Source organism: Mus musculus, chromosome 7, assembly GCF_000001635.26.
Source record: "Mus musculus strain C57BL/6J chromosome 7, GRCm38.p6 C57BL/6J".
NCBI lineage: Eukaryota > Metazoa > Chordata > Mammalia > Rodentia > Muridae > Mus > Mus musculus.
In genome coordinates this window covers 129,752,889-129,895,159 of record NC_000073.6, presented here as the reverse complement: position 1 = coordinate 129,895,159, position 142,271 = coordinate 129,752,889, and the positions used below count along the sequence as shown (strand labels likewise).

At 44.3% G+C, this 142,271-nt stretch overlaps 3 long non-coding RNA genes across 4 annotated transcripts; 1 reads left to right on the top strand and 2 right to left on the bottom strand.

Annotated features, from left to right (window-relative positions):
• Positions 1–71,358: 71,358 nt before the first annotated feature.
• Gm39095 lies at positions 71,359–84,313 on the bottom strand. Its single transcript, XR_869978.1, has 3 exons — positions 84,274–84,313; positions 71,458–71,506; positions 71,359–71,376 (listed from the first exon to the last, which is right to left on the bottom strand). It is a non-coding gene; the product is annotated as a predicted gene, 39095 (long non-coding RNA).
• Positions 84,314–102,132: 17,819 nt separating this feature from the next.
• Positions 102,133–130,533, bottom strand: Gm33323. 2 transcript variants are annotated; one of them, XR_378523.4, is made up of 3 exons: positions 130,279–130,533; positions 105,696–105,722; positions 102,133–103,640 (listed from the first exon to the last, which is right to left on the bottom strand). It is a non-coding gene; the product is annotated as a predicted gene, 33323 (long non-coding RNA). The 2 variants fall into 2 exon arrangements; XR_378522.3 differs by lacking the exon at positions 130,279–130,533 and adding an exon at positions 109,568–109,854.
• Gm33398 lies at positions 130,490–131,227 on the top strand. The gene is made up of 2 exons (XR_378524.3): positions 130,490–130,703; positions 131,113–131,227. It is a non-coding gene; the product is annotated as a predicted gene, 33398 (long non-coding RNA).
• Positions 131,228–142,271: the final 11,044 nt, after the last annotated feature.

Below are 142,271 nucleotides of genomic sequence, written 5' to 3'. Positions count from 1 at the left end.
TTTATCTGCTAGAACATTGGCTGGGCAAACTCTGGGCAAAATGGAAAACGGTCTTTTCTTCCGTAGCAACCAGCCAGCCAGATAGGATTGTGATAAGGTGCCCAGCACCCTTTGCAAGACTGCACACACAGCAAGTGGGTTTTGCAATAAAAAACCTTTACTGTAGAAAAAAAACCCATGTCTTTTGAGTTGTTATTTTTCCCTGAGGTCTTAAAGGAAAGGAAGTTTATTTAAAGAGAAACACTTTTCCATAGACTCTGGTAGCTGCTAATTTGAGCCTGTAAAACTGTATTCCAATGACAACGTGCCCTAAACGTCTTGAAAATCACTTTTGACCTGGAAAACTGGCTCCAGGAAGCCACTGTTGTTATATTTAAATGAATCCAGCTGGGTCACAAGGATGTATTGATCCAGAAGATGTGGTATGGAGCTTGGGGACAGCACTTGAGGTTGATCCAATGCATTTTGAATATAAGTTTATTTTATTGCTGCTTCTGTGGAAAGTTCCAGCCTGGAGCTGCTTGAAGCTAACAAACACACACAGAAGCCTGGGCCCTGGGCTTTGTCTCACCCAGACTCGGAGCACAAGCCTGTCCCCAGGTACCTGCTGCTCTTGTGTTCCTCCTTCTGTAGCCAGGACTTGAGTGTAACCTTCTAGTTATTTCCACACAAAGCTCATAAGCGTCTCAGTTCAGACACCTCAGCAAAAGTCCGCAGTGGATCCTTTCTCCCCAGTTCAGACTGGAGATCTTGTTCCTGGCCTAGGCTGATGTCTGCTGAGTAGCCTCTCTGGATTCCTGACCTGCCTGAGCTATGTGTCCTACTACACTAGGGTAGTCAGGTCTGAAGGTGGGTGACTAGAGGCCTTCTGTAGAAGGCTGAACCTTAAGTCTAGCTACCATTCCTAGCCCACTTTTGACCACTTAAGTGAGGACCGGAGCTAAGACTAGTCCTGCCTGTGGTTTTGATGGAGCTCTCTGGATGGCCAGAGTCTAATATTCTGTGACCTGCTGAAATCTGGTGTTCCAGCTTGATCTTTAGCAAAATGAACTCTGGTGCCCCTGGGGTCTGGAAGGATCTCACAGGCATTGCCCTTCAGAGATACAGGATGCTGATGAGTATGTAAGCATGCTGGGGATTGTGTGTGTGTGTGTGTAGGGTACTGCGTGTGTGGACAGGTGCCCCTGTGTATGATGCATGTGGAAGCCAGAGGTTAACCCTCTGGTATAGTTCCTTAGCATCCTGTCCACTTTGTTTTTGAGACAAGGTATCTTCTTGACATGGAGACTGGCTGGCCTGAAAGCTCCAGGGATCCTTCTATCTGCCCACCCCTGCCTCCGCAGTGCTGGAGTTAAAAACACATGGTACCACGTTCAGGCTTATCATCTCCTCTTCCCAACCCCTGTCCCTATTCATACCCTTCCTCTTCTTCATCATCCTCCTCCTCTGCCTCTTTCTCCCCCTCCCCTTCCACTTCTTCCCTTTCTTCCTGGCTTTGCAGGAGTAATGAGGATCGGATCCAAGTGACTGAGGGGCCTGTGCTTGTCAGGCACAGCAAGCACCTTGTCATCTGAGCATCTTGCCAGGTCCAGGCTCTGATTTTAAAGGACCCTGTGATAAAGATTCCATAACCTTCAAGGGAAAAAATACACTTTAAAAATACGATTGCAGTTCCCCAAAGCCACCCTCAAATCACACTGGAGTCTAAAGTGCCATGCTCAAGTCTTGACGTGGCCAGACAGGAGGACCAGAACTTTAAGTAGAACTTAGTGATGCAATTTTGTGACAATAGGGCCAGATTTGCTTTTATTTATACAGCCTTGATTTTGAGAGTCATAGGCAAAATAAGTTCTGTCCTGTTCTCCAGCCTTCTGTGGCTGAACTGGATGACTGAGAATGACTTTTGTACATTGTACATGGTTTTTTAATATTGACTAAAGCCATTACTTTCTACATAAACGTATATTGAATCCCATCCTACACTGACAAGCATGCTGGATGTTGAGATAAGCTTTTCCCTAAGGATCATACAGCTGCTAAATGAGACAGACACACAAACTAGTGACATTACGTAAGCAAAACCAAAGATCTCCCCCTAAAACAAAAAACCCCAACACCCCTAAAAGCAAAAAGAAAGAGAGAGGGAGAGAGAGAGAGAGAGGGAGGGAGGGAGGGAGGGAGGGAGGAAGGAAGGAAGGAAGGAAGGAAGAAAGAAAGAGAAAGAAAGAAAGAATGAAAGAAAGAAAGAAAGAAAGAAAGAAAGAAAGAAAGAAAGAAAGAAAGAAAGAAAGAGAAGGGAGGGAGGGAGGGAGAGAGGAAGGAAGGAAGGAAGGAAGGAAGGAAGGAAGGAAGGAAGGAAGGAAGGAAGGAAGGAAGGAAAGAAGGTCTTCATAGATCTGTGAATGCCAAGAGCCAACACTGCCTATCTTCTTGTTCAGGCTTTTATTTTAAAATATATATTTGAGAGTGCTATATAACTACATACTTTTCTCATCCCTTTCCTTCCTCCAAACCCTCCCATGATACCCTTCCTTTCTCTTTTTAAATTTATAGCTCCTTTTTTATCCACTACTATTGAATGCATATGTGTATATACATGTATATTCTTTGTTATAACTTGATCAGTCTGTATAATGTTACTTGTATATGTTTCCAGGGCTGATCTTTTGGTATTGGGTAACCAATTGGTGTACCCTTCCCTGGGGAAGACTATTTATCCTAGTCCCATTCTGATCATTTTACAGTTGCATGGAGTGTGTGTGTGTGTTCTTCAGCGCATGTGTAGGTAGACATGTTGGTAAGACTTTGTGAGTGTAGCTTCCAACTTTACCTGGAGGCACAGTATCACAGCAGACTCCACGATCCTCCAGCACTTGCAGTCTTTCACCCCCTTTCTGAAATGTTCTTCCAGGAGCCTTAGCTCTGAGAGTGTTTTGGAGAAGTATCCCTTGGGACTGGGCTCCACTGCTCTGCATTTTGATTAGCTGTGGTTTATCTGTAGTGGTTTCTGTCCGTTGTGAAGAGAAGTTTCCTTGATGAAGGGTGGGGACTACACTTACCTGTGTGTTTTAAGGACAGATGTTTACAGATTGTTGTTTGGCATTATGCTGGCTTAGTAAATTAGTAGCTGTAAATTCTCCTCCAGTACCAGGCATGGAAATCAGTTAGAGAGCTGTTGGTTACTGCTGAGCTATGTGTACCACTACTACTAGCTATGTGTACCATTTAGGGTCATCATGCCATGCTGGTGTGGATGTGGTTAATGGGCATCACACCAAGGTCTGACTGTTGGCTGCTTCCTTCTTTTGGAATTTTGCATGCTCCTTCTGGTACTGTGAAAGCCAGTCCTCAAGAAGGGGGTATTCATGGAGTCTCCAGGTCAGAAACCTCTGTACCCTGCTTCTGGAGTGCAAGGTGTCTTCAGCAATAGGGGCTTATCGATTTCGATCAGTTGGCAAATACTTTCTCACATTCTATGGGCTTCCTCTTTACCTGGTTGATTGCTTCTTTAACTATTTAGAAACTTTTTAGTTTTGTGAAGTCCCACCTGTCAATTGTTGGCTTTAACTCTTGGGCAAATGGAGTTCTATTCAGAAAGTCCTTTCCTTCACGGGTAGTTTGGCTTTTGTTGTTGTTGTTGTTTTGTTTTGTTTTGTTTTGTTTTGTTTTGTTTTGTTTTGTTTTGTTTTTTGTTTTTTGTTTTTTGTTTTTTGTTTTTTGTTTTTTGGTTTTTGGTTTTTGGTTTTTGGTTTTTGGTTTTTGGTTTTTGTTTTTTGTTTTTTGTTTTTTTGTTTTTGGTTTTTGGTTTTCAAGACAGGGTTTCTCTGTATAGCCCTGACTGTCCTGGAACTCACTTTGTAGACCAGGCTGGCCTCGAACTCAGAAATCTGCCTGCCTCTGCCTCCCGAGTGCTGGGATTAAAGGCGTGCATCACCATGCCCGGCTCTTAGTTTGGCTTCTTTCTCAATTTGTATCCCTTTAATTTCCTTCTCTTGCCTTATTGGTCCAGCTAGTACTTTTAGTACAATGTTGAAAAGAATTCAGATAGTGGTCACCCATGAGGCTTATTGCATTCATGAGTTCAGTTCAGTTTTTTCAAGTGTTTCTTCACTTAGGATGATGTTGGCCATGGGTTTATCACATTCAGCTCTTGCTATGCTGAGGCATGTTCCCTTTAGCCTTGCATTTCTCTAGAACTTTTACCATGATGGCATACTAGATTTGGTTAAAGAGCTTCTCTGTATCTATAGAGATGATCATGTGATATTCTTATTTATTCACTTTATGTCTCAATCACAGCCCCCTCCCTTCTTTCCTTCCAAACCCACCCTCACATGCCTCTCCCTCACTACCTCTTCCCTTTCTCTTCAGAGAAGGGGAAGCCCCTATGGCTGCTAACCTGCCCCGACACAGCAAGTTGTAGCAAGACTAAGCTCATCCTCTCCCACTGAGGCTAGACAAGGCAGCCCAGGTAAGAGAAGGGGATCCAAAGGCAGAGTCAGAGACAGCCCTGCACAACTGCTACAAATGTTAGGAGGTCTAGGTTCACCCCATGCATGCTCTTTGGTTGGTAGTTTAGCCTGTGTGAGCCCCCATGGGCCCAGTTTAGTTGATTCTGTAGGTCTTCTTGTGGTGTCCCTGACCCTTCAGCTCCCTCAATTCTCTCCCCACCTCCATCCCCAACTCTTCCCAGGACTCTGAGCTCTGCCTAATGTTTGGCAATGGGTCTCTCCATCTCTTTCCTTCAGCTGCTAGATGAAGCCTCTCAGAACACAGTTATGCTAAGTTCCTGTCTACAAGCATAGCAAAATATCCTTAATAGTGTCAAAGGTTGGTTCTCTCCCATGGGGTGGGTCTCAAGTTGGACCAGTTATTGGTTGGCAATTTTCTCAATTTCTGCTCCATCTTTATCCTTACACATCTTGTAGGCAGAACAACTTTTGGTTGGAAGGATTTGTGAATGGGTTGGTGTCCCACTCCCACTACTGGATGTCATGTAGGGTCACCCTCATAGACCCCTGGGAGCCTCCCCTATCCTGGGTCATCCCAGAGATTCCCCTCCACTGATTTCCATTATCTCTCCAAACCCTGTCCTGCCTCCCCACACCTGATCCCACCCTGCCGTTTCCCTGTCCACCTGTCTCCCACTTAGCTCCCCCTGTCCATCTACCTCTGATGCTATTTTATTTCCCTCTGGGTGAGATTCAAACATCCTCTCTTGTGTTCTTCTTGTTACTTAGTTTCTTAGGGTTTGTGGTGGATTATAGCATGATTATCATGTACTTTATGGCTAATATTCACTTCTAAGTGAGTGCATACCGTGTGTGTCTTTCTGGGTCTGGTTACCTCATTCAGGATGATATTTTCTAGTTCCACCCATTTGCCTTTAAATTTTATGATGACTTTGTTTTTAAATAGCTGAGTAATATTTCACTATGTAAATGTATCAGATTTTCTTAATCAATTCTTCAGTTGAGGGACATCTAGGTTGTTTCCACTTTCTGGCAATTATGAATGAAGCTTCTATGAACAGAGCTGAGCAAATGTCCTTGTGGTATGGTGGATCATCTTTTGGGTATATGCCCATGAATGGTATAGCTGGGTCTTGAGGTAGACCTATTCCCAATTTTCTGAGAAATTGCCAAATTGATTTCCAAAGAGGTTGTAAAAGTTTGCACTTCCACCAGCAATGGAGGAGTGTTCTCCTTGCTCCACATCCTTACCAGCATGTGCTGTCGCTTGAATTTTTGATCTTAGCCATTCTGATTGGTGTGAGGTGGAATCTCAGAAGCATTTTGTATCTTCCAGATGACTAAGAATGTTGACCTTTTTTTTTTTTAAGTTCATCTCAGCCATTAGAGAGTCCACTGTTGAGAATTCTTTGTTTAACTCTGCACTCCATTTTAAAATTGGGCTATTTGGTTTGTTGGTGTCTAATTTCTTGATTTTTTAATATATATTTTGGATATTAGTAGTCTGAGTTTTGTTCTATTGATGGTGTCCTTTGCCTTACAGAAGCTTTTCAGTTTCATGAGGTCCCATTTGTCAATTGTTGATCTTAGAGCCTGAGCTGTTGGTGTTCTGTGCAGGACGCTGTGTCCTGTACCAATGTATTCAAAACATTTCCCCATTTTCTCTTCTATTTCATTCAATTGATCAACCTGTCTGTCTTCATGCCAAAAGCATGCAGTTTCTATTACTATTACTCTGTAGTACAGCCTGAAATCTTCCAGAAGTTCTTCTATTGTTTACGATTGTTTTAGCTATCCTGGGTTTTGTTTTTTTTCCCATATGAAGTTGAAAATTGTTCTTTTAAAGTCTGTAAAGAATTGAGTTGGAATTTTGATGGGAATTGCATTGAATCTGTAGATTCTTTTTGGTAAGATGGCCATTTTTACTATGTTAATCCTACTGATCCATGAGCATGGGGGATCTTTCCATCTTCTGAGATCTTTCTCAATTTTTTTTCTAAAGAGACCTGAAGTTCTTGTCATACAGGTCTTTCACTTGCTTGGTTAGAATTACACCAAAATATTTTATATTTTTTTGTGGCTATTGTAAAGGGTATTGCTTCCCTAATTTCTTTCTCAGCTTGTTTATCATTTGTATAAAGGAAGGCTACCAATATTTTTTAGTTAATTTTGTATCTAGCCACTTTGTTGAAGGTGTTTATTGGGTGTAGGAGTTCTCTGGTAGAATTGTTGAGGTCAGTTATATATACTATCATGTTATCTGCAAGTAGTGATAATTTGATGTCTTCTTTTCCAATTCATATCTCCTTCCTCTCCTTTAGTTGTCTTATTGCTCTAGCTAGAACTTCAGTACTATATTGAATAGATACAGAGAGTGGGCAGCCTTTTCTTGTCCCTGATTTTAGTGGAATTGCTTTAAGTTTCTTTCCATTTAATTTGATGTTGGCTATTGGCTTGATGTATATTGCCTTTATTGTGTTTAGTTATGTGCCTTGTATCCCTGATCTCTCTAAGACTTTTAACATGAAGGGGTGTTGGATTTTGTCAGAGGTTTTTCTCAGCATCTAGTGAGATGATTATGTGGTTGTTTTCATTCAGTTTATTTATATGGTGAATTACATTGATGGATTTTGTATATTGAACCATGCCTGCACTCCCTGTAGGGATGAAGCTAACCTGATCATGGTGAATGATGTGTTTGATGTATTCTTGGATTCAGTTTGCAAATGCTAAGTATTTTTGCATCAATGTTCATACGGGACATTGATCTGAAATTCTCTTTCTTTCTTGAGTCTTTGTGGGGTTTAGGTATCAGGGTGACTGTGGCCTCATAGAATGAGTTGGACAGTGTTCCTTCTGTTTCTATTTTGTGGAATAGTTTGAGAAGTATTGGTATTACCTCTTCTTTGAAAATCTGGTAGAATTCTATACTAAAACCATCTGACTCTTGGGTTTTTTGTTTGTTTGCTTGCTTGCTTTATTTTGGGGGTGGTATTGAGAGACATTTTAAAAAAATCTTTTTTAAAAATTATTTCTTTTTTTCCAAGATTATTTTATTTATATGAGTACACTGTAGCTGTCTTCAGATACACCAGAAGAGGGCATCAGATACCATCACAGATGGTTGTGAGCCACCATGTGCTTGCTGGGAATTGTACTCAGGACCTATGGAAGAGCAGTCAGTGCTCTTAAACACTGAGCCATCTCTCTACCCGGGGAGACTTTTAATAATTGCTTCTATTTCCTTAGGGGTTATAGTACTATTTAAATTGTTTACCTGATCTTGATTTAACTTTGATAAGTGGTATCTATCAAGAAAATGTTCCATTTCACTTAGATTTTCCGGTTTTGTAGAGTACAGGTTTTTGAAGTAATATCTAATGATTCTTTGGTTTTCCTCAGTGTCTGTTATTATGCCCCCTTTTCAATTCTGATTTTTAAAATTTGGATACTATCTCTCTGTATTTTAGTTAGTTTGACTAAGAGTTTTTCTATCTTCTTGATTTTCTTAGTTTAATTGATTTTTTGTATTGTTCCTTTTGTTCTCTTTGTTTCTAATTGATTGATTTAAGCCCTGAGTTTGATTATTTCCTGCCATCTACTCCTCTTGGGTGGGTTTGCTTCATTTTGTTCTGGAGCTTTCTAGGTGTGTTGTTAAGTTGGTACCATGAGGTCTCTCCAGTTTCTTTATTAAGGCACTTAGCGCTATGGACTTTTTTCTTAGCACTGCTTTCCCTGGGTCCCATACGATTGGGTATGTTGTGCCTTTATTTTCATTAAATTCTAGAAAGTCTTTAATTTCTTTCTTTCTTTCTTCCCTGACCCAGTGATCATTCAGTAGAGATTCATTCAGTTTCCGTGAGTTTAGGTCTCTCTTGTTGCTGTTTTTGTTGAATTCCACTTTAATGCATGGTGGTCTGATAAGGTACAAGGGGTTAATTTCATTTTTCTTGTATCTGTTGAGGCTTGCTTTGTGACCAACCGTAAGGTCAATTTTAGAGAAGGTTTCATGAGGGGCCGAGAAGGTATATTCTTTTGTTTTTGGGTAAAATGTTCTACAGATATCTGTTAAGTCCATTAAATTCACAACCTCTGTAAGTTTCATTATTTCTCTGTTTAGTTTCTGTCTGGATGACCTGTCCATTGGTAAGACTGGGGTGTTGAAGCCTCCCACCATTAATGTGTAGGATCCAATGTGTGATTTAAGCTTTAATAATTTTTTTTTTTCAGAGCTTAGGACTGAACCCAGGGCCTTGCCCTTGCTAGGCAAGAGCTCTACCACTGAGCTAAATCTCCAACTCTAATAATGTTTCTTTTACAAATATGGGTGCTCTTGTATTTGGGGCATTGATGTTCAAAATTGAAATGTCATCTTGGTGGACTTTGCCTTTGATGAGTATGAAGTGTCTTTCCCTATCTCTTTTGATTAATTTTCATTCAAAGTCTATTTAATTAGCTATTAGAATGGCTACTTCAGCTTGCTTATTGGGTCCATTTGCTTGGGTCTATTTGCTTGGAAAACCTCTCTCCAGCCCTTTACTCTGAGATAATGTCCATCTTTGTTGCTGAGGTATATTTCTTGTGTGCAGCAGAATGATGGATCCTGTTTTCATATCCATTCTGCTAGCCTGTGTCTTTTTATTAGGGAATTGAGTCCACTGATGTTGAGAGATACTAATGACCAATGATTGTTAATTTCTGTTATTTTGATGTTGGTGCTGGTAGTGTGTGTGTGTGTGTGTGTGTGTGTGTGTGTATGTGTACTTCCCTTCCTCCCTTCCTTTGGTTTGCTAGTGTGGGGTTATTTATTTCCTATGTTTTCTTAGGTGTAGTTAGCCTCCTTGGGTTGAAGTATCTAATGTAGGGCTGGATTTGTGGCTAGATATTGTTTAAATTTAGTTTTGTCATGGGATATCTTGATTTCTCCATCTATGATGATTGAATATTTTGCTGGATATAGTAGTCTGGGCTGAGATCTGTGGTCTCTTAGGATCTGACAGCCATCTGTCTAAGCCTTCTGGCTTTTAGAGTCTCTGCTGAGAAGTCAGGTGTATTCTGGTAGGTCTGCCTTTATGTGTTACTTCGCATTTTGCCCTTGCAGCTTTTAATATTCTGTCTTTGTTCTGTATATTTAGTGTTTTGATTATTATGTGGTGGGAGGATTTTCTGTTCTGGTTCAATCTATTTGGTGTTCTATAAACTTCTTGTATTTTTTAGGCATATCTTTCTTTAGGTTGGGAAAATTTTCTTCTATGATTTTATTGAAAATATTCTCTGGGCCTTGTAGTTGGGAATCTTCTTCACCGATTCCTGTTTTTCTTAGACTTGGTCTGTCATGGTGTCCAGATTTCTTGGATGTTTCGTGTCAGGAAATTTTTAGATTTAGCGTTTTCTTTGACTGATGTTTCTTTTTAAAATATTTTTAATTAGATATTTTCTTCCTTTACATTTCAAATGCTATCCTCAAAGCCCCCCTATATCCTCCCCTGTCCTGCTCCCCAACCCACCCACTCCCACTTCCTGGCCCGGCATTCCACTGTACTGGGGCATATGATCTTCACAATACCAAGGGCCTCTCCTCCCATTGATGGCCGACTAGGCCATCCTCTGCTACATATGCAACTAGAGACACAGCTGGGGGGGGGCAGTACTGGTTAGTTCTTATTGTTGTTCCTCCTATAGGGTTGCAGACCCCTTTAGCTCCTTGGGTACTTTCTCTAGCTCCTTATTTAGGAGCCCTGTGTTTTATTCCTTCAATCATATCTTCTATGCCTGAGATATCTCTTTCATCTCTTGTATTCTGTTGTTAATGCTTGTTTCTGTAGTTACTGTTCTCTTCCCTATATTTTCTGTCTCCAGGGTTCCCTCAGTTTGTGTTTTCTTTATTGCTTCTATTTCCATTTTCAAGTCTTGGACAGTTTTATTCATTTCTTTTGAATGATTTTCTTCAAGGGATTCATTCATTTCTTCAAGGGATTTCTTCATTTCCTTTTTATTTCTTCAAGGGATTCATTCATTTCCTTTTTAAAGACCTCTATCATCTTTATAAGATTGGATTCAAGGTCATCTTCTTGTGCTTGAGCTCTGCTAGGATATACAGGCCTTGCTGTGGGAGGATACCTGGGCTCTGGTGGTGCCATATTGTGCTGGGTCTTGTTGATTGTGTTCTGATGCTGGCCTTTAACCATCTGGTTGTCCCAGGTTTTGGTTGGATATTCCTGATGCTAGCAGGACTCCTAGAGGAGTCAGACAGAGCAATGAGCCTTCCAATGGAGTTCAGGGAATAGCACACTGCTCACCTTTGCTGGCTGTTTCCCGTGTGGACCTGAATGTTCCTGGGATTCCACAGATGACCTCAGGAAGGCAGGCAGAGACATGGGCCAGATAACAGCATGCAGCTCACCTCTGTTGGCTATGACCCAGGTTGACCCAGTAGGCAGGGGATTGGTGAGGGAGGGGTCTTAACCTGGATATTCCTGGGGCTCCTAAGGACCTCCTTGAGAAGGCTGGTTGCACCAGACAATCATGAATTTTGTCTTTAAGTCCATTTATATGACTTATTACATTTATTGACTTGCACATGTTTAACCATCCCTGCATTTTAGGGATAAAGCCAACTTGGACATAGTGAATAATCTTTTTGAAGTATTTCTGTATTCCGTTTGTCAGTATTTTATTGAACAGTTTTTGAGTTTCTGGTCATAAGGGATCTTGGTCTGTAATTTTCTTTCTGTTGTTGTGTTCTTACCTGGTTTCATAGGAGTTTGGGAGCTCTTATGCTTCTACCTTTTAAGATAGCTTAAGAAGGCTTGGCTTTAGATATTCTTTGAAAATGGTAGAATTCTATTGTTAATCCATCTAGCCCTGGACTTTTTATTACCATTTCTTTCTCATTGGTTTTGGGTCTGTCCAGGTGGTTGACTTCTTGGTTTAATTTTGGTAGTTTGGCTAAATCTAGAAATTCTATTTCTCCTAAATTTTCCACCTTAGTGGAGTACAGGGTATTAAAATATTTCCTTATGATGTCCTGAATTTCTTTGGTGTCTGTTGTAATGTTTTCCTGTTCATTTCTGATTCTGTTAATTTTGGTCTTTACTTTCTTTCTTTTGGTTAGTTGGGCCAAAGATCTCTGAATCTTACTTTTCTTCTCAAAAAAAAAAAAAAAACCTTTAATATTGTTGATTCTTTGTATTGTTCTGTGTCTATTTTATTTCTTGCCAACAGCTGGGTTTGAATTTGTTTTGTTCCTCTTTTCCCAATTCTTGAGTTGCATTATTAAGGAATTTAATTTACTTCTTTCTGATTTTTTTTAACGTAGGCACTTAGGCCTGCAAATGTCACGTATGGGCTGCTTTTCAGTGTCTTCCAGAGTCTTCACTGTGCTGAGTTTTCATTTTGTTGCACTTCATTTAGTTCTTCATTTCTTCATTGCTGCACTTGCCATTTGGCAATGAGTTGTTTATCTCCAAGCTTTTGTGTATTTACTAGAGATTTGTTTGCTGTAAATTGCAAATTTTACTGCATTGTGGCCAGACAGGATAGAAGGAATTATTCCAATCTCTCTGAATTTGTAACGATGATTTGTGTTTTGTCCAAGGATGTGATCTGTTTTAGAAAAGCGGATGTGATCTGTGAGTTGCTGAGTCTAATGTGTTATTCTTTGGTATTGTAGTAGAATAGTCTGTAGATATGTTAGGTCTGTTTGATGTTTGATGTAAATTAATTCTACCATTTGTTTGTTTGTTTGTTTATTTTTGTTCAGATGACCTTCCAGTTATAGAAAGTGAAGTGGAGTATTGAAATCACCTACAGTTGATAGATTGATGTTAAGTTGTGTCTTTAAATCCAGTAGTATATTTTAAAAATGAAATTAGGTACCCTAGAGTTTGATGTGTGTGTGTGTGTGTGTGTGTGTGTGTGTGTGTGTGTGTGTGTGGTTCACTGCTCCTTTGATTAGAATGAAGTGTCCCATTTTATCTCCTCTGATTAATTTTAGTTTAAAGTCCATTTGTCATAGGGTAATGACCACTGCTTGCTTTCTGCTCTCATGTAGTGGAGTACTTTTGCCTTCCTTTTTATCACGGGGTGGTGCCTATCTTTAAAACAAAGATGTGTTTTTGTAGACAACAAATAGATAAAAATTCGTTTCTTTATCCATCCAGTTAGCTTATGTTTAAGGTTATTATGGAAATGTGTGTGTTAATTGCAGTCACTATGTTCTTAGATTTTGACGGTGGTGTTTCTTTGTGTCTTAATAACTGTGACTTTCTTTCCACAATAGTCTCCATGCCCTGTTCATGCCTGCATTTTCCTTAGGTTTGGTTTGTTGAATATACGTTTTTTAGATTGTTTATGTCATGGAAAGTTTTCCTTCCCCCTTAAATTATGCTTGCTGTATTTCTTTAGGTTTGGTTCCAGTATTCTCTGTAGGTTTTTGTTCCTGTATTTTTTTTAGGCTTGGCTTGTTGGTTATACGTTTTTCTAAAGGCTGTTTATGTCCTGGATTGTTCTCTTTCTCCTTCCATAATAGTTTTGCAGGGTGTGTTAGTGTAGGCTGTCTATCCACAGTCTTTTAGAAATATGGAGAACATTGCTCCAGGCTTGCAAACTTTCCAGTGAGAACTCAGCTGTCATTCTGATGGGTTTTCCTTTATATGGGACTTGTGGTTTTTCTCCTTGAGCTTTCAGTATTCATTTTTTTTGTTACGTATACTTTGTGTTCCAGCTGTTAAACACCCTGGCAATTTTATTTTTTGGTCTCGTCTATTTGCTGTTCTTTGTGCTTCTGGTATTGTATCTTGTATCTGTATTGGTGTGTCTTTCCTTAGTTTAGGGAGTTTTCTTCCACACCATTGACTTGGAATTGTTCTCCCTCGTCTATGCCTGTAACTTGAAGGTTTTGTTTTGTTTTGTTGTTTGTTTTTATAGTATCTCACATTTACTGTATGTATGTTTCTTTCTTATGTTTTAAGAATATTTTCACCTTCTCCAAAATTGACCATATAACTGGTCACAAAACAAACCTCAACAGATATAAAAAGATTGAAATCATCTCATGCCTCCTACGAGATTACTACAGATTAAGGCTTGGTCTTCAATAGCAACAAAAACAGCAGAGAGCCCACACATACATGGGAGCTGAACAACACTCTACTCAATGATATCTTGGTCAAGGAAGAAATAAAGAAAGAAATTAAAGAACATTTTCATATTCCTTGCTTATTTGGTCTAGACTCTTTGTCTTTGAGTCCTGATATTGTATTTTCTGCCTGATTCATCTTACTTGCAAGGCTTTCTTTTGATTTTTCTAGTTAAGTTATTGGATTTTTCAGTTCCATCTTATTCTCTGCTTGAGTCCAATTCAATGTTTCTACCTTCTTTGAATTCAAGTCCTGAATCATCTTTTGTCATTTCATTAACCTAAGATGTGTGTTTTCTTGCACATCATCTGGCATTTGTTCATCAAAAGTCTCTTATTTGTGATTTCTTTCACCCCTTTAATCCTTTGATGAAGTTTATGATTTTTTAAAAATAGGCTGTTCCTGAAGAGGTTCATCTATGTAATTCTTACTGACAACCATTTCAACAGGACTGGCAGGTTTTAGAGAGAAGAGACTGACTACTTTTTCATATTGCTGGTATTTTTACAATGAGATCTTGGCACATGGACTTCTTTTGTTAACTCGAAGACTAATATAGACAGAACAGGTTGAGGCAGAAGAGAAAATGTGTCAGTAGATTGGAGGAGGTGGGACGTCTGGCTTTGTGGGGAGGTTGGATGTGGCACAGAAGGGACCTGTGGGCGGTGGAAGGTATGTGGGTTATAGCGAGACCCTGGAGAAGAAGTTCAAGTTACTTTGTTTTTGTTTGTTTTTTTGCAGGTGTCTCAAGTTAATTTGTTTTTTGTTTTGTTTTGTTTTTGCAGGTATCTCTCTATGGTGTGTGGGTGTGTGTGTTTGTGTGTGTGTGCGCGCGAGCGCGTGCGTGCATGTGCACGCACATGTTTATGTGTAACCTCATTCCCAAGTCCCTGCGTATAGCTAATGGTTTAATGACTGGAAGCAGGCTCCTCACAAGGCCATCATCCAACAGCACTCTCTTCTTTCTGCCATTAAGAATGCAGCCCAGAATTAAACCCCATGGAGATAACAACCAACATCTGTACCCTCGGCTGCAACCAGAAAGACTCTTGCTATCCAGATGTGGCCTTCATAGGAGATGGATCTCAGGCCAAATCAGACCCATCTTGTTAGGAATCTCAACCCACCCTGACACGTGGCTGCCTCTCTATGAGTGTTTTTTAGACATTTCCATAGTGTGCTAGATTGCTCTCCTCCTTAATCATTAAGGCAGGGTCCCTCACTGAACCTAGAACCTAGTTAAATGAAGAGCCTTCCTTCCTCCTTCTAAAATGCCAAAGGTGCTTATGCATTGCAGTATAAAAAGATGAAAGGGACTGCAGAGGTGGCTCCCGTGGGAAAGCACTTGTCTCACAAGCATTAGGTCCCGAATTTGATCCCCAGAACAACTGTAAAAATGCTGGGTGGGTGTAGTGACTAGTATTTGTAAACCCAGGAGTGCCAAGGCCCAGAAAGGAAGGTACCTGGGGCTTTCTGGCCAGTCTGCCTAACCTATTTGAGTTCTAGTCCAGTAAAAGACCTAGTCTCAGACAGACAAACAAACAAACAAACAGGGTGAATGGTGCCTGAAATACAACACCTAAGGTAGTTGCCATTTCCTCCACATGCAAGTGTGTGTGTACACGCATGCACATATACAAGGGAGGAATTACATCTACTGTTGCACAGAATGCTTTCTAGAAACAAAGCCCCTGGTTCTTTCTATGAGTTCCTAGGGGCCTCTACAGCCACTTCTTAGTTAACATGGGGAGTCTGACTAGTGCAGTCCCCTGCAGGGTGTTCAGGTCCATGATTTCCATTGTACGTCTTGATGGAGACTGCCTCTTGAGCATCGTGGGGAGAGCTTTCCCCAGAAATTAACTGGTCAGGGCTTCCTTTGGCTGTTTCAGTAGCAGAAATCTTGTGTGTGGCTTATGAAGAGAATAATTATTCTAGTTTCCCTGTAGAAACACAAGTCCCTTGTGTTAATTGTTACCAGAGAGGTGCTTGGCACCAACAATCTGTCCAGCTAGGAACAAGTGAGAAACGTGGGCCTGCTGTAATATTTTCATTTCTGGTCAATAGCCCAATTGGTATGGAGATTTTGAACTCAGAATTCTAGTGTGATGATGAGACTATTCTGTCTGGGGCATTAATTGGTTTCTCTCTCTTCCTCTTTCCCTCCATGTCCTTCTCCCGACTTCTCTCTCCTTCCTAGAGTTGACTAATGCTGCACAGTACCAAGGAAAATTTAAGTGCTGCGTAAGTGTTTAAGTGTTTTATCAGCTAGGAGATTTTAGAATATAAATTAATACCAAGGCTAGTTAGATATCATCTGGTCAACCGTAAAGCAAGTTCTGGGGTTATTTACCAAGGACACAAATCTTTGGCAAAAGTAAAGTGGTTTGAGGCAATGATTTGAAGGGTGGGTGGTACCTTATCCCTTTCTGGAGCAGCAATTCCATCTTTGAGAATCTTACACACTGAGTTCCATATTGGACATGTAGGAAGGGATTCTCTTTAAAAAATGGTAACTTATTTTCTGTCCAGTATTGTCTTTCCCCCAAACAAAAAATTTCATGACATTTAGTTTTTCTTCTCAAGCATGTATAGTCTTTACAGTGTGTAGATGAAGCATCTCACACATTCCTGATCTTTCTATAACACCCACGCCTCCTAATCAGGTTGCATGGCATCGGGAACATGGCATAGGTCAGACTGTTGGAGAATGCATGCACATGGTTCATATAACTGAGCTGCCCAGAAATATGCTGTGTGTTTGCTCTGTGTATCCAGAGTATAATTTGCTTCTAGGAATGTCAATATTCAAGAGAAGGAAGAATAAACTTTCACTTCACAATGAAACTAATGACACCTAATGCTCTTAGCCATTGGTGAATTAGACATGACTATAATACTATGCGTACCAAAGAACATGACCTCAACATTATAATCTTTGTCAAAGCCTCATTTACTTTTTTTAAAATGCAGCTACTTATAGAAATTTTGGGCATTAGTATAGCCCTTGAACATTTGGGGACCCAGAATGAACAAAAGCCAAATATTTAATTCTTTATTTTTATTGAATTTATTTATTCACTTTACGACTAAATATCAGTCTCCCCCCACCACTCCCTCGTGCAGATGCTACCCTCATTCTTCCCTCACTTTCTCCTTTGAGAAGAGGAAGCCCCCTCTAGGTATCACCCCTGACTACATCCCAGTCACCACCACCACTCCCACCCCCACCCCACCCCAAGCCTCTGCACATCATCACTGCAGGACAACTAGGTGCATCCCCTCCTGTCTCACCAGACAAGGTGGTCCAATTAGGCCAATGGGATCCACAGCTAGGCAGGCAACAGCTCACTCTTTGGTTGGTGGTTCAGTCTCTGGGAAGCCCCAAGGGTCCAGGTTAGTTGACTCTTGGTTTTCCTGTGGAGTCTCTGTCCTCTTCTGGTCCCTCAATTCTTTCCCAACTCTTCTGTAAGACTCCTTGAGCCACTGTAAATCTTTAGGGACAAAATTGGGTGAGATGGTGTAGGCGTGGGGTGCCAAGTCAAACCTTGTGGGGGCCAGTTTGCTTATTCAAGTCTCTTTCCTGGGCAGAGAGTGACATTCTGTGGTGGTTTGAATGAGAATGGCCTCCGTAGGCTCAGATATTTGAATGCTTGGTCAACCAAAAGTGGAACTGTTTAAAAGAATAACAAGAGCTAGGAGGTGTGGCCTTGAAGGAGTAGGTATGGTCTCCTTGGAGGAAGTGTGGAAGTGTGTGACTGGGAGTAGGCTTTGAGGTTTCAAAAGTGCATGCTAGACCCAGTCTCTATCTACCTGTCTACCTGTTTTTCTGTCTACCTGTCTTTCTGTCTGTCTATCTGTCACCTGTCTGTCTGTCTGTCTATCTATCTCTATCTTCCTCACTCCCACACTCTGGCCTGCAGATCAGGAAGTAGCTCTCAGTGGCTGCTCTCTGCCAGGTGTGTCACCATGATCCCCACCATAATAACAATGGACAAAAACCTCTGAAACTGTGAGGAAGCCCTCAATTAAATGCTTTCCATTGCCTTGGTCATGGTGTCTCTCCGCAGCGATAGAACAGTAACTAAGACAGGACTTATTACTGCTCTCTAAGGGAAACTGTTCTTCCACACCTCCATATCATCTGTTGCTTTAGAGCAGTGGTTCTCAACCTGTGGGTCACGACTCCCTTAGGGGGTTGAATAACACTTTCACAGGGGTTGCCTAAGACCATTGGAAGACACAGATCTTTACAATTAATTTATAACAGTAGCAAAATTACAGTTACAAAGTAGCAACGAAAACAGTTTTATAGTTGGAGGTCACCATAGCATGAGGAACTGTATTAAGGGGTTGCAGCATTAGGGAGGGTGAGAACCACTGCTATAGAGCAACTGTTTCAAGTTTCTCACCCACAGAAAGATCCAACCCTTGGTTGAAGGGTTTCAAACTCCTTGAAGCTGCCATCCTTAAATCCAACCTCAAGAACTCATGCTTGCATTCCATAATGTTTGGGTGGCTGACCACAGCCTGCAGTTTTTCTGGGTTATTTTTAGAGTGTGAGCTATGCAGCCCACTGTTTACTTTGGTCAAATTAGCTGACTGCTTGGCAGGTGGCCCTTCCCTTTCCTATAGATTGACACCACCTTCATTTTGTCACTTCCCAAGTGGCCCAGCTATCTAGGGAGAGGGTGCTATCAGGACCATCACAAGTGAACAATAGCTGGTACAAAACCCTGCTCACAGAGAAGGGCCGCGGACACCAGCAGAATTTGCTTTTATTTATTTATTTATTTATTTATTGGTGCTAAGCATGTTGCCAGACTTCAGTGGTGCCAACTAGACTTAGCTAACCCAAACACAGAGCCAGTTCTGGGAGAGCAGCAGGAATGTGAAGCAAGAGTACTCTTTGTTTCTGATAACTGCATTTTCAGGGATGGATTGCTTTTCTTCTCCTGTTTGTAAAAATATGCTGGCAAGATGAGTGCTTATGTGAAACCCAGTGAGGGAGACATAAGGTCCCAAAGCAGAGAATGAACTGAGGGAGGGGTGAGGTGTGGTGGGGAGGGGGGATGGGCAGACTGTGTAAGCACAAAATGTGCGGGGCAATGAAATGGCTTCGTCCCGTGTTCTAGCCAACCAAGTGTTTTCAACACCGAGCCTGGAATGTTACCTGCTCTTTCAACATACTTCAGTGTGCTCTGGGCTTTGTGCTGTGTGCCATGATTTGTTATTTCAGAACAGCTTGAAACCCTGCGCAAAGTTCAACATATGACCCCATCATTTTAAGGTAATAATATAGCTTTTAAAGTGCTTTCCTGGCCCCCACTTCATGTGAGAAGTTCATTGCACATTATAAATTCCCCTTTGCTGATCGGCAGCACGGACTCCTTGCCTGGCTAGGCCGCTCTCCAGTGTGTCAGATCTCTCTCTCTTCTCAAGTTAGGTGAGTGTGCACTATTTACAGACTATGTCTCAGAAAGCATGCAGCCCTGGACCTTCACCCATCCTAGTAATGATCATTAAGTGAGCCAGGAGGAAAGGGGAACTCTCTAAGCAAGTGATATGAAGCAGATGTGGCCTCAGAAGTAACCTCTCAGAACGTCCCTTCAATGTGACATCTTTTCAAGTTATAGAATCACCATTACTGTGGATTGTTTAAATATATGACGTGAGATTTAGCAGCTGGGGAACACTTGGTTATCTGCTTCACAGTGTTAAATCCCAATAAATGTTTTGAGCCTCGAGCTGGTGTGTAACATTACCAAATCTTTCTTTCTATTAAATGAAACTCCTTAGATCTCGTGGCACAGCTGAGCTTTGTAATAGCAAAGGATTATGGGCCACATGCTAACTCAGTATGACATACGCTCTCCCATAATTATTGTAGCTGTTTCAAAAGTTGTTGATTTTAGCATGTAATTTTATTTTAAATGTTAGTGTGAGAGGTGTCATGGGGCCTCGAAGCAGGGCCGAGGAGGGAACCCTCCAGCTAGGGGTTAGAGCTATTTGGTTTCGTCAAATACTCGTTGAGAGAAAAGAAACAGAAAGCTGGATAGGTATTTTGTAATTAGAACTACAGGTTTGGTTAACTAGAAAGCCTGCTGAGTTGGCTGGTCAGGCTTAGAAACTTTGTTATATCCCAGTTTCAGCCTCCTGGAAAAAGGCTCTGATATTGAGGGCCTGACTCCTGTCAGTTCACACAAGCTTTCCCAACCTCACTTATAACAATGCATCTTGTCCTTTGTGTTTTCCTTGGCTCTGACACAAAGACTGTAGAAGTCTGAGACCTCTTGCATGGTATGGAGCCCATTCCTCAAAAACAGGTTGAGAAATCAAAGAAACAACCAGCTAGTGGCAATGCAGTGCTCAGATCTCAGATTACAGCCCAAGTCACTACCCAGCCTCTTCATTTTCTCTGGTCACATTTGTCCCCTAAGCCTTGGGTTTTGTTGAAGGAGGTGAGAGGGATTGATGAAGCATCAAGAGGACAGGGGAGCATACCAGCCCTCAGTGACCTCCACATCAAAACTTCCTGACTCCTTGCTTCTTTGGAAGGAGGGCCATCCGGAGCCTTCTGTGTGCCCATCTGTAAGATCCCAGCTCCCATGGCTCTCTATCACTTCTTACTGCTTGGGGCTTGCCCTGTGACTCCAATAGCATTTGAACAAGAACACTTTTCTGAGGCAAAGTCCCAACTCAGCTAGGAATCCCGATGCTATTTTTTTGGAGGCCATTTCCAGGAAGTGAGTCCTAGTGGACCCTACAAATGAGGGCTGATTCCTTCTTATGATGCGACTGGGTTCCTAGGGTCAGTCAGGGTCTTTATTCTGTCAGTGTTGCTGGTGTCTGCCCTTTCATTGGACTCTACCAGCCTTCTGGAAATCTCTTTCTAGTTCTGAGAGAATAACATTTGTCCTGTAGTATCCATGGGGCTAATTTCTGACTCCCTACCGGTTCAAGTTCCTATACACTATTTGCATAGAACTGACTCATGCTTGTATCCCACTCATGGCCTACAAGTTTCAAAAGTAGACATAAGTTTATCCTGAGTGATCATGTGACATTACATTGTCACCTACAAAGATAATACTTGAGAACTATGACAGCAAGTTTTTTTTAAATCACATATGAAAACCAAACCAAACCAAACCAACCAAAAACCTTCAATGTTCTAAGTAAGCTTATTTATTTATTTATTTATATCCCCCAAACTGCCCTGACACCCTGTCCTCCCTCTCAGAGTTCCTTCCCCCATGCCCCTCCCCTTGACTCTGAGAGGACAGCCCCCCCATATCCCCCACTCTGGTGCATCAAGTCTCTGCAGGATTAGGCACATCATCTTCCACTGAGGCCAGACATGGCAGCCCTCTGCCACATACGTGTCGAGGCCTTGGACCAGCCCACGTGTGCTCTTTGGTTGGTGGTTCAGTCTCCAGAAGTTCCCAGAGGTCCAGGTTCTGACACTGTTGGTCTTCCTCTGGGGTTGCCATCTCTTCAGTCCTTCCCCTAACTCTTCTGTAGGGGTCCAAGTAAGTTTATGATGTTGTGTTTCCCCCCAGATATTTTGAGTGCATTGTCGATTGAATCTGCAATGGTGGCATGAGTGACTATCAAGGCCAGTGTGTTCTCTCTCAGGAGAAGCTTTCCTTCATCCTTTAGGAAGATCACAAGTCCCTTTCCCCCTCTGGCTATCTAAGCTTTGGAAGATAGACAGGAACTGAGAGTGGAAAGGAAGGAAATTCTGGGCGAAGACATCATTAACTGTTTTGGAATATTCAGGCATCAATGTGTATGAGGCACATTCATCCACGGTTTCCAAGTACCACGGTACGACGTGTTCTCCGCCTCAGAGAGTCAGCACCTTTCTGTACTTACTCTCAGCAAGAGGTTATTTAAGCTCAGAGAAGTCACATGACTGTCCAGAAACAGTAAGCAGAAATCGTGAACTAGTGACCAGATGCTGGTAACTTCAAAGCCTGGAACACTTTCCCTATGACAGTGACATGTCTCAGGATTCAGACAGGGCTGGGGGCAGCTTGGGAACTGGGATTGGTTTTCACAAGTTCCCCTGCCGTCCAAGTCCACCCAGGGCTAGGAATCAGGGCCCTATTCTCGCTGCCCACGAGTACAGAGCATTCGCATCTTGCTTCCCAACGTCTGCTGGTGAGGATCTTCAGCGTTCATTCTCTCTCATCTCATAAACACAGTGAGCTTCTGGGAAAACTCTGAGCCTAGAGGATGCAGATCTGCCACTGGAATCTCTCTTTCTCTCCCTCTTCCCCACCTCTGTGTCCTGTATGGCAAATGGGTGTGGATGTGTACTTGTGGTCAGCCTCCTGCATCTCTCCTCAGGCTCCACCCACCGTCCTTCACTTGGACCTGGGGTTTCTCTATTGAGCAGATTAGCCTGCTTAGCCAATCCCCAGGGGTTGATCTGTCTCTGTTCTCCCCCTCCCCTCTTCTGCTCGCACAGCAAGCCCTTTGCCTACTCAGGCATCCTCCGGCTAGCTAGATCTACTCTTTACTTTGTCCCCCCTTCTCATAATGGCCAAAATGGTCACAAGTCACAAAGACCTTCTGAGCTCTCTATAATTGCGAGACTCTTTACATTTAAATCTTTAGGGACCAAATGTTTCCATTATGGTATAAGTCTCCGAAATGGAGGAAGGTGCCGCTACAGCAGCCAGTGTTGTTGCACACGAAACTTGCTCCAAAGCTTCCTTTGCTGTGGTTTTGAAGGGGTTGGGGGATTGGAAGGGCTATTTTTACCACATTCAATTAAACTCATAAATGATCTTCTTCCAAAAGAACTAATTTCATAGTGGGCTTGAGAAGTCAGTAAAGGCTTTAATGACTCTTGAACCCTCTTTGTTTCCACTGAAAGGCCACACTCAACTGTAGCCCTTGTTAAAAGTTAAACCGGGGGATGTCTCTGAGGAGAAATTCAAGCTTTCCTTCCCGCTCGGACTGGTCATGAATGGTGATTATCTGCCTGTAATTGGAATCAGATGTACTGCCCTTGTATTTTAGTCTACTGGAGATTATTTTTTTCCCCTTATAAATCGAGCAAAATAGTCATTGGCTTCAAGATCGACCTGTTCACAAAGAGGCACAGTGTTAGGGATGCAGGGCTGAGCCAGGACCTCAGACTGGAAAGCAGGTTCTAAATCTTTAGCCGGGATGAGGCTGGGAGTAGCGCGTCCTCCTTCTCTGAGCTGAGCGGTCACCACCCAGCCTTCTCTAGCAGCTTGCGAGTGAATGGATGGATTTCAGAACACAGCCTGGGACCGAGACAGAAAGAAATGCTGATCAGAGACCACCAACCTCCTGATTCTGATGTTCAGGCCTCACAGTGCATAAATGGATGTGATAATGTCAAGTTCCTAAACGGTTGCATGGAGACTACAACCCTGGTGTTTTTAGGAATGCTAACTACAGCCTCAATACTAAATGTCATTGGGATGGTGTGTGTAGATATCAGGTTTGATTCTTAGGAGACATTTCCACAAAAGGCATAAAAATGCTGGCACTGGGGGTTGGAGAGATGACTCGGTAGGTAGAGTGCTTGCTATGTAAGCAGGGGGACCAGAGTCTGAATCCTAGCACCTCTGTAATGCAGGGACTGGAATGGATGTCCATAATCCCAGTGCTTCTATGGTGAGACAGGAGGTGGGGAAGGAGAATTCTCAGACGTTCATCTGTGCTGTGGTGAGCAACCACATGACCCTGTCTCAAGGCAGAAGATGAGAATCAACACCTAAGTTTGTCATCTTACCATGCGTGGCATGTATCTACCAACGCTCATGCACTTGCGCGCGCGCACACACACACACACATGCTCACACACACACACACACACACACATGCTCTCACACACACACACACACACACACACACATGCTCACACATACACACACACACACACACACACATGTTCACACACATATTACTACACACATGCACCACATGTGCAGCTTTAGGACATGAGCATGGTTTCTGAGCTAAGAGGCAAACAGGAGGAAGGAGCAGAAGGATCAGAGCAGCCTCACAGACACCTCAGGTGCTTAGCTCCTGGAATTGTAGGCACGTGGTTTAAAGAATGCACCTAGTGAGTCTATGGCTGTGGTTCTTAGAAACAGGAATGGCAACTGATCGACAGGAGGCATGGTGAGGTGAATCCTGTCCTCTGAGTCTTAGAGGCTAAGTAGTTCTGTCTGTCAGGGGTTCGTAAAGGCAAAGCTTCAACTCTATTCAGTGGCAGGAGTCTGTCCACTTGCATTTGGCCTCTTGGCTCTCTCTGACCCAGACCAAGTCAATGTGCTAGATCAGTTTGGTAAAAGCAGGGCAGGGTCCACTCAACCTAGGTCGGTGTTGAGGTGGCTTTTCTAATGGGACAGTAATTATTGGGGAAATTTGCTCCTTAACACCATGTTTCCTTCTATCTACTTCTAACTCTTGAGTCATGTATTAGACAAAGGCACTCTTCCTTTGCTTGCTTTCCTAGCACAACACAGGACAACAAGTAGGCTATGAAAGGCCAGTCCTCCTCACCCAAAGGATGCTCAATCCAGGAGCCCAAGGTTCTCTTTTCCTCCATGAGCCAAATATCCACATTGTTATTGATGACGAGAGAGAGAGAGAGAGAGAGAGAGAGAGAGAGAGAGAGAGAGAGAGAGAGAGAGAGAGAGAGAGAGAATCTTGCTTGGATGGACTGAAACACAGCAGCTTTGATTGGCAGATAATAGAAAATGTACTTGTGTGTGCAATATAAAGTCAAAGCCCTCCAAGTACCTCAGTGAGGTGGTTTCCACACCAAAATTTTTCTCTGTGTGAATACTATTAATGAGAATAATATTTCAGTCCTACTGAAACTTAGAGGATGAAAGTCTTGGTAGAATCTTCCAACTAGAAGTTGGAAGTTCCACTTCTAACACTGAGTGTCAGGACTGTGTGCTTGCCTCCAGGCAGAGGACTTTTGGGTAGTTGATTTCACTTAACACATACTGAGATGTTCTGAGCTCTGTGACAGAGCAGCTAAGCCATGGTTTCAACCAAGTCAAGCATCTGAGTTTGAGAGTTATTGGGTGACGGTCCAGAAACATCCAATAGAAACTCGAGTTCATCTGGAAGAAGAGATGGATAAGAAGAAAAGAAAGCCCTGAACCAGGGAGTCCATGGAGACAACTGTGGAGATGCCTTCCTAGCACTGGCACGAGTGAGGCCCTGGGTACCATCTGCAGGGCCAGGAGGGCAGAAGAGGAAGCAAAAGTAAACATTCTGCAGAAGAAGATATGCGAGTGAATGGATGGATTTCAGAACACAGCCTGGGACCGAGACAGAAAGAAATGCTGATCAGAGACCACCAACCTCCTGATTCTGATGTTCAGGCCTCACAGTGCATAAATGGATGTGATAATGTCAAGTTCCTAAACGGTTGCATGGAGACTACAACCCTGGTGTTTTTAGGAATGCTAACTACAGCCTCAATACTAAATGTCATTGGGATGGTGTGTGTAGATATCAGGTTTGATTCTTAGGAGACATTTCCACAAAAGGCATAAAAATGCTGGCACTGGGGGTTGGAGAGATGACTCGGTAGGTAGAGTGCTTGCTATGTAAGCAGGGGGACCAGAGTCTGAATCCTAGCACCTCTGTAATGCAGGGACTGGAATGGATGTCCATAATCCCAGTGCTTCTATGGTGAGACAGGAGGTGGGGAAGGAGAATTCTCAGACGTTCATCTGTGCTGTGGTGAGCAACCACATGACCCTGTCTCAAGGCAGAAGATGAGAATCAACACCTAAGTTTGTCATCTTACCATGCGTGGCATGTATCTACCAACGCTCATGCACTTGCGCGCGCGCACACACACACACACATGCTCACACACACACACACACACACACATGCTCTCACACACACACACACACACACACACACACATGCTCACACATACACACACACACACACACACACATGTTCACACACATATTACTACACACATGCACCACATGTGCAGCTTTAGGACATGAGCATGGTTTCTGAGCTAAGAGGCAAACAGGAGGAAGGAGCAGAAGGATCAGAGCAGCCTCACAGACACCTCAGGTGCTTAGCTCCTGGAATTGTAGGCACGTGGTTTAAAGAATGCACCTAGTGAGTCTATGGCTGTGGTTCTTAGAAACAGGAATGGCAACTGATCGACAGGAGGCATGGTGAGGTGAATCCTGTCCTCTGAGTCTTAGAGGCTAAGTAGTTCTGTCTGTCAGGGGTTCGTAAAGGCAAAGCTTCAACTCTATTCAGTGGCAGGAGTCTGTCCACTTGCATTTGGCCTCTTGGCTCTCTCTGACCCAGACCAAGTCAATGTGCTAGATCAGTTTGGTAAAAGCAGGGCAGGGTCCACTCAACCTAGGTCGGTGTTGAGGTGGCTTTTCTAATGGGACAGTAATTATTGGGGAAATTTGCTCCTTAACACCATGTTTCCTTCTATCTACTTCTAACTCTTGAGTCATGTATTAGACAAAGGCACTCTTCCTTTGCTTGCTTTCCTAGCACAACACAGGACAACAAGTAGGCTATGAAAGGCCAGTCCTCCTCACCCAAAGGATGCTCAATCCAGGAGCCCAAGGTTCTCTTTTCCTCCATGAGCCAAATATCCACATTGTTATTGATGACGAGAGAGAGAGAGAGAGAGAGAGAGAGAGAGAGAGAGAGAGAGAGAGAGAGAGAGAGAGAGAGAGAGAATCTTGCTTGGATGGACTGAAACACAGCAGCTTTGATTGGCAGATAATAGAAAATGTACTTGTGTGTGCAATATAAAGTCAAAGCCCTCCAAGTACCTCAGTGAGGTGGTTTCCACACCAAAATTTTTCTCTGTGTGAATACTATTAATGAGAATAATATTTCAGTCCTACTGAAACTTAGAGGATGAAAGTCTTGGTAGAATCTTCCAACTAGAAGTTGGAAGTTCCACTTCTAACACTGAGTGTCAGGACTGTGTGCTTGCCTCCAGGCAGAGGACTTTTGGGTAGTTGATTTCACTTAACACATACTGAGATGTTCTGAGCTCTGTGACAGAGCAGCTAAGCCATGGTTTCAACCAAGTCAAGCATCTGAGTTTGAGAGTTATTGGGTGACGGTCCAGAAACATCCAATAGAAACTCGAGTTCATCTGGAAGAAGAGATGGATAAGAAGAAAAGAAAGCCCTGAACCAGGGAGTCCATGGAGACAACTGTGGAGATGCCTTCCTAGCACTGGCACGAGTGAGGCCCTGGGTACCATCTGCAGGGCCAGGAGGGCAGAAGAGGAAGCAAAAGTAAACATTCTGCAGAAGAAGATATGCCAGGGGAGTGCCCGAAACACACTAGAAACATCTGCTGTCCAAAGAAGCTGGCAGCATTGTACAGCTCAGAGATAAGTAGGCTGGCAGAGCAGCATAGTGATATCCAGAAAGAGATCCACTTGCTCATAGAAATGTTGTATGTGAGAGGGAAGGGAATGCATCTCCTGGTGTGTGTGTGTGTGTGTGTGTGTGTGTGTGTGTGTGTGTGTGTGTGTGTGTTGGGGGTAGGGGGAGATGGACATTTAGACATCGCTCTGCCAGTGGCAATAAAAAAAAAAAGACATCTCTACAAATGGCTCCTGGAAATCAAACTTGGATCTTTTACTCACTTCATACATTGGATTAAATTCAAAATAAGCAAAGTATTTAAAATTAAAAACTGAAGCTATAAAAATATAAAAGAAATATAAAAGATTATATTGGTGAATTATTCCCTAATGGATTAGAAAGTGAAATTTTCCGAACCATGACTCAAATTTAGGAAAAGACCATTGGGTTTGTTTGTAGTATAATAGAAAGTATTCCGACAAAATTTTAAAAAGTAAAAACACTCAGAGATCAAAGACAAAGAACAATCACTATGAGTGAGAGCTGAAGAAAGGCCACAAACCAGAAAAAAGTGAATTTTCAACTTTTAGCAGAGACAATGGGTTTTAGCCTTTTGTGTAAGGAAAAACAAAATGCTCCAAAAGGTAGAGAGAAATACTCCAGTAATTCAGTAGGAAAACAGATGAGAAAAATAATCAGATAATGAGTGGAAAAAGACAACCAAATCCCTTTTAAGGATATGAAAGACGTTCAACTTCATTCATATGTAGAACAGAAAGTGATAACACAGACCCTTCCTCACACAGATGTAGGGGTGTAAAGGCTCACAGTGTGCTCTGTTGGCTAAGCTGTGGGCATATGAGATCTCTCCTTTGGTGACATCAGGAATATGGCTGACAAGCTCCTGTGGGAGAGACTTTGGCCCTACCTAGAGAAATCACACGAGTTCTGGGTCTACATCCCAGCAGTTATACTTTAAAGAATGTTGGCAAAAATATGAAAAAAATTGATGCTCTACTTATAAAAGCAAATAACTAGAAATAGCCACATCTACTGCCAGAGAACCAGCTGGATAAACTAGGTGGAATCCTCATGAGGGAATAGGGATGCCACTAAAGGGAAGCCAAAGCCATTCTTGTGTCCAGCTATGGAGTGACTTCCAGACTGTGCTAAGTGAACAGAGAATAAAACATAAGTTTGTCTGTATCAAGAACACAAGGAAGAGTAAACCACATGTTTAAAATGTGATTAATTGTGGGACATGAAGGACTCACAAAAAAGAGGGACAGAGAGGAAAGCTAACCTTTCTAGTTGTGCATTGCTTGGTAGATTTGACTGTGAAAAAGTGAAAATGTTTTACATAATCCAAAATTAATTGACAAAGTTAAAATTGAAGAGGTGGTATGTAAATAAAATTAAATAAATACACCTACCTGTGGATTGGGTGGTTGGCAGAAGCTAGGAGACAGGAAGGAACCTTCCCACTCATCTTTGAATAACATCTTATAGTGGGGTGTCCCTGGCAGGTAGACACTTAAGGGCAAAAAGAACAGTGCATAAAAAATGTTTCAATGAGCTTGCCCCACAATACTGCTGGTGTTAAAATTCGCATTTTCATGATTGTTTATGTGTTTGATATATCTATGTTTATGTTATGAGTGTATGTGTGTATATGTAGGTATACATGCATGAGTATGTGCATGTGTGTGTGTGTGTGTGTGTGCCTGCCTATACATAAGCCATGGCTCATGTGTAGCAGTCAGATGACAGCTTGTAGAAGTCAATTCTCTTCTTCCACCATGTGGGCTCAAGTTCTTGAACTCAGGTTAGCAGGCTTGGCAGGAAGTGCCTTTATCTACTAAGTCCCTTGCTGGCCATTCGTTTTATATGTTGAGACATGCTCACACACTGAATCTGAACTCAGGTCCTCACCCTTGTGTGGCAGGCCCTATAGCAACTGCACCCTCTCTTCAGTCTTTTCATCATATGAGAGTGTTATAAATACGGTATAGGATAATTTCACTGCAGCCATTGAGAAGTGTGATTGTTGTCATGAAAGCAAAAAATTAAACTAATTTTTTAAAAAGTCAAATTAGCATGTTAGGACATGGGTTATACTATGGAATTTTCACACATATATGACGTTATATTTGGTAGAATATTTTTAATTTGGAGTATTATAATGAAATAAGTAACTAGATCATCAATAAATAGATAGATGGCTGTATAGATAGATTGATGATAGATAAGTAGATAATAATAGGCAATAGATAGATAGGACAGACAGACAGATGATAGCCAGTTAGAATATAGATACATATATAGTAAATAGATAAATGATAGAATGTCAAGCTGTCCACTCAGAACTCAGAGAGCAAACGTCCAAGGCCGCTTCTACTCATGTCCTTGGCAAGATGACAAGCTCCACATCTGGGAGTGAGAGCCAAGGCTAGCCTGAGGCAGCTTGTCATAATCTAAAGCCAGGAAGCTATCAAAGTCAAGAAGGGACGTGTCAGAAAAACTCAGGAGCCAACTTAACAAAAGTTCCCAGAGGGTAGCTATTTTAACATCAATAAAGATAATAACCACAGTGAATTGGAACACATGATCTATGTTTGAATCCATGAGCTTCAAATGGTGCCAGAGAAATTCTGGGGGGCAGCTCTAGAGAATGCCAGAGAAGAATCAGCTCAGAAAATCAGCGATATGAGAAAGATGAAGCCCTTTATCCTGTAGTTTCTATAGTGAATGCTGCCCTGTGAGACTTAGAAGACTGAAAGAGACTCTGTTTTGCTATATCAAAGAGCATTTGGGAATGCAGAGGGATGGAAGGAGGAGGCCCTAGCTTCTGTCCTCTATAACTGGGGACCCAGTCAGGGAAAAGGGATATTCTGCGACCCCACTGAATGAATGGGTCTAGGCAGTGATGATCAACATCTGAGTCTATCCCAAGAAGAGACACAACTCAGTCAGTGGGCAAAAGCGATGAAAGAGGTGTTGTATCAAAAAAATCAGACCTGGATCCAGTGGAGATTCCAGACACAACCCCTGTTATAGGAAGCAGGGGTGGAAGGCCAGGCTGATGCTATCGGGGAGGGGATAATCAGCAAAGTGGAGAAAGTCTACAGTGTCCTTAACAAAGGTTTCAAGGATATGGGAAAGAGACATGAAGAGAAAGAAATAGATCCAAGACTGGAGTGTACAAGGCTCTGGGTTTGATCCCAGGCCCTGAAAAATAATTTAAAACATGTCAGACCTTTGGGCTGGTGAGACATCACAGCAGGAAAAGCATTTGCTGTGTCCTCTGACCTCCACACTCACCATGGCAGCCACAAATGCCAGTTGTTTTAGACACACACACACACACACACACACACAAACATACACACACATTCACACACATGTACATGCACACACACAAACATAAACACAGACACACACAAACATGCACATGTGCACATACACACAATTATTAGATAAAGAGTTAAAAATGTCCTTGCAGGCTATCAGTTGATCATTATGTGGACCTGATTTGAAGTCTTCTTTGACTAGTTTGAAAATGTGTCAGATAATGGAGAAAACATGCACATGGGTTTACTAATTAGATACTTGAGGATGCTCAGGCTTTATTGTTACTTCTTTTTAGATATGATAATGTTAGAATGATTTTGAAGTATCCTTACTGCCCAGCCTTTTGAGAGAATATTCACACTTGAGAATCTTGTGAATCTAGCTACAAAACAATGCACAAAACTCTCATAACAATTTAAATAAGTTTATGACTTTGTGTTGGGCTGCATTTATTGCTGTCCTTGGCTACAAGTGGCCTGTGGCGTGTGGATTAGACCTGAGTGATGTGTTGAGATGTTTATAAATGAACTGATAAGATAAATAAGGTTTATCCAAAAATAAATTGGAGGGTTAGGAGAGAGATGTGTGGGACATATCTCTCTCCCTCCCTCCCTCCCTCCCTCCCTCCCTCCCTCCCTCCCTCCCTCCCTCCCTCCCTCCCTCCCTCCCCCCCTCTCTCTTTCTTTCTTTCTTTCTTTCTTTCTTTCTCTCTTTCCTTCCTTTTTCCTCCCTTCCTTTCTTCCTTCCTTCCTTTCTTTCTATTTGCTTCTTTTATCTTTGCTTTCAAATTGTCATCTGTCAGGGTCCAGCCTTGACACAGGATTGGAGTTCTCAACTGGAAGCTGGGATATCTAGAAGGCGCATAATAAATATACACAGATTACTTTTTGGGTACAAGCTGACAGGCAATTTTTCAAGGCTCAAAGTTTCTCTCTCTTCTCTCTCACTCTCTGCTCTCTTTCTCTCTTGCCCATTCGCTCGCAGCTTGAGGCTGCACACTCTGCATTCTCTTGTGCTCTCTGCCTTTCTCCTGTGTGCTTTTCTTTTCTTGAGCTCCCACACTCACACACACCTCTATGTGTTCCCCTTTCACTCTCTCACACACACTTCACACACATCTCATCCACACACCACATGCACTCTTCTTTCACTCACACACACACACTCCCCATACATGCTTCACATTCTCTCTTCACTCACTCTTCAATGCTCTTCTCATGCTCTCTCTCTCTCTCTCTCTCTCTCTCTCTCTCTCTCTCTCTCTCCCTCTCTCTCCATTCACTCTCCACGTTCACCTCACACTCCTCACTCGCTCTCTCCATGCTCTCTACTCTCTCTCTTGCCTTTCTCTTGTCCTAGTCTTTTATTGATACTCTAAAAGCAGGTTAAAAAAGAAGACATTATACAATCATTGCCATATCAAATTCAAAAGAATAACAATGTCCCACAAAGATTCAAGAATTACAATTGTCTCCCCAAAGTTTCAAGCTTCCATATTCCCAGGCTTATAGACAAAATAGTAATAATTGCAAACTTATCATGATTTAAACTTTAACTTATTATACTTCAGAGGTCTGAGCTCCGAGGTCAGCTACTTGCAGTTTCTTATGAAGCTCTAATGACAAATGACATGGGCAAAGCTGCCAGACAGTGGCCAGAAAGAATCAAGTTAACCCTTAACTCAGTAGTTCTGCTAGTTTTCTGCTTCTGCACATTGCACACAATGACTCTCCTGAGAGTCCCAGTGTTTTGACCTAATTTTACTAATATAAGATTTTACATATTCTATACTTTTTTTTATCCAGGAACCACTCTCAAATGTTATGCAAAACTTATTTCATAACTTCAGTAGTTTTTTTTCTTTCTTGGTGTTCCAATGTTGGCTCTATTTAATTTTCTAATAATTTCTTCAAACTTTCTTTGCAAGTCAAGCATTGATCTGAAACTCCCATTGTGCAGTTATTACATTGTTTCCAAGATGAGAACACACAGCATGCACCTGGGACATTAGGACTGTGCTGGGCCCCATGCCTCAATTTTTAATTGTTTAAGAATCATTACATCAAGGAACATCTAGTTTCACAGAATTCACCAGAGCAGGAGAAAGAACTAAGAAAGTCAGATATAATAGAATAATTATGCACACTAAGGTCAACTGAAATGCAGTCATGCACAAATGAAATCTATATAGCTGTTGTCCAGCGCTAAGGTTAGGAGAAATGGGAACAACTCTTTTTTTTTTTTTTTTACAAAGAGCTGCCATAGGCTACTGAGATGCCTCCATCCCGGACTACTGCAGGCAGTTCCTGTCATTGTATGCTGTCCCCAGAAGTCATCAATAACAATCACAACAGCTCAAAGAGATGCTCAGAATGACAACTGTGACTCTGGAATGGATATGAGCTCTTTATTGGGTTGAACTCATTAAAACTGAGGTTTCCATTTTCCTAAAGATAGATACCATGCCATTTGAAGAAAATGGACTTGAATTTTGATGGGTTGAAGCTGCCTGTTGCTAGGATGCCTGAGTAGTCACTTCATGCCTGGTTCTGATGAGCTCCTGAATGTAACAGGGGAGGAGAGGTTCCTAGGAAGGAAAGAGAGAGGAGGGGGGGGGGGTAGAAACAGACACAGACAGAGAGAGACAGAGACAGAGACAGACACAGATACAGAGACAGAAACAGACAGAGACAGAGACAGAGACAGAGACAGACACAGACACAGACACAGACACAGACACAGACACAGACACAGATACAGACACAGACACAGACACAGAGACAGACACACACACAGACACACACACAGACACAGACACAGACACAGACACAGACACAGACACAGACACAGACACAGACACAGAAGACACAGACACAGACACAGACACAGACACAGACACAGACACAGACACAGACACAGACACAGACACAGACACAGACACAGACACAGACACAGACACAGACACAGAGAGACAGAGACTATTCTGGAGCACACTCTGGGCTGGGTCTCTGCTCTGATGCTGTTCTCCATGACTGACTTTCTCAATGACCAGACAACTCCCTAAGATCTAGCAAGAAGATGCTATTAAAGAGCAAGAAGCGAACGAATGAGTACCATGCACATGGGCCTGTGCGTGACATCGGGTTAGTTTTCATCAATGATGTGACCAGTCACATGTTTTAACAACATTATCTGCAGGAATGGTAGAACCCTTGGGCTGATGCCAGGGATGGAAGGTTATTGAATGGAAAGGACTCTGCATTCATTGGCTGAAGAATGGCATACAGAGCCCTGTATGTAAAACCAAAGATTACGTGAGAACCACGGGAGTTGGGACCCAACATGATCTTATTCAGTAGGAGGGGTTAAACAGGGGGACATGTCTGCATTTCCATCATTACGTGTGCTTCAGAGACAGCACTTGAGATGTCAAGGTTGGTTTTACCATTTTCTGGCCTGTGTGGGCAACTGAAGGAACCATTCAGAGAGAAGCAAGTCCATCTATTTGAGATGGGCTTAGCAAGCTGGCAGGGCAGGAGTGTATGTTTGTAAGTGTGAGCATCACAGATGCACACCCTCACGCACAGATGTGTGCTTACTTGCAACTGTCTGGGAGAGAGGGGCATGAGTCTGGGACCAGCTTTTCTGATGAGGCAAACAGTGTCAACACAGACCTGAAATGGACTCTGGGGCTGTTGTCTGCCCGGTGAGGAAAAGTCTGTTTAAACTTGTCTGGATCCATTCTTTGGATGTTTGGGACACTGTCCTTGTCTATGAGGCCTGCCACATCTGTAATTTGTTTTCCAGGGTTGGGGACAGAGTGCCAGGCCTAGGCCTTGCATATGCTGGCAAGCTCTCTCCAGAAGAGCTGTGTCCCCAGCTCCGCAGTGTTTGTTTGTTTTGTTTTAAGAACACACTATTCTATCATAGTGGAGAGGTTTTTTCAAAGTGGCCATGTTTCCCCCAATTCTACAACAATCATAAAGCACCCAGATTGGAAATGATAAAGAAACATGTTTTATTTTCTGAGCCTCTTGGTTATTGGCTCTGTTGTCATGGCGGTAGAAAATTTTTTATAAGAAATTTCATTGTTGAAGCTTAGAAAACAGATGAATTTGTATTTTAGTAATTTACTTACAAACTATTTATTTACTTTCCGTAAAGGATGCCTGAAAGAGATTCCTAAAAACAGCAAGTTCTCTCATTATGCCCATTATGTTTACAATGTAGTTTCTTTTGCTAAGAGTTGGTTTACAAGAAGTTTTCAGTGTGACGTAAGGCATGCAGCAGCAGCAGCATGGGAATGAATAATATACCTTTGTGGACGTTGCACGTTCCTTAGCGGCCTTTGTGTCTACGGTCAGGAAGTTTAGCATCTAGGTACACATGTTGTATTCTTGAGAAAGGAAATGTTGAGAATTGTGTTTACACTATTTTTTTTTGTAAGAAAGAAGTTTATCTTATTGGTATTTACTGTACGGTCTGGCTGTTGTATAAAATTCTAATATAAATCCACACATACCAGGGTTGCATGCTCACAGAGGTTTTTTGGTTGCTTGCACCGCAGATCCTATGCCTGGAACATTAGTTGTTTGTGGCTGTGTGCACGTCCTGATGTGTGTACACAGGTGTGTGCATGTGTGCACAGATATCAGCAGTTTTGTGTGTAAGCCAGAGGTTGACCTCATGTGCCCCTCCTTATGACTGATAGCCACCTCATTTCCAAACTGAGTATGTCACTGGGACCTGGGGATCAGTGGTTTGGCTAGGCTGGCCGGCCAGTCATTCTCCACCTTCTCAGTCCTGGAACTGCAAGTGAGGCCACCACAGCTAGCTTTTTAACATGAGTGCCAAGACCAAGTGTAGGCCCGCCTTCCTTCCTGCATTTACTGCCTACATCAGCACCCCAGCCCTAAGACTCTGCTTTATAAGACCAAGTCACAAGATCCCTGACCAGCTACAAGCAGGAAGGGATGTAATCAGCCGTGCGTAGTAAGGAGATCACGTGCTGCAGTGTACAGTATGGGCTGACTAGGACACCAATTCCGGGGGGCCCTGGGGATTCCACAATGGTGAGAGGAAAGCTTCAGCCACCAAGTACTATCACTTTGAGAAGCCTGACTTAGTATCACTTTGAGAAGTGACTATAGTAGGCACTTGACTCTTTAAAAGGTGCTCGAATCTGGACTTGCCCAGAAACAAACAAACATCAATTATCCCTGAAGAACCCTCGTTGGTTGGCATCTCAGGAGAGGTCTGACTGGCTGATGACAGAGCTCAGCACCCACACCCCAGGCTGGGCAGCCTTGCAAAGCATTGTGTTTGTAAAATGGCTGTCATTTTTATAAACATTTTCCGTCTAGAGAAGAAAAGCCAATGATGCAAAAAGAAGTTGGCATGTGGAGTGCAAATGGCCACTGTTGGGCACAAGCAAGAGCCTGTGAGGGAAACAGGACTGGGGAGGGCAGGAGGGGGATGTTCATGAGCAACACTGCTGAGCTGGGAACTGGGTGTGTGCTTCTTCAACATGAACTCATTGCTTTTCACTTCTAGATTTTTTAGGACCAATTTAAAAGGACAAACATATCTCTAGCTCTCCAGTAAAATGCTTCATTCCAGGGGATGAAAAGCCACTAATGACATGATAAAATAATGGCTAAGATTTATTGAGCACTTACTATTTCCTATGCAGGATGCTTTAAAGAGGCCCAGCGTACTCGCAGCTCAGAGCAGCTGATGTATAGTACTATAATCAGTTTTATTTTAAGACAGCAAAGCTAGACTTCTAGAGAATAAACAATATGTTTATTTTCACATAGTACCTAAATTCTATGTCTGGGGACTAAACTCCAGAGGGTTGACTCTAAGCTTATATAAAACTAGCTCATTCTATACCTCCTCCTAATGCTACAAGATCCCCACATTCTGGTGGAAGCATTTCACTGTAGCACACTAAAACAGTGTCCAATACGGTAATCTGGCTCCTCAGGGCACTCAGGGCTTGACCTGGACTGGGAATCTTGACGATAAGAGCTCTGAGATTGACTACCCACCAGCACTCCATGACAGAGACTCCAATAGCTACCCAATGAAAATGGAAGAGCCCCATTTCTCTTTCCCTTGCATCACATAGGGTGGTAGCTGATGGACTCGGACTTTCTCTTGACTTGCAGGAAATGTTCACACACCCGTGGGCATGGCAGCAGGCCAACACTGCCATCAGATGCTGCTGCCTCTAGATCCTACTGTATCCTTGGGTGCATCTGGCTAAGTCTTTCCAAGGGAACACAAGATAGACTTGCCAACAGGATACAATTTCACTATTTGGTTCAAATCACAGAAAATCAAGGCCCCAGGAAGCAGCAACGATTTTTCCTTCCCAGTAAGTAGGATGTCCTAGCATTCTCTCCTGTCATCATCTCTCTCTGCCCTCTGAGGTCAGGGGCAGTGGGTATGGTCCATGGGGAGTGATCTGACTGATGTACTCAGTGCCGCTGCACTGGAGAAAATGGGTTTTTCTCTTCCCCAGTGAGTATCGTCTGCAAATAACTGCTTGGGTAGTGTGTATTTATCAAACATGTCCCCTCAAGGTTCAGGGATCCATGCCAAAAAGGAGGCAGAGAGATTATAAGAGCCAGAGATGGTGGATGACTCTAAATAAAACAGTGTCCTCCAGATACAAGAGGACTGGTACACATACAAACTCACAGACTGTGACAGAACCATCAAGAACTGCCTAGGTTTAAAGTACACAAAATTCTAGCATGGAGGAGCAGAAGCAGACACAAAGTCCCCACCTCTGACCTAGAAAACTTCTTTACCAGGGATTCCATGACACTTACTGGCATAAAGTATTTCTTCTTTAATCCTTTAATTTATTAACCCAGTCAACAGCTATTTTCACAGAGCCATTGAACAGCTTAAGAAATATGCAAAGAAATTAATTGTGATGTGGTCTCCCAGGCCCCACTGCAGTGTGGTGTCAGTAAGGTCCACAAGGATGTGACCTTTGATACATGGATGGAGCAGAGAGCATTGAGCAAGAGAGATTCAGTTACAAAGTGGGTATCTCAAGGGACAGGGATCCTAACTTGATGACAAGGACTGACAAGCAACTGGACCCAAGGCACAATTTACATTGCATTATCAGGGGGAAAGGGTTACATCCTGCTTTAAAAACAAGTGAACTTTCTGGGAACTTCAGTACCAAAAAATAGAGGAGAGTTGCAAAAGGAGCTAGAGGGCCACTCTTGACATTGCCCATGGGTGGGTGGATGGGTGGGTGGATGGGTAGCTGCAATGCCCTGCCCTGGTTGCACAGGTACCTTCCCAGCATTGCATCAAGAATAACCTTGGGCAGAATATCTGATCCTTCTGGGACTCATTTTATGTATCTGAAAAATAATAGGTGTGGATTCTATGCTCTCCAAAGTCCATTTCATTTTGATGGCCCATGGCTATGGTTCTCACTGTAGGAAGACACATGATGGGGCTGAGGTGAGGAGAGAGAGAGAGAGAGAGAGAGAGAGAGAGAGAAGATCAGCATGACAACTTGGACAGCTTTTAGTCAATCACTTTATTACAGGTACTCAAGGGGTCTCAGTAACACCAGAATTAATACCCGGGATTCAAGGGTCACTGTGATCAGAGGCTGGATCGATTAATTTGGTTTGGAGCCAGATGCAGAAGTCTCGGGTAGAGAGTGAACCTCAATCTCTGTGTGAGAAGTGTGACCCTCACATTTGATACCAGGCACTTGTACATTGTCTCCTCTTAAGCCTCACATTACGTGCCTTGGTGAGAGCAGCAGACCTTCCCTCGTGTCACTACTGGAAGGGCTGCACAGAACAGTCTTGTAAACACTTGGCACAATGCCTAGCATGACAGAGGCCAAGCACATGTTTGGGGCAACAGATTAAGAACATGTTCCCCATGTATGCAAACTTGTTCTCCAGATTGAGCCAACAGTTTGACTGACAGTGTTCTCTGGCTACCCACGAATGGGGAAGAAAGCTTTCAAAGAGCTGCTGTGACAACTAAGTATTAAGAACACCTGGGTTCCTCTCCTGCTTCAGCACTCCCCAAGGTAGAACGCATGTTTGCTTATATCAGAGCAGTGAATCTATTGGCCTGCTAATGGAGCCATCCTGCCTGTGAGAACAGTTGGTTTTCCTTTCAGATCCACACACACTTCCATCCTGTCTGTTGTGAGTATAGAAGAATTTGTTACTTAGGTTTTGCCCATCATGAGGAATTAGCATATAAACAGAAACATAGTCCCAGAGTAGCAGAGTTGGGGCCCCATTGTGTACTGAGATCCAGACCCTAGGGCAACAGCCAGAAGGATGCTGATTTTACTGGGTGATACTACTTATGGGCTATTTTCTAAAGGGCCTGCCTTTCCAAGAATGAACAGGCCTGTCTTGGGACCACTGGAGTTATAAAGATCTCCATATATGCAGTTCAATGTTGGGTCTGACTATCTCTGGCTACAGAATGCAAATTCAGGACCTTAAAAGTGTGCAAAGAGACTGAAAATTGCTCTGAAAATCCTTTTATATTAGTTAGAGCTAAGCCGCGATAATTGTGTTTTGCTATATTTGTGTAATGAATACAAAATACATAAACTATTAACCAAGACAGTGAACAGGACTGGAAGTACCTTGACAGGGCTTTCGAAGGCCCTAAAGCCCCACTTGAAGTCAGATGTCTTCTGTCACTTGTCTCATTTAATCCTCACAAGAACCTCTCTCATAGAGATCTCGGATGAAACTCTCTGTATTAAAGATGCTGGAGAGACGGCTCAATTGGTAAAGTGTTTTCCATGAAACCATGAGGACCCAGCGTCAATCCCCAGAACCCAGGACACAGGTTGGACAAGTGATGCTTATATATATCACCATAACACTGCAGTGGGTAGGTAGGGGGGGAAAGCAAGAGGCTCCCTGGAGCTCACAGGCCAATCAGTCTATCTGAATCAGTGAGCTCTAGGTTTAGTGAGAAAACATCTCAAAAATAAAGGTGAAAGCAACTGAGAAAGGCACCCAGCATCAACCTCTGGCCTTTGTATGTATGTACACACACATACATGCGCACCCAAACACACATGAACACACACACGCGTCACACAAGTGTACACAGAGGAAAAGATAAATATAAGTAAAAAGAAAGATCTGGAACCCAGAAAGGTTGGAATATGGCCCTGTACTTAGTTGGCCATCCAAGGACTGAACTGAGGGAAGGATCTAGTCCTAGCTGACTACTGCACTGTTGAGGGTTCCTGAATACCTATGTGGGCCTCGCAAAGGTGTCAGAGGCAGAAGCTCAATTAGCCTTGTGCTTTTGTCAGGGGAGCGAGGAGAGAAGGCTGTTGTTGGGCAGTGAGGAAGAGGCCCAGTGTCCTATGACACATCCTCAGACAGGTCTTGAGACACCCGCTAATGTGATGTTGCAGTTTAAGCCATTCTTCTTGCTTCACATGGTTCTTTCAATGGAATTCATCCAAAAGGCACTTAAGGAGAGAAGCCTAAATGCTTGTGTGCACAACAATTTGTATTCCTTCAGCAGGCTTGTGTAAATCAGTACCAGTCATCACATAAGCTCCTCTCATGTAACCTTGATAACCAGCAGGTGACAACCCTGTTCAACAAGTTTCTGAGTTCACCCTGGAGAATCCAACAAGCATTACATCCTTACAATAGCATGGTTTCGTGTTTCACAAAACCAGTGCTGTGCTGTCATGGGGAGATTGTCATGGATTTACAGAAAAAAAAAATGCGTAGCATAGCTCCCACCCCAAAACTCCATCCTTGGGAGGGTGTGAGTAATGTCTCTACCAGTACAGACAGGCATCCCATGATCTGATCCTTATGGAGGAAAGCAGGGGCAGTGGTGGTTCAAACGTGGGCTATTGCCGCCTCATGTTTATCATACTGATCCCAGAGAGTGTGGGGGATGGGATGGTGGTGACAGGTAGGAGCCACATTAATGCACAGTAGGAAATGGCTATTAGGCGACCTGTCACTCTATGAAGTGGATTCCCAGTGTGGGCTGCAGAGCCAACAAAGCCTGCAGGTGTAGCTGAAAAAGTGGGTTCCTCAGATGCTAAGCAGATTTCTCAAATTCTTCTGGAGTTTGTGTGTGTGTGTGTGTGTGTAGAGGGAGACAGAAACAGAGAAAGAGGAGAGAGAGAGAGAGAGAGATTGAGAGAGAGAGAGAGAGAGAGAGAGAGAGAGAGAGAGAGAGAGAGATTGAGAGAGAGAGATTGAGAGAGAGAGAGAGAGAGAGAGAGAAAATCACTAGGGAATCCAGTACTCCAGAAGTGCTCCTGAGCAGTGCCTGTGGCCAGGGCTCTGAAGACCTAAGAGGTGATTGCATGGACTTTTCCGTTCCCCGCCCCCCCCCCCCAGGAAGCTTCTAGAGTAACCTCTGCTGCTCCCCGAGGCCGCCTTTGCATCTTTCCACACTGATTCATTGAAGTCACATAAATGAGTGGTAGAAGTCATGTGGGGATTGCTACCTGGATCCCCAGATGTCCCTCATCCTTCCTCCTGGTCTAAGTCATGTCTGCACCCAGGTGGCAGCTGGACAGAACGTCACTGAATTCACAACAGAGATCTAAAGAGAGGATCCCTCACCCTGTGGGCACAGAAATGGACAACCACAACTTTATTGTGATTTCATTATTATTAGTATTCTATCTCCATTTGTGTTTGAACCCACTGCTTTTCAGCATTTTTCCTAAACAAGATATTATTTATTGAACATCTATAACATGCAGAATTAAAACGATAGCAGCAGCAGCAGCAGGGTACCACTAGTTCAATGCTGTCCCGATCTTTAATGCTTTCGAAATTTCAGGCATGCTAGTAAGTGATGGGTTATGCTTTTTAAAATTTAATCTCCAAAGCAAAACCTTAATCTGCATCGCACAGACAAAGGGAGATGACAGCCGAGTGTAGTATTAAATGGCATCAGCTCTGTGCTCACAGGCTCACGCTCAGACGCTGCCCCAGGGGAGACTTCTTTTCACAAGTCTTTACTGGGCACGGTTTGGGGTGGGGACAAATGCTTTCCCTGTTACCAGAGATGTGAGGAGTCTGCTGAGAGCAAGTCCTGACCTCAAGCAGTTTTTCTTCTGAGGGGCCATGACACCTGCAGAAACAGCTCCCAGACAGCTCACTGCTGGAACCCTTGAAGTAGCAGTGTTCTAGGCTTCTGCTTGTCTGTTTTGTTTTGTTTTGTTTCCCAATCTGATTCAAGGTAGAATTATCTGGGAACAGGAAAGTCAATTGAGAAAATAGCAGTATCAGATTGGCCTGTGGGCCTTTCCTTATTTGGTAATTGATTGGGGGGGGGGGTGTTTCAGGCCACTGATGGTGGTACTATCCTTGGGCTGGTGGTCCTAGGTTATATAGGAAAGCAGATTTGGCAAGCCAGAAGGAGCAAGACAGTAAGCACCACTCCTTTGTGGTCTCGGCTTCAGTTCCTGCCTTGAGTTACTGTCCGTCTTGACTTCCCTCAATGATGGAGAGCAGCCTCTGAGGTGAGATGCACCCTTTTCTCCTCATGTTGCTTTGCTTATGATGCCTTATCAACGACAATAGAAACCTAACTAAGATAAGCACCTGTGGCTTGATCCCCAGGGTGTCTGTACATTAAAATTTCCTGGGAAGCTTTATTTAAAAATTACATAAATAAGGGCTGGTGAGATGGTTTATGGGGTAAAGGTGCTTGCCACAAAAGACTGATAGCCTGGGTTTGATCCCCAAGACCCCACATGATGGAAAGAGGGAACGGACTCCAGCAAGTTGTCCTCTGGCATCCACACCCATACTCACCCCACCACAATAAGTAAGTAAATAAAGATGATTTTTAAAAATATAAAAATTATTCTGGAATAATTTGTAAAGAGTTGTGCAGAATCTCTGGAAGTGAACCATCCAAGGATTCTATGTTTCTCCGAAGCCCAAACTCCCCTAGCTGGGCCAGGTGTGTGAGTGTATTCACTGCATATCTCATCTTCCTATGGGGCCCTGAACACAGTAGGTAAGTAGCTGGTGCCCTCCTTGGCTCCCACTATGGTTTACAGATGTTTGCAAACTGGACTTGTACCTTGAGATACATTCTGTAACGTGGCCTAGCACACGGTATGTGTACTGAGGTATATGCCTGTGTAAACTGGAGCAAAAGATGAGGGTGCTGACTGCTCTGGTAGAAAATGCACTCAGATAGACGCCTCTCCCACTAGGTTCTGACCTCATTATAAACAAGTATTGACCATACCTTCTTATCTCAAAACTAGGTGCCGAGCCATTGCTTGTGCTAGCATTCTAGCATCCTAGAATGCTACTCAGACGATGTAGATTCCTCTGGGAGCTCAGTGTGCAGATTTCATCTTCTTTCTGCAAATAAGGGCATCAGGTCAGCTTATCTCCAACCTCTCCACTGCTGTGCACTTGTGGACCAGTGTGTGTGTGTGTGTGTGTGTGTGTGTGTGTGTGTGTGTATGTGTGTCCCTAGATGCTCTTTGCCATGATCAGTTATCTTGCCCTAGATCAATGTGCCATGTTCCCAACATATCTTTGATTTAACTTGGATGTTCTCCATATAGCTCTTTGTCCTAGGAGCCAGAAGTAGATCCAACAGACATACCTGGTGTGGACTGAGGTTCAATAAAATCAGTCACCAATTTTGCTTGCAAATTTCTCTGAAGCATTAATAATAATAAAAAGACCCACTTAGTGTATCCAAACAATGTTCTCTTTAGCCAATCATTCAACACGTGCTTGCTGTATGTGTAAGGGTCACTGCCTGTGAGGTCTGAGAAAGAGTCTTTACAAATTCCTTGTTTTACACTTCAGCTTGTTGAGCTTTTTGAGTTCTGTGAACTGTATCTTGGGTATTCTGTACTTTTTTCCTCTTTTTTTTCTTTTTCTTTTTCTTCCTTCCTTTTTTTTTGGGGGGGGGGCTAATATCCACTTATTAGTGAGTGGGTACATACCATGCATGTCCTTTTGGGTCTGAGTTACCTCACTCAGGATATTTTCTAGTTCCATCTATTTTCCTGCAATACTCAAGATGTCCTTGTTCTTCATAGCTGAGTAGTATTCCACTGTGTAAATGAACCACATCAGTCCCACTTGGGAGAGAGAAGAAAGCAATCATAAGTGGGGAGGGAGGGAGGGACCTTGGAGGGAAAGTGGATGGGGGAGGAGAGAGTGGGGGGTGGTGGACAGGGGAACCTGATCTGGTATTGGGTGAGGGAAAAGGACTGAAGCCCTGAAGACCAGCAGACAGAACGGAAACAGGCCATCTCAGGAAATAGGAGGCTATGGGAACCTTCCAGAATGTACCAGAGACCTTGGAGGTGAGAGACTCTGGACTCAAAGGGAGGGATCTTAGATGAAATGCTCGACAGTAGGGAGAGGGAACTTATAGAGCCCACCTCCAGCAGGAAGACAGGACATCAAGTGAGGGATGGGGTTGCCACCCCACAGTCACATCTCTGACCCATAATTGTTCCTGTCTGAAGGAGTTACAAGGATGGAAATGGAGGGGAGCCTGAGGAAATGAAAGTCCAGTAACAGGCCCAAAGTGGGATCCAGCTCAAGGGTAGGTCCCAAGGCCTGACTGAGGCTATGGTGAACTCACAAAAAGGGACCTATCATGACTGCCCTCCGAAAGACCCAACAAGCAGCTGAAAGAGTCAGATGCAGATATTTGCACCCAACCAATGAACAGAAACAGCTGACTGCTGTTGTTGAATTAGGGAAGGCTGAAAGAAGCTGAGGAGAAGGGTGACCCTGTAGGAGGACCAGCAGTCTCAAATAATCTGGACCCCCGAGATCTCTCAAGCACTGGGCCACCAAACAGACAGCATACACCAGCTGATATGAGGCCCCTAACAAACATACAGTAGAGGACTTCCGGGTTTGTGTTCGTTCAGAGATGATGCACCTAACCCTCAAGAGACTGGAGGCTCCAGGAAATTTAGAGGTCAGGTGGGGTGGGGGTTGGAGACATCCACTTGGAGACAGGAGAGTGGGGAGGAGGTATGGAATGTGGAGCAGTCAGAGCACGGATCAGGGTGGGGAATAAAATATGGAGTATAAAAAATAAAAAAATATAAAAACAAAAACAAAACTCCCCAAATTCTTTGTTGTTGGTTTTCTTTATAATTCTGATTTTCCATATCCACACATAGAGGTGGAGAAAGAATGCCAGGGCAGGTAGATGTTATTACAGCACGGTCAGTTATGTTTTGAGCTTTCATCTTTGTGCTGGCTTGGAGGGTGGGGAAGGGACAAGACTGTCACTTACATAGTCTATCAGTTGGGAGACTCGAGCTCAAGCGCTCACATAGCTGTAAGCAATCTGCCAATCATTATTCAGCACTGGAATCAATATTTTAAAGACTGACAGAAATCACTATTCCTGGCTTACACCCTAAGAGGAGTTTTATAATTTGTATCCCTTGTCTGGGTGTGGCGGTACACATCTTTCATTCCAAAAATGTGGGAGATAGAGATAGGGGGATCTCTAAGAGTTCAGAGACAGCCTGGTCTACATAGTGAGTTCCAGGCTAGCCAGGGCCACACATCTAGACCTTATCTCTAAACTAATTAATTGATTAGTTCAGGGTGAAAGTTCAGGGAAGGGTAAGAACATGGTTCCACCCATTTTTGACTCTGTTTTGGTAGCAGGGCTTCAGACAATTTGGTCATTTCTAGATGTTCCTTGTTCTTCCATCAAGGTGACAGCCTAAGACTGACATCTTGCAGTGCAGTGGAGAATCTGTGGCCACCCTGCATCTTTATTCATAGTTAACACTGAGCCCAAACACCGGTTCCCATCTCTGTTTTCTAACCAGCCCCGGTGTTCAGGGAGACACAACGAGCTGACCTGAATAATGTAACATTATATTGCACCCACCCTAGGATGAATGTAGACATTCCCTCTTGTGTATAGCAGTTTCCTCTGAGACTGATGAGACTGAAATATGTAATCCTGCAGGGAAACTTTAGGACAGAAAGTGAACAATTCAAAATAGCTTGAGGAAGTACCTGAAACTGACCAGATTCACTAAGCTCCTCCTTCCCAACTGTAAACACTAAAAATGGCTGAGAGTTACTCTCAGACAAGCCAGGCTACAAAGAAGAGTTTGAAAGCAGAGCAGCTTCCTGGAAGATGCAGAAAGCTGCTGAGCAGCCTGAAATAGGAAAGGACATTCTCCAACTTGTTGAGGTGTCTACAGGCTGAGCAGTGTGCTTCAGGTTCCCAAGTTTTGTGAACTGTCATCCATGCTTGATTGGACTTTGGTAATAAAGTTGTGTTAAAGTAATTTGTGCTCCTGTGCATAACTCCTCACCTATATTCTTGTAAGTAACTCAAACAAAGCACATTACTTCATCAAGTGGGACCTTTGTAGTCTGTCATGAGCTTCATATCTGGGATGAGTAGATATGCATGTTGCATTTCCCCAGGGAATAAAATTGTCGCACAACACTCCTGTAGCTCTTAAGGTCAAACAGAAGAAGTGTGTGGCCAGGGAAAATGGAGCTACTAAAGAAGGAGATGTGATCTAAGAGAAGACAGATGGATCAGGTTGGAAATGACACATTTGAGTTAGGAAGAGACCTCGCCCTGAGTCCTCAGTTATCAAAGTGGACTCTGAAAAGAGACATACCTTGTCTAAGGCACTTTAACTAATCATCCACACTACCTTGACTTTAGCGTGTCTCATATGCATGTCCACTGTTCGTTCATCTGGTAATGCTTACTAAGAATGGATTAAGTGACAGATAATGTCCTAGGTAGAGCAGTGATCACCCTAAGGCCATTCCTTACCTACGCTGGTTTCTGGTGAACAGTGCTGCATAAACACCTGCACACAGGGGTTCTTGTTGTATGATAATTGCATTTCCTTTCAGTATAAACCCCAGGAAGGATACAGCAGGAACCAACGATCTTTTCAGTTTTAGTCCTTTTTGGGTGTCTCCACAGTGGCTGTCCTGATGTATTTTCACTAACAATGTATATGCTTCTTTTACTACAACCTTGCCACCATTGCACATGTGCACCTGCCTGCGGTTCCTATCTGGGGCGAAGAGACATGCATGCTCATTTCCCTAGGAAAAAGAACTCAAAAGAACTGACAATATGAAACAAGCAATTTGATTTTAAAATGATTGAATTCTTCTCTAAAGGAGAAATACAAGTCGTTAATAAAAATATGAAAAAAAAAGCAGTATTGTTAGCAACCAGGGAAATGTGTACACGTATGTGTATGTGTATGTGGTGTGGTGTGTGTGTGTGTGTATTGTGGGGGGTGTAGGATATACATGAAGAGGGGAGAGCAGGGCAACAGTTTCCTTCCTCTATCAGTGTTCATGTTATTGCCTTAAGAGATGGTCTCTCACTGAACCACATGCTGTTTTTGCTAGACTGGATGGCTAGCAAGACCTTGCGGTCCTCTTTTCTACCCCTCAATAATGGGGTTGCATAGTAATGCTGGAATTACTTTACATAACCACTAGGAAACTGAACTCAGGTCCTCATGTATTTGGAACAGGCACACTTATCCACCAAGTCATCTTTCCAGCTCTTGCTTTGATTCTTTGGATAATAGCTATCCTAAGTGAGGTAAGACAGCATCTCTTTGTAGCTTGAGATGCATTTTCCTGGTGGCTAATGATACTGTACATTTCTCATATTTTTTATTAACTACTTGTATTTCTCCTTTGGAGAAGAATTTAATCATTTTTAAATCAATTTGCTTGTTTTGTACTGCCAGTTATTTTGAATTCTTTATATATCCTGGATATTGACCCTCTGTCAGATCGATGGCTAGTAAATATCTCCTTCCATTTTGAAGGCTTGTCTCTTTACCCTCTTGATTGTTTCTTTTGCCGTGCAGTTTTTAGCTTTATATAATCTCATTCATATATTTTTGCTTTCCCCCCCTATGCTTTGAGGATTCCATTTAAAAAATTATTGCCCATGGCAACCCCTTGAAGTGTTTCGCTATGTTTTCTTTTGGTAGTTTTAGAGTTGCACATCTCAAGGCTCTGTCTCTGATATATCTTGAGCTGTTTTGTCATTGTTGCTCAGAATGGGAACTAAGGTTTCAACTAACTTCCAAGCTTTTACAACTTTTAAGGAAATAAAAGGTAGTTTAAGTCAATGTCTTGTAGCTTGTCACTACAGAGCAGTGCCAGTGAATTCCGTGTCTCTATTCTGTGTGAGGCCACTAGCTTTTATGTTGTCCTTGACAACTTACTTTCTCTCATTCTGTCATGAAACCTTGTTAACTTAACCATCAAAATACACCCAGGACTCTGATGTGTTCTTCCTATCTGTATTGCTGTTGATCCAAGCCAACCGTTGACTCACTTCCAAGACTTTCTACCCAAATGTATTCCAAGTCCCTGACTCAGCATCTCTTCTTTGCTGGAGAGCGCTCAGAGGAAGGTAGCTAGCAGCCAAGGGAACACGAGGCTCCTGGGAGTGGCTCCTTCCAACGTGTCTAGATTCTTGTGGTTTTCAGGACATGGGCGTGTTGGCCTTGCATTTTCTGCTGACAATTTTTACCCTGCCTTGTAAGCTGAGCCCCTCTCTGATTGGTGTCTCTGAGCTCAGAGCTTAAGCTTTGAAAGGGTTGAAATCTACTTCTCCAAAGGTAGCCACACACAGAGAGAGAAAAAGACAAATCTGAGCCAGAAATACACTGGTTCTAACCCACGGCTCACTAGCATCCTAGCTGCATGTCAGCCTCAGTTTCTGACCCCTTTCTAGGTCTTGGCTTCTTAGTCTATAAAACTGGTGTAATTTTCATTTCCCTGAAGACTTAGCTTTCCAGCCCCATAAACTCCCATGCACCTGCCTCTTAGAGGTTTATTGTAACATCCAATATAGATGTGTTTCCTATATCTGTGGATTGTTTTACACACACACACACACACACACACACACACACACACACACACACACACACACACACACACACACAGTGTCCAAAGGAGAGATGTTAACACTGGGAACTGAATTGAAAGAACTTTAGCTTTGAACTATTAACATATGTTGGTGTTTGTTTCAATGGGCCATTAACTCTTCAAGTATGATTTTCTTTGTCTTGCTACTGAACTTTGCATGAATTTTAAATTAAGGCAATATTGAGAACTTAATGCCAAGCGAACAAAATTTCTCCGTTGGTCCTATGGCCATCACAAGAGCCCCAGGGAGATCTGAAAGGGGTGCATGTGTGGCTACATAATGTGGAATGTTGCTGTGGTAAGCACCAACCAAATGCTTACTTGTGCTTGACTGTAATGAACACTTGGTACCTTCCCCAGAGAGTCTTAACCTGCAGTAGGAAGCCACGCGACTCCATTACTAAACTGAGACCTGGTACTGGCATCTGGATGCAAATTTTAAACACACTAACTTTGTTTTACTCTTCAGTAGTGGCTTTGATTCCAACTTGGGGACATTAGTAAAACCAGACATCTGTGATGTCTCCCTGATAGTATTATTCACGGGCAAGTCTGGTTTGACCCGCACCTCTGAGTCTACACTGTTCAAGGAGGAGCTTTCTGGAAAGGCAAACACCATCAGTTGTCGTCTTGTTTCAAATGCCTCACTGTGTTGTAATTTCATTGTTGTTTTAATTAAGGTTGTTCATCACTTAAGGCCTTTTAGCCTGGCAAATAGTAGTTCAGGTTTATAAGAAAGAATAACAGGGCCCCCCTCCTGCTCCTCCCTCTCCCCAGCACCTCTTCTTGGAAGGTGTTCCCCACCCTTACAGATCCTTCACACAGCTCCCACCGTGCTCTTCCACCTGGTACCTGGCAGTGTATTAGCGCCCAAAGATGTCCATGTTAGATTCCCAGACCCTGTGTTGACCTTAGGTTATTTTAGCAAAGGCCAGTCAAGGCTATCAATCTGCAGACTTCAAAACGGGGAGGATTTCCCAGAGTTATCTGGGTGGATGAATGTAATCAGGAGGCACCTGGAGTGAAAGAAGGACGCAGAGCTTAGAAGTTAAGCTGAATGCATCCTTGTTGACTTTCACACCAGTGGAAGGAGACCATGGACCAAGGGATGTGAGGCACCTCTTGTTCTGAAAGCAAGGGCGTGGCTTCTCCTCAGTCTCCAGAAAGCAAGGCAACCTGCTGCAGGCTTGATCTGGATCCCTGCTGACACCCAGTGAGAACTGACTGAGGTTGCTCGGCTGTGCTATGTTCTTCTGAGAAGCTGCGTTTGGAGAACATTGGGTGGCCGAGGCAGACACCTAATACACATCCCATGTCCCATTTCTTGATTGTCTTTCTTTTGGTTCTAGAGATTGAGTGTAGACTTGCTGCTACAGGGGGTGAATATTCACCTTAGACATGACCTCTTCCCATCCCAGCTCCTCTCCTTACCACCGTCTGCCACCATTACAGCACAGGTTCTCAACCTCAGTCCTCCACTCTTGTACTCTGCCCAGGGCAGTCTTCTGCTGGATCTGCTCTTTGGTGACCATTTAGATATCTTCTTCCTCAACCGTACTGACGATCACCTTCTCCCATATTAGGGCTCTACAAGGATCCCATTTATTCTTCCTACATTGTTTCTCTCATTCTCTATGTCTGGTGTGTGTGTGTGTGTGTGTGTGTGTGTGTGTGTGTGTGTGTGTGTGTGTGTTCCTCATGTACACATGTGCTCAGTGAGGCCAGGGGAGGGTGTTGGATTCCCTGGAGCTAGAGTTTTGGGCAGTTATGACCTGCTCAGCATGGGTCCTGGGGACTGAGTGGATCCTCCGGAAAGGCAGCAAACACTCTTAACCTCTGAGTCATCTCTCTGGCCCCTAAACGTGTCTTCATTTCAGCCTGGGGAAATGGCTCAGGGATAAAGGACTAACTGTGAAAGCTTGAGGAGTTGACTCTGGATCCCTAGGATACACGTTAATGCTAGGGCAGTGGCCATGTCTGTAATCCCAACACTCCTCTGGGGATCTGGGAGGAGAAGCAGAAGGATCCTTGGTGCTCTCAGGCTGCCTAGCCTGGCATATCACCACAAACAAGAGACCCTGTCACAATCAAGGTAAAGGTAAGACCAACACCCAAGGACACTCTGACCTCCACACACATGCCATGGCATGCACAAACATATACACACAGATTAAAAACAAGCCTTTATTTCACCTTTGCACGTGGTTGGTGGACACTGGTAATATATAGTGAAGGTGGTGTTCCTCAGTTAGGGAAGCTTTGCTGCACTATCTAGGGTTTTGAGTAATCTGATTCTCTGATTTAATAAAAAAATCCCTTCCTAGTCTCCCTCCAATCTTTTCTCCTGGACTACGTATTTCCAGGATGTTGGATTTGCAGGAGTCGGGCTCTTGTTTTTCTTTTTGTTTATTTTCTACTTACCTGGACCATTCAACTCCTTCAACTCTACGTTCCAGTTGCTTTTTAAAAATCATATCATACATTTCTTTTTTCTGCTTCTTTAAGGTTTTTATTGTTCTCATTTTATGGCTACTCCTTTTTTATAACGTCTCGTTCTTATGTTATACATAAAATGATGCCTCCCACCATCCTTAGGAGAGCAATTATGGTGTTCTTATTTCTAAGCATTGCTTTGATTTCCCACACGTTTGCTTTTTAATGTTGTCGGCTTTGATCTCGGGCTTAAGTGCTTTCTTTATTTTATGGTGCCTTTGAATTGTTTACATTTAAGTGTGGGGTGTGTTTGTGTGTCTGTGTTGTCTGTACACCCACTCTAGGTTGATCTAGCTCCTCCATTTGGGAACCCTCCACCTTCCAAATTTCTGGATTTTTCTGCTAGATTGGCCATCTGTTGGAGTGAAGGGGAGACAGACATCAGGCTTTCTCACTGTAGGGGCTGAGGGGTGTTTCCCTCAGTCATTCCCCATCTTAGTTGTTGGCACTGGGCCTCCTATGAAACTCACTGATCCAGCTATACTGTCTGGCCAGCACAATCCAGTCATCCTCTCTCCACAGCCCCAATTCTGGAATTTTAGGCATGCAGCACTATACCCCACTTTAAAAAAAATAAGGTTTATTTATTTTTACGTGTGTGTGTGTGTGTGTGTGTACATGCCTAGTCCATGTATGTAGGTATCTGCAAAGTCCAGAGAGAATGCTGAATCCTGGAACTCGTTACAGGTGGTTATGAGATACCCAACATGGGTGCTGAGACCTGAACTCGGGCTCTGTGTAAGAGCAGTTAGTGCTATAAGCTGCCAAGGATCTCCCCAGCGGCATCACCTAGCTTTATAAATGTGAGTTCTGGGCTGAGGGGGCTTGAACTCGGGTCCCTATGCTTACATGGCAAGTGTTTTACCTACTGAGCCAGCTCCCGGCCCAGAGGGCCTCGATTCTGTGTCTCTCTTTGTACAGCAAATGATTTCATCTTAATGGTGGCCACCTGCAGCTTTTCCTTGGGGAACTTCAAAGCATAACTCTGCTGATGTGTGCAGAGATGCAATACCCGGGCATCCACCTTTGCCCTCTCTAGCCCATGGCATCCCCTGACCGATGACCTTCAGGACAAAAGTATAAGAACCTAAGATGGCTCAGTTCTGAAGCTTCACTTAGCTTTAGGAATTGGTGTTTCTTCTGTTGCTTTTTCTCTCTTCTTCCTGTCCCCGTTTTTTCACATCTGCCACTTTCTTTCACTTGAAACCTTGGCATCTTTCCTGCCCACATCTTGAGGACTTTTTCTGTCTAAGACATCATCTTTTAGAAAGAATGCCCATGACCAGTCTCTCTTTGGAGCATCTGACTTCAGTCTACTGAAAGCTTCACTCAGAGTGTATGGCTCAGATACAGCTCTGAGCTGCTGGGTGGAGTAGATGAGAGCCATGCTCAGTTCATGGGAGAATGTCTTAGGAAGGCCATCAGTTTACCCGCTAATCCCTATAGCAACGCATGCTTGGTGATGTGTTAGAAGACAGTAATCCGTGGGGAGACAGAGCTGTGGTTTTGTAGCCTTTGGGTTTCAAAACAGGATCTCTTAATAAAATCATCATGAAGCACTGGAAGGGGAATCTAATCAGCACAGACAGTTCTAGGGCCACATGGTACCATTCCTGGGCCACGTGGTACTCTTTTGTGGCTGGGATTCTAATGAGGGCTTCTGAGATTCTGAGCGAGGCGCCTATGCGTTAATTCACCAGCTGCAATTACAGACTGATTAGGGGAGAACATAAATAATTACAGCACAAGGAATGCATCCACAGTAACTGCTTTGTGTGTGCCTACTGTGTCTCAGCTTCTCTCTCATTACTGAGAGGGTAAGTGAGAATTAAACATTCACACCATTGTGGTGCCGTGTGCCATGGTCCATTGTTCCCGGGATCTGTTTGTCATCGCTCTGGTGTCAGTGTACACACAAGGGACAAAGTTTGCTGATTCAGCCCATGACTTTATTTGCAGCTATCTAACCCAACAAAGGACCATTGTTTTCAACCATGAAGACACAGGCTGAGCTCAAAGGTAGAATGCCTGGTGGTTAAAAAGAAACTTTTCTCAGGTACTTGTAAAGAATAAAGTCTTGCTTGTTGATGAAGACTGAGACATGAAAGGAAAGGTCAGGGGTTGTCTCTGTCACTCATCTTGGTGTCTGTGGTTGTAGGGACATTTAAACAGAAGGAAATCTGGCCATCATAAAAGTGTATAGGTGAGCTTACTTACTATAGCTGGGCATATACCAGTAAGTGTGCGTAAGGAAGTGTCAGAAGACAGGGCTCCAAGCATACCATGGGGAGGATGACCTCAAGTTTTGCAACTACATCCCCACAAGATTAACCATCACAGTACCTGTTCCTACTCTTCCTATTCTCTTCCTTCTTTCCTGGTCCTCCTCTTCCTCCTCTTCCTCCTCCTCCTCCTCCTTTTCCTCCTCCTCCTCCTCCTCCTCCTCCTCCTCTTCCTCCTCCTCCTCCTCCTCCTCCTCCTCCTCCTCCTCCTCCTCCTCCTCCTCCTCCTCCTCCTCCTCCTCCTCCTCCTCTTTCTCCTCCATCTCCTAAGGTCACCCAGGACCTTATTAAGTCCTCAGTTCCTTGTATGTACAGCCAGTATCTCTCCACCTCCTGCTTCCTTGGTTCTCCAAAGTCCCTTTCTCTTTAGAATAAGCAAATGGACTGAGCCTCGTGGTGCAGTAGTTCCAGCTACTCAGGAAACTGACACATTGGCAATAGCTTCTAGTGTTCTGATAGCATCGATGGGACTCTGCTGATCGCTGACCAGAAAAGGGTAACCCATACCCAGTGTGGCGGAACTTTCTATTTGATAGCCAATTGTGTCTGGGGGTGACATTTTTCTACCCTGTTTTAGGATAACTAAATTTAAAGTCTATATGTACAGCTATATCTATATTGGTATTTGTGTTGGTATCTATATATCTATCCATATTAATCTATATTATATCTATCTATATGTTCCCATAGCAGTAAGTTCAAAAGTCCTTAGTGGTAGCTATCCCTCCTTATACTCCTTCTGTGCTGCTCTCCCATCCACACTCCACAAGTCCATTTTGTTCAATTATTTTCTTACCTTCTTCATAGCACTCCCACTGCCCCTTACTAGTTTTCTTCTTTCTTTGAGTACTCTAGTTTAACGCACATATCTAAAGACTCAAAGCTAGCATCCATTTATGAAAGAGAACATGCACCATGCCATTGCCTTCCTGGATCTGAGCTACCTCCAGACTGATGGCTTAACTTCTTTTTATTTATGTACAGATTTCATGAATTCATTTTTCTTTACAGATGAATACTACTCCATTGTGTATATGAAAGGCATTTTTTTTATTATCCATTCATCAGGTATTGAACATCAAGGTTGTTTCCAATCCATGGCTATTACTGGATGAACCAGAAATGAGGCTCTCTGTAGAAGGATATAGAGTTTCTTGCTTTTTGAGGAAGCTACACACTGGTCTCCATAGTGGCTGCACTAGTTTGCACTCTCACTAGCAGTGAGTAAATGTTCCCTTTCTCTACAGCCAAGCCAACATTTGTTATCTTTTGGTTTTGTAGGTTTTTGTTTTTTTATCTTAGACATCCAGACTGGGGTAAGATAAAAATTCAAAGCATTTTTAATTTGCATGGCCACGATGAATAAAGGTGTTGAACCTTTAAAAGAATATTTCTCAACCGCGTATTCCTCCTTTTAATAGCTCTCCATTTTGCTTCATGCCACATTTAATTGGGTTGTTTTTTTGGTGTTTGGTTTCTGAGCACTTTGTCTATTCGAGACACCAGCCTTCTATAAGATGTACTGCTGGTGAAGCTTTCCCCCCTCATTTTGTCGGCTGCCTCTTCACTCAAATGATGATATCCTTTGCTGGGAATCCATTTTTTTTTCAATTGTTAAGTGCAATGTTTATGTCAACAGGATGAACAGCTATGTCAACAGTTGAAGTGTACTCCTCTTTTTTCCTCTATCAAACTCAGGGGATCAGGTCCTAGGTTGAGATTCTTGATCCATTTGAGTTGAGTTCTGTACAGGCTGAGAAATTAGGATTTAGTTTAATTTTTCTGCATGTAATTACCCAGTTTGACCAGTGCTATGATTTGAAGATACTATCTTTTCTCCGAGTGTGTACTTTTGGCTTCTTTGTGAAAAATAAGGTGGCTGTAGAAGCTTTTAATAGAGCCATTGTATCCAACTGCTCTGTTAACGTGTGTTATACTCTCTATATACAGATTTTTGTGTTTAAGATTTCATAATTATGGAAATTGAAGCTGAGTACTTCTACCTATATAATGTTCCTCAGTTAAACTTACCAATTAATATTTATTTATATATTTACTTATATATTTATAGTGAAAAATAAGTTTATTCATTATCAAGACTTGAGAGAACTAGATCATCTTCTTTGAAGAGATAACACTCAAACTAGATGATGTGAAGATGTGAGGCCTGTGCACATGCTGGGGGAAATGTGCTCTCCCCAGTGGGGGAGTGGAGGAAAAAGGAATGTGCTCCATCTGACTGAGGATACCAAGAGGCCATAATGCCTGGGACACAGCTTGGGGACAGAATCAAGGGATAAAGGCAGATAGGATCCTATCATTTGGAGTCTTTCAGGGTAAGGCAAAACCCTTGGATCCAAAGAGGTCCATATAGAAACAGAAGGTACTGGTGGGTGGGTATGGGGGACTCTTGGTATAGCATTGGGAATGTAAATGAGCTAAATACCTAATAAAAAATGAAAAAAAAAAAAAGAAACAGAAGGTACTCTACCCAATTTATTCTACGAAGCCACAATTACTCTGATACCTAAACTACATAAAACCCAACAAAGAAAGAGAACTTCAGACCAATTTCCCTTATAAATATCAATGCAAAAATACTCAATAAAATTCTCGCAAACTGAATCCAAGAGCACATCAAAACGATCATCCATCATGATCAAGTAGGCTTCATCTCAGGGATGCAGAGATGGTTCAATATATGGAAATCCATCAACGTAATCCACTATATAAACAAACTCAAACACAAAAACCACATGATCATCTCAGATGCTAAGAAAGCATTTGACAAATTCCAACACCCCTTCATGATAAAAGTCTTGGAAAGATCAGGAATTCAAGGCCCACACCTAAACATAATAAAAGCAATATACAGCAAACCAGTAGCCAAAATCAAAGTAAATGGAGAGAAACTTGAAGCAATCCCATTAAAATCAGGGACTAGACAAGGCTGCCCACTATCTCCCTACCTATTCAATATAGTACTTAAAGTCCTGGCCAGAGCAATTAGACAACAAAAGGAGATAAAAGGGATACAAATTAGAAAGGAAGAAGTCAAAATGTCACTATTTGCAGATGATATGATAGTATACTTAAGTGACCCCCAAAATTCCACCAGAGAACTCCTAAACCTGATAAACAACTTCAGCAAATTAGCTGGATATAAAATTAACTCAAACAAATCAGTGGCATTCCTCTACACAAAGGATAAACAGGCCAAGACAGAAATTAGGAAAACAACACTCTTCACAATAGTCACAAATAACATAAAATACCTTGGTGTGACTCTTATACAGAAAGGTCTGTATAAGAACTTCAAGTCTCTGAAGAAAGAAATCAGAAAATCTCAGAAGATGGAAAGATCTCCCATGCTCATGGCTTGGCAGGATTAATATAGTAAAAATGGTCATCTTGTCAAACGCAATCTACAGATTCAGTGCAATCCCCATCAAAATTTCAAGTCAATTCTACACAGAGTTAGAAAGAGCAATTTTCAAATTCATCTGGAATAACAAAAAAACCTAGGATAGTGAAAACTATTCTCAACAATAAAAGAACGTCTGGTGAAATCACCATCCCCAACCTCAAGCTGTACTACAGAGCAATTGTGATAAAAACTACATGGTATTGGTACAGTGACAGGCAGGTAGATAAATGGAATAGAATTGGAAGACCCAGAAATGATCCTACACACCTATGGTCACTTGATCTTTGACAAAGGGGCTAAAACCATCCAGTGGAAAAAAGACAGCATATTCAACAAATGGTGCTGGCTCAACTGGCCATTGGCATGTAGAAGAATCCAAATTGATCCATTCTCATCTCCTTGTACAAAGGTCAAGTCCAAGTAGATCAAGGACCTCCACATGAACCCAGATACACAGAAACTAATAGAAAAGAAAGTGATGAAGAGCTTCGAGCACATGGGCACAGAGGAAAATTTCTTGAACAGAACACCAATAGCTCATGCTCTAAGATCAAGAATTGACAAATGGGACCTCATAAAATTGCAAAGCTTCTGTAAGGCAAAGGACACTGTCAATAGGACAAAACAGCAACCAACAGATTGGGAAAAGATCTTTTCCAATCCTACATCTGATAGAGGGCAGATATCCAGTTTATACAAAGAGGTCCATATTTGAAATGACTTGAGCTGTAATCAAGGTGACTGTGTCTAAGAAGGGTGTCCTGTGACTCAAACACTGGCTCTCATGGTAACAGTGGTGGCTAAGGTGGACAAGAAGAGTTTTGGTAAAACTATCGAATGTGAATAATCTCTGGCTTTATGTGAAGTTTCAGATGACCCATGAACTACAAGTATACATCACTTATTCAAAGTACACAGTTGCATGTACTATCTACCTCTGTAAACAACACATGTTCAAAAGACACAATATTAACATAAATGTGAATATAGTGATGATGGTCTTTTGTAACCATTATCAAATGTAACACATATCTACTTACTATTCCTAGTGAGAAAATGGACTGTTTGGCCTTTAAGCAGTTCATTACTATGCTCACAAATTTTGATTTGGAAGAAGCATAAAAGTTGGCCTCCTATCCCTTATTACTTGGGTAAGGGAACATAATTCTATTCAAAGGAGCTAAGCAGCCCACAGAGATAATACAGCATGCTGGAGTGTGGCAGAGATGCTGGAGTGTGGCAAAGTCATGAGCGGCCAGTGGTTCTCTGTGGCTTGCCTCCTTCCACTGATGATCAGTGCTCTGGGAAAAGACTGGCGAGTCATGGAATCCACACTTCACAGCCAGCTAAGCCCTCATTCAGGACACTGACAACTGCTTTTTCTTTATATTTTATTTTCTCATCTTTAATAAAATAATATATATTTTGGAATAAAATGTGTTTTCTTATACATACATATTGTGAAGTGATTAAATCAGGCTAATTATCATATCTATGGAACTAATTAAGTTATCTGTCGCCTCATATATTTGTCATTTTGTTTGTTTTTAAATATTTTAGGTTTATTTCTTTTTATTTTACATGTATGGGTGTTTTGCCTGCATGTATGTCTGTGTACCATATGCACGCAGTGCCTATGGAGTCCAGAAGAGGAATCAGGTTGCCTTAGAACTGGAATTTCAAAGCAGGGCATGGTAGTACATGCTTTCAGTCCCAGAGCTAGGGAAGCAGAGGCAGGTGGATCTCTGAGTTTGAGGCCAGTCTGGTCTACAGAGTGAGTTCCAGGACATCCAGGGCTACACAGAGAAATTTGATCTTGAAAAATCAAAATAAGAGAGAGGGAGAAGGAGAGGGAGAGGGAGAGGGAGAGGGAGAGGGAGAGGGAGAGGGAGAGGGAGAGGGAGAGGGAGAGGGAGAGGGAGAGGGAGAGGGAGAGGGAGAGGGAGAGGGAGAGGGAGAGGGAGAGGGAGAGGGAGAGGGAGAGGGAGAGGGAGAGGGAGAGGGAGAGGGAGAGGGAGAGGGAGAGGGAGAGGGAGAGGGAGAGGGAGAGGGAATTACAGACAGTTGTTAGCTGCCATGTGGGTGCTAGAAATCAAATTTGGTCCTCTGAAAGAGCAATCAGTGCTCTTAACCACTGAACCATCTCTCCAGTCCTGGATTTGTTATTTTTATGTGAGAGCATTAACCTCTAATGTCAGTGTTTTCAAACATATAACACATTATGAACTGGGGTGGCCATACTGTGAGATACTTTCCCAGAGTTATGAATCCTACCTGACTTTATGTATTCTTTTTAACTGTTGGTTTTATTCTACCAGCGTGTGTGCATGTGTGTGTATTTGAGTATACACAACAGGCCTGGAGGAGCTTGCCTTCAGTCCTCTCCTCCAGGGCTCCTCAGCTTTTCAGTTGAGAGGGTATCTCACTAACCTAGAGCTTGCTGTTTCAGATGGATTGGGTGGCTAACGAGTCCTAGGATCTTCCTGTCTCCACCCCTAGCAGTGGGGTTATAGGCATCTTCCACTGTGCCTACCTTGTAGGTAGATGCTACAGATCCAAGTTCAGGTCCTCGTGCCTCACCAACAAGTACTTTACCCACTGAGCCATCTCCCCAACCCTGAAGTACTGGAATCCTAAGTCAATATCCCTCCATCTTCCTCTGCTCATTCCTTCCTTGGCAATGTCCTTTCTGTCTCTCTGCTCTTGGGTTAGCTGGATTGGATACTTCATATTCAACGAAGCCACTCAGGTTTGGTGTTTCTGTCCCTGTCTTGTTTGATTCAGTATCCTTCAGGGTCATCTATGCCAGAGGTTCTTAACCTGTGGGTCGTGACCCCTTTGGGAGTCACATATCAGAAACCCTGCATATCAGATTTTGCACTATGATTCACAACAGTAGAACAATTACAGTTATGAAGTCGCGTCAAAGTATTATGTTTGGGGGTCACCACAGCATGAGAACTGTATTAAAGGGTCACAGCATTAGGAAGATTGAGAACTGCTGGTCTACACTGTTCTAAATGACTGGGTTCCATTCTTTTTGAAGACTGGATAGGATTATTGTGTATTTATAGCACATTTTCGTTATCTGTTCATCCACTGAGGGACACGTAGGCTAATTCTCTACTTTGGATGTTGTGAATGCAGATAGCATGTTTGGGGTAAGGATGTCTCTTCAGCACTCTCCTGACCAAAGTCAGACAAAGGCTCCCCCACAAATGAAAGCCATAGGACAATATCTCTGATGAACACAGAGGCAGAAATCCTCTGTGAAATACTAACAAACCAGCTGTGCGTGGTGGAGCACACCTGTCATACCAGCCCTTGAGAGGCAGAGGCAGGGGAGCAGGAATTCAAGGCCAGAATTAGCTACATAGCAAGTTCAAGGCCAGTGTGGGACACATGAAATTATGTCTCAAAGGAAAAAGAAAAGATTAAAAAAAATAGGCAAACCAAATCCAACCATGTATTAAAGGACCACCGCACCATGATCAAGTGCGGTTTTTTTCTTTAGGATGGAGAAATGTTCTAATACATATGAATAAGGACCAGTGAGCTGGCTCAGGAGGCAAAGGAGCCTGCTGCCAAGCATGGTAACCTGAGCTTAAGACCTGGCACCCACAATGTTGACATGTCTTGTGAGGATGGGAAGGGGTTGATGATGGAGCTCAGTGGGTAGAATAAGTCACAAAATAAATAAATAAAAACATTGACTAAAAAGTCCTACAATACATACATATCAATAAAGCATCTATCACATAAAGAGAATAAAAAAGGTAAAATAGCATCACCAAGTCACAAGATGCACAAAAGCATTTGAAAAAATTCAAACTTTGATCACAAAAAAAAAACCTTAGAAAATAGGCCTAGCAGGAAAGACCCTCAGCTTGATAAAAGTGAGAGACACTATGCCCATGGTGATGGCATACTCACCATACCACAGATGACATCATACTGACCACGCCCATGCTGACATCATGCCCACAGTGCCAACAACTGGGGTCATACTTACCATGCTCATGGATGATGTCATACCCTGTGATCCAAGGTGCAAAGCCTTTCTGCTGGATGCAGAATGAAACCCACGAGCCAGCTCTCACCTGTTTTCGTCTCTCTGAGGTTGGAAGCCCAGGCAGAGTGGTAGAGAAAGATGAAAAAAAGCATCAGAGGTTGGGAAGGGGTTGACGATGGAGCTCAGCGGGTAGAATGGTTACCTCCCATCCACAAAGCCCTGGCTTTGAGCCTCAGAGCTGCAAACACTGGATGTGGTGGCACGTGCCTGCTATCCCAGGTGATGAGGCAGGAAGGTTAGAAGTCCATTGTCAGCCTGGGCTAGCTGAGACCCTGACTGAGAATAATAAAACAAAATAAAATGCATAATCAGAAAGAATAAGTAAAATCACCACTGATTGCAAACATCATGGTCTTGTGTGCAGAAAACGTGACTCAGCCAAACTAGACAAACCAACAAATGAATCCAGAAAGTTGCAGAATGGACAATCAATGTATGACAATTAGTAGTGTGTCTACACATTAATGGTGAACTATCTGTGACAGAAGCTGAGAAAGCACTGCATTGTATAGTAGCGTCCAAAGTGTGAAAGGAGTGAGTGTGAAGAAGGGGGCTAAATGTATTGAAAGCCCAACACATGGATGAAAGAAATCGAAGCAGACCCAGAAGAAGAGTCAGAGAGTTCATGATCTGTGTTTATGGCCTGTTCCTGCCCAACTGTCCATAGAAAGAAGAATACAGCTGTTAAGTTAGTAATACTTACTATGTGCAGGGCTAACATCTGCTTCTAGAATCTGGCCTTTTACCCTCTGTATCCAGGGTCTCTTCACTGCCTGTCAAAGATGCTCTACAAGTGCTGCCTTGTCCATCCCAGGCTGTAAAGAATGGGAATTTGTGTCGGGGTTGGGGGTCCCAGCTCAGAGGTAAAGTGAAGTCCTGAGTTCAGTCCCCAGAAGCCATCTAAGAAATCCTGTATGGTAGAGGTCACCTATAGTTTCCTTACTGGGGATGAACAGCATATGGACCTGCTGGCCCAGCCTAATCAGAGAGCTCAAGGTCAATGTAAAGACCCTCTCTTGTAAACAACGTGGGTGACTCCTGAGGAACAGTGCCCAAGGCTGACTTTTCGACTTATACTTAAACACACACATGTGATGTGCACGTTAACACACACACATATGCCGAGGAGTGGGACGGAGAGTGAAAAACAGAGGCTACCAAGCCAGTGCATGTGAGTAGACTGTGAAGCTGAGTGTAACATGCCTGGAAGTCAGCCACACGAAGCCACTGGAGACATCACTCCTATCACCACCATTTGAGTCCTTGGTCCCCTGGCTTCCTCTTGTCTTCAAGGGAGTGGCCCACTCTCAACAATGCTATTTTGTCTCTGTCCGTATCAGCTGACCGCCCCAAGAACCTCGCAGTCTCCCTGACTCCAGTCTTATCTCTGAACAAGACACCCACCTCCCCACATCACTGACTGGCTTGTGAGGCTCTCTCCACTCCTTCATCAGCTTCACTCATCTGTGACCCTCGGTGGGAGCCAAGGAGCTACAGGCCAGCTCTCTCTTTCCACCTGAGTGGCTGTGATATGAAGCCCCGCTTTGGAACACCAAGTACCCCAAGCATCCCCACTGTTCTCCCTGGTCCCGGCACCCCTCCATGAAAGGCTCGCCTTGTTCTGCAGCTCAGCCAACTGTGAGATTGCCTCCAACCTGTTTTTCATGTGGCTGTGCCCAGGAGCTCCCTTCACGCTGCAATAGCCAAGTTAAAGGTAACTTGATAAGCAGAGAGGCCAGGGGCATGAGAATCAGGCTCATATACCTGTGGCCCTATATTAAAAAACATAAAATGAAAACCATGCTAATTCTTCAATTTGCCTTGCTTTCTTAATTCCCCCTCTATATAATTTAGGAATCAAGTAAATGTATTTCTCAGTTGGAAAGAAACTAAAACTGTTGAAATAGTAGTCATTGGCTTAGATAAGTTTTTCCCCCAGATTCTCCCAGTCATACCATGACCATCTTCACAATGAATCCCATATACCATGGGGTGAATACCTGGGGATCCCTAAAGATGCTTTCATTGTTCAGTTCCTCTTAGCTCTGAGAACAGTCAGAACTCAGCAAAGCAAAGGGCAACAACTTCATAAGGAAACTGATGTTGCCCCTAATTAGATGACTGGCAGTTTTACTCTGGGTGGGACTTAGCCGTGGGAGACTGATTTCGTAGGATGATTTTGCTAGTGAGCTTGGAAGAGTCATGGATCTCCTGAGATTTGATCTTGGAATCTGCAGTGGGACAGAGTGAGAACAGCTTCCTTAGATCAGACTCTGGATGGGAAATGCACTCTGTGAGGTGGACCAGTTGTCCCTGTCTGCTTAGGGCTGGGGTGTTTTTCAGGATACTAGAGTCAACAGCTTGTACAAATCTGGACCTGAGTCTGTGTATCATCAGGATCAGCTTTAGCCAATCTTCCTAGACACGGGCATTAGTAAAACTTACACACGGAGCCCCACGTTCATGGTTGACTGCGTGTCTTTTTCAGACTTGCGGTGTGCTTTCACAGCGATGGTGGAAGCCATCAGAGTGAGAGGCTGGAATGGAGGGTTTGGTCTGGTCCTCATAGGCACTAGGAGTGAATAATTAACCCTGGCATCTGGACTCTAGGATGCCAAGGGTCCTCAAAAAACAAAACAAAACAAAACAAAACAAAACAAAACAAAACAAAACAAAACAAAAACAGGGCTTTTATCCAAAATGTCAGTGGTGGCCTGGTGGGGAATGCTAGCTCTTTTTCCACTCACAGTCTTCTGATTGTTGATGATCCAGCCACAGATGGAGCATAGCCATCCTTTTCTTTTCTTTTTCCTAAAACTTTATGTGTGTGTGTGTTTTCTCCACAAAGGCCAGGAGCAGAGCAGGTATCATATTCTCTAGAACTGGAGTTAAAAATGTTTATGAATCATTCAATTTAGGGACTGAGATTAAACAACAGTTCTCTGGTAGAGCAGTAAGTGCCCTTAACCACTGAGCAATCCCTCCAGCCCAGAATGCAGCCATTCTGGATAGTGGACTGGAGAAGAGAGATGGTGCCTCCATCTTTAGTCACTAATTTCCTCACTTTAGGATCACTTATTCATGTCTGTATTCTGGTAATCCTGAGGCCTCAACCCAGGGCCTCATGCATACTAGGCAAGCAGTCTGCCACTGAATAATGTCTCCAGCTTTTAGTATGTTTTATTTTGAGACAGGGCTTTGGTAAGTTGTCTAGGTGGGCCTTGAATCCACTCTGTAGCCCTAGTAAGCCTTGAACTTGTGACTTTACATCAGCCTCTCAAAGAGCCTGTACCACCATGTCTAGGCAGGAAGTATTTACTGAGCATTTACTATTGTCTTCTGAGGACAAAGGACAAACAAGATATGGTTCATTTCTCATGGTGCTTCTAGTCTAGCCAGGGAACCATGACGGCTGCTGGGAAGAAGGCAGGGGACAGGGACAAAAGAGCAGAGCAAACGACTGCTCGGGTGCTTCTCCTTGGGTGGTCAGCAGTCATCTCTCAGGGAGAAGGAGTAGAATGGAGGCCACTCTGAATGGGACATCGGATTGGATTTAGCATCATCATGAAAATAAACACTGGACATGTCTGGGAGGGATTTTCTTGATGATACTTCTTGAAGTGGGAAGACTGACAGTGTGGGCACCATCTCATGCTGGGGCCTGGACTAAAGAAAAAGAAGCAGTGAATGCCAGCATTTCTCTCCCTCTCCCTCTCCCCCTCACCCTCCCCCCTCTCTCTCTGTCCCCCCTCCCCCATCTGCTTCCTGACTGCAGAGGCACTGCATGCAGCCAGCTGCCTCAGACTCCTGCAGCCATGCTTTCCCTAGGGTGATGGGCTGCACTCACAAACTGAGCCAGACAATCTCCTCCTTCCCTGTCATCTTCTGGCATAGTTGTTTGGGGTTTTGGTTGGTTGGTCGGTTTGGGCTGTGTGATTGTGTGCAGTGTATGTGTGGTGTATGGTTACACAGGCATGGCGGTGCAGAGGCCAAGAAGGATATCTAGTATCTTGCTATATAACTCTCCCCTTAGTCCCCTGAAACATGGTCTCTCGCTGAACCCAGAACTAGGCTGATAGCCAGTAACCCCTAGTGATCTTCCTGTCTCTGCCTCCTATTGTCCTGGGGTTGCAAGGATCCACAAAGCCACACCCAGCTTTTCATATGGGTGCTGGCAATTTGATTTCCAGTTCTCATCCTTATGCTTACATAGCAAGTGCTCCTCCCCTCTGGGCTATCTTTTGTCCCAGCTGTAAAGGACCTCACACGTTCATGCATTACTCTAAGTGGCTGTCACAGCACCTCGTTGCTCAGAGCTAAGTCTGGACTCATCATTTCTCCCTAGGGCCACTATGCAATCTATCAATAGATATGGCTGAATGCGCCTTCCATGTGGACTCCAGCCTTACCTCCTGCTATTGGTCTGTGCCAAGCCCTACTCCCCTGGACTCTGCAGCTCTGAGCTTTCGCTCTCAACCACTAACAGTCACGCTTGACATAGCCTTTGGAGTGGCTGCTTGAAATAACACAACAACCAAACAGTAAAACTGGCCAGTACCTTCTTACACACTTGCCCCCCTACCCCCACCTGTACAGGAAGTGCTTGTCTGAGCATCAATGACATTTTTACAATAGTTGTATGTACTATCCCATGACAGAACTTCTTAAAACCAGCACAGTCTACCAAAAAAAAAAAATCACATAGCAAAGGCAGCTGCATGGCTTGGGGGTAAGAAGGCACAACACACATAAACCACGTGTGTGAGATGTTTGGAAGGAAAGGCAACCTAATGAACGGTTGCAAGATTGGACACATAGTATGTGGTTCAGCAATTCATAAACATAGCACTTCATCCGGAAAAGACAGGGCGCGCTGGAGGAGCAAACAGGGTCAGTCAACCCCTGAGAAGCGGAGGAAGGAACTTTATTTGAGGTGAGGAGTCTTAAGTCCTGGGATCATGGCAGTTGGTGACTAGAGGTCATTGGTAAAACTGGCTGAGCAGTCAGTAGTAGAAGAACTAGGTTTTGGCACTAGCTAGACTCTTTGGGCTCAAATGCTAGAGTTCTGGCCACTACTCTCTGGAGGTGTCCCCTCTTCCTGAAAGCACGTGATCCATCACATTTGTTTTCTAGTCTTGGGCCAACATGAGCTCTCTAACCCTATCACTTCCCATCATCTTCCCATCACCTCTCAGGCCTCAGCATGGGCCCCTCAATATTTCTCCCCTCCCCATGCAGGCTGCTGTGTTTACACTGTTACCCAGAACCACCTTCTCCAAAATATTTGCTGGGCAAATGGCTTCATTTACTTTGGGTTTCTACCAATCTCTGGTAACCAGAGAGGCCCTATCTAGGTGCCTTAAGTAGACAGGGAGTATCCACAATGCCCATTTTTGTTCTCAGTATTTAATTTTCTACAAGTGACTTATTGGTATGTACAATATTGACTTATCTTTATTCTTTCCTCATTTCCCCCCATTTTGGGTATATACCATCTGTTTTAGTTTAATTCCGGTTGCTGTGGTCAAACACTCTGACCAAAAGCAACTTTGGGGAGGAAAAGAGTTTTTTTAGCTTACACTTCCAAGTCACAGTCTGTTACGGAGGGAAGTCAGGGCAGGCACTCAAGCATGAAGGCAGGTCGGCTTGCTGTTCCACGCAGTATTACCTCCAACTAAGGAACTCATTTCACAGCCAAACAACTATAGCAGGAACCATGGGGAATGATGCTTGCTAACTTGCTTCTGGGATGGCTTATATTCAGCTAGCTTTCTTACAGTTCAGGACCAATTACATAGAGTGTGTGTACTTACCACAAGGGGCTTGGCCTTCCTACATCAAATAACAATCAAGCCACCCCCACCCTTTGGCCAATAGACATACCCACAGGTCATCTTGATCTAGGCAATCCCTATTGAGGCTTTCCTCTCAGATGACTCTAGGTTCTGTCAAGTTGACAGTTAAAGCTAACTAGACAGCACCATCACCCCTTGATAAGACCATAAGCAGCATGTGATAAAGTGCTCTGATTGCAGGTTCTCCCTCCACCTACGTGGCTTCTGTGGACTGTTGCCTTTGGGGTCAATTCAATAGCCAGAAGCCCAAACGCCAACCAGCAGGTCACAGAACATGGTAGCAAAAATGAAGGGGAAAGGAGGGAGAAGAAAACCATCCAAACTTCCTATCCCTTTCCCTGGAGAACCTGAGAATCATCAGCAAAGATAGCTTCACAACTCAGGTAAAAATGGGTCTGGATAAGACCTGTAAAAACATTCAACATCAGGACCGGGGTATAGTAACCCTGATTCTGACAGCATGAGATTGAAAATGCTGTCCTCATAAAATGATTCCCCATAGATTGTCTCAGTGGGAAAATGATGGTTGCCATGACAAGGATAATGATGTATGTATATGTATGATGTATTCATGGGGGATGCATCATGGTACAGACAGCAGGTTAAATGCTTTGTATGGCCTGGTTCTTTAAATTCCCAAAGCAGGATCAGAAGAGCAAGATGAAAGTTGCAGATACTGCATTTTGTAAATAAGGAGAAGGAAGCTCAGACTAGGAGAGTGACTTGGCTGAGATTAAACAGCAGAATAAGGATTTGAACTGGGATGTCACCAATTCAAAGGGCACTTGCTCACTGAATTGTCACATTACCTATAATGGCCTTGTATGCAACAAGGAGAGCAGAATTGTAAAGCATGTCTAAATAAGAAGGTTAGTGATGTGCCCAAGACAGGACAGCGATGACAATGTCCTTACTTCCAAACATAAGTGTCCTTATTACACGCACAATCTGTCATGGCAGAATGTCCCTTGCAGAGGTAGCCATCTAAGGTGAACAGAGGTTGAGCCTTTTATCTTCAAAGAATTAAGTCTGGGGAACTTTTTCCAGTGAGAAAGATGTTTCCTAGTATCCTCAATATCTGGGAACAATAACCGTTGCTTTCTCAACAACTGAAATGTGACAGATATCTGAGTAATTACCTGTCTATTTGGTAAGCCTGCACTACTACCCATATCTGAGGGGTTATTCCATGCTGATTCCTTGTCACAGCTCAGAAACTTTCCCCATCTAAGCCTTGGGACAGAACAAGCAGGGCATCTGCTTCTGCTGCTGCCACATCTCACACACAACCACAGTAGCAGCAGTAACGACACCCAAAGCATGAGCTGGGGCAGTCAAGCTTTTGGCTGAGCGCATCCCTGGCAGAACAGCATGGCTTTTCCTGAGTTCCTTCTCTCCATGCGGGAGGGCGGGCCACCTTAGGTTGTTCCTGACCAGGATACATCTGATGACTCATCTCCCTCCTGGGGACAGTGACCACAGCACTAGAAACCCCCCCCCCCCCCCGCCCCAGGTCCTTCCAGCCAGCAAAAGGGTTCATGGTGCTGACAAGTGGGGTCTGGCTCCCATCTGAGAGACGGGATATGCCTGACTTCGGAGGTCACTGTGCGAATTAATTTAAGTTAAATATGCAAAGCAGATGTTGGAAAACATTTTTCTGTAAATAGTGAGAAAATAACTATTTGGGGCATTTGGGGGTGGGGATCAGGGAGAATCTTATCTCTGCCCTGACTACTGAACTCTACAGCAAAGCCTCCAGAGATGATGATGTGTGTTAATGATGAATATGTCAGGTTCTAATAAAAAAAATTCATTGCCTCAATTTGGTCTGTGGGAACATACCCCTAATCTAGAGTTTCTAGACTGAAATCTAGCACATGGAAAGGACTGGGAAGTGATTGTTGCTGCTGCTGTTGTTGTTGTTGTTGTTGATGATGATGATGTTAATTGTGGTCATTACTGTCACATTGCTATTGTACCATTGTGCCATTTATGACCATGGGCAATCATGATTGATTGATGAGACACAAGTGAAGTATATAGATGAATGAGTAAGGACAAAACTAATCAAAGATAATAGAGCTAGGAAACTGAATGCCTAAGGGAGGTTTCTGGTATGCTGTGTGCTCTAGCAGGCTCTGCTCACACAGACTCCTTTAAACCCCCCACACACTTGAGTGCAATCCTATTGTCACTGAACAAAGTTAAGACTAAAATGATGTTAGCCATTTGTCCCAAATACCTGGCTAGAGCTTAGAGTGGCAAGGTGGGTTCAGAACCTAGATAACATCTCTTATCATCTGTAAGGAACGATATTCTAACGTGTTATATGATTGTATAGCCAGGGGCCTGGCCTTCCCTTCAAGTCCAGTGGCTTTCGGAAGGCTTGAGGGCCCGTTACTACTCAGGCTACTGAAGAGTTGGCTTTTGGGTTTCATCACGTCCTTGGCTGGGGTGGATTCTGAGGGTGCTCAGCTCCCCATCCTTGGCTCTAATTGCTGGCCAACGTGGGAGGCGTTTTGGGGTGCAGCTAATGACGCCTGAGCACCTGGGCTGTTCTCATTACCTGTGCTAATTACATGACTTCATCGTTGAGGGTTCCCATTACCTAGCTGATTATCGTTCCTCTGCCAGTTAACAGTGAAATTACTGGAGCCTGAAAGGGGTCTGCTGGGAAAGAACGAGCTCTTAGGCGAGTGAGAGGATTATCTCATTTTTACTATGTATTACATCCTTAAACACAAACTACGTTTAGACATCATTTCATCTTGGAAACTTCATTACCAAAGTCCCCCAATCCAACATTTGGCAGAATCTGGTGATGGTAAATTTTTTTACTCTGAGTGAAATATTTTCTCATGAACTTCTTGCCATCTTTCCATGGCTGGGTGTTTTCTCCTCTGAGTTTAGAGCCTGGTTTGTTTGTTTGTTTGTTTGTTTGAAAACATCTCTATGGATCCAGAATGCTTGTGGAGCAGAGGCCAGGGAAGTGGCCTCGCTCCTCCCTACAGGCTAATGAAATCAGAAGAGCTACATAATAGTTCCTTACAGGGAGACAGGCTCCATCAGCCCTGGGAAAGGAGGAACAGTCTGACCTGGCTTGCAGTGAGCTGGGCAGGATAGTCTGATGGGTCTTTCCACACAGAGTGTGTGGTATGGGGATCTGTGAGTGTGGCTCTCAGTGCAGACCCTCAGGCAGATGGAGCAGAATGACTCTTTCCATCTTCCTGTCTTGTGACCCACGGCCTCTGGTTTTGATCTTTCTTTAGCTGGATGCATCTGGGGAATGCATGTTTGTTTGTCTGCTTGTTTGTTTGTTTCACACTCAGTTGGTTTTCTCTCTTGGGATATATATATGTTCTACTCTTTAGAAGATGATTCCGGCCAACCTTCTTCCCCTGGGTTTAGTTGGAAATGTCCAAGTCCTCAGTGCCTCTTACCCATTGTAGCTGGAGAGGGCAGTAAGCCCAAAGCCAGCTGGCATTTCCATGTGAGTGAGCACCCAGATGTGTGAGGTGGGGTCCTGGAAAGATGCAGGCACGGTTTCTGGGAGCACATCAATGCAGAGAGCAGGAAAGGGAGTGCCCTGTATAAAAATAGCAACTAAGCTGCAGCCACCTCATCTCTAATGATTTCTCTGCTGACTCCTGTCTGCTGCTTCTGAGAGTAACGGCCGCCCGCGGAGGACTATTATTCAACTGGAGAGAAATGGAGGCAACTTGCCTGGCAGGTGGGGTTTTCCAAGTCTGCCGCTTTAACCTTCTCCACATGTGAATAAGTGTTTACAGTTTTAAAGATGTGTTGAGTAATTGCACATGCGAGATATCTCCCTTTAATGCACGCAGCATGTTCCGAAGCTTTTTACGTGAGAACACCCTGGTTGACGATGAACTTGTTTGCCTTCTCCACAACGAGGCTTAAGGAGATACTGTGTGTGTGTAGATGTAATTGGTAGCACTTGTGTCTTTGTGGTTCTTTTTTTAAGCTACTGAAAATTATGGCCTTAACCACCCTTTACTTGCCTGTGTCGGGATCGAAGCGCATCTGAGCTCCCCTCACATCAGAACAGACCAGCGGCGAGGTTCTTACAGTTCACCCCGAGACTCTCCCATCACGTTTCAGAGTGCCGAGAACATCAATTCTCTTTAATATTCCCTCAGTTTTTGAGAAATTGGATCACCTCAGAATAATACAATAATTGTTCTTTACTACTTAAAAGAGTCATTGAAATTGCTCCTTTTAACAGATGGGTGTCTATGACCCTGGTTCTCTTTAATTATTCCTCTCTTTCTGTATTTCCATGGGAAAATTGCTGGTGTCACCTAAAGGAGACTGACTGGGCATTTTAGGTTGCTTTTTTTTTAGTAGTGTTCTTTGTCCTCTTTCTGGCTCTCAGCAAACATAGTTCAAATGGGTTGGCAGATCACATTGTATTAAATGAAAAATTTGTGTCAACCGTGAGCAAGGCCTGCAGTTAAGAACTAACGCCACCTTGCAATGAAGATGCAGATATGTACCCATCCATGCAAACGGCTCTTCATGGACCTGCTGACGTCACCTGCTTGCCAGTCCATTGACTGTCCCAGGCTCTCCCCAGCTCGTCTGGCAGATAAGCAGAGCGTGGTGGCCTTGCTAGCACAGATCATTCAGCTTAAGGGTGGTAAGGTTCCAAGAGAAAACTCCTTTTCCTTCAGGCTTTCATTTTTTCCTGCCTTGGTGCTTTGGCCTCTGTATTGCTTTCCTTGACAAGAACAGCTCTGGGGAGGGTTTACCTGGGCTCGCACTTTGAGAGAACACTCCACTACAGGGCTGAAGGCACCAGGGGCTTCAGGTCATACCGCCTGCAGTCAGGAGGCAGGAAGTCAGCTCACTGTTCTCTTTTTATTCAGTCTGGAACCCTGGTCTGTGGAATGGAAGCATCTACATTTAGGGTGGGTCTTCCCAACTCAATTAACCCAATTCAGAAACTCTCTCAGAGGCTCACCTTCTGGATGAATGAAGATTCTATCAAGGTGACAGTCACATCACAGCATCTGAAGAAGAGACTGTAGGGCAGAGATCCAGGAACCCCTATGCACCTTCCTGGTTGTAAAAGTTTCCCCTTGTCCCAGACAGTCTGTGTAAGCCACAGCATTTGCTATCAGTGGAGGAGACAAGTAGGGTATGATCAGGAAGTGTTGAGGTCTGGTCTGTTGTTGTGTATTGTAATGCTAATTCTGTACTGTGAGGTCTAAACCTATGGGTGAATTCTCAAATTTACGGGCCTTTGGTTGCACAAACCTTTTTTTCCTTGATTTAAAACTATTGGATAAATGAAATTGGCTATAGCCAATAACTGGATGGCTTAGAGGTAGGTGGGTTTGGAGTGACCCGACTGGGGGAGAGAGAGAAGAGGAAAGGAAGAACAGAAGAGAGGAGGTACCTGGGGTACGCCGCCACCGCTGGGGAGGTTACAAGAGTAGATTAGGGGTGACCCCTCAGTAACTGTCAAAGCCAATTTTATTTAGCCAGTAGTTTTATATCAAGGAACAAAGTTTGCATATCAAAAGCTTGTAAACTGGGGGATTTACTAGTAAGCTGAGACCTTCCAGTACAGAATCATCACCAGAATACAGACCAAACCTCAACAAGGAAGTCAGAGATGTTTAACAAGGTCTCTATGACATTTCCACAGCTGACCTAAATGAGCTTTGTTGGTAGAAGGAGATTAGAGGGAGAGCAACCAACATGTGAAATGGATCCGTGGCCTGGAGCACGATGTCCTGAGACTTCATGAATACCTTTTTAAACATGACAGAAGGAGCGTTGCATACTAAGGTTGTGAAATCTTTGCTAGGGTTGAGATGATCACAGGAACCTTTAAGAGTAGAGAACCTTCCCAGTTACATCAGAGAAAGACACAATGACAGATGCAGAGTCAGATGTGTGGTGCCTGCGACTGGAGAAGAGCACAGTCCTTGGTGTAGCGTGAACTTCTGGGACACTGAAAGACAGGAGACAAATTTCTCCTATAGAGTTCAGAAAGGCTCTCAGTCCTGCTGGCACCTGGATTTGACCTGGTGAGACTCACATGGGCTTTGGATCTAGTGCAGTGGTTCTCATCCTTCCTAATGCTGTGACCCTTTAATATAGTTCCTCATGCCATGGTGACCCCCAACCATAAAATTACTTTTGTTGCTGCTTCATAACTATAATTTTGCTACTGTTATGAATAGTATTGTAAATATCTATTTTTTCCAATGGTCTTAGGTAACCCCTGTGAAAGGGTCATTTGAGGACCACAGATCTATAGGCTTAGCTAACATTTGTATTATTCTAAGATATTAGGTTTGAGGTGATTTGTAAATTCAACAAAGACTTAACATTGACTTAAAAAGAAGAAATTTTGGTATAAGTTCAGAAACCTGAACATCATGTCCAGGGCCAGAATAGGGAGACAAACACCTAGTAGTTCTAAGTGATATAGCCAGTTAAGTGGGGCCCAAGTAACCTGTCTTGGATTGGAAGAAGGAAGCATAGAGCAGGAGTCTGGTAGACTATGTTGGCGCCCTCACAAGAGAGAAAGGGAGCTTGCCTTTGAGAGTAGACAAAGAGAAAAGTGTGGGGGAAGGATCAGAGAGCTGTGAGGACGTGGAATGAATCCCACAGGGCTGATGAGTGTAGGGAGGGGGACAAGGGACATGGGAGGTCAGTGGTGAATTCTAAGTTTCCAGTGTTTGACAACAAAGGGGTTCCAAGGCTACGAGATTGTCAGCAAGGTCCACCCTATCCAGGCTGCACAAGTAGCCCTGCCCACCCCTCAACACTGATTTTTTTAAGAAACTACTAGCACGTCAGAAGCTAATGGTGACAAGACTGAGGATCTTTGATGGTATGAATGACAGAAAAACTTATTCAAGGTGTATTCAGTCCAATGAGAATCTATGTTTACTTTTAAGCCAATAGTACAGAATACATTTGGCTTGACTTGGGCTCGCACCATATAACTAGGTTTGTATCAAAGACTTGACTCCTTCCTAGGACTCTTTACTAATTCTATGTGCCAAAGCTGGAAGGATTTCCTTTGGGCCAAGAATGCCCAGTAAAACTGGCAATTCCTTCTGACTGAACCAGCCGAGCACCATCTCTGTTTCTGCTGATGCCCTGAGATGGGACAAGAGGTGGGACTGCATGGCCGGGCTTAGAAGCTCCACTCATTCCGTGTAGCTGGGAGAGAATAGCAGGCAATATCCCCAAACAGAAGTGGGAGCTGCTGCTGGGAATAGGAAGGGTAGACACTGGGCATGCTTTCCAAACATCTCCAATCTCTATATGCTCTACTGAGTCAAAACAGAAGTGTGCCAAGAGAGGTGTTCTCAGACCATTAGTCCATTGAGTGGCTGGGAGGAATGCTGGGAGAAGTGGCAGATGGCAGAATGGATGAGCCCGGCTGCTTAGGAGTCATCCCCGAGCATGCTTGTAGCTACTGAGTTTGGGACAACAGAAACCATTGAAGGCATCACTGGTCTAGGTGGAGGGTTGGAAGGATCATTGGTTGTGTGGCTCCTTTATGTTTCCTTAGAGAGTATGGTCCCTGCAGCTAAGGTTGCTTTCTCTCTCAGCATATTCCATTTCATACTTGAGATGCAGGCCCCCCTACTATGGGGCTGTAGAGTTTATACATACTTTGTCCAGCAGGAGATGTTTTATGTGATATAGCCCATGGGTGGTTGAGGCCCACAGCAGATGTTGGCTGTGCTCCCCACGCCCACACATGAAGTCCCTGGTCTACATGCAATAATGGCATATATCTGCAAACCACTCATGGGTACCCCTCGCCCCCTCATCTGAAGTTGTTCTTTGGCTGGGGTGTGCTTGTCTCATTGTATATGCTAGGCTGGAATGCTGGGAATACTGATGGGTTCTGAATTTTGGAAAATACCCCTGTACACTCAGAAGGTTACAGCACTGTTTCTCAGAGGTCCCTACTGGGGAGTGATGTGTTAGCAAAGACCCCCAATTATACAACCAAATCTCTGCCTGTCCTGACTGCACTGAGTGTGGCCCACACTAAGGCCATTTTACTCCACGCAGGCGTAGTAAAGAACCAGCACTCAGAATTCCAGGTTCCCTATCTCTCTGCCCTGCCAACACCAGGAGGTATCCTGCCTGCCTCCCCAGGCTGGTTCTCCATTTGTCCAGTTAGGGTATCCTGGCTCCAGCAGGCCTGTCCAATTTGAACTAAGTGTTGAAAGTCATACTGCTGAGCAGACAATGGATGACTGGACCACACACTTCCTTCCTTCCCTGCCGTACTTCCTTCCCCAGCTCACACCTCTACTGGTCCATCTTCACACCCCAGAGCACTGTCAAGGTTGCTCTGCGGGAGGGTCCTTAAAAATAGCATTTCTATGATGAAACAATGTCCCTTGTTTGGAAATAGGCAGAGCTTATAAAATATGTTCCTGTGTTTTCCTGGATCAGGGAACATTGTGGAGTCTGGGGACTTATTTACAATGAAGAAATTGTTTTTTTGCAAGTAGTGAAAGGGAAGGCTTGCTTTCAGAGGGCTGAGTAAAGGAGCTATTGTTTTTCTGTAATTGTGAACACAAGCTGGGAAAGGGTGATTTTTACAGAGAAGAAAGGCTTAGGGAACGTGACTGTCCACTTCTTTGAGACGGACTAGCTAGGAAAAAAAAACAGCGGACCCTGTGTTGTTCTCCCCTCCCCATCTTTCCCAACCTTGTTTCATCTTTTCTGTTCCAGCCCTCACCAATGAATATATACTGGCTGTCCTCCCATTACTGTCCACAAACCCAGGCTTACATCACACTAGCCTGTCCATAGCCCAGCAACAGGCTGTGAGACTCTCCTTATCTCTACTCAAGGCTTTGCTTCCAAGAACCTCTCAGCACTTAGAATATCTCATTTTTGCCCAAGTCCATGAGCGGTAGGACAGACTATATCAGGCTTTGTCAAATGAAAATGGGAGTCGAGTCCAAGGCCTTCCCACTGTCAAAGTCACACTTAGGAACCTCCTTGAGAAGCAATACCGGGACACAGACAGACAATTATGCTAATTGGTGTGTAAGGACCTATTCCTGTGGGCAACACCATTCCCTGGGCTAAGAAAGAGAAAGTGAGCTGAGCACTATAGTGTATTCCAAATGCTCTGCTCTTGACTGTGGATGTAATGGGACCAATTCTATCTAGCTCTTGCCACTGTGAGATCCCTGCTGAGACAGACTGTAACCTAGAACTGTGAGCCAATAAACTGATTCTCCCTTCTTTCTCCCTTAAGTTGCCTTTATCTGTGCATTTTATTACAGCCACATGAAAATAAGGTAAGCAAGCTGGCCAGAGTTTTGTTTTTGTTTTGTTTTCTCCATTACAGTTTTACTTTCCCTTAACTCTAAGCCATGAACATTCCAGCTGGCATGGTCATAGGTCCAAGCCGAGGGTAAGAAGGTCAAGGAGGTGCCTTTTGCTTTCTGCCTAAAGGGAAAAAGTACCAAGTACTAAGGAAAATGTTTCCAGTTCCCCTCTAAGTATGTTCTGTGAAGCAGAAAAGGTGATAGCATCAGGATACCCGCATTTTCCTCTGATGAGCTGGCCAGGTCACCTGGTGGTCACCACAGCCCTGCAAGCACTCCCTGATTGGCAAGATGCTGGGGGCAGTCACTGCTTCTTCAGCCATTTAATTACCAGATATGCATCTAGCTCCTGAGGCTATTGAGAGCTTAAGAGGCTTTGTCTGAAGAATGTGGATCCCAGGACATGGCAGTCTCTCTCTGTTAGGTCAAGAGATTTGAAAAGGCCATTTAACTTCTAAAACCTTGGTTTTCCCTTCTGCAAAATGGGAATAATTTGATGCGCTCTTTCCTCTGATGAACCTGGCCAGCTCATCAGAGGAAAATGCGGGTATCCTGATGCTATCACCTTTTCTGCTTCACAGAACATACTTAGAGGGGAACTGGAAACATTTTCCTTAGTTTCCTTAGGATTGGATGTTTAGATTGAGACTTTTTTTAAACATAAGTAATGTTTCATTTCTGACGTAGAAAAGAACCAGATATACCAGTTATTAGTTGTTATTATTAAAATCAAACATAGGCCAGGTTCTGTGCCAAGTTTGAGAAAGAACGATTTGGATAAGATGGAGCTCTCACCCTTATGAAGCCCAAGGTTTGGTTCTTGGAGAAACAGAGAGAGTGGACCCAGCATTCCAAGGTAGTAAGTTAAGGGTCTGCAGGTGAGGTATATATGGGTCATAGGAGCCAGTCTATAATTCTGATAAACCATACTTGTTTAACCCAAAGTCTGTCCTCTAATATTGTCACCCTGACGTAATGGATGCAGACAAATAGGGTAAAATTAACAAGGACTGAAAAGGTGTAGCAATGGAAACCAGGAGCCTCATACCATCTTCCACTGGAAGCCTTCCTCTGGGAAGACAGAAAGGTGAGGTGAAGGGGTCAGGCAGTGAAGTTGGTCTGTGTCTTAAACCGTCCACAATCTTATGGAACACTGCTTGGCTCCTTTAAAGGATATTCTTATTCAGGTGAACCTCTGGGCTTTTGCCAAGGACTTATGGTCTTTGATATGCATAATCCATGAAATAAATCATAAAACGGGAATTTTTTTTTTTTTTTTTTGGTTTTTCGAGACAGGGTTTCTCTGTATAGTCCTGGCTGTCCTGGAACTCACTCTGTAGACCAGGCTGGCCTCGAACTCAGAAATCTGCCTGCCTCTGCCTCCCGAGTGCTGAGATTAAAGGCGTGCACCACCTCGCCCGGCTGGGAACTTTTTTTTTAACTCAATTTTTATTATCTCTTGTCACCAAAACTTAGGGGAAAAAAGAAACTCTAGATCAACCCTTTTACAGATGGAGATTTGGTGGTTTGCAAGTGAGGGAGAGTTCTTCCCTGAGGATCTTGACTACGTCAGGAGATACTCACTGGTGGGAAAGAGATAGAAACACCACCACCATCTTTTGAGTGGCGGCCACTGGGGACTCTGCATGTTCCACGATGCAGGAGACATGTCCCACCAGGAAGAGTTATGTCGTCCAAGATGGAGATCCTGCTTCATTTGAGAAACAGAGAGAGTGAGGATAGGATGGCTGTATGTTGGTGTTGTGTGTGGGAGATAATGAGGCGTGTGGGCTGCTGTTGGGAGCCAACTCCTCCTCCTCCTCCTCCTCCTCCTCCTCCTCCTCCTCCTCCTCCTCCTCCTCCTTCTTCTTCTTCTTCTTCTTCTTCTTCTTCTTTTTCCGAGACAGGGTTTCTCTGTGTAGCCCTGGCTGTCCTGGAACTCACTCTGTAGACTAGGCTGGCCTCGAACTCAGAAATCCACCTGCCTCTGCCTCCCAAGTGCTGGGATTAAAGGTGTGCACCATCACTGCCTGGCCTGGGAGCCAACTCTGAGCAGAAAGTGTCTATCATCTCTGCAGTCATCTCGGGCTATTTACCAGGGTCTTTTCCACCCTGGCGAGAGACTTATTTTCCCAGCATGGTGTTTTTGCAAGAAGCCCACCACAGCTGAACACACTCTGATAACATCTTGTTTTCCTCCTATACATCCTGACCTGTGGTTAAGTGCCTCTAGCTGCACTCCCCATCAAGTGCATATATACCTATAGTTGCCTTTCAACGAATGAGTCTTGAGACTAGAGACTTGAGACTCAGACAAGACTTGAGACCTGAGCCTTGAGCAGATAGCCTGTGATGTCTCCATTCTTTGAGTCTCTTGCCCCTATGTCCCCATTCTCTCTCTTGCAGACCTGGTGGACTGGGTCAGGCTACCTGTGAAGGAGAGCTCTACTTCTCAAAGATCAGAACATAAAGAAGCAGGATATTACCATGCTACACTCCATTACAGTAGGATAGGACCTACTGGGTCTACCCAATTCACCAGGACACATTAATGTTTAGTTTCTAATGGGGGTGGCTGAGGACCATAGACCTATGACCAATGAAGATTGTTTCAGGCTAGCTAGATGGCATTCATGGGCACCAGCGACTCCTACTCTGTTGAAATGACTCTGATTAGTACAGAGGAAATCTAGCTTCAGTTTTCCCAACAAAAAGAGCCCTTGGGCTGGGGAGATGGCTCAGTGGGTAAAGTGTTTGCTTTGGGAGCAAGGGTACTGCCTTTGGATCTCTGTGCACTCATATGGCAGCTTGCACCTGTAACCTTGGTGTTTAGGTTGGGGGTGAGCAATATAAAGCCTGGAAGCTTGCCAAAACAAACAAAACAACAACAACAAACCCAAAACAAAGAATTTTTGGTTCAGTGAGAGACTCTGCCTCAAAAAGGGATAGAGAGCAATGAAGGTAGACACTCAATAATGTTGACCTCTGGGCTCCACCACCTACACATGAGTTACACACATGTGTGCGAGCACACACACACACACACACACACACAGAGAGAGAGAGAGAGAGAGAGAGAGAGAGAGAGAGAGAGAGAGAGAAGCAGAACAGGTATGGGAGAAGGAACAATGGAAAGAACCTGGAATGATCCATAGCCTCCCATCCTCCTGAAATGAGCAAGCAGTTAAAAATAAACAGAACATCACCCTGATGATGGTCACGAACACTGCTTGTTACCCTGGTGATACATTAGTGACCATCTGGAAGGAAGGCATGTTGCCCAGCCTTGGACATCCAGCCATTGAGACTCTGTAGTGGCTACAGTAAAACATCTGTTTCTTGGGGTCTGTGGTCCCAGGCAGTCTGGGCCACCACTTCTGAGTAACGCTTACAGAGCAAGTGGCCTGGGGGCCTTTGCCCCTTTTAGAGATCTGGCAATCATACTGCGTTTGCTGGGTTGAGCATTCACAGAAAGTCGGATGCTGTGCAGACATCTCATCAAGATGGGGCTCACTGGAGTCACTATTTATTTTAAAACCCTCTTGTTTGCAGACAGCCTTCCCATGCCCAGCTGCAAAGACTCTGAAGTCTACTGTCCAGCTGCAGGGTATTTCCAGTTAGAGATAGTGCAGACAGAATATAGCCCAAGAGTCTATGGCTCCAAATGGAGAACATCCTTCCGGACCATCAAAGAGGCCCTGGACTTTGTTCAAGGCAATCAGCCCCAGACAAAGCCCCAGGTCACCAAGATCTTTGGATAGAGCCTAGGAAACAGTGCATGTCTCCATGAGATGCCTCTGACTTTAATCCTGCCTGATAACTAGATGAGTAGAAGCATCATCTTTTCTTTTGCTCATCCCTTTAATTGTTTTAATAATCTTTAGATAACTATCTTTTTATTTTTAGGATAGGTCTTATGTAGCCTAGGTTGACCTTGAACTCCTTACATAGCTAAAAAATGACCTTGAGCTTTTGATTCCCCTTGCCTATACTTTCTAAGCACCAGCATTGAAGCGATCTACCATACCTGATTTGTTTGGTACTAGGGATGGAACTTGGGGGGTTTGTGGATGTCATGTGTGTGTCTTAGTTACAAATCTTTGACCATGATAAAATATTATAATTAAGGTAACTTATAGAAAGTTGTCTGGGGCTTACAGTTCCTGAGGGATAAATGTCCATCACCATCATGGTGGGAAGCATGGCAGCAGGCTGACCTAGTGGCTGGAGCAACAGCTAAGAGATCATATCTTGAACTGTACACAGGAAACAAAGGAAACAAACTCTTGAAGTCCTCTAAACTCACCCCAGTGAGATACTTCCCTCAACAAGGCCACTTCTTCTAAGCTTCTGAGAAGAGGTCCACCAACTGGGGAGCAAACACTCAACTGCCAGAGCTTATTCAAACCACCACACCAAGCAAGCAGTCGCTACCTACTGAGCTATATTCCCAGCTCAAGTGTCTATCATTTTTGAGTATCTGGATGAAAGGTTGGTACTGACAAAAGGTGAGAGGATGTTGGGTTATACACCACCTCTCCAGGAGCCTTGGGCTAGGTGTGGGCCACCAGCCATGCTCCCTTGTGGAAAGCAGTTCAAAGGGTCTTGGAGGTGCTGGGAGTAGCCCTTGCTGACAGGGAGGGAAGTGCTCTGCAGAAGCTGGGCGCTGTACTGATTGCTCTTCAGCACATCATCATGTGACTCAGGAGAAGTAGATGTAGAACCAGCAGAGAGGCTAAAGCATCTTGGAGAAGGTCTGATGGCTCACTGGTGGGAATGGTGGAGGACACCAGCACAGAGTCACCTGATGAGATGGGCTTGCACCCAGGATAAGCTGCTAGGTCGGTTCTTATAAGCAGATCTAACCCAGTCCACTCAAGTGCTGTTGAAAGAGAAGCCCAAGGAAGAAGCAGTTTGAGACAGGAAGTGTTATGGTTGCTTATTGCTAGATTCTAGAGAACCCCCAAAGAGAGGACTGTGGAAATATATCATCACCAATGTAAGTAAAACCACAACCCTTCTAAGCAGCTGCTGAATGTGTGTGACAATTCTACTGTCTGCTGCAGAGTTGTGATAGGACTCATGTTCTGCCTGACAGCTCTTGCTCTCTTAACACCCTCCCACACGTAGCATGCGCGCGTGCACACACACACACACACACACACACACACACACACACACACACACACACTGCCAAGAAGCAGTAAAGCTCAATCAAGGATGACCTTGATTGTGGGAAAATTGACCTCAGCATGGGGCATCCCTTCGCTGAGTGCAAAACTTCTGGGATAGGATGAAATCCCAAGCATTTGCATTTCCATGGTTAGGATAAATTGACAAGAATAGAAGCCAAGATAACAGTTTCTAGAGCTTTAGGACAGATGTGGCTGCTTTTCTTGACCTTGGGTGGATTTCACAGTGAATTTATGGAGTGTTCTGGGTAACCCACTACTAGCTGTGTTAAAAAAATTCTTGACATTTAGTAGTGGCTCCTAATTTGTTATTTTAAAAAAGGTCCCTTTATTCTAAATGACCATTACCTGTAGATAAAAGAAAATCTACATTATGAGCCACTTAGAAAATGAAGTGTACAGTTGACTATAGAAGTTACCTTTGTTGCCTCTTTCCTTCCATGTGTTGGCTTGTTTCCTGTCTCTGTGATACAACACTCTGACAAAAGAAGCTTACAGGAGACAATGTTTCAGTTCACAGTTCTGGGTTACAGAGAAGCCAAGGTATCAGGAACCTGAAGCTGGTTCCATTACATCCAAAGTCAAAAAAGACCCATGAAGGTATGCATGCTGTTGCTTAGCCCCGCCCCTTCGCTAGATTCGTCTAGTCCATGATCATCTGCCTAGGAAATGGTGCCACCCACAGAGGGCAAATCTTCCCATCTCAACTTAATCAAAATAATACCCTACAAGCATTTCCATAGGTCAGCCTAATCTAGATAGTCCTTCACTGAGACTCTCTTTCTAGGTGATCACAGATTGTGAAGTCAACAATTAGCCCTAACCATCACACTCCCCGACCAGAGTAATCATCTTGGATAACATTTGGGTGTTTACCTTTCAGTCTTTTTCTCTACAGGTATAGTTGATATATAATTTGAAAATAAACTGTATTAATACCCATTTCATTTATTTTTATATCATCTTTTCCACACTGTTCTGTGAGCACTCATCTGTTATTATAAGAATTGAAAACAAGATTGATAAATAATGCACTGTAGTTTCCAATCCAATATAATTTACCTCATCAATTTCTTCTCACTCAACATTTAGATTGCTGCCCTTTTTTAAGAAGTAAAAAAATGATGGCAAATATCTATCTGCAAATTTTAGTATAATGACTAAAGATGAAATTACAGGCTGACATGGAAAAAATCTCAATTGTCTACTTGGTGAGATCTAGAGTGGCCAGGATGAAGGGCCTTGGGGTATATTCCTTGATTAGGTTTATTAAAGAGGGAAGCCAGCAGGACTCCCCAACACGATGGACTGTCCCCTTGAACTGGAAGCTAAAATAGACCCTCTCACTTAAATCGCCTTTTTCATGGTTCCTATGACCACACCAAGGATTGTAACTAAGACACAGGCACAGGATCTGAATATTTTTAAAGTTCTAGAAATTCAGTGGCAAATGGCTAGTCGGGGGCAAGGTGTGCTGACCATAATTCCAGCAACACTGGGGATTTCTCTTGAGCCTGAATACAAAGAAAGATGTAGACGTTTCCAAGCTTCTGACTCTTTGTTGTCTGTCTGTGTGGTGTTCCCTGTTCTTGCCTGATGGTCTTCAATGCTGATCCATAAACTGCCTGAGTGTGTTCCTGCCTCAAGACCTCTGCTGTCACTTGGCATTTCCATGGCTCCTTCCTCATTTTGTTTAGCTCTCTAACATCATTTTCTAGAATTCGCCCTAAACAACTCTACTCAGAAAACACCATAAGTCATTCCCTGGCATCTAGTCTCTTACTTTGCTCAGGTTGTCAGAACATTCACCATGGCCCGGCATGGCACTGTCATTTACTTTCTATCTCTGCCATGGAAATAGGAGCTTAAGGGTGGCAGAGGCCATATGCTACTCAGGTGGGCATTGCTAGGGCCTGGATACCCAGCATGTAGTCATGGGTAAAAGTGCTGTTGAGTTACAAAGTTGGTGAATTCTTGCAGAAAATACCTAATTAATTACTGGACAACCTGCTTTAGTTAAAAATGAGCACCAGTGTCCTTTCCTGGATACAATGTGGCCTCTCTCTCCCACTTCTTCCCACCTGCTCTCTATTGCTCTGACTCTATTGTAACTCTACCCCTTTGTTTTGCTGTTACCCCTTCTGCAGGGTCCCACCAGGTCTTGGGATCTTTCCCCAGTCTCTCATTATTGATATCACCATGCATCCCAGGCTGTACCGGATGAAGTCTCACTTACCAGGACTGTGTCCCTAATATAGCCTCTATGGTCACTCCTTCACACCAAGATCATTTCTGATTCTTTCACAGCTCAAAGAAAGCAGGGCTTGACTTCTTCAACTCTCATATGATGACCAGGGCATCTTTGTCTTTATCACGTGACTGTTCATAGTAACTGACACCCAGGGGAAGAGGGAGGCCTTCGGATACCCACAGGCCTGGACTTGAGCTGCTGTTGGGAACTATCTGGAAGACTAGCACCAAGTAGTGTTTGTGCACTCCAAGATAATTCATCTATTAAATGAGGTGAGACCCTAAACAGTATCATGATTCCCCTTTAAAAGAGTGTGACACAAGCTGCCAAATATAGCCAGTGTCTCTTGCTTTCACCTTTTGCTCTCCACTGTAGCCTTATAGACTCCCTCTACTTCTCTGTCTTGTCCTTCATTTACTCTTTACTTACTCTTTTCTCCTTGCCTGGGTGATGTCAGCCTGTTATCTTCCCCTGGACATACTCCTGTGCAACAACTTCTACACCTAGTTCACTTACCAGCTCCTCAGGGTACTCTCCATGATCATCCTGTTCCCTCCAGCATCCAGCTTTTGATGATCTAGTGGGTCAATCCTTAAAACCTGCTTCATGAGCCGAACTATATTCATATACATATTCACATCCACATTGTGAATGGGTTTTCTGTCTTCTCTCCTAACTTATAAACATCTCAAAGGCAGCAATGGGGTCTTCTCCTCCTGGGTTCCTGGTCCCAACACTCCACTAGCTCAGCTGTTCTCACTTGCATTTAGGTGAATTACATAGATCAGACTGAGTAGTACTTCAGTCTCACGGGGGAGGATCCTCTTCCGGTGAGACACTACAAGTATGGAACAAAGGGGATCCAGACCCAGCCAGGCCAGCCAGAGGACTGCACCCCAAGGATGGAGGGAAAGACAAACATGGGCGCCAGCCTGCCTTTCATGCTGGAGCTGTGTGGTCTGGGGGCCCTGGAGCAGTTCTACTTTAAAATAGAAAAGGCTCACCTTCCTTAAGAGCTGGCACTGCCTCCCAACTCTGATGAGGATAGCCAAGTTCAACATGTAGGAAGATGGATATAGAGACACGTGTCACAGCTGCAACTGAACACTCCCAGCTCCCATCAGGCCTGACAGAAAGGATCAAAAGCTGCACATGGCCGGGCAGTGATAAATTTATGGAGTCCAGTCATCCCCATGAAAACACTGTGTATTTTAATCTGCCCAGTGGAAATAAATCAATCTTGAATTTCTGTGGCAGGAGCCTTTGGTTGGCTCTGCTTCTTCGTAAGGATGTAGGGATCTGTTTACATAGACCGTTCCATCCCAAGATTCAGTGTTTCTTTGGCAAGAGAGGCTGAGCTCACCTTTGTGTCCCCCACCCCTGTCACAGAGCGTCCTGGACATCTAACCCTTCACAAGTACACAAACTTGTGATTATTCTCGGGTTTACAAACACAACTGTTGGCACTGGGAAGTGTGTGGGAGGTCGGGCAGACCACCCGGTCGTCTGCCTGTAAAAGCAGGGTTGGAAAATGTCCTGACGTCAGCCAGAAGTGTGACTGCATTTCTGAAAACTTGGCTTTCTCTGGGTGCTCGAAACAGTGAGCCTTTTTGTTCATTGAATGTTGAAAAAACAAGTATGCCAGAGAAGGCCTTACGCTAACAGCTTCCAAAGCTCTGAGCTATTTTTGACTCCTTTTCCCCCCTCTTGGGACTTGAGAACATTCAACAAACCTGAATCGGAGATGTGTGATTGTTTTGTGTATACATCAGAGATCTTAGGCTGGGCCAAGCATTCAGCCATTTGCTTTCCATGTGGCCCACAAGGCATCCTCCTTCTGCATGGTTCTTCGGACCACCGTTGAACATGGGTACCAAATGTTTTGGCTTTGTGGGGATGTGGGTGAGAAGTTGGGCTACTGGACCATGCCTTTTCATCTTAGATATTCTATTGTGCAAGGTGACTGGTTTTTTGGTTCCAAGATAGTTTGTAACTGTCTACTTTTAACTAAGTGAGCTGATAAATTCTCTCAATATAAATACAAATGTAGAATACATATTATATATAAACACATACCCTAGTTGAAGAAGTTATTAACCCAGGTTAGCTATGTATATTATATATAAATCAGCACTGTATACTGATATTTAATTTATATTGTAGATCTCTATTAGATGCACATATGTAGTGCCATGGATATGTGTAATACTTATGCAAATATATGTATGGGAATTGAGCCTGGGTTCCTCTGCAAGAGCAGTTCTTAACTCACTGAGCTATCTGTTCAGCCCCATGTTATTTTTAAGACAAATCCATCCAGAGCAGGTTTTATGCATGCTTGCATACATTCACCTCTTCCATGCTACCTAGCCATACCAAATGCATGTCTACTGTGCTGTTTCTTTCCCCTAGCTTTCTCCTAGGAGCTTTTGGTGATTTTACTCTATTAGGATATATTTGTCTACCTCATTCTTTTTCATAGCTATGTTGTGTTCCTTATTTGGACGTTGCATAGTTTAATATACCAGCCCTCACTAAAAGGCATGTAGACCATTCCTAGTGTTCTGATATCTGCCCTTTAGTGTGTGATGGCTATTCTTGGCTGTCAACCTGACTATATCTGAGATTAACTAAACCCAAGTGTCTAGATACACGTATGAGGTTTTTTTGTTTTGTTTTGTTTTGTTTTTGTTTTTTTTGTTTTTTTTTCTCCTCAGTTAAGTCATTTGAAGTGGGAAGACCCACTTTTAATCTGTATCTTTTGAGACGGGAAGATTCACATTTAGTCCAGATCTGGACCACACATTCTGGTGACAGCCTGTATAAAGGGCATGGAAGATGGAAGCTCTTGTTCTTTGTCTGCTTGCTTTCAATTTTGCTAGTAAGTCCATTCCTTCACTGACATGAGAACCTACTTTTTCTAGATTCTGGTGTATACTGAAGACCAGCTGAGACATCCCATGTTATGGACTGAACAGCTACTGGATTCTTGGAACTTCCATTAGTAGACAACCATTGTTGGACTAGCTGAACCACAGCTTGTAAGTCACTCTAATAAATATATATTTATTTTATCAGTTCTGTTCCACAAGAGAACCTTGGCTGATATACTGTGTCTCTAGCTTGGCTGTCTCCTGATTCTCATCAATCTACCTTGTCAAGGTGGTCTAAGAATGTCCCCAGCATCTTGGAGTGATTGGTGGCGAACAACCATATTTTCTCAATTTTTGTGTTGTTTGGTTCTCCATTTAACATAGAATCTCACTGTAGCACAGGTTAGCCTGGAACTTGCTGTATAGCTCAGGTTGGCCTTGTACTTTGTAGCAATCTTCCTGCCTCTGCTTCCCAAATATTGACATTACAGGCATAGGTCATCTTCCCAGACAAATTTTATTGTTATAAAAACTGTCTTTGTTTTGCCTTCAGTTTGGAAGGATAGTTTTCTGGATATAGAATTCTGCATTCACATTTTTTTCTTTTCCCCCTTTGTCATTCTATGCTTTGAAGGGAATCCTTCATTGCTTTTTGATGTCCTTTGCAGTCTTCGTGTCCAGTTGCCATATCTTTGAGAATTTCATACATTTTATTTGAGCCATACTGACTTATCCCTCAAATACCCATGCACCTTTGAGTCTTAATAATGGATCTTGAACACTGTGGATAATCTACTGTAGAAATCCTAGATTCAGTTGCCCTCTTTTATAGAGAGTAGTCTTTTCTCTGAAGGTTATTCAGTTACTCGTCCCTGTGGACTTTGTGAACGAGGTTTTTATAATTTATTAAGTGGGGTTCATTTTGGATGTCTTCTTCACTCTTGGGCATGGTCTTTATTCCTAAGGATGGCCTTTTTGAAATTTCAGTAAAAAAAAAAAAATCCTGAAATAATCACTGTATTAGTCAGAGTTCTCTAGAGTCACAGAACTTATGGATAGTCTCTAGATAGTAAAGGAATTTATTGATGACTTACTTACAGTCGGCAGCCCAATTCCCAACAATTGTTCAGTCGCAGCTGTGAATGGAAGTCCAAGGATCTAGCAGTTACTCAGTCTCACGCAGCAAGCAGGCGAAGGAGCAGGAGCAAGAGCTAGACTCCCTTCTTCCAATGTCCTTATATTGTCTCCAGCAGAAGGTGTAGCCCAGATTAAAGGTGTGTTCCACCACACCTTTAATCCCAGATGAAAGGTGTAGCCCAGATTAAAGGTGTGTTCCTTAAACTCCGAGATTCAATCTTCTGGAATCCATAGCCACTATGGCTCAAGATCTTCAAACCAAGATCCAGATAAGGATCTCCAAGCCTCCAGGTAAGGGACACTGGTGAGCCTTGCAATTCCGGATTGTAGTTCATTCCAAATATTGTCATTTTGACCACCAGGAATAGCTACTACAGTCACCATGCCATTGTAATATAGCAGGACTTAGATTCAAGGTTCCAGTTCCAGAGCAGCAGCTGGGATCTCTGCTCTGGGCTGCGTCTTTCTTTTAGGATCAGTAGAATGTTCTTGTCTTCCTCCAGATCAGATGTCAGCCAAGCATTTAGCCAACACGTGTTTGAACATATGAGCACTCCCCTTCAGTCTTTCTGGAATTTCATCTCTCAATTTTCTGATGCTCAGCCTGCTCACAACCCCACCTTTGAAGTCAGTTAATTCTAGACAGTTAATTTGTGACTATTCAACTTTGCATGAAACACCTAACACTTCGTTGATTGGTCAATTCCTTCAAGGAAAAGGCTTATAACAGAACCCACCCAGCTTACTTTCTGTCTTTGTGGGCTGAATTCCCTCCATAGCTGCTGAATGTATTGCTCTCCTAACTCTATTCAATTTGCAACTATTATTTAGAGAGTTGTTTGATGTATTTGGTCCAGCTTTTCCACAACCATTAAAATTAAAGCCCAGTAATGATTTAATTTTAAATAGTGTGCCTTCTGTCCCATTGGCCCCATAATACATTGCTAGGATCTTTATTCTGTTTCTTTATAATTAACCTCCCAGTTTTATCTTATTTGCTGGTTTACATTCAGGTTATAGATTGAAAAGAAGACTTGACATTCATTCAGGAGCGTGGTAGACATGAGAGAGCTCCTGCCACACTGAGATACATTGTTACTGAAAGACTGTGTCCTACATGGCAGTGTGCTTGGGTGCTTTCCCATTTTGTGTTTCTATTGATGTATTGCTCAAGGGTGTGTTAGCAGCATTTCTTACTTCTATGGACATTTGTACAGCAAACAGTTCCCCCTTTCACAAATCAAACAAAATTCATATTACATTGGCTTATACATGGAAAGAAAATTTGTTGATGTGCACAATTGGAAAGTACAGGAATATGTCACATCGCATGTGCTTGACCCAAGAGCTCATCTAATGACCTCAGGACCCAGTTTCCCTCTTTGTTTGAGAGCTTCATTCTCAGCAGATCCTCATCTCCTGGGCAACAAGCCAGCTGGCTACCCAAGCCTCACTTTGGTCCAGGATCAAACCTAGTAGCAGTATGAATGACTATATATTTTTTTCTCCTTAAAACTTGATTTTCATTGGCTTTGAATGCAATAGTTCTTATACCCTAAATCCACCACTGTGCAAGACCAGTGTGACCCTCTGATAAGCAGGTATGAGACACTGGTCTATTGGATGCAGGCTTGGAGTTGGCTCCACTGGTATATGTGCATTGAAGATGCCAGGGGAGAAGCAGTTTCTCAAGGGACTACTCTAATTATTTCAATAGGAGAAAAGTTATTTGACTGTGGTAGGCTACACAACAAGTGCTTATTATGACATGCCTACTACTGTATTGATTGGAGGTTGGTTCTTTGCTAGTACTGTCTTAAGATTCAAAGGTCCTGAATGCTGTCAGTGTCTTTGGTCATTAGCTGGCCTTCAAGGTGTAACTTGGAGCTTGTGGGACCTACTCTGAGGGAGTCTGTATGAGTCTTTAAGCCAATGCTATGATGTAGAAGAAGCCGAGAGGCCCCAATGGCTCAGATACTATTTATGGAACCCGCGCAGGTTTATCTGAGAGAAACTCACTTGGTTTCATTAAAATTTCATCAAGTTAAATAGGCAAGCATTTATTATGGGAATTACTATCAAATATCCATTAAAAAATATTTCTAAGAGAAGACATCAGGCAAGAGCCCATGTAGTCAGCTAACAGCTGGCTCAGATCATTTTCCCTGATGTATGCCTGGTTTATTTTATTTTATTTTATTGAGACTCGACTTTGGTATGGTCTGTGTTTTGCAAAACCTTAAATCTTTTGATTAGTATTGCAGGAGACAAGGGTCTGGGGCCCCTATCTGGAATGTGTTTTCAGCAAATCAGACAAAACTAGAAAGACTGAGCCGAGCCTTTCTACTACACCACAAGAAACAAGAGTTACTGTGTGGGGCAGAGCACAGCCGGCTTGGGTGGATGTCTTCTCTGGGGTATTTAACTTTATTTATGGTCCCTGTTTTCCCTCACTTCTTCAGTTATCTGGAAAGTCTTCCAGCAGATGTGCAGGCCGGTTAGTCTGCTCTGATCAAAGTGAGCATTGCGGCAGCTAAAGCCTGGGCCACACTGTCCTGGTAGCTAGAAAGGTCACGAGAGTATTGCTCTCACGTCTAACCTTTGGAAGTTAAAAAGGAAAGGCCGACCTCTGAAGAGTCTCATGGATGTCTAATAGCAGCTGCCTCTGTGAAGGGTTCAGCTGGATCCTTTCAGGACAGAGAATGGATCTGGTTCCTTCAATGGTTTATATGTCTTTCTTGTCTTTTTCTTTCTCTTCCATATTTCTCTACCCTTCCACCTTTTCCTTCCCTTCCCTTCCCTTCCCTTCCCTTCCCTTCCCTTCCCTTCCCTTCCCTTCCCTTCCCTTCCCTTCCCTTCCCTTTCCTCCCTCCTGTCCTCTCTCCTCATGTCCTCTTCCCTTTCTTCCCTTTCTGTTTCCTTTCTTCCTCCTTTTACCCCCTCCAACTCCCTCTCCCCGTCTCCCTCCATCTTGCTATGTATCCTGAGCTGGCCATTATTTCATGATTCTCCTTTCTCAGCCTCAAATACTGAGATCACAGACTTGTAACTTCCTCTTAGCTCATAGTATTCTTAAATGATCCACTATCCTCAAGGCTGAGTAGAAAACCAGTGGCTAATTTTTTGCTTTGACGAGTGTTTAGGACAAAAAGTCTCAGTTCTGGGGGTTTCCTAGGCTAGGAGGCAAAGATGTGGTTGCCTCATTGCATACTGTGGAATCCTCAGTTTTCCAAGCATTAGCTATTATCATATTGACCTAAAGATAAACATCTATTATTTGTAAGAAATGAGGAAATTGGAGTCTAGAAATGCCAACAGCCATGGACTGCAAGTTTCCCCAAGTCCAGTGAATCGCAGGGGCTCTTCCATGTGACAAAGTCTGGATGAAAAGCTTGAATGGCTAGTGCCACAGGTGTTAACCAGTCCACCTCATGGTTGGCATTGGGGGACTATGCCATTTGATGAAGTGGGCATCTCATCACACAAAAAGCACCTTCCTGGGAGCCCTGAGCCACCTGAGACTGTAGACATCAAAATCACAGGACCATACAGAGAGAGTATTACAGAGAAAATGGCCCTCAGGCCAGCCTGCTGGGCTACGGCCTCCAGCTCTGCTCCTCATTTCCCTGTGATCCAGTTTCCCTTAAAGACTATCTTATCTTTATATGTGTGTGGGTGTGTATGTGACTGAGTATAAATGTGTATATGTGGGTGTGAATGTGAGTATGTGCATGCCTTAGCATGTGTGTGAGTATGTTTGTGTTTGAGAGAGAGTGGGGGCTGCATGAATATCATGCTGCATGTACCTGTGTGTGTGTGTTTGAATGCCATGGTATGTGTGTGAGAGTATGTGTGCATGTAAGAACATGGATACATGCAAAGCCATGGTGTGTGTGTGTGTGTGTGTGTGTGTGTGTGTGTGTGTGTGTGTGTAGGTCAGAGAACAACCTCCAGCGTCAACCCTCACCTCATTCCTTGTTTGAGACAGGGTCTCTTTCTGCTTCATATTCTGGGCTAGTTTGAGCTTCTGGGGCCCCTCCTGCCTCTCCCTCCAGGAACACTGGGATTATAGATGTGCATGCTATCCTGTCCTGCTTTACATGGGTTCTGGGGATTTGAACTGAGGTCCTCACCATGTGTGGCAAGCATGTTTCATTCTCTGAACCTGCTCCCCAGCTCAGATCTTGTTTCAGAATCCCATCTCAAGCAATCTGGAAAGAGGATGACAGGAATTCAGACACTACCCTGAGAATGAAAACTCAAGACATCATGTTTTAATCCTCTGATGAGTGACTGCCGCCACCCTCCCTTCAGGAGGAAACCCAAGTTCTTCTGTAAGTCTCAAAGCCTAGGTGGCCTGTCCTGATGGCCTTCTGCCCACACTTAGGCAGAACTCCTTCCCACTCAGGGCTGAGGAGCTCAGACACTGTATATCCTCGTCATAGCTGAAGGTGGATACAGGCAAGGTTCTCTGCTCCTCTCTGCCTGGCTCCTTTCCCATCCCCTCCTCTGCCCACCTCTTATCTCTGTGCCCAGATATCAGCCCCTCTAGGGTCTCCCTAGCACCGCCCTGCAGATACTTGAGCTGCAGCCCCCCCCCTCCTTGCCTCTGAGCTATCATGCAGAACCATCTCAGGGGTATGTGCCTATGCCAGGCAAGGTAATTATTTGCTGAATGAATCTAAGCAGAGTTGACTCTTTTTTCCCCCCAGTAGGGACTACAGAACAGAAAAACAAATGGCCAAGAGCGGTTTGTCTAAGTTTTCCTTAGGAAGGTGGAAACAAGTGGATCCTTAGGGCTGGTTGATCAGCCCACCTAGCCAGTTTGCCAAGTTCCAGGTTTGTGACAGACCTTGTCTTGAAGAAAACAAGATCAATAGTGCCTGAGGAATACCTGATATTGTCCTTTGACCTCTAGATGCATGTACACACATGTGTGCACACACATATGCACTGGCACATGCATGCGTACACACACGCATGACATTTATTTTTGAAAGTGCTATCATTGAAGAACACATGGAGGCTGTTTGCTCTCCCGCAGTATCTGTTATTTTACAAAGGGACTATCTCCATCTATGACTGTCACAGCTTGGTATCAGATTAGGAAGAGCTCTGGGAGGGGTTTGCTTTGCTTTGGGGGCAGTGCAAACACACAGATGCCTTTCCGTTTCCTTCAGGATCTAACTATACTTGCTCCTCAGCAGTGCGGAAGTATTTGCTCCCAGTCTTGCCTGTGGAAGTGCAGGAATAACTTGCAAGAGTGTCACTGGAAATGTCCACTAACTGAGGATTGATGCTAAAGGGGAGTACCTGCTTCCTGGGGATGCAGTTTGGTTCACAGACATATGGATGCGCTTCACCCCAGTCCAAGTGTTTCTGAAGGGAAGAATCCCACAAACATACAAACTGCTTTACTCTCTGACTCATCTTAATCCCACAGTGCTACAGGGAGTTTAATATAAGAAGCGCAGGCTTTTGAAGCCCCCACCTACACTGTTATTATTGTTGGCACGGCTATTGAAGTGTGCAGCGTACATGATTGACGGATTGCCCCGCTCTTCTGCTGAGGTCATTTTGTAGTCTTGATCATAGCCAAAAGCTGAGCTGTACATTTGGAATCTGATTTGAAAGAGCTTTTAAGAATAACAGAAGAGGTTCATTTAGATTTTTTTTTTGGTAGGTAGCATAATTACCCTTAAACCCTATGGATAAGGTGATAAAAGACAAAGTGCCAAGGTGCTGAAAATCCCAAAAGACTTTTTTTCTGGCCAGCTGCATATCAGTCTATCCTCCCTCATCACCCCCCCTCCCCCATAGTTCAGACCCTATAGTGGAATTAACTAGGTCAGGTCATGAGCACATGACTCTGCTACAGTAATGGCTATATCACAAGGTACTTATCCCCAAGGTAAAAACAGACCTGGGGGGTATCTTCGGATTTAGAAGCACAGGCTTGTGTGACATTTGCATATGGCCCACACACTCCCCTGTTTCTCCGCCAACACTGGAGCAGAATACAGTTAAAGGGAAGATAAGCCCCTGGCCAGCTGAATGGAAAACATGTAATAAAATGACTATCTAGCCACTAAACCCAGATCTCTTTTCACCAACTCCGAGCCACCTCTGACATGACCAGGGCTCCTTGGGGAAATGCCTTGGCCCTGTACCAAGTAAGGAAAGTATGCCAGTGAAGTTCAATTGTGAGACTCATTGAATGGAGCTCTTTGTAGAAAAAAAGGAGGGAGGGGGGATGTTGTTGGACCTTGGCTGTTGGCTCAGTGCCTTGAAAATCCCTTACTCCTCTCTTGCAAATTAATCCACCCAGGCTACAGCATCCTCAGGCCACTGTGAGCACAGCTCTCTGGCTCGCTGGTCCTCAGGAGGACCCAGGTTCTTCTACAAGGACCTCCCACTTGGCTCTGCCTCTTAAAAAATGTCACCATCTCTTACATAGCTACGCTAGGAACCAAGCACCGAATACATAGATCTTAGCACCAAATGTGAGCCATGCCATGGCAACCAGGGAGCTTCACCAGAGAGTAGAGCCCTCGCAAGATGAACTGCAGCACCCGAGAGCAAAGTTCCTGGTTTACCAAAAGTACCCTAGAGGACCAAGGAGATGTTTCAGAGGGTAGGGGTGCTCTGAGCCAAGCCCAAAGACCTGAGTTTAATGCCTGGGATGCCCACATGGTGGAAGGAGAGAACCAACTTCTGCAAGTTGGCCTCTAACCTCCACATGCGTGCGCACTCAAGGAGGAAGATGGGGAGAAAATATAATCTTAAAACAAACAAACAAACAAACAAACAAACAGCCCTACCATAGAGACTGTGTAAGAAAGGTACTGTGTTAGAGTCCATCCAGCATTTGTGAATCTTAGTCTTACACTAGTTTCTCCATCTTTAGTACCAGGGCTGATCACTGCTGATTCTGTTGTGCTATAGTAAGCAAGGTTAAGGGAACAGATCATTGGAGTACACCCCCTTCCAGTTGACACTGGCTCTGGAATGGAGGGAGTCCCTGGGACATTTTCTTCCCCTACCCCACACAGCTTCACCCCTGACACCCACAATGCTGGCCAAAAACTGAAAGTATGTGTGATGTTAGTCCAGTATAAACCAACCAGGATGCTTTGGGATGGCGGGGAGCCTGTTTCAATCATCCCCATGCTGTGTATAGCTGGTGCCTAGGGTGTCTGCTAGTTTCTATAAACGTTTGTCAAATAAAATAAAAATATTTAGGGAGAGATGACAAGAGAAAGCAGAGCGGCCACAGCAGAGGTTCGGAGATATATGAGCTGAGGATTACAGACTGAGGGAGGGAGGCAGTGAACCCACCCAGCTGAGAACAATCACACACAACTTCCGGGAGGACGGGGGTTTGGGGGAATGCCTTAAACAGGAAGGTGGAAACCAAAAGCCATAAAGACAAAGCACAAGAAAAAAAAATTAAGCAGGTGTGCCCCTGAACTTGTGGGTCAAACACGTTTAATATGGAAAAGCTGAAAAATAATCAACCTCCAAATTGAATTAAACTAAAATTAAAAAAAAATTTTTTTTCTAGAATTTTCAGCCCTTATTTATAGTTCTGTCTTTTTCCTGACTTATTGCTTCTAGCTTGGTAGTTTCTTCTCAGGCTTCTTTTCTAGAATTTCCACTTGTTATCTCTTTAGGCAGCAGCTGAGGAGGGTCACATGGCATAGGTCCTAGAACTGGCAGCCCAGTGGCTACTTCCACAATATGTGAGTTAAATGTGCGTATGTATGGGGAGGGGGAGATGGTTCATAACATATGAGGCTTGGGCTAGCAAGGGAACTCAGATAGCAAGGTGCCTGCTGCTAACCCTGACAACCTGAGTTTGATCCCTGGAGCCTGCATGATGAGAAGAGAGAGAGAACTGACTCCTGCAAATTGTCTTTGACTTCCGTACACACCCCACAGCATGTGCCTACTCACCTCCCTACCACGATAAAAAGTGAATGTTAGAAAAATAGCATCTTAAGCAAAAATAAAGTGAATATATATATTGTTTCAGATGGCTTATTTCATTTATTTATTATATATGTCTGTGAGTGGGCACACATTTGTGTCTTGGGGTGTGTGAGGTCATTAGAGGTCAAACTTGTGGACGTGGTTCCTCTCCTTTCACCAGGTAGGTTCCAGGGCTCTAATTCTGGTCATCAGGCTTGGCCGCAAGCTCCTCTACTCTCCAATGCTGTCCCCCAGATGCACACTTGTAAGAAAAAACTATTTCTTTCAAAAGGGAGAATATCCTGATTAGTGTTGTGAGTTTGGGAAGATGGAGTAACGTCTTCCCTGAAGATTGTTTTGCTATTAGATGGGTTCATGGTGGGAGGTGCCACAGGGCTCTGCACATTTCTCAGGGTTGTAATGACAGAGCCGATGCCATAATCAACAACACACTTCCGACATTACTATGCAAATCACACCTCCGCTAAATTAATAGCTGTCATTTGTTATATTTCCTGGTTTCTCTTAGCCCTTTCATTTTGGTTACAGAGATTAAGAATAAAGGCATATTTCTTTTATCAGTCAACTTTTGGCAGTGTATATCTCCCCCCCCCCTCCGCTGCCTTTTGCCAAGCTCTGGTTCACTGACACCGACTTAACGGAAAGAAAGGATAGTGCTATTAAAAAATAATTATGGTCTTAAAATAGCAGGCAAACTCCTTACCACCACAGTTGTATTCAGAACGGGTTATGATTAGACCCCAAGTACAACTGTAAATGATCTTTGTTCTATTGTTCAGGGGCAGAGGGAGGGGCATGCAATGACTCTGGATGGTATTTTTTCCATTTAGAAATTATTTTTGGCTAGAGACATCATCTAAAGATAATGTTTCTGCGTCATGGTTCTGGTAAGCTACTTCAATGGCTTGCCATGTTTCCCAAGATGAAGGAGAAGAGTGAGTCAGATGTCAGAACCAAGAGTCTTTTCCTTTTCAGTAGTGGTCCCTTTTCTTGGTGATCCCAGTGTGCAATTTTTTTTTGCGAGGAGTCCAATTTCCCTTTCTCCTTGTCATTGTAAGAAATTTCTATTAAGGAGTTACAACTCAGTTTGCTTTTGTGTGCGTGAGTGAATGTGTACGTGATCTTGAGACTATGGTTGAGTGACTTTTGTAACCGAAGAGTTCCAGTCACACAGGATGAAACTAACCACTGATTTTCATATCTTCATCGAGTGTGAGGCCCTTGGATGGGTGTTTACATGCACTGAGTCCAATCCAAACTCTGCTTACACTTCTTATGGAGGAATGGAAGCTAGGCAGAGTGGACTATCTCCATGTCCTTTGCAATGATTTATTTTGCATCTTCTCTGGCTCCTAAGATAAAGTCCAGTTCCAACAAAGAACCCCAGGTCTGTAACACAAGCCCCAATTCCACAATCAGAAAGCATAAGACCCAAGAGGACTACTCTAAAGACTGGGGGGAAAAACAAAAAAACAATGTCCCAGCTCAAGGCAACAGGCAGGGAGTTCTCTAATCCTCTCAGGAGAACTGTCTGTAAGTTATATTCAAGCCTTCAAGGAGGAGGCCCAATCTCCCAAGGAAGAGCTGTGCACCTTACTAGATCTTCCAAAGCAAGAGTTATCTCTATCTAAGAACAACTTTTTAGATATACCCACAATAATATTTGATCAGATATGTGGGTGCTCTGTGACCCAGTCAAGTTGGTACATAGAATTAGCCATCACAGCAAGGGGCAGCAGAGCCAAGAGGTACCATACAATCTGTGGGTTATATGATTGGTGCCTCCGGATTCAGTGCCACGCTGCCTCTGATATTTTCAGTCTTTCCTTTCGGAGGGAGAAGGGAGGAGTTCGTTGTGGTGTAAATGCCTTAGCTTCAAACGTCCCTGATTCTTCCAGAATCTCTGGTGACATGGTGGAGGTAGGGGAGCAGAGCACATGTCCTGTCCTGGAGATCTGTGAAAATTCAGCTGCCAAGCCCTGTGTAGCAATAAGCCAGGACCATCAAGGCTAATGCAATGGCTTTCCACCTTCCTAACACTGGAGCCCTTTAATACCGTTCCTTATGTTGTGGTGATCCCCCAACCATAAAATTATTTTCATTGCTACTTCAAAACTCTAATTTTGCCACTATTATGAATTGTACATATCTGATATGCAGGATATCTGATATGTGAGTCCTGTTGGAGCCACAATCCATAGGTTGAGAACCACTGGGCCAATATATTGTTTCTTGGCTTTTCACAGAACAAGGTAAGAATATATTGTGGACATTAAATGTTTTCAATATAGATGTGTAATCTTTGGGTGATTTTAAAATTCTACATAGGTCTGTTGTTTATTTTGATTGACAGCATTTGGAGAATGAGAAGAGCTCCCTGGGCTAGCATCTCATTTAAAAGGAAACCTAGTGTGTCTGCTGAGCTATTTGGCGTACTTCTTGACAGTGAGAGTTGGATTTTGAACCCCTGTAGATTCCCAGGGCCTTTCCTCAAATGTTTCTCCATCTCATGAATCCCCCTGTAACTTCTTGGCACTGCACTCTTTTGTGATGTGGAAATGGGACTAAAACAGCGTGATTTCTAATGACTTCCTAATGTGTTTAATGCCTCTGTAGATGTGTTTGTCCCTGGGCACTAGCTTTGCCTTGATGTGCAAATGCTTATTGCTAAAACTCAGAGCAACTCCCCCTCCACAAGCAATTGCTTCAGAGTCCATCTCACCACAAAACAATATACTTTGTTCTTGACCAAAGGCCTCACTTTGTGGCATAAAAAGCTGACTCCTCACTAATGGTCGCCCGTGCAAAGCAGTCTCCTGGTTACACCGGCTTCTAGGTACCTCATCTGTCTGACCCAACCGATGCAAGAACACTCAAAGGCTAAAGCCATCTGGATGGCCTTGCAAAGCCATGCAGATGCCTCTACACAGGCCACACCTCAGATTCTGTTGTTCCCACTGTGGGTCAAATGATAGTTTCTTAATCTACTTTTTAGGGAAAATGTGAAAATATGCTGATGTGAGAGATATAAGAAAATGCATTGAAATTCTTTCAAAAGCAATTGTAATTTATTAGATTTTTTAGAACTTTTTGTTCTTTTGTTGATTTTGCTTCCCCCCCCCCCCCCAGTATAGAGCTAGAAGGTCCTAATGGGGTTGAATGGCAAGTAGCTTTTAAAGCCACAGTATCTTAGAAAATTGCTAAAGCCTTCTGCGGATATTAATGGGAGGCAGGGGTTTCCCATCTTTTCTGGCTCCAACATAGACTACCAGCACAAACCATGGAGAAATCAGATCCCTAAAAGCTTTGCACCAGCAACTCTCTGGGAAGCAGAGCCCTCCATGAATGTATTACTAGAATTAGAAATAGGACATCAGCTATGATAGCTCCCCAAGGCCTGGGATGCAGCTAGAACCCAAAGTGGGAAAAGCTCGTCTTTATCTAGTGAGACTGAAATGGTTTCTTAGATTCAACGATGACCATGTCATTAATTGAGCACCAAGTGTGTACTATGTATCATGCCTTCCTGGGCAAACTCAGGGAATTGTCACATGAAGAATTTGACTATTGTTGAATGCAGCCAAGATCTCTGTATGGCAGGGGTTGAGCACTGTGTGGAAGCAGGGGCAGTTAAGGATCATTGGCACATGATTGCCCCTAATCAAAATGGAAACTGTAGTTCTTCTCAGGACCCAGAAAAGCAAACAGCCATCTACTTTATCTAATCACACTTAGGATTAAAAAAAAAAAGATTCTTTTTTTAAAACCAAGATCAGTAGTTTCTTGGGGCACATGGCCATTTCTTGATGTCTTCCAAGGGATGGACACACACACACACACACACACACACACACACACAAATTACATGGGTGTGCACTGCGATGCAATGATCTCTAACTGCCCCCACTTCCACACAGCTTTCCACCCCTGCCATGCAGATCTTGATTACATTCAGCAGTAGTGAAATTCTTTAGGTGGAGATTCCCTGAGTTTGCTCAAGAGGGCAGGATGCATATCCATATGATGATCAAGAAATCCAGATGTGAGCTTCTGTCAAATGCATATATTCTCTAACTAAGTCTAATCCTTTTCTATCTTTATTGCATAAAGCTTCTGTCAAGCTGCAGGCAGGGCAGTGGTATAGACAGAGGAGTGGGCCCCATGGAGTGCAGGCCAGGAGCCTGCTGTGAGTCTGCAAACCTTTCTCACTTCCTTCCTCAAGGTTGGCTCTAATGAAAAGAACTAAATCTTTTTCTTCCTCATGTTATGAACAATGCAACAAGTACCCCCCCCCACCGTGGTGCTGCCCACCCACGGAAGAATGGGCTGTGCTGGTCCATGACCTGAACCAAAAAGCAAGCCTGCGGTTTTGCTTTGTCGAGCAGATGATGTTTATGGATTCCTGTCTTTTGTCCTGTGAGGATGTGCAGTGTGCAGCCTTGGAAGCTAAAGAAGTCCTGGGTAGCGGTGGGCAGGAGAGCATCAACTCCCAGAGAGCAATGGTTGCCAGCCTCCAGTCTGAAGGGAATGACAATGTGCCGCCTTTTTGTTCAGAAACAGAGTGATTAATGAGTCAACATGGACACAATTGGATACTCTTGGTCTTGAAACTGGGTCAGGGCAAGGAAGCCCCAAAGGTGGATGGGCATTGTCACAATGCTGGGACAAATCAGAGCAAGCAGTTAAACAGTCAGTCACTAAGGGAAATGGACTTGCATTGTCTCGATGCTGAGTATAATGACAGTTTGTTAGAGGTTTCCAGTGAGTTCCGTGGTCTGGGTCTTTAACGGTGTTAAAAGTAAGGCGCTGTTATTGCCACCCGGACTGAAACAGACAGTGAGGTTAAGAAAGTTGCTTGATGTAATTAAATTAGTAAGTGCGGTAGAGGAATCGGGATCTAAATACTAACTTGCTAGAGCAATCCTATATGCTCGATTCTAGAAGGATCCTACAGGGAGGGTCAGCAGCCATGTTGGCTGTTTTCAAAGAGTTGTGCTTATAGTTGTCATCATATGCCAAGAGTAGTATAGAAAGTGTACTGACACCATAAGAATGGGAGATACTAGAATCCTTACATGAGGTGTCCATGTTCATTGATGGTCTGTTCAGGGAAGTACCACTGGGATCCTCCATACAAGACAAGCAGGACGCATCACTATGAAAGCCCAGGCTCCATTTACCACCCAGGTGACGTCACAGACGTGAAAGAATGGGGTCCCTTCGGGGAGAACTCTGTGAAAGTCGGAGCATTGCTCCCTTGTCAGCTTTCTCCATTTCTATTCATGATGAAGAATTATTTGAAGGGCAGATGCTGGGATGCAAAAATCTTATCAGCCTTCTTGCACTTGGATGTGGAGGCGGAGGTGCAGTGGGCCCTGTGACCCATTCAAAATTACTCAAGTTAGTGACAGATCTGGCCCCAAGCCAAGGACCAAGGTCTCCTGAATTCCTTCCTTCCATTCTAAGCACTGAATTGCAAGGTCTGCCCCCTGACAAGGACCCATGTGAGGTTTCACAGCAATGGTATTGTCTCAGGAGTAAGGTCGTGATCTACACAGGGGTCTCTGACACACTGAAGACTTACTCTAGAACTGTCCGTGATGCCTTTTGAATCACAGCTCATTTAGTCTTTTCAGGAACCCCACCAAGAGAAGAAAATTACCATCACCATTCTGAAAATGAAGAGAAATGAAGCCCAGGGACATGCCTATGTCTGACCCGGCAGACACTCTACACCGTGAGATACTGGGTCACAAAAAGATCATTTCTCTTAAACACTACAACAAACAAGCCAGTGTAGCATCCCATTTCCTCTTGTGACAAGAAATGCTTTTTAATCCAGAGAGGCATGCTTGAAAGAAGGGATGCTAAAAGGTCCTGTTTATTATTGAGGCAACAGTTTCAGTGATGACTGTCAGATGAACCTTATCAGCCCTAAACCATAGTTTACTAACACTTTGGTAACTTATAAACAGCCTCCCAAAGACTTACTTTTGTGCTTATACAAAGCGACATATAAACATTTCAAAACATGTCTGGTAGGCAATTAATTTTTTTTCCTTTGGGAAAATATCCGATTGATGATAATGATGAGGCAATGCATATCTTAGAGATAAATGTTATTAAAGTAGGGGAGTTTGGCCTTCTTCAGGAATTCTGGGTGCTTAGAAATCATCATTAAAATTCCATGCGTTAAGGAGACTTCTTTCCAGAGAGCTCCACAAGAGTGAGTGGAGGAATTTGAGATGGAAGAAAAGGGACCAGCCTTGAGGTTTTGGGGTTTATTTGTAAATTCTTTATCTTCTGGGGTCGGGGCTGGGGGAAGGAACCTCAAAGACTTTTTTCCGGAAAGTTCTTTGTTTTTTTTCTAAAGTACTGTGCTATACTTTTAAGAATTCTTGCTACACCACTTGCAGATTTCTTCCTTGCTGTTCTGTTGTTTTTTTCTCCTCTCTCCCCTCACTGTGAGCAACAAGTCGGTGAGGAGGAAGGGGAGAAAGGGGAGAATATTAATGGTGAGACTATCATAACTGGTCATAACCCCAGCACTCCAAAACAAGCTGCATTCCCATTTGTTAAATCTTTTGTTAAAGTCTTCAAAAGTGCTTCTTCCAGACCAACCCCCATGTCATTACAGATTATTGTTATCCAGCTCCGTTAAGCTAAGACCTTTCCTCAGTGGATAGAAAATCGTGTATTTAACGAAATAGATCAAGGAGGACATCAACAAATTCAAATCATTGTTGGAGCATATTGATCATCATTTCCCAAAACCTTTTGGTATTAGTGACTTTTTTCCACTGATGTGATAAAATAACCTGAAAAAAAAAAAAAACAAAACAACCCAGCTTAATAAAGAACAGGTTTACTCTGGCTCACATTTGAGGATACAGTCCATCATGGTAGGTCAACAAGATGGTAGGAGCTTGATGCAGCTCTGGTCACATCACAATCATGTTCAGGAAGTAAGAATAGTAAGTGCTTGTGCCTAGCTTGCTTTTTCCTTTTTATACAGTCCAGAGTCCTAGTCTAGAGAATGATGCCACCCACAATGTGCAAGTCTTGCCAATTAAACTAACGTGATGGAAATAATTCTCACAGGGGACCATCTCCCAGGTAGTTCTAGATCTGATGAAATTGACAGTTAAGATTAGCATCGAGCACTCCTCCCCCACCCCCCAGCAGCTCCACAAGAGGAGCACTGGGAAGGCCACTTAGGCATCTCCCCTTTCTCTCTCCCTTCTTTTTCCCTGACCCATCCCTTTCGAAGTTAACTGTGACCATGTGGCTTGATTTGATCAATAAAGAGCTGGAGTAGGATAAACGCCATTCTCTTTTCCTCTGTCATGGTAACTGGAAATAGTTTGGAAGGTGGATACTCCCTCAGTCAAGCATGAAGCTGCTCATCTGAGATGGTCATGTACATAGAGGAATAGGTATCAGGTGTCGAAAAGTCTAGAGCTAGATGTCCTTCTGTGAAGAACTCCTGGACTGGACGAGAGCTATCTTCTAAGGTCCCTTTCCTTTCTATATCCCCAAAGATAATGACATTTTAAAGTGGAAACCAATATTGACACTCTGCAGAATGGTGACTCTGCTATGCTTTCTGATTTATACCCATAGCCCTAGGTGTCAAGTAGTCTTTATATTTTTATCATCAAGGCAATCTTTGTTAACTAAATCATATAGCCTTCTTGAACCCCACTCTAAAAGCCTAAAGGGGGAAACAGGAAATAGCTTAACCTATTTCGTGATGTTTTACAGAATCTTAAGGTCAAAGCTAGATGGTACCAGGCAGTTCAACCTCACATTGCACACATGGAATGCAGCATGGTTGCCTTGTTGTCATTTCTAGCAAAGATGCTCTTGTGTCCACCAGTGCTTGGGCGCTGGCATTGGTGGACTGAGGGGGGAGGGTCAAGCCTTCTGGCTGGGTGAGTACAGTCATTATGTCAGAACTTGTCAAGTAGAGGTCCCAGGTATATTCTGAATTGTGCCAACTGTAGTAGAGCCTGTGCCCCAAACACTATTCATGGAGGTGGACTTAGACACTGCAAAGTGCCTCAAATACCTAATCCATCTATTTGAAGCATTATAAAGCAATACTTTGTGATGTCCTAAGCAGGCTCCTGCTCCTGATGGTGGCGGGGATCATCTCTTGTCTGAGATACTTATGACTTTCTCCATCCAGCTGGCCTGGTGCTTCCTGTCTGTGAAGATTCCTGTACTGGGAATCAACCACGTTGGCCGCGTCATAGCAAGCAGGAGGCCAAGCAGCACTGACTGGCTTCTGAAAACCTGTCTTTTCTGGCAGACAGATTCCCTTCCTTGGATGTATCCCAACTAATTTCCATTACATCGGCCTTTTGCTGTAGAGAAAGAAGAACATAAAGAGAGAAGAGGAAGAAGAAAAAGAAACGGTTGATAGTGTATTCTGAAATACACTTGCTATTCCCCTGCGATTCAGAGTAACAAGGGCCTCCAGTTCTGTTCCTCTTCTGTTCTCTTTCCTTCCCCCTTCTTGGTCTTTTCTTATGGCTTCTAGACAAGCCCTCTGTTGCTCCTTAATTGCTTCATGCTTAAGCCACTCACTGGACATCTTCCAAAGCAGTCCCCAAGAAGGAATGCTGGCAGCTCTGGAGGGGTGTAATGGGTTTCTCTTTAGGACTTTGCCTCGGAACAGGCATCATCAGGACCAGGGACCCAGTCATTAAGCAGTGTGGCGAGGGATGGTGGTAGAGAACCGTGGTCAGGAGCATGGTCAGAGAGCATGAGGAGGTCTGGCAATCCCCAACTAACTCATTAGCTAGTCTGGACCCAGCACACTGGGAGACATCCCCTCTGTTCTGGAGCCCCTGTCCCAGCCAAATAGCTCTAGTTTATCTTGAAGGAGATTAGCCAGCCTCCAGCCCATGGATGGCTTTCTTTCTGCACCCAAAGGCCTGGCAGATCAAAGCCAACCTAGCTGCATATGGCTAGTGGCTTATCTCCTGCTTGGCCTAAGACCACTGACCTCTCAATTAGGCGTTTGATGACAGTTTCTCTTAAGGGAGGAAATTCTCCTAGGCTGGAGGGCAGTTTATGCTCCTCAACCTCTGGCTCTGACCCCACTGGGCAGCCAGTCAGGAAGGCTCACCATGCAATTAGATAACTGTTTTAAATTCCCTTAGAAAGAAAAAAAAGCTACATTTTTAAGCCGAAAATATCTCCAAGTGTTCTAGGGCCTTCTATTTTTCAAGTTTAATGAGGTAACAGTGGGTTTTTCCAATGAGGGTGACTTTATCAGGCTTGAATGCTAACAGTGCTCTCAGATCATAGCTCAGTGGCACATGGAAGGAGACATTAACAATCGAATGCCTCAAGTAATGGGGTTATCTCAGCAAATTCCTTTGCTCTCTCTGGGAGACCTGCCCCTTCTTCGTCCTCCTTGGGATCGCCTTCCAAACATGGCCTGCTGGCTTGCAAGCTTTGAGTTGACTCCATTAAAAGTGTATGCTGACAAGAAAAAAAGTAACGTCATTTGTACCTTTGTACCAAGACATTGAAATTTACTCTGAAAGATATGGGCTTCTCAGAAAGATGTTTTAATCCAGTGAATGATGATACATTTTTCTTGAACTAGCAGTTGCATTTCTTTTATTGAATGTTTGTGCCAATTACACTGGAAGGGGCTCTGGGCATCTATGATACATCTCTTCCCGGAAGGAGCTTGAAAAGAGAGAGGTTCAAGGAGAATAAATAATTGTTGGTCTGGTGCAATAGACAACAGCTAAGAAAGGCCCTAAGTCGTATTTATGCTGGGTTCCAAGCTTTGCTCTCTGACATCTGTTCACCTTTGGGAAGATTGCTGAACTCCCCTGCAGAAGCACAGGGATTTTTGGAGGATCAAATGCTGTATAGCATTGCTTAAAGTGGGCAGTTTGGTGTGTGACTCATAGAAAGTACAGAGTAAATCATCGCTGCGGTCACTTTATGAGGATTGTGTAAATTCGGGGGGGGGGGACAAAATGTGTTACAAGGGGTTTTGCTGAAAGTCAGGCAGATGAGCAAGGGAGGGAGCCCTTGGAGAGAGGCACAGAGAAGCAGGAGCTGGGCACTGAAAGAATGCCTGCAACCCCCGGGAGCCAGCCATCTGTTGGCTGCTGATCTAACAGACCCCTTCCAGGTCATAGCTAGTCTGCTGTAAGATTCCCAGAGTCACTGGGAGAGCCCCAATGTCAGTTTGCTGGGTCTGTTACAGACGAGGTCCAGTTGTTGTTTCCATCATAAAAGCCATGCTTCATGGCTTTAAAGCTTGGAATTGAACATGACACGGGGCTTAAACCCTACTTAACGCTTTTGATTTAAAGCCGACTCAGAGAACAAGAGTTCTTAGGTCCACATGGCAGATAATACCACACTGCAGTCCTTGTGGTGTCGCTTACCTTTGGAAATGAATTCTGGGTCTGGCCCTGTAATGACAGAGAGCGTTCAACAAAGAGTCATAAAAAGTCATAGAAAGCCTTAAAAAGCAAATAATCACATTTGCCTTTCTCCAGGGAATTGAACTACATGCATTTTAATAAGACCCTCCCGATGTGGCTACGTTAGAAAAGGGCATACTAAGCAGAGGAAGAAGAATATTTTCACCACATTTTTGGTCTCTGGAGGTATATATTTAATTCATTTATATTTCATATGGGATTTTATTTTGAAATTAAACATGTATTTCCTATGATGTGAGTAAATGTTTTATGTTTTTGGCTGATGCATCAAATATATACTGTGGTCACACATGCATCTGAGAGCAGATGTTTCCTAAAGCATTTTATTTAAAAAAATAACAAGAGAGGTGTCCCCTAGGAAGTAGCTGATAGAAAAGGTCAGTAAAGAACTGGAAGCTTTTGTGATGCTAAGAATACAAAAGATTGTTCAGATTTCAACTGTAGAGACATGAACACTCTGGAGGAATTTTCCAAGGGAAAGTCAAGAGAGTTCGAAATACCTCCAGGTAGTGCGTTTGATCTGGTTGAAGTTTTAATGGCTCCCTTGGGTTTGGGATCACAGTGCAATGCCTTCAGTGTGGCATGCAGGAAGTAAAGGGATAAAGAAAGATGCTAGGGGCTGTTGTCCTCCTGAACTCAAGGCCAACTTCCCATTGCCCTTTTACCTTTTACTTTCCAACATGCGATGAATTACTTCTTACTTTGGGCTGCCTTCCCAAACAGACCAAATGCAAAGAATTCAAAGCCCAGAAGACCAGTGATGAGGGCGCCTGAATTCATGAATCACCTGGCCACCTGGCCACCATTGGCTCATGCTCATAGCAATGACTGACACTGCACAGGACCTTATGGACTACTACAAAGATTTAGAACAGCAAAGGTACCCCACTCATTTCTGGGGGAGACTGAAAAATCATGGAGGCTCAAAGGTGGAGTCTATGAATTGGCCTATAAGCCTGACATGGCCTCGGAGTTTGCCTGCAGAATGCAATAGATGAGTGTAAATTCTGAAGCCCAGGCCCTTGGGGACCTCCCACCAGCTGCTTTAAACTATTGGAGTATTGAAGCCACTGTATAAAGCAACTCCACCTAGATCAGCAAATAATGAGAATCAACATGGAGGCAAAGACCAAGTTGACAAGAGGACCAAAGCCTCAGACATGTGAGCCAGGTCATATTTGATGCCTCAATCCCAACGAAGCCAATACTGCAGCTGTGAGCCCAAAGAGATTGACAGAACTCTCAGCCAACCCACAGAGCCACAAGAAGCAGTGATGCATGATGTCCAGTCAAGAGTCCATGGCTGAGTTTAGCCTGGCTCATGTTTTGTTGATAGTTTTGCTGGGACACTGTCCTTGTCATTGTCATCACCACTTCTGTTCATTTGCACATTCCCTGTGGCTGTTCTTATGCTGCATCAGGATTCAATAGTTGTCACAGGGCCACAAAGCTGGAACATTACAACCTGGTTCTTCCCAGAAGGCCATCTGTTCATGTTTCAAGCCAATAAGCTTCGGGTATGTTTTTATATCACCAATACATACCATATAGAAGTTGGCTTATTTCTAGAGAAATGGAGCCAGTAACTTATGTTAATTCGATATTTTATAGAGAGATGGTATATAGATAGAGATAGATAGGTGACTGCATATATCTATGCAGTCAAAAAGCTGTCAAGTCTGAGACAAGAAAATGTCCCAGTTTAGTGCAATCAGGCAAGAAAACGCCTCTCTGGAAAGGTGAGTTGGTTGTTGTTGTTGTTGTTGTTGTTGTTGCCTCAAAGCTGATTGGAGGAAGAACACCCACATTGGAGAATGCAAACTGTGTCACCAGCCACTGGGCCAAATAAACACCCAGAATAACATTTGCCCAAAAATCTGGGCATCATAGTCAAGTTGACATATAAAACTAACCATGACCAGTAGCATCTAAAAGAGAAGCGTGAGAAGACAAGAGCCAGACACTGATGACACTGGCATTGTATTAGGAGCAGCGTAGAGATGTGACTGTCACCATTTGTAAGAGGTAGAGAGAGGACTGGAAAACAAAAACAAAAACAAAACAAAACCTGCCATTGGAAGCTGTCCAAGCCAGGCAGTAGCAAAACAATAGGCCACACTATCATCTGTATAGCTAGCTGGCAATATGGAATACTACTTTCTGAATAGACAGATCTTGCCAAGGAATTCTCTGGACAGAACACGGATGGTGCCAGCTGGCTCCTGGCTGCATGTGATACATTTATGGAGAGAGAAAGGGAGCTAGAGGGGATACAAGGAGGGAAGAAGCAAAGCTCGGAGGAAATAGAAAAGACCCAGGACATGTGTGGCTGGAAATGAAACTCTCTCTCACTCCAAGGACATGCACTCCCTAAACCAGCTAGCAGAAAACTCCCCGAGGGAGACAAGGGCTGCAGAGCCTATGACTTTTAGAACCCTCAGGAAGACTTCAGCAAGATCACAGACTGAAAGGCTCCTGAGTATCATCATATTGTTTAAGACATCCCAATTAGGACCGGAAGGGGCTCAAAGACAGTCCAAGATGAAAGCAAATCTTTGGACCCTCAATTTCACTGGGCAGGAAGCAGGCAGCTGTAGAAGCACTGCATTTTTTGTAGGAAAGAAAGAATAACTCAGGGGCAGAGCCAAAGTCCCAGAGCCTAGGGAAGCTTCAGGCTATGGCACCTCCATGGAAAGGGTTGCCCGAGTTGAGAACTATTTCATACTCCTAAAGTAGGGCAACTGGCTGTATGTATCTGGCTAGATTTCAGAATGAAATAAACCAGCAACTGTATAGGCCTCTGATTGCCCCTGCCCCCAGTTGATGAGAATGGGTCATCAAGGTTGCTGTACCTATTGGAAGTTTGAAGTTTTGGATGTGCATCGGGGGAGCTGTGTGCACCTGAGGAATAGCAGCCACAGTACCCAGCTCTATCTGTATTTAAAAAAGACTCTGACCATGAGGCCAGTGTGTCATAGGCTAGGACTTCTGGGCAAGGGGTTATAGTCTTCACATGACACCAATGAAGATAACTTTCAGCCCCTCATACTCAGAGAAGGGATTTATCTTGCCTCCCCTATACCTACGAGCCCGGCCTTGGAGTCTTCCTTCAGCATCTGAGTGAGGCCCAAGGTAAAGAAGTTTCAGAGTCTGGGGCTCAGAAGGCCTCACAATGCCCATATTTGCCACCTTGGAATGCTGCCTGTCCTGTGAAAGAGAGCCGAGCCTGGAGAGTGTGTGACAAGAGCATGTGGAGAAAAAAAAAAAAACAGTCAACAATCAATATCCCTAGACAGCACACTGGGTCACCTTAGACCCTCCAGACCCAGCTGAAGGGTAAGATGCTCGAAGACACATGAGAATAATCCTAGAGAAGACTAGACAATAACCCAGTGACCCACACAGCCACGAGAAGCAAGATGCTCTAGTTTTAAGCAACTGAATTTTGGACAGTTTGTGAGGTAGGAATAAATAACTAATAACTTTCCAATGAATCATTTTGACACAAAGGAAATTCAGACATCACATTGTGCACATTCTAGACCCCCTATGGGAAAGTAACTGTTCCATCCAGATTGCAGTATTACTCTGTTCTTTCTAAAATTGACTATCATCCCAAGCTTTCCACAAGTCTAAATATAAATTCAAGATCACCCATATATTTTGGGAACCAACAGCCCAACAGCAACGTTCAAGTCACAAATCGTATCATTCAGTTTTAATTAATAGATATAGACATGCATATTTATTATAAAAATGACCGTGAGAACTTGCAAATAAGAAACAAGAATTTCCATCATATAATTAATTACCTGGTGTCAACTGGAAAGATAAGCTTAACTCGGGAGCCTTTGGCCAGCCACTCTACCTGAGAAAAAGCATTAGTCAGCCATAAGAACACTGTCACCCCAGAGGACAAGGGGAAGCCAGACAGGGTCCTCATCTGCAGGTGGAGCTGACTGCAGTCTTGTTAGTAGAAAATTAAAGCGGAGCCCAGAGCTGGAGGAAAAATGTTCCTGCATGAATAAGAGAGCTTCCTTACTCTCACTGAGAAACATTCATATAAGCAATGATGAATGTCCTTGTCACTACATTTTAACAGAATGAGGCCACATAGATGCTACAGGGGTGTTTAGCCAGCCACTGGGGGTTTCTTCTGTTTACTGGCAGGCTTGCCTGTGTTGGAGCCTCCAAGCAGCATTCTGGTTTGAAGTTCACACCTGTGTGTGTGAAGATATGAGCGTCACCCCACCTGCACCCCGCACAGCTGTGAGGGCTTAACACATCCTAACCAAGGCTGCTTCTAGCATGCGTACCCTGAGCGACAACTCCAGGATTAGATGCCATTTCAGACTCTGTCTGGTTCTGTGGGCTCCTCACTAGGGTTCACAGTGCAACTCAGCAGCCTGCTTGAGAGATCCAGAGCCCATTCTAGCATCTCTCTGAATCCCAGTGTCCTATCAGTGAGCAAGAAAAGCATCCTTGATCCTAGCAGGGTGGATGATAAGGCTAGCCATGGTGTAGGCAGGATGTCTCAAATGCTGTGATATATAGTTATAATGCTGCTTCTCTCTCTCTCTCTCTCTCTCTCTCTCTCTCTCTCTCTCTCTCTCTCCCTCTCCCTCTCCCTCTCCCTCTCCCTCTCCCTCTCCCTCTCCCTCTCTCTCTCTCTCTCTCTCTCTCTCTCTCTCTCTCTCTCTCTCTCTCTAATGAGGATCGCCAGGCAGTGGTGGTGCATGCCTGTAATCCCAGCACTTGGGAGGCAGAGGCAGGTGGATTTCTGAGTTCACGGCCAGCCTGGTCTACAGAGTGAGTTCCAAGACAGCCAGGACTGCTAGAGAAACCCTGTCTCGAAAAAAAACCAAAAAACCAAAAAAAAAAAAAAAAAAAAAAAAAAAAAAAAAAAAAGAAAGAAAGAAAAAGAAAAAAGAAAAGAAAAAGGAAAAGAAAAAAGAAAAAAAAAGAGGATCTAGTGAATGTTCATAGAGTTCTTAGAACTCTAGCTTACATGTGATATGAGTTTGTTAGATAGGGAGGGAAAAAATCTAGACTCTGTTACAATTGGACAGACAGAAGACTTCAAGAGTTAATCTTGAAGGCTGTAGGCACCAAACAGAAGCACAGGGTTAAAAACCTGATTGCTACTTTTGTTTCTCGAGGCAGGGTTTGTATATATAGCCCAGGCTGTCCATCTGTGTTGTCTTTCTGCTTCAGCCTCCCAAATGCTGAGATCACACCCAGGAGCCACTCTGCATGGCCCGTGTGTGTGTGTGTGTGTGTGTGTGTGTGTGTGCTTGTGGTGTATGCTCAAAAGTGTGAGGGTAGTAAGACATTGGGTGTCCTTCTCTATCATGCCCTGCTCTGTTCCACTGAGACAGGTTTTCTCATTGAATCTTGAGCTAGTCTGGTAGTCAATAAGCCCCAGTGAGGCTCCTCCCCCAAAATACCGGGGCTACAGGGATGCACAGAGCAGTGCCTGGCTTTTTATGTAAGTCTGTTGGTGAGACAGCCTATAAAGGCACCTTTCTTTATCCAACCAAAAGGCAGTCAGAAGTCATCTCTCCTTGTGCTTGGAATCTCTAGCTACGTGGCTCTGCTAAAGCAGGCTTTCTGGTCCTGAAATTGTTTACAGTTTCCCAGGGATGGGGAAGATGTGTGAACCTTTATCAACCGCCCTAATGACACTTGGCCTCATTTAAAAGGTTGATTCTGGGGGCTGCAGACCATCCTTTGATAAATCAAAGGGACCTCAAGAAATTCACAGCCTGTTCCAGGGATTCCAAAATGCCTGTTGATTAGTGAAATCAACAAGCCACTGTGGCCAGCACTTTCTAAAACAGAATGAAATACAGGCTAATGGGATGGAGGGATCAGAGTGAGGACACACACACACACACACACACACACACACACACACACACACACTCACATTTGGGATGGAGATTGCCACAGGTAACAGGTATCTGGATGATCCACACAATGCCTAGCAAAGCCCAGGCCACCTGTCCCCAACTCCACATCAGTGGGCCATAGGCATAGCCCTCTCCTATAGAAATGAGAAGCAGGTAGAAGACCCTGGATCATGGTAGACCTTCATGTTCAACATGAAAACAAACAAACAAACAAACAAACAAAACCTAAAGGGGGTAAAAGAGAAGGGAAAGCTGTCTGGAAAGGAGGGTGGAGGAAGCATGAACCTGAAGGGACTGGGTGCTCTGAGCATCAGACATCAGAAGACAGGTGTGTAAAGCTACCTTTCCACTCTATGCACCTTCTGTGCCTCAGATTTCACCACCCTGAAGTGGACACAGTAAAAGGAATCTTGGAGTCAACAGTGACCAGAACACATAGGAACAATCAACACATACATGACCTACACTCGTTCTCCAACACAGTCCCGAGTGTGCGTTGCCTGTTTGTGCAGGTGTTCATATTCAGGATTTTTATAGAGTTTCCAAAGTAAGTAGTAGAGGGGAATTCCAAGAGCATGCATGCATTTCTCCCTTGCCCCAGGTATGCGGTATGCATTAGTGGGTGAATGTGAAGGACGTCTATGCCGGCATTTGTTCACACCTTCATTTATTTGGTTGGCATTTGTCTACTGGGTGCAACATACCAGGTACTGTCCTGGGCTGAGGGATAAGACAGATGAGGTTCTTGCTCTTGCCAAATCCCTCCCTTCCTTGGGAAGCGCAAGGAGCAATGATGTTTAAAGAAAGAATAAATACCATGAAAGCAAACACTGAATGGAGGGATGGAGCACTCAGGCCATCACGAAGAAGGGCGTGGCTTCTATCTGCAAGCTGAAACTCGGGACCAGCATGTGCCACCAAGTACCCTATGACTCTGGAAGCTCACCTTCATTGCCTCCCTATACTGCCCAATGATCCCAGATGTTTGTTTCTATGACAATAGGGGTCTCAATCCCTAAGAGGAAATCAGGCAGTATGATTAAGAAAGGTGAGTGGGAACAGGAAAATTATGGTTTGTACTAGTTTGAGCTCACTTTAGAGAAAGAATAAACCATGCTTTTTCTCAAATAGATCTGTGTGTGTGCATACTCCTGAGAGTGTGTGTGTGTGTGTGAGTGTGTGTGTGTGTGTGTGTGTGTGTGTGTGTGTGTGTGTGTGTGTGTGTTTGTGTGTGTGTGTCAGTGCTATGTGTACAGGTGTAGAATGTTTCTTTTCATTAGCAGAGGTTTTTCTACAGCCAGATTTCATCATTGAGCTCCGGCTGGCTGTCACCTGCCTGCTCATGGCATTAGACCTGCTATCCATGGGAGCCAAGGACTCCTAGGACTCAGAGCCAGGTTGGGCAGGGCTCTGGTATTCCCTGAGGAACAGTGGCTGGGCCAGACTGAGCCCCTTCATAGACCCTGGCCTCGGCCACCAGGCTTTGTCTTTTTTCATTTTTTCACTTGGCTGCATGCTAACCTTGGCTGTCTTTCCTCATCTTTGGCCTTGTTTATGTTCCTGTCCTTTGGTAGCTCTGGAAAACACCAGCAAACCAGAGCTGGCACCTAGTTCTACACAGTAATGTGCAGCCCAGTGTGCACTGAGGATCACATGAGCAGGGTTTGTACACCACATCCTAGCCAGAAAGATCGCATGATTCAGTGGCTCTATTTAATTGATTCGTATATTTAATCATTCAATTACATAATGTGATTTTGTCAAAAAGCTTTATGCAGAATTTTAAACTATAAAACAGATCTGTCAGGGACCTAGAGTCCCCTCTACTCTAGAATATGCTTCTGACAGACCCTCTAAACACACAGGGCTCTTCCTGACAACCAATGCAGAAAGTGTCACCTTGTAGCCACTTCAAACCTCTCCTGTCACAGAAGGGCTAAGGTGGGGAATCCTTGAATCCCAGGCAAGTTTATAGGAGATAGGTGATTTCTTTCACTCAAGCAAAAAAAAAAATAAAAATAAAAATAAAAATAAATACCATGGGAAGGGTGTGGCCTGGGACACAGGAGATTCTGAGTTAGAGCCGAGCTGCATCCTAACCACGAGGCTATGCACACAGGCACCAGGAACATGCCACATAAGACTATGGTGATTTCCTGGGTGTTTTTCTGTGTGCTATGGGTTTCAACACTTTCATTTCACTGAGTGAATCTCAACTGAGTGCCAGTGAAGTAAATGCTGGGCCTGCTGCGAGCCATCCCAGAGTCACAGGTCCTCTTTCCCAGAGAGAGCTTGCCTGGCCTTCTAGTCTCACTGAGTGTTGGATGTAGGGAACCACTGTTAACCCGGAGGCAGCCCCAATCCAGAATGAATGCCCAAGGCTGAATCTTGCATTAATTGACTCTTTGGAAATAGTTTGGTCCCAAATGTTACTGCATGAGAAATAGCTAAGAAGAAAGTGTACTGAGCTGGGAAGCCCTGTGGCATGGGTGTGACAAACAGAGGTGGCCTATCTGTATGTCTCAGTGGGTTTCACAACGTCTCTGGGTCTTAGTGTTCTCATCTGTAAAAGGTCACTCCACAACAATGTGAAAAACAGGCAAGGAAGACAAACCCTATGCAGCACTCAGAATAGTGGCCAATGTTGCACTGTGAACATTGAAATCTCAGCTCTTCCCAGGTCTCCCTTGATCTTCATGTAGCCATTAACTCTTACATTGTCTCTACAGTGAGATTTAAGTAGCTCTCTGTCTGGAATCTGGAAGCTAAGACTCAAAGAACTAAAGGCACTTGCCCACACAGCTGGTCAGTAGCCAGGGATGACACTAGGACACTGATTCCTCTCTGTGTTTGCTTATGTTTTTTTTTTCTCTGCTTGTTTGTTTTATGATGCATTTTTGTGGATGCAGGAGAAATAGGCACTGGGAGAACAGTGGCTTTTGCTGAACATGGGATGCCCAAGCTGACTATGATGAGTCAGGACAGTCATGGACCAAAGAAATGCAAGCTGGAAGGCAGAAGGCTAACCATACCCACAAGGTACCCCAAGAGCCACTCAAGAAGTCTCCCTGGCTGAGAGAAGGCCACAGAAACGCTGGGCAGGGACAAGATAATTGTCTCTTCAACTCTAGATCCACAGGGGATCTAGGCATGTGCATCCCGTTGCTTCTGACCTGTAACCTTCCTTCCTTCACTTACATTTGTTTTTTGTTTTTTTTTGTTTTGTTTTGTTTTGTTTTTTCTTCACAGAAGAACTGCTAGTTCCCAGGATACTAGGTTAGGCCCCGCAGTCTACATTGACTGCTCAGGGTGTATGACCTGTGCTTTTGTAATGTATAGGCATTGTAATACACACCCATTACTGCCCTGCAGTGCCCTAAGGAATTCAGTAAGACAAAAACCGGGGAATCTCCTTGCATATCAAACCCATTTGAGGTTTCTCACCGTTTTGGGACAGACTCTTCTCTGTCGCCAGAGAAACCCAGGACAAAAGACAGAAAACTAGTAGTTTGCTGGAAATGATGCGCCTGCTCTTGGTGTTGGTTCCAGACAGTTCTAGGATGGATAAGAAGGGGCATTTGGAGAGTTTAAGTACTACTCGCTCTCTGTAAGTGGCAGGGTTCAGGTTTGAACCCTAATCTGTCTGAGGAGTCCTAGGTCACTCATTATACTATAAGATCTCCTGGACCTCTCAACACTGGCCAAAGTAGCAACAGAGGGGAGCTGATGGTGGATGCTTGGCCTCTCCTTCCTTCTTAGATCCTCAGGGCTTACAAAGTGCTTGGCACACAGTGGACTCTGGGATGATCCTGTTAGATAGTATTGAATGAAATAATGCCCCATCCCACTGACCGTTCCTGTGCACTTTTGCCACAACCAGGACTCAGCCAAGCCATCCCTGAAGAGCCTTCCGAAGGCATTTGTCAGGTTCCTTCATCTCCTCTGAATGACATACTCATCTCTGGCTGCCAGGATAACAATCCTTGTAATACAGCCTCTTGTCTTTATAAAGGATAGAAAAGCATCTCCCCTCTGCCCAGCCCCCTACTGATCCACTCATTTTCCAACCTCTCCCTGCCAGCAGGCCAAGCTACGGTTGATTAGGGCAATGAGGCTTGCTCCGGCTTCCTCTGTCCCTCCCCAGGTCCTTGGCACTGAGCAGCAGTCCACTGTCTATCAATACTGTCTGGCACCAGAAGAAAGCCCCTCTCCCTTCCTGCACCCAGCATCCAGTTGCCTAGAAACCAGGACAGAAGCCGAGAGCATCTTGGGTTTCTTTTTCATTTCCTTGCCAGGTCTCAAAAGCAAGCAGTTGTTTGTTTTACGCAGAATGTTGTACAGTGGAGGCCTTGCCTTAACCTTGCCCAGATGATTTCATCAACCTGCGTCATGGTGATGCAGACTGACAGGGACAGCCACCGAGGGCTCAGCATCAGTGCCATTTGGTGATCGGTGCACCCGCTCATAATTAACAATGAGTGCTGAACATGGATTGTTTTAGAGACAGCCAGGCTGAGGATCGACCCGTATGTGTGAGTGTGTGTGTGTGTGTGTGTGTGTGTGTGTGTGTGTGTGCCTGTGGGTGTGCCCAGGCACGTGTTAAAATTGGCAGCATTGTGAACTGCAACTCGCTGTAGCCACGTGCAGAAAGGAAGAGAGATTTTTCTTTTCCCAGCAGAACAAAAGCCTGTCTTGAACATCCTTTCTGACTTTGCTAGACGACACCACACAATTCTGGGCAGGGTGAAGGTGCCAAGATTCTGCATGGCTCTTCCTCAGGAAGACCTAGTGGAAAGATGGATCATTTTTACAGGAGCCTGGGAAGAGGTGCAGGTTTAACAGTTACAAATGGGATGGAAGCCACTCCACCCTGTTCCATGCTTAGGACAGGGTCTCTCCTGAATCTCAGGCTGACCTTGGGCTCATTATACAGCCCAGGATGACCTTGACCTTCTCATCCACCAGCTTTCAACCCCAAGATGCTGAAATTGCAGCCAGGAGCAAACATGCCTGGCTTATGTGGTACTGGGGAGTGAAGCCAGGACTCTGTACATACTCTACCAGCTGAGCCATGTTCCCAACCCTCCACTCTGAGCTCTTGTCTTAGCTCTAAGAGGACCAAAGAGTGGTTAGGACCGAGCCTGGCTGATGTCATCTCATGTTCTGTTCCACCTGAATACTGTCCTCAAAGCTTATGGGATTACATCTGTGCTGAAGGGGGACCAAATTCACCCTTGCCAAGGCTCCCTTGTGTACCCAAGTATGACACCTTTTGAGGAGCCCAGAAAGCCAGACTTAATGGAGCAAGCCACTTATCAGGAGTGCTGAGCCATGGACCTGGCTTCTCATTAGGTCTCGGTACCATAAATGTATCCTGGTTCTCTGGACAGGGATGGACCAGCATATTGCCTGAGGTTAGACAGCTAATGAACCTGAACTCCACAATCTGAACTCCATAGCTGACTCAGAAATTCTTATGAAAATACTTCAGCTATCTTCCTGTATCTGCAGAGACCTCCAGGAGTTACAGGCTCCCAGCACAGTAGTCTCTTGGAAAATGCTTATCACAACTGAGTAACTTGGAAGGGAGCAGGTCTGAAAAGAAATCTATTTGCTACGTTTTCATAGTAGCTTCATAGGAAATACTCGGATACACTTTTTTTTTTAATTGATGCAGAATCCCATGTATTCCAGGCTGGCTTTGATGTAGCTCACTTTTGCTTCACCTTCCCCCACCCCCACACCAAGTGTTGTGATTACCCCCATATGCCTGACATATGGGATACTGGGGATCAAACTGGGCCATTGTATGTGCTCGGCAATCACTCTACCCATGGAATGACATCCCAGCCTTGGCCACACTTTACAATGAGAAGTTGAATGGCTTCGAGTTTGGCTGGAACACTATGGTCCTGATTCTCTGTCCCGTTAGTTCCCTGGACATCTTTGTCACTTGTATGGCTATTTAGTCACAGGCCTTTTCTTTAGTAGTGCCTTTTCTCTTTGATTAATAGTTTAATAGGCTATCTCTTATCCATTGTTTACCAATTTCATGCATGTGAGTCTCCCTCTATGTCTGCTTCTCACTCCACCAGGTACTCCAACATGGCTCCTTTGCCCGCTTCAGGTCCTCTCCTTAACATTTTCAAGGCAAAGCGCTTTGAAAATGCCTTCCTCTTAAGGATGGAGAATAGAGTGATTAAGTTCCTAATACTCAGCCTGAGGAGCCACAGGCGTTAGGGTCTAATACTTACTGTACGACTGCAGCCCAGACCCTTTAAACCTCAGTTTCTAATCTGTGAAGTGGGGATGATAAAGGTTCTGAGTTACTGTGCATAATATATGAGTTCACAGGTAAAATGAAAGGAGAGCCCCTTAGGAGCACAGACTCTATAAGACATGGCTCTGTTGATCTTTAACACCCGCTGCAGGCTATGAAGTAGACTAAGGCTACGGGGTAAAGCGGGAGCAGATATCAGATAACCCTGGGTCCTACCTGGGCATTCAGCAGAGGCATTGCTGGCACACATAGTGGGGTCGCACGACTCTCATCTCATGGCGCATATATATTCATTAATTTTTGGCAATCTTCAAAACAGCCCTAGCCTGTAGGGCAAATATCTCATACCTGTTTCTGTTGTATGAAATGCTTCTGTACACAGAAGGTGAGTTCTATACCCCAGAGACACTATGTTATAGAGTCTAATGAAGAACTTCAGATAACAACCTTAGAGAAAAATGAAGCCAGACATGTCGTGTACGCCTGTAATTCCAACACCCAGGCCGCTGAGGTAGGAGGACTGGGACTTTGAAAATATTCTTGGCTACATGAGCCAAGGTTGAGCCATCCTGGGCTAGAAAGGACCCTATCTAGAGAGAGAGAGAGAGAGAGAGAGAGAGAGAGAGAGAGAGAGAGAGAGTGAGATTAAGACCTCTTGCCTCTCTTCCAGAGAACACAGGTTCAATTCCCAGCATGCACATGGTGAAGCAAGTGCTATGAGGAACAGGGTCCTCACTGCATCTCCACCGAAGCCTTCATCTTGAACTTCCCCACCTCTGGAGCTGTGAGAAAGAGGATTCTGTTGCTCATAAGTCACCCTGCTAGCGCTATATTGTTACAACAGCCCCAATGAACTAAGACAGTGAGGAGGCTCACAAGTGACTCTAACTCCATTCCAAGAGGGTCCAATGCCTTCTTCTGGCCTCTGTGGACACCAGGCATACATGTGGTACATGGACTTACATACAGGCAAAATACTCATAAACCTAAATAAATCTTCTCAGACACTGAGAATCAGGGGGTTCAGTCCACACAGGCAAAGGGCAGACCAAAGGGAATATCAAACAGATGAAGCAGACTCTCTCTCTCTCTCTCTCTCTCTCTCTCTCTCTCTCTCTCTCTCTCTCTCCCTCTCTCTCTCTCTCTCTCTCTCTCTCTCTCTCTCTCTCTTTCTCTCTCTCTCTCTCTACCTCCCTCCCTCCCTTCTTCCCTTCCTCCCCCCCTCTCTCATGCTTGCAGGTCTGTGTGTATGTGTGTGTGTGTGTGTGTGTGTGTGTGTGTGTGTTTGTGTAGATTGGACTAAGCTTTATTGTCTGGACCAGCTTCCATAATCCTGTGGCCTCCCACAGCAGGGACTGGGTACCATCTATATGCCTGTGCTTATTGCCTGGGGCAGGCGGCTAATGCTGTAAGAAAAACCAGTCTTCCTGTCCCTTGACTCTTCCAGAAGTCCAGTCACCTTGTCACACACACGTCCTGTCAGTCTGTACCCATTTCACGTAGCACCTGTTCCATAGAAAGATTAACCCTTTCAATTCCCCCTTACCTTCCTCATCCCAAACCAGCCCCCATTAAAAATTGGCAAAAAGGCTAACTTACTATGTTTCCCTTCTTGGGAAGCTAATTTGCATTTTAATACAAGCTTCCTGGCACCTCAAAGACCGTTAGAGACACATAAAGGATCAAGTCTAATGGTGTGAGCCTTAGGTGCCAAGACCTAACATCTGGGCTCATAATTTTAAACATATGGCACACTTCAGCGTGTGCCATCCACCAGCCGGCTGTGCCGTTCCTGCCGCCCTGAAGCATAAGTCCCCAGCATCTTCTCCATGCACCAACTTATTATCCGCCGTCGACTGAAGGCAGTTGCCTCGATGGGGGAAGGGACTTTGGATTAACTGCTGTTGGTGGTGACAGCTGCCATGTGCTAAGAGCCACACACTGCCAGGAGCACTCCGACATCTCACTGCCTCCCGGTAAAGCTATTGGATGGGCAGAACAGTTCCCATTTTACAGATGAGAAGACTGATGCTCAGAAAGGCCAAATACCTTATTTGGTGTCTCAAACTCGAAGGACTAGGGGTGCAGCCCAGTTGATCAAGTGTTTGTTCAACATGCATGAGGCTTTGGGTTCAATCCCCAGCGGTTTGAACTAGGTGGGGTGGCAGACGTCTGTAAAAACAGCATTTGGGAGGTGACCACAGCACCCTCCAGGCCCCTGTAGTGGACCTAGCAGTGGAAGGTCCCTGTGCCACTCTAACTATCCAAGGAGGAAGTTGACCATGATTTTTCTCAGGCTACAGTCTACACTCAAGCTCAGCTATGTCTCCGGCCACAGCTCCTTGATTAACCATGTTACTTTTGGCCAGTCATCCTAACCTGCAGGAGGGGAAGGGCCCTTTTCTCATCTGACAAATGAAGCCACTGGCCTGGAAAATCGCTAAGGTGCCTCCTGGGGTTTCTACACGGACCCTCGCCCCACCCCAAGGAGGAGATCAAGGAGAGGAGCCAGCCTGGCCGGCCTCCCATCTGGACTCCCAGGGTTTGTTTACCCTCGGGCTCTCTGGAAACACAACAGCTTGACCAGATGGGCTGCCCCACTATGAGCTGGGCTTCGTGACAGGTTGGGGAGCCGAGGTTCTGGTGTCTCCAAAGGAGGGAATTAGTCCTGGGCTGCTGAGGCCTGCCAGCTCACCCCTGAATCACGGAGCTGCTGGCGTCCTTGGGTAGACTGCGAGAGGCACCTGCGAGCCCGCAGAGCCCCACGGAACAGAGCTTGTTTGCTGCCTCTGCTGCCTTTTTACTTCATTATCTCTGCAGTCTGAGGGAGGCCAGGCTGGAGCTTTGATCTCTGCTACAGCGAGATGGGGATATTTAGCAAAGTTTCCCAAGCTCAGGTGGGCGGTGCCACGTTCACTGCTTTGCTCTCAGAAGTTTGCTTTCACGTTCACTGTAATGCTTTCAGAAGTAATTCGTCGCCTGTGCAGGGAAGCCAAAGGCTTGCAACTTTACTCTGCAAGCCCCTTCAGATGGTGTTTAGCAGACTGTAGTCAGGAACACTAGCTACCTCAGACAGTCCCAAGAAGGGGAGGTTAGGTCTTGTCTCCCCTGTATATGGATAGAGCCAGTTTTAGTGTTGTTACAATTAGCGAAGGGACAGTGAACACCATTCATGAACTGGGGGTGCCTGCTTGTTTTCCTGAACTAGCTGAAAGGGTGTCTTTTTCACTTCTAAATTTTTGAGCGATATCTGGAAAGTACTAAAATGTTATTTCAAACTGGGGATTGTATCTGGGCTTCTGTTTTGAAAAGCCTGAAGGTAGCTGGAAATCGTTGCTCCTGATGCAGAGGGGGGTGATTTGCCCTCTAGTAACTGAGAGGAAAGGATCCGCCTTGGACGCACTAACAACTCAGAAGCAGCTACAGGAGCATGGGAGGCTTAAGGCCAGCCTGGTAAATTTAATAAAACTCAGACTCAAAAAATTCAATTAGGGTCAGAGACACAGCCCAGTGGTAAAGCACTTGCCAACACACAGGAAGCCCTAGGTTCAATTCCCAGTACTACGAGCCCCAAATCATAAATACATTAAGGACATGGGGAAGAGAAGAAAGGGATACTTCAGTAGTGCCTAGACTGAAAGAAATGCACAAGCTAGGTGTGTGTGTGTGTGTGTGTGTGTGTGTGTTTTTGTGTGTGTATGTGTATCTTTGTGTGTGTGTATGTATGTGTGTATATGTATGTGTGTATATGTGTGCGTATGGGTATGTATGTGTGTATATGTGTGTGTATGGGTATGTATGTATGTGTGCATGTATGTGTGCGTGTACATGTGTATGTATGTATATGTATATATGTATATATATGTGTGTGTGTGTGTGTGTGTCTGTGTGTGTCTGTGTGTGTCTGTGTGTCTGTGTCTGTGTGTGCCCATTTATCTTTCTGAGGGGCAGTCGCTTTCTTGTTCTGGGTTTGGGCTTACCTTGGAAGCTCTGAGCAGCTGAGGCAGAGCGAGGCTCTGTGTGGAGAATCTCAAGTGTGAGAACTGAGTAGGTAAACAGCTCACGGGAGCCCAACAGCAGTGTTACCTAGTGTGAACCTGATTGCTCCCAATGGAACCCTCTCGAACACAAGCCAGATACCCAGTCCTCCCAGCCCCAGCTCCCCACTCCCTTGGGCTACTGGCTATGATTGTTGTTGTTGTTTTTTGGAAGATGATGTTGAGATTAGCAGCACTGCTTAGTTTAATGCTCCATTTGTGCTCACTCAGGGAAGATCAGCAGTACTCGAAGGCGGCTTCTGGCAGAGATGGTTCTTGGAAATCACTGTTAACATCCAGCTTGGGTCTTGTGTGTTGTGAGGCCCGAGTGGGCAGCAAGAAACAGCAGCAGGCAGCACGCTGCCCAGGACAGGCGAGCCCCAACAGAGCCTGTGCTCTCCCCTGCAGGGCATGAAGCACCCCACCTGAATTTACAGCCTCTTCAGCTCACTGCGCCTCAGGAAACCTTGAAGGGTCTGGAGCAGGGCCAGGGGAGGGAAAGCAAATGATGGAGAGGTGGGCAAGGTGTGCAGTGAGCACTAGCAGACGAGCCAGATTAAGTCTTTGCCTCTGGAATGATGAAGACCTAGGCACCCTGGATCTAAGCCCAGAAATATGCATGGTGTGTGTGTGTGTGTGTGTGTGTGTGTGTGTGTGTGTGTGTGGAACATGTCCCACATACGGAGCTTCCTTCCACGTGACTTGATATCAGACATGGTGTAGCAAGGTCTGACACGTGCACGGAAGTTCAAGAGTAACATCGACATCTCCCGGCACCCACTGTGGGTGAGGGAGGCTCCCCTTTGCCTGATTCTGGGGACAGAGAGGCAAAAGGACATAGTCCCTTCTATCAAGGAGCCGGCAGGGGTTCAGAAACATGGTGGTTCTTGTCTTGGTGCAGTTTTGCTGCGGTGGAGTTTTACACAAGCACCCCCAGGGCCAGGGGTTTAGGAGCATGCAGGCCTAGAGGGAGGGAGACAGTGGGCCCTGGTAGATGGAGGACAACAGCTGACTGAGAGTCACAGATGGGCAGTAAGGATATGCCAGCTAACAGAAGATTTCGTCTTCCCCCCATCAGCAAAGCACAGTGGCTTCAACTTCCTGTCCCACCAGCCCTACACAGGAAGTGCTGCTTCCCTCTCTGGTCTAGCCTGTACCTTCTCTACTGGGCAACATCTCCTTTCCCAAGAAGCCTCTGGGAGTCATCCCCACCCTCTTCTCTATCCCCTAGTGGGAGATCCTTTGTCTGTGCTTGCATGCCCTGGAAATGCACTGGGTACATCCACATTACCACCCAGCCTTGTGAATTCAAGGAGAAGAAGAGAGAGATAAAGGAAAGAGAAACAAGGAAATCCTCTCTCTCCTCCACTGTGACTTCAAGACTTGCCAGGAGACTCTGCTGCAGGACCCCAGGCCCAGCCCTTTCTTTGTTAGAATCCTCCTTCTCCAGATTTCTTGCCTGTCTCACCCCCATCCTGTCTCACCCCCATCCCTTCCATTCTTGCTCACGTGCGGCAACCTCCCATGCCCACCCTGCCTGAGTAAAAACCTGACATTCTTCTTCTAATCTGAACTCCATCCGCTCCCCTGAGCCCTCACTGATGTGACATGCTAGGATTTCCTCCCCGTTCTTGTCTGCTGTCCTTCTATTGATCGTCCATGACAAGGCACACTTACCTGATGTTTACAGTAATGTGTCTTTAGGCTCCATGCACAGCTCTGGTGCATAGAGAGGCTTAGTTAATGGCTGTCAGGTGGATGCTCAGGATAAAGATGGTGTGGTGTGTCGAGTGCTTAGGGTACCAGTCCCTGAGAAATACTAGCAGTGGCTATCTCTTGCCTTTAGTGGGAGTTTCAAGTCCCTCCTGCCTCATCTGAGCTGCGTGCGGTTTCAAGGAAGAAGGATGGCTGGCCTAAGGACAGGGCGGTGACCATTCTGTATCTCTTAACTACAGCCAGCTCTGGACAGCTGAGAAAGTGTCAATGTGACCTGTCATCTAAGAGGGATATACGATGCTCTGACTGCCCATGATGCTCCTGAATGTAGTCTCCCCTCCCCCAGCCTTAATGGTTCCACTGTTTACACCTGGATGGAGCTTGCCACTCAATCGTTCTGCCACACCCACTACTGCTGGAGCCTGCCGCTTTCCTGTTCCGAAGCCATCCACGTGGTCACCCTGCTACTGGACTCCGAGATTATTTGGCGGGAATCGGGCCCCCTTCCCCTGCTTCATAACTGCGTGCGGAATAGTAAAATTGAGCTTTGATCAGAATGTTTGTCTTAGCTGCATCCTTTTCTCACCCGCCTAGCCCTTCTTCTCTTCCAGGTTTCCAAAATGCCTTTCCAGACTAGAACCCAGGCTGTGATCTGCTGGCCAGACACAACGCCTGAGTACTGTTCTATTTGGAAGGGCAGGAAGAAGCCCGTGAGAGGAGGATCATGGACACCTTCCTGGGCCTGACTGGGATCCTCTACTGATTAGATCGAGTGATAAGAACTGGTCAAGTGGGCTGGAGAGATGGCTCAGTGGTTAAGAGCACTGACTGCTCTTCCGAAGGTCCTGAGTTCAAATCCCAGCAACCACATGGTGGCTCACAACCATCCATAACAAGATCTGATGCCCTCTTCTGGAGTGTCTGAAGACAGTTACAGTGTACTGACATATAATAAATGTTTAAAAAAAAAAGAACTGGTCAAGTAGGGCAGGGACTCCAAAGCAGCAGTTCTGAAAATGTCCTTGCTGGAGCCCAGGGACCCCCAGGAGAAAGCGCCTTTTCCTGTCTCTTTGTTGCTTCCTAAATAAGCTGCTCTGCTTAAAGCTGTGACTGCCGGATGGAAACAGAGAGATGCCCCTGAATACCTGGTTGGGCCAACTGGATGGGCCAACCCACCTCTCTCCCTATCCTCATCCCATTTTAAGGCAGGAGTCCTTTAAACCCCACTCCCCAGACTAGCATCACGATGTTGCCTGCTTACTGAGCCCCTCCTGTTGTAAGGGGTGATCTGGTCTTCTCCTTCTCTCCACCCTCCTTCTCTCCACTCTCCTTCTCTCCACTCTCCTTCTCTCCACCCTCCTTCTCTCCACCCTCCTTCTCTCCACTCTCCTTCTCTCCACCCTCCTTCTCTCCACTCTCCTTCTCTCCACTCTCCTTCTCTCCACTCTCCTTCTCTCCACCCTCCTTCTCTCCACTCTCCTTCTCTCCACTCTCCTTCTCTCCACCCTCCTTCTCTCCACCCTCCTTCTTAAGCTCTGACCTATGGACCTGTAATAAACTTCAGTTTAAAACTTGCCGTCTTGTGAACTGTACATTTCCTTCTTTGAGTCCTTGAGACAAAACTCTAGAAGCCACTGGCTCAGGGCAGCTTGGTGGCCATGAGTTTCCAGAACCCTACCTCTCTGAGAAGGATCCTTCACACTCAAGGACACCCCAATATTCCTTCATCATTGCCAGAGCCACCCTTGATGCTCCACTGGAAGCCACAAAACCAAAGACCAGGATAACAGGTAGGAGGACACTAGTGCACAGTTCATAGAGACCACACAATTGCTGTCCCCAAAAAACATATTGCTGTAAGCTCAATCTGTCAGTGTCACTAAAGCATGAGCCTGAGACACAGCTCTAAGTGTCAGCCTACAGCAGCCTGCGGAGTTTTCAGAAGCCTCTGTTTGTGTAGATGGGATAATTCACTGCAGAAATGAACTCCAATAGGACCAGCCCCAAGCCGAGCCAGAGCATGTCTGGAAGAGGTTTGAACACGTGTGTAAGTGCGGGGTTAATATAAAGAGAAATACTTGGGGAAAAGGATAAGGCATACCCTAGTGTATATACGGGCTTCTCAAGGGAGAGTCGCTCCTGGATGTCTTCACTATAACCACGTGTCTGACTTCATTGGGCTCTCAAGTTACATCTCAGAGGCTCGCTAAGGAGCGTCCATGAGCTACAGGGTGATTTCTGACTTGCACTGAATGGGATTATGGCTGATAACTTAAAACCCTAAGTTGTAAGGTTGGATGGGAAGGTAGGATGGCTTTGCTGCAAAAATCAAAGTTTACAGTCTCGTATGTGAGGTTCCCAGAAAAATGTCAGGGTTGTGTCACCTGGTTTCCCATCTTTCTGTCCTGCCTACGCCCCATGGCAGGTCAGACCCCCCGCTCAGAGAACTGGATTTGCCCCTATTCACATCTAATACAGAAGAATGACACTTTCGCAGTGTCTGCCACAAGAAACCTCATGGGACTCCATCAACAATGTCATCACTTTTGTAATGAGCAAGAGTCCCCTTGGCAGGTGCTTATCAGCCAGCCAGTTTCTACGAGACTCTACCTCAGGGCTTCCATAGGTGGGAAAGCTACCTGAAAGCTGCCTGCCTTGCGTTTACTGTGATCTGACTGACACATCTCAGCAATGGCTGTTGCTCCCCGTCTTAGCCTTCAGAGACGGTTCCTTGTTGAGGTAGTCCTGAGGAAAGAAGGTCACAAGCTCCGAGAACAGAACATGAGCCTGACATCCCATTGCAGCCTTCGTGCCAGCACTGTGCCATGTTGTCTCCTTTCTTCCCTGGCAAAGACCCTTTCAACCTAGGGCCAAATGAACTTTGTAACACAGTTCTCAAATCCCACCCATCTGTTCACCTCTACCTTCTTCCTGTTCCTCTCACCTTTCCTTTACGCTTTACCCCACCCCATCTCTCCCATGCTCTTCTCTCCCCTTTCCTTTGCCTCTTTTCTCTTTTTTAATGTTTGCTATTCCATTATTATAAAGATTTTGAACATCATCTTGGTAGGTATTCACTACAAAATAAAATTTAAAAAAAACGACAAAAACTTCATCAATGGTAAACACACATATTAAATATTAAATATTAAATGTATAATATATGCCTGTATGTCTGTGCACCATGTGTGTGCAGCACACACAGAAGCCAGAAGAAGGCAGTGGATCTCCTGGAATTAGTGTTATACAAGTTTGTAAGTCACCATGTTGGGGGCTAGAACCAAACTCCAGTCTCTGGTAGTGCAGCCAAGGCTCTTAACCACTGAGCCAGTTCACTAGCTCCTGTATAGGTACAGGGTTTCTCATCCCCTCATTTTCTGAGATGAAAATGGGCCTTGCAGCAGTCTAGCTGCCCTTCATACCTCAGGCCACTTCTGTTCTCTTGGGGTCATGAACTGCACTCCTGTGTTGTTGAGTCTGGAAGAATTCTCTAAAAAGGGCATCCAGGTGGAACAGAGTTGGATCCCACTTAAAGGTGAACAGAAAAAACTGAGTCCACAAAGCCACCCCAATAATAAATTATTTTTTAAAGACCCTAAAGAACATTGTCACGTGAATCAAAGCTCATTACAAACTCCTGTTTTCTCTCTGGATGGAATCCTGGCTGGGTCATGGAGCTGAGGGCCCCTACTTGTGAATTTCTCCTATTCTTGGATGACGGATCTGGGAAACTGGAAGTACCACTCTCTGTGGCAGTAGAACTCCTCCTGGCTCTATGGGACTTAAGCTTTTCCTTCATGGTTGCCTCTGGCCTTTGCCCTCAAGATTCACTTTCCTTGATCTCTGGGGAAGCCAGGCCAGGGCTCTGCTTTCTTTCTACCCAGTCACATTCCTATGTGTGGACCTAGGGTCATCTGCCTTCAAAACTGCTGGAAAACCCCCAATGTGGCCACTCCTGGCTGCAGTTGCCATAGTGACAGACACTTGCAAAAATTTTTTTCTCTACTTTTATCCCAAATCCTCAGAAGATGCTAGGGGAATGTCTGCTTATGGTCTGGGGTTTGGCCCAGTTTATTATCATCCTTCTTTTTTGAGGGTGTCTTATGGAGGACCAGCAAGATTCCACATGGATATTATCAAGACACCAGTTCTGTACGTCTTTCTCCTTCACTGCTGTCCTCCCTCCTTCCTTTCCTCCTTCCTTCTTCTTTCTCTCTTCATCTTTTCTCCTCATTCTTCTCTTCTTCTTCTTCCCCCTCTTCCTCCTCTTCTTGTCTATGCCCTGTTTTCAGTACACCCCCAAATAACCCTCGATTTTCAAAAGCCAACCCAAGCATGTGCATGTGCCACAAAAATCTTTAAAATGAGAAAACAAAAAGAACCCTGTGGAGGAAAAGAAGCATTTGATTGTGGGATAAAATCCTGGAGGATTCCCAAACCTAAAACCACCCCAATCATGGAGGCAGGGGGATGGTTTGTGCTACTTGAAGACTCTGTCCTTTCTGTAGGCATGTATTCCAATATCCACGCCAGAAATGTCAGGGGGCCTAGGATCTGGTTTTGAAGACATTTAGCCAAGAAAGAAAGGCTCAATGAGGCAAAGGTGGCATGATCTTACTCATGAGGACATGAGTCCTTACTCCTGGGGCACAGCTCAAAAATGACACCGCTGCCCCTTCTTTGAGTATCCCTGAGTCTCATTGTCAAAACCTGTAATGACAACAACATAAGGTGTGCTGAAGTGCTCACGAGGAACGTTGGTTCTCTCACATTTCTGGTGTGACTTGACATTATCTTTTCAGGCTATTCTTGTGACAACATCTTCTCTGATTTGAGCTGTAGGGTCCCTAGAGAGCTGAAAATCTACTTCCTCTTTTCCCTGTGTGTCTCAGTCTCCAGACTGCAGGGGAGTGCCCTCCTTCTCCAGTATCAGCCAGTGGGACAAAGGCCAAGAGACCCCTGACTGCTCCTCTCCTCTCCTTCAGGTCTCAGCCTCAAAACCCCTACCACCCCTGTAACTGAACACTTAAAGCACGATGCACACACAAAAGATCTTTCTTGAATCCTGCACATAGGGCCTGTGGAGACACCAGCACGGACAGTCTCCTTTGTTCTTGGTTGCTAGGCATTCTCTTGCTTATGAGTACAATATTTACTTGTATTTATTTTATTTGCTCTTGTATTTGAAGAGTCTGGGCAGAGCCCAGAATGTTGATGCTGGGGATTTTCAGAGGATAAAGTATTCTGGGAAGCAGTTGGTCTAGGCCTGTACCTCGGTTAGAGTTCTTTCCCACCCAAGGTCAAGGTCCTAAACTAGGCTTGATCTCTGCTGAAAGCAGCTAATATGGGATTTCCACATGGAAATGGCACAGGAAACTTCACAAGCTGCACAGAAGACCCAACTGATCCTCTACCAGCCCCGCATGTACATCGGGTAGGGATCGAGAATGGTTTCATATAGATAGCCATCTTATCGAAGATAGCAGTAGCCAAGCAAAGGACAGAGGTCCTGCTCGTTATCAATCTATAATCTCTTCTAGTGGCACCTGCCAGATGGCATTTGGCATGAGAAACAGCGTCCTGCCGTTGGAAAGCATAGACTCCCAGAATTAATTATAAGGAAAATTGGCAGGGTGCAGGCAGGACAGACACAGGTCAGACAAATCCTGAACCCCAATTTTAGGGATCAAGAAAAGGAAGTCTTTAGGGAAAGTGCTAGGTGAATACACAGGCTCAAAGCTATAAGTCATGAACACACTAGTTTAAGAAAGGGACTAAGGGAAAGCAGAGGCCAGGGTACCTGAGGTCTAAGAGATGTGATGAAAGATGCGGGAGGCTTAGACCATGGAGAAGGAAGACTTGGCCAGGCAAGACATATGGGGAGTAGGCCATAGTCTCTCACATGTCTGAAAGCATGATGGTGTGTCTGTTAGCAATCTTCTAGATGAGCATGACAAGAAGCCTAACTCTCACTAGTTTGCGCAAAATGACAATATAATCCTCAAACTGAAAAGGTATATCTCCAGTCCCGGGTACAGCTTAACCCAAGAGTTCATAAAACATCTTCATTTCTCAGCTCCTTTATGCTCCCTCGTGGTGGCATTGCTCTCAGACTTCATGCAGGAAATCAAGATATGGCCAGCAGTCCCAAGGCCCACAGTCTTTTGGCTTAGAGTCTGTGTGTGTGTGTGTGTGTGTGTGTGTGTGTGTGTGTGTAGTGGAGGGAGAACACATCTCATCTTGTTAGCCTTTCAACATGGTCTAGGATTTGCTCTGATGGGAACAAACACGGGTATTTGTCTACCCCTGAAGCATTAACTGTCAACAGAGATCGGAACTATGTTAATAGGCCATGCTGAGTCATCTTCTCAGAGAGAAGGAAAGAGTTGTTGTTCAGAGAAGATGTGGAGGTGTGCTAACAGAAGAGAGGTGCTTAGGAGTCCATGGGACACCTGTAAGGAAGGGCCACCACAGAGATGCTAAGCAGTGAGGGTTTTGCATCATCTCCCTGTAGGGGCTAAATGGGCTAAATGGGGCGCAGAAGTGCACAATGAGGGAATTAAGTCAAGGAAACCTACCTCCGTTCACTCTGGAGAGCCCATGGTGCTCCAGGTGTTCTGGAAGGGACTCAGGAGGTCCCACCCATTTCTGCCCCAGGGTGCCTGGAGTCCTCTGATGAACAGATGCCTGCTTTGTAGGCTCTGTGTGCAGATTCAAGCCTGGGGGCTGAAGGTGACTAATGTGATTCGTCAGCTAGAGATGAAGTGTACAGGAGCCTCAGTAGGTATCTGCAAGGAGTTTCTGCCTGAGGTGAGTCATCCAGGAAGTGAATAAGGGCCTTACCAGCCATGACTGAGCTCTGCGAACCTGTCCTGGAGGCCCTAGTGAAGAGACTCATGCTCAGTGAAGAGGAGCTCTCTGGTCCCCCGCAAATCAGAGTCTCCTGTACAGCTTAAAACAAGAAGTGCTATTTCTTGAGATTGGAGAGATAGCTCAATGATGGGTAGGTAAGAGTGCCTGCTGCTCACACATGAAGACCAGAGTTTAGATCCCAGTACTCTAGTAAAAAGCTGGGTGTGGCTATGCATTGCTAAGCTGTGGGGGCTGAGTTGGGAGATCTCTGGGTCCTAGCACCAGTTTCAGCCAGGGTCCCTGCCTCAAGAGAACTAGGTAGAGAGTAATTGAACCCCTGACATCTTCCTCTATCTCTGGTGTTTATGCAACTTTGCCCACACACCAAAGGGGAAAACAATGGCTTATTTCTGCCTGGTTCAATGGCTCTCAGCCTTCCCTGTAGGAGCTCCTTTTGTCCAGTAGGGATGTGGCAGTAGAGGAGGGTCTGCTTGCCCCAGCCCTATTTCTCTCTTGCTGGGAAGAAATTTTCCTTAACCCTTTTCCTGCTTCTTCCACAGGCCAGCTGTCGTCCTCCACTGGAATACAAATAGAGGAATCAGAAGATAAGGAGGGAGGCCCACAGACGGTGGGAGAAGGAAGACAGACTAAATAAATGCCTTGGAGGAAAGCCAACAGGATTGTTCCTGTTTCGTCTGCAAGGCAAAGCCAGGGAATGAACAGGCCGAGCTTACCTGGCAACAGCAAGACAAGACAAGCAGAGGCTCAGGCCTGGGGGCTAATGGGGGGGGGGGGTGAGCATCATCATTTTGCGGAAACAGTGGTATTCTTCACTATATTGATGTCACTTTGATGGAAATAGTTTATTGTTTCATATAGTGCTGTGCCTCTTGCCGCTTGGCATATGGCAGAATTATTCCTTGTTTTGTTTTGTTTTGTTTTGGTCTGGGGGCTGTCATTGTGTGTATCAGCTATGACAAGTCCTTCTGGAATGTACAAAGTCCAAACAACTCTAGGCCTATTTTCTTGCTTTCTTAAGAAAATGACTAGGGAACATTTAAAAACTAGGAACAGTGGGAATGTCCGCAGCCAGATAAATGGTCCTGTTGTCCCAGTGTTTGTATTTTCCCAAAATGTGTGTGTCGAAATCAGGACCCCACAAGGCAATGGTATTAGGGGCCGAGGCCTTAGGTCGTGAGGTCAAAGCATTCATGATTGAGACTAGTGAATAAAGGAGTGTTCAGAGAGTTCCCTTGTCCCTTAGCGTAGTCCCTTCTCAGGTGCTGACTCGGCTTTCACCTTGCTCTTTGGCTTCTCACTGCCAGAACTGTAGCAAGTCAATTCTTCTTGCTCATACACACCCACCCCACCCCCCACAGTTTATAGTGGTTTGTCACAGAAACCTGGAAACACTGCAGAATGTGGGGTGGCTACCACAGCACACAAGATGCTCACAAACTGGAGGCTCGCAAGAAAAAGAGGTCAACTCAGAGAAGCTTGCCAGAAGAATTAAATAAAAGCCATTTTGATTAGAAGACATAATCTACCTGTCATTGTAGAGGACATGACCTAGTGCAGCAGTTCTCAACCCACAGGCAAAGCTCTGTCTCCAAACATATTTACATTACGATTCATAACAGTAGTGAGAGTACTGCTATGAGGTAGCAACAAAAATGACTTTATGGTTGGGGATCACCACAATACAAGGGACTCTATGAAAGGTTTCCAGCATTAGGAATGTTGAGAGCTACTGCTCTAGTGTCTGGGAAATCCCAAGGAGTACTCCGAATAAGAGCTCATGATGTGCCCAGCAAGCCACAGAAGATAGAAAACAAGTCATCTACATACTAGCAGTGAACACTCTGAAAATCACTCTAATCCTATTCATAAGGATTCCAAAGAATAAAATGTTTACAATAAATTAAACAAACTGATGCAGACGTGGAAAACTATAGAACATTATTAAAGACTTAAGTGGGGTTAAATTCATTGAAATGTGGCTCATTGTCATGGATTGGAAGATAAAATGTCTTTAAGAAGGCAATACTCTTGACAGGTCATAATGGCACAGGCCTGTCGTCCCAGCATTTGGGAGGACCAGCCTGAGCTAAGCAGTGACATAGAAAAATCTTGTTTCATGAAAACAAGATAAAAGCAAACAAAAAAAATGTAGCATTGTGCAATGTGAAGTATGGATTCAACACAATTTTTGCTTGAACACCCAACTTGTGTGTATGTGTGTGTGTGTGTGTGTGTGTGTGTGTGTAACTAAGAGGCTTGTTACAAAGTTTATAGGAAAATGCAAGGGACCCAGAAAAGCCAAAACAAATCTTGAAAAAGAAGGCAGTTGGAAAATTCATTCTTTCCAAATTCCAAACTTCCTACAGAGTCACTGCAATGAAACAGTATGGCATTGGCACAGGGTAGACCAACCAGCACAGCTGAATTGCGATTGCAAACCCAAGCCCCAGCCTGTGTGCCTGTAGACCATTGACTTTCAACAAAGATTCCACGACCCCTGACTGAGGAAGAAAAGTCATTTTAAGAAGCATTGCTGAAAAGATAGTCCATTCACACGCAAACAAAGGAAGTTGGGTTCCTAGCTGACATGAAATAAAAAGGCAAATTTCTTGTCTTTTAAAAAAATATTAGACATGCTACAGACTTCAGAAGGAAACCTAAGTAAATTCTTGTGACCTTGGATTAGGCAATTGTCTCCTACCTGTGATACCTGATACATAAACATCACACAGACACACAGACAGACAGACACACACATACACACATCAAAGGACCTTCTGAGGAACCTTACTAGACAACTCTTGGGAAGGAAAGCACGTTTGCCCATCCCGTGTCCAATATGAACTTATATTCAGATTAATGAATTCATATGGCTCAACAGGTAAAACCATGAACAACCCAACTACTTCTTCCTCTCTGGTACCCTTAGCTAATATCTCAGGATACTGGCTCCATTTTTTGGGATCCCTGCCAGAATGTAAAAGGCTGCTCCCCATATCAATAAATTTTCCCCATCCAGCTTTTCCCTTCATCCCATTTTGTCCAGCATCTACCCTCACCATTCATGACCGTGAATGCTTGCCTAGCTCCTGTTGGGCCTATGAGTGGGTCTCACGGCTCCTTTGGTTAGAGTCTTTACTGTGATTTACTGCTTTAGAGCTGTGCTGGGTACATTTTACTCCTGTGTATTATAACCTCTCCACCCTGACTCATTTTTTGAGACAGAGTCCTGGTGTATAGCCTAGGTTGGCCTTGAACTCAGAATCCTTCTGCTTCAGCCTCCAGAAGCCGGGATTACAGCCATACATGTGTATCAGCATGCTCACTAAGACAGCACTATCTCTCACTCACCAGGAACAATTCACTTTTAGAGGAGTTAAACACCCTTTAAAAAAATGAATCATGGGTCATGTGTTCTTGCATATATTATCAGTGGAATGCTTTCTATTTCTCTTTGTGACAACACCTTTCTCATCTGGTCACTGCCAGGTTAAAGGATGTTTAGATAGGATTCAGCTTTAAATGTGTTGAACTTCTTTGGTTAAACTCTATGCTTCATAACACATGTTTCAGGGGCCTGTTTCCAGTCTCCTTCTCCCCTGCTGTGTCCTAATGAAATTTGAGATCTATGTGGCTGTAAGAAGAACCATTGCACTGAACAGCTTGTTGGGGCTTCTCTAGATATCCCTCCACTGGCCCACACAGTCTTTGCAGTGCTCCGCCCTCTCTGTCCTGTACTAAACTTTTCTTCCCTCAAGGACTACTCCCTTTTCTGTAAGGGCAGCTGCTAACCTGGTTCACTGGCTGGCTCACTGGCTCACTGGCTCACTGGCTCACTGGCTCACTGGCTGGCTCACTGACTTACAAGTTCACTGGCTCACTGGCTTACAGGTCACTGGCTCACTGGCTTACAAGTTCACTGGCTTACAGATTCACTGGCTCACTGGCTTACAGGACCGCTGGCTCACTGGCTCACTGGCTGGCTCACTGGCTCACTGACTGGCTCACTGGCTTACAGGGTCACTGGCTCACGGGCTCACTGGCTGGCTTCCAGGGAGTGGGTAGCTGGCTTTCCTCTGGAAGTCAGCTCATCAGGCCTCTTGCAACTCTTTGGTTTGATCTACCCTTGTAGAAAAGCACACTTCCAAGTGTCTCTCTGCTTGTCAACTGAAGAACTGAGGTCTTCCCCACTCTCTCACATTCCCTTGGGAAGTGTCTGTCTTCTGGGGTTAGTGTGGCCTTGACTTTCCTTCCACCTTTTCAAGTGGATAGTTGTAAGGAGGTGAGGGGTTGTTGCCTGCTCCTCTGAGGCCAAGATAATCTCTCAGCTCTGCTTTGCCCAAGGCCCAGGCCTTTGTCTGGGCTGCCTCAGGCTCTCAATGCTACTTTGAAGAATTGTCACATTCCTTTCATCTAAAGGGCATCTGGCAGAGTTACTCAGGTCCATAAGGCATTGCAGGTGAGGACCCCTGAGTGTTAGTTAGTTAGCTGCTGCCAAGCCACTGAAAGGTCTGGGACTGTTCTAAACCTCCCTGTGGTTCCACTTCCTCTTTTGAGAATAAGGACTTCCTGATGTAGTTCCTAAGAGGATGGGCGTTTGCTGCACTTCAGTTTTCTAGCTCTTCTTTTGCAAGAAAAACCAAACCAAACAAAAAAGCAAGCGAAGGCAGAGGGCATGTTGTGGTATCTGAGTTCCGGAAACAGGAGCGGCTCCAGTCATGCTAGCTCTCTCATTAACTAGTGATGATAATGTACACACAAGGCACTAATTCTTTCTTTTTAAAAACTAAGATGGTGGCTAATTTGATTTGAATGCCTCGGTCTGCGAGCACGCTTCGTGATTTTTAATCCAATTAGTGTTGGAGATACTTCTGACTCTAAGGGTATCTGGTTTCTGCTTATGATATAAGGTCCATGCCCCAGTGACTCATGTTTCAAGAAGGGAAAAGTTGGGGCCTATCATCAATAAAACGGGTTTGTGTATGCGGTCCTGCTATTAAACCCAGTGGCAGGGAGTGAAGGCTTCACCTTTAGCTCGAATTTCTGCACCCAGCAGAAAACCTACAGAACAATTTGGAGTTGAACATTTGACATACAGATTACCATTATGTCTTGCTGGAGTCTCAAAACATCCTACTTGAAGGCAAACAAAAGCTGCCATAGTGACTACTCTCCTGGGGACCATTCTGGAAGTCTCAGTCCAGAGGTCAGGGGCTGGGCTTTTGGTTTGGTCTCAATGATGCAGCTACAGGACCTTTAGGGTCTTATTCACGCCATCCTGTTATGTTTCCTGTTAGATGGCAAGGTCAAGGCTGAGCCACTCTCCAGACAGTCACGTTTTCACAGAGAACGTAGTAACTAAATCCAACTGTCAACTCTGCTTCTGTTGGTACCAAGTCAGTTTAATATGCTAAACTTCTAAAAAGAACACATGATTGCAAACACTTGAGCACAGTTTTTGTGCTTAATTTTTTTTCTAATCAATTAAAATCCCCATCACTCTCAAGGCTTCGAGAATCTGTCTTCTATCCTTGACCAGGGTTGATAAAAGTGGCATAAAATCATGTCAGATACAATGCACATTGCACCCCACTGCCCCTAGAGAAATCAGCGTGAGTTAGAGGATGTGATGGGTAAGTGCAAGGAAAACAGAGAAATGGGCACTGCCTGTCACCCCCATCTCTCAGAGAGTATGCTTTCTGTGTTGTGATTGCACAGGGAGGGAATTTTGGTGGTTTTATTTAAGCTGTGGGAAGGTAGTTAAATAGCCTTGGTGACTTTCGTAAGACAGTTTAATACTTCTGCAGCTGAGGCTCTTGGATGACCAGAAAGGGAAAGAAGGAAGGTATGACCTTCATACTTTTAGCTGAAAAATAATGTCCTATGCTCCCATTCCCCATATGCCCTCTGTCAAGACTCTGGCTCCTTACATTCAATTAATTATGAAACACAGGTGAAACCAACTAGGACAGTGTGTAAAAAATAAAACATACCAAACACTGTTCAGTCTACAAAGCACTGTTGTGGACAGTATGAAAACATACCACTGTCAAGAATGTTGAAAATGTGGAGACAGGAAGTGGCCTTGAAATAACATTTTTGAATGGTAAAAAAAAAAATCAAAAGTATGTTGAACTTTGTGTCAGAGCCCATGGAACATGGGGTAGAGACCAGATCAGTGCTTGGCATGTGAGGAGAGGGACTGGATAGCTGGGTGTGTGGTTTGTGGATAAGGTTGATATGTTTTGAATGGCTGCTGGATGAGGAAGGTTCACGGGCCCACTGTTCAAATGATCCCATGTCTGGTGTTGTGGAACAAGAGGAAAGAGTTTTGTAGTCTCTCATCACCCGGTGTGTTTTGGCAGCCGGGTGTGACAGGCATATGTTTATTTCACTGTCACAGTGAACAGTGCCACAGGTCCCCAGAGGAGATTCCTTTGGAAGATCTTATTACCTTACGCTTTTGCTAAAAGTTTGTGACAGGAGGCAAGGAAGAGAAAGAATAACTGGATGTGGTGGCTTGAACGAGAGTGTTCCCCCATAGGCTCAGAAATTTGAGTGTTTGGTCCCCAGTGGGTGGCGCTGTTTGGGGGAAGTTTAAGAGGTGTGCCTTGTTGGAGGAAGTGTGTAAATGCCAATGGAAGCAGGCTTTAAGACTAGCAGGAGTTTAAAACTCCACATCACCATTTTTACTTGGCTTTCTCCGCTTCGTGCTTGTGGTTAAAGCTCTGAGTTCTGCTTCCCACTCTATTTTCCAGGCCTCCTGCTTGCTGTCATACTCCTCAACTGGGATGGAAGTCATTCCTCTGGAACCATATGCCTAATAAACTCTTCTGTGTCCTGTCTTGGTTGTGGTGTTTTATCACAGCAGCAGAAAAGTAACTGATGATGCACTAGACAAAGAGAAATGCAACCGCCAGTGGTCCCAAGTGGTCTTCTCCCCCCACCCCCACTGATAAAGGGATAAAGCTGGAACAAAAACGCAACGTCACAAAATCCTCCCTCCCCACAAGACCTAGTAGATTAGAAGCTGCTGGAGCTTATGCCTATTAGATACTTTAACATGTTACCATGTTAATATTTATATTTATAAAGTATATACTTTAATTGCTTTTAAAGGAGATAGAGAAAATGCATGACTCCAGGGTGGGTGGGGGGAATGGATCAAAACTAGAAATGGCCAATACCTGCCCTGATTTGGTCCAAATTCTTAGGTACGTTTGAAAGATGAGAAAACTTCATCTTTGTTACCATCTTCTGATACTCATCATTCCATGGGTGTGAATGCCTGTCTTACCAAACAGCCCTAACCTGCCAATATCCAAAGTGTGCCAAATTAGCTAACTATAAGCCAAGCAAGCAACACCAAAGCTGGGGCAATGTGATCTGGATTCTTGCTCTAACGCCACCTACTCACCCACCCACCCACAAGGTTGTTCAGGCGTCTCCTTTTAGAATTCAGACATTCTCATGTTCTCTCTCCAGTCCTCCAGGCCACCCAGAGGGATGAACGTGGAAAGAGTGTTTCCCTCCAGTGTGCCTCTTGGGGCATCTGATAATTTTCCATTAGGAGTTGACATCCTCCATTCTGCCCTTTGCCTCCTCTCCACACGTCCTTAGCTTTACTCTAGATAATACCAGGTGCAGCCTGGCTTCCTTTCTTTCTAGGCCTCTCTGGGGAAAAACTTGGGGAAGACTGCAAGACCTTGAATCTAGTTACACTGTACCCATCAAAGTGCCTTGTGGCTTAGGGTTCCTGGGACATTGTTCCTCCTCATCAAGGAAAAGTCCCCTGAATGGTCACTAAGCTCCCTTCCAGCTCTGACCTTAAGCATCTCCGATTCATGGTCCACAAGTGTTCAGCAAATTTCTTAAAGATTCAACTTCCTCTTTGCGCAATGAGAACTTACTAGAAAGATTTTTTTTTAATGCAGTTGATATCATACAAGGCTTCAACTCTGGAGAAGTCTTTACTATATCTCTTCTTTTCAATAATTAAAAATTGTTAGAGATAATTCTTTTTTTTTTAATCAATTCTGGAACTAGTTCAGAGTTAATTAAGAGAGACGCACATTGGCACTAAGTCCTTGCCGATTCCGAGATGACTGAGGTTTCAAATATTTAACTTGTAAATATTGGAATTCAGACAAACAGCACTTTATGAACAAGGAAGTATGAGATTAAAATCCAGGAACAGCCAACTGCAGATTGTGCAACCTTAGGAGCCTGTAATCACTGTGTGAGGGAAGATATTTCAGTTGCGACACTGGCTCTGGTTGATGGAAGCCTTCCCAAGATAGTCTTCCATCATGACCCCCTCCTCAGCTCTTACAAGCCTTCTAAACCTCCTTGAAGAGGCCACCCTACATCCGCATGTCCTCCTGTGCACTCTCAGTGTGTTTCCCTTAGCTCCAAGTGCACCCATCGTCTGCTCAGGGAAAATGCACAGGTCCCTTTAAATCAATCTTCCTGTGCTGGCTAGTATTTCAAGCTTTGCTAGAAGAGACCTTGGTGAGATCAGTGCAGGAAAAGGGATGTTTTTCCCCTTCCAGTGATTTTGGGTTGCTCATTTATCTCTTATGCCCAACAATCCCCCTACATCTGGCCTCTGTGGCACTCCCAGCATCTAGTACTACAGTACACTCAGCCAACAGCTCATTGCTTGCAACTCCCTCAGATCTATCTGAATAGTGTGGATCAAGCTCAGGGCCTCAGACATGTTGAAAAAGGATTGTTCTGTTGTGCTATGACCCCCAACCCCATTAAGTCATGCTGTAAGTGATGTCCTAGTCATAGACTTACCACTCTATGAACAGATTTCCCTGGCAGGTATCCACAGGTTCCCCCAGGGAGTGGTAACATAGCAACTTCTCTGGCATGCAGTGATCAATAGTGCTGCCCTCCAAAACAAGATCTAGGTCCCAGAACATCAGGCTAGGATGGAGGTGCTTCCTTGGGCTCTCTACACATGCCTTTATAGGTCTCTGCTCCCTATAGCTGCTATCCTTATAGAGTTCTGTTTGCTTGCTTACCTATTATTAATAAGTATCCATCAATTGTCCAGGACCCCAATCATACCTTGCAGTTAATAATGTTTATATTGAATATATGTATAGTTTCAGTTTCTTTCTCTTGACTATACCCTAACAAACACATATCCCAAAGTGAAATTATATATATAAATTGCATGTGGAGTGTGTGTGTGTGTGTGTGTGTGTGTGTGTGTGTGTGTGAATACATGGTGCATGTATTAGTGCTGGGTGCTTAGTTTGGGCATATGCTTTCTTTCTTCTTATATTATGGTATACTGGATTTTTAAAGCTGTCAGCAAAACTCCACAAGCTAGGTTTCTCCCCATGTATTTATGGGGGTGGGAAACATGATCAAAGTGCTTATATGTGTGTTTGAAACTGTTATTATGAATCCAATTACTGTGTCCAATGATTTCCAATAAAAATGAACACTAAGGAATGCGTGTTTATAAAACCTGGCGTGTTAGTGCTGAGTGAAAGATGTATTACATGTCACATTGCCTCTTGAAAAAAATCATAAAAATTTGAAAAGTCTTGTATTTATTTTCTAGTTTTGGAAACCAGGAGCTCAAGGTCAAGGTGTGAGTTTTGGTTCCTCTGGCGTCTCACTCCTGGGCCTGCTGGTGCCCTCGTGTGGCCCTCTTTGTGTGCATGCTTCTTGTCATCTATCTTTCTGGATAAATATATCTATATGTATCTGTGTGCGTGCTAATGTGTGCACATATGTGCATAGGGAATGTGTGTTCATAGCATAATTCCTTTCTGTATGTCCAGGTTACTTCTTTCTGTCTTTAGAGAAAGGCAGATGGAGAGGAGACCCATGTTGTTTTATTTAATCACCTCTCTTAGAGCCTTGCCTACAAACACAGTCACATTCGGAGAGACTGAGGCTTAGCACTCCAACATGCGGTGACTGTTGATGAACACAATCTAGCCTGTAGCTCACTGGCTCCTGTCTTCTGACATTGATATTAAATATATAGAATTGATTCCATGAGATCATCAGTGTTGGCTTTATAGGAACCCCGTGGCCCCCAGTTCTGCTACGTACCAAGCAGGTGAATTGGCTCCCACTAAGTCCTTCAGTTTCCTCATCAGGATAAGTAGGGCAAAGGGAAATGGATTTAGTGAACATGTCCAAATGAGAGTGTTTTAGAACCTGCTGGGGACTTCACAAAATGAAGCTAGTAGGTGTGTGAAATCACACGTTTCTTACTTGTTACTTATTAAAAGTCAGTTGCCAACCTCTTAAATAAGTGCTAAGTATAAATGATCCATATGGCAAAAAAAAAAGAAGAAAGAAATGAAAAGAAAAGAAAAGAAAAGAAAAGGAAAGAAAGGAAAGGAAAGGAAAGGAAAGGAAAGGAAAGGAAAGGAAAGGAAAGAAAAGAAAAGAAAAGAAAAGAAAAGAAAAGAAAAGAAAAGAAAAGAAAAGAAAAGAAAAAAGAAAAGAAGTCTCTTGGGTTTATTAGATGCAGGGCAGCTTTTCTGCAGCCTCACAACCATTTCTGCACATACCAGGCAATACTAACCAAACCAGAGTCTTGAATTAATCTTGTGCTGTCTCTTTTGTTTCCTCAGTCTCAGGGAGAAATATGCATATATATTAAAAAAATGAAACACAGACAGACAAACACATACATATATATGTATATGTGTGCATATGTATGTGTATATATATATGTATATATATACACACATATATATACACACACACATATATATATATACATACACACACACACACACACACACACACACATACACACATATATATATGGAACTTTCCAATTTTGATTTCAACTTATATTTTATAAGAGATAGGAACTATAAAATCCTGAGGATGGCAGTCAGTATTTTTCCAGTACTCACTATAACCTCTAATAGAGAGACAGAAAAAGATTGATAACTTATTTCATCCTCATTTTTTGTCTACTAGTTCAATCCCTGTAGTCATTTTATGGAGGAAAGCCAGATCACCAGGTGTCTTTGTTCTGTTCAGGTCTTGAAGAAAATTGAAACTCTCAGTTTATTGAGCAGCTTTACAACACAAGCACATTATGCATCTTGCCTTTAACCCTGTCCACATCCATAGGAAACAAGTCTCATTATTTGACTCATTCCTGAGCTCAGAAATAGAGTGCTTGCTTAGCATGTACAAGGCCCTGGGCTCAATCCCTAGTTCCACAAACTAACAAAAACAGCAATGAAAGTGTGTAACTCCTTTCCAGTTGAATCTGATGCAAAAGTTAGAAAGTCCAGTTTTTAGAAGGGTGATTGTCTTTACTCAACATCTATGGGTATGGTTTGCTTATAGATTAAGTCAATCACCCAGAGAGACAAGGCAAGAGAAAACTGATAAGGCAAGAACAACAGTGTCCTCATCATGACCTGTCCATACTGTAATGTGTTCCCATCCTGATATGGCTCCCTGTGATGCCAGATGACTCCACAGATATCATCATAGCTCCTTTGCTAACACCAAGACTTTGTCAAATTGGGGGAAAGGAGATAGAAGATTACATATATAGACTATTGGGAAGACAGCTTGGCCATTTTTTAAAAAATGAAGTGTAGTAAAACTCCCGATGCCTGGAGTATGGTGAGGTTGGGCTCTTCATATTAGACAGATCCTGGTGGCTGTTCCCCTTTATAAAAGGACCATG